Here is a 144,179-nt window from a genome sequence, read left to right on the forward strand (position 1 = left end):
GCGTTTTCAACATCACTAGCTTTTGCAACATATTGTTAAGGCTGCTGCTGTTAAACAACTGGTGCATCGGAGCAATAGTCTATGGTATGTTAGGGCTATCAGTGGGGACAAAATCAAGCCACATGCCTGATTTGGGTTTTGTGCAGGAGAATGAGAAGAAAACAAGAAATCCTTTTATGTAAGTGATGTGGGCCTTCCTAAGATGCCTGCCAGGAGAGCATAACTGTATAGATAAATACAAGTCATTAAAATGCTTTAATGAAGGAATAGAAAAAAATTTTGAAAAGAAACCTGCAGCAGACAAGAAGTACTTAATTTGTTGGTTTTTTTAATACCTCCTAAGCTGCTGTTTAAATACATAAAGATCTATTATTTTCAATATTCTGGTCTTTAATTCTGTGTCACTGTCATAAAAAAAATAATGAAAAGATAATACTTAAACTATAGGAATGAGTAAGCACCAGCCTTAAAGGATAGGCTTTTCATGATGTTAAGGTGCCTAAACAAATCCAAAATTTGCTCTTTCATAGTCTGTCTTACAGATACCTAATGGTTTGGTAAGAGGAAAGGTGGTTTATAAATAATAGAATGGAGAATTGTATATATTATTCTTGTTTTAAAACATATAGTATAGTCTCCACCATTATTTTTGTACTTATATACACTTCTACTTCTATCCATTTGAGTATGTAAACTAGTCTCTTAAGTCTTTCTAGACTATGCGTTTTCTTCTGTTCTGATGGACAAATTCAAGCTGTTACATTAGCAGGTAATACTTTTCATGAGCTACGGTGAGATCAGACTTCTCTCTGTGTTCCAGGAAAAGAGAAAGGAGATACCAGATAAATATTGAGTTATTAATGCAGTGATGTCCCAGGTAAATACAATTCAGTAAAGGGGTAAACTTACCTCATTTGAAGGGTTTTTTTAGTTTGTTTTACTCAAACCATTTCTACCATCTCATGTAGGACAAAACCAGAAAAGCAGTTTCCCAAGGATTTTGACTGTGTTCCTGAAACCTTCATCTACAGATATTTAATGTCTCTTTCCTCACTGGGAAATAAGTTTATGCTTAAAAAAAGTTTCTTGTTCTGCAAACTTCTTAGTCTTTCTTTTAAAGAAAATTAGGTTTATACTACCTATAACCTGTCAGATCTATCTCCCACCCCCAGAAAATGGGTTTGGGATTTTTTGGGTGTTTAAACATGTTGCCTAATTTCAGCAGATTTTTACCAAGTGCTAAAGGATTCAAAGGTTTCAGTTTTCTCCAGATTTCATTTAGGTAGGTAGGCAGTTGCATAGAAGGAGGGGAAAAAAAAACCCACCACCAAAAAAAACCCCACCCGAACTGTTATAATTTCTACCAAGTGAAAGAATGCAGCAGGAACCCCTTCCCTAGTATACATCAAAGAAACTGTATTTGGGATTTTCCAGCCACAGGGAAATCTTCAATTTGCACTACATCAGATACTAAGAATCCAGCCCCAGGAACCCCAAAAAACTGGGGTTTATTTATTTTATTATTTATAGACCTCTTGTGTAAAGTGTTCCCCTCTGCACAACATAAAACTCAGGGATAGGCAACCTCGGATCTAGTCAGGAGCAGAGAGGAATTGCCATTTAAGCAACTGGCTGAGCTGGAGGTAGGGCCTTACGCTGAGGCTGGACAGGGTTCTGGAGAGGGGTTAGGTTTCTGGTTTGAGTCCAAAAACCATGTGAAAAGATTAATATTCTCAAAACTGAACATACACTCCTAAAACTCCTCCCATGCTTTCACTCTGTCCCAGTTTCAGGAATATGTATTTAAAGAAAAGCAGGCACTTTATCAAGCTGAAATTTCATAAAGCAGAAATTTAGCATGTTGGGAAGTGCTCTGTTGAAGACTTTATACTTCATCAGCTAAGGCCTGCTGATGTACCAGAACACTTAAAAACTTGCTGAGTTAACAGCAGATACTGTGTAAATCATGTATTTCCCTATTTGCTTTTTGAATCTAAGTAATATAATTGTTGCTATACTTTTTTAATCTAATCTCTTAAATCTGTTGCACTCCTGAATTTTAACAAAGAATTTGCTGCCCTCTATTGATCAGTTGTATTAAACATGACACATGAAAGCAACTGTTTCAGTCTTTTAAGAACTTTGCTAAGGACATATATAGGTGTTTAGATATTTATTTCTTAAGCTTTTTATAGTGCAACTCATTAAATGATATATGTCTTGATTTCAATAATACTGGATAAAAAGGATACATCTGCTGTTATTGTAAAGCCCATAGCTGTGCACATGCTATTATTTGTTACCTTTTCTTTATAGAAAGCAATGGCGTGTGTATGGATTAGGGAATGATGTGTGATGTTATTCGTTGTGTCTGTAATGTTTCATATAAGAGCACTGTGTTCACACAGGGGCTTATGCAATATGGACAGCAAATTACATTGTTTTGAACTAATGCTGCATAGTTATGACATCAAATTGAAGAGCGCAAGTGAATGCCCTCACGACTGGACTTTGCTTTTCATAAAGTGGGAAGCAAAATCATGCAACTAAAAGCTTTATGGCAATGCATTAAGTATGTGATACACATACCGCCTCTAGGAGCCAGAAAACCTGCTGCTGATGTCTCGGAAAGCACAAACTAAAACCTACAGCAACTTTGAATTGGTCAAGACAGACTCACTTTCCTCACTCTTTTTATGAGTGTCACCAATCTGTCTTGAAAGGTAAACAGGACCAATTGTATACAATACCGAATTGTGAAGTATTGTTTTGCAAAAAAATCTTCTAAAGTCTCTGTCAAAGCAAGAATATATCCTGGCATGGTAAAGAAGTGAAAAATTAGCAAGGCCTGCATTTAACAGATGGATTCAGTATTTATGTAGCTGCTGCTGGAAAGCACAGAGACATTATTGAGACTGCAGCATGTGTCAGTTTACTGAAAAAGAGTAATAGTTAAAGAACTGTCTTTTTGTTTTCTTCAACAGCTCCTGAAATCCATGAATACCTTCCTTAAATATCCACCCATAACCGTGTACATCTTAAGCCAAAGTTTTTGCTGATGTTTCGCAGTTACACACTGAAACCTTTTATCTTGGTCTGATTATGACTTTGTTTAGGTATTGCATCTCTGACTAAGGGGACGAGCAAAGGTCCAGCAGCAGGTTCTGCACTCACATGAAGATCCTGAAGTTTCTGTCTGGCACAAGTCAGTCCTTGAGCAGAATCTGAGCAGGTCTGGATGACGAAAGCTGATGCTAGTTCCAATGACAAGGTGGAAAAAAAATACCTTTTAAGAAATTATTCTAGGCTCATCTTCATGCTTCCCTTAAAACGACATTTCAGCAGTGAAGGTGACTGCCAGTTTGATAGCAATAACATGGGATTAGACATTCAGTCTAATCTGCTAATTTAGATGCTTCTCTGCAATTTATCTTCTTAGAGATAGGGCTCTAATGCAAAGATTGGAAATTTTGTATTCCAAGTATTATTGGTTTTTTCAACATTCAATAGCCCCTTCTCAGCTACCTTCTACAATGGTTTATCAGACCGTGCTTAAGTAGAAAATACGTAGCAGCAAAGTTTTGCTGTTGCTACCAACTGAGTCGTATATTCTGCTTTCTCCTTAAGGAAGAAACACTGAATTGTCTATAAAACAATTTCTGTAAATCTTGAAAAATAGTGAGTTTTCTGGCTTACTGTTCAATTTACTCACTGGACAATATATATATTCCTTAAATAATCTCTTGGACTCTAGAATTTATGGAATCAATATAGCTAATCTGCAATTAAATAGAAATGCTCCTGTCTGAGCAGAACAAACTTACTTTTTTAATTGTTCAAAAGGAATTAATTTGATTCCTTTAAAAAAAAAAATCATGTCACCTACTTCATTGTTTTTTTCACTGAAGTTTTTAAATAGGTGTCATTTAAATCTTTCCCACTCACAAGCCTGTAATTCTGCAGAGAAAAAGACTAGCAATGACTGGGGTTTAACATGTTGCAAGATAATTTCCGAAGACAAGGAAAACTGAAGTATAGAAAAATGAGAACTCTAAAACCAGTTTTAAACTAAATGCTCTGTCTGCCTGTTAAGCCCAGTACTGCAGTAAGAAGAAACTCTGAAAACTCTGGTCTGTCTGATGTCAAGTTCACATGTCTGCATCCAGCATCAATCAGGGCTGCATAAAGCAACAGCAGTCCAGCAGATTTCCACTGAATGCACCATGCAAAGCACCTCTGGACACAGCTCCTTCAGCTCTTCATTCTCTGCGCTCCACAAGCATCCATGTGCAGTCCCATGAATGAACCTTCTGTGGGTAGCTGGATGAGACCATGCTGGACACTGAGGGCTCATTCCTTAGCTGCAGAAAACAATTCCTCCAGTCTATGGTCACTACTTCTGAAAAACAGGCCCATGTGTGGGTGCCCCCTGGCCCTGTGCTGGCCTGGATGGTACAATATATGGTGCAGCTACTGGAGGGTCACTATCAGATATCTAATTGGAGACTGCTTTGTCATTAGCCTATGTTAAACCCTTGTATTTGTCCTTTACCAGAGATTATTAATTACGTTTCCTCTGAATAACCATATTTTTTCTGTCACCTTCGCAGTTTAAAACAAAATTATCATTCTCTGGTCCCTTGGGAAGATGCTTATTGGCAGTACAGGGACTAGGAACTCCAGCTTTCAGATTATGGATTTTTATTTTGCATGAGGACAATAACTTCTTTGTCATACTAAACTAAATGTATTCTGAGCCATCTGCCATTCTGAAAGTATCATCTGCATAACTAGCTGAATATATGAAAATTCGCCTCTTACTGGTTTTCTTCACCTTTTTAATCACCTCTCGCTACTTCTGTTGTTAGCTGCATGTTGTGATGATTAAAATTTCAGTTGTGTTGTATGATTGCCCTTGACCAACGTCTCAGTTCACCATTTCCGTGTAAAACCAGTCCTCAATACTTCAGTGAGTCATGAAGATTTTAAGTACAAGCAAAACCCACAAGGAGGATGTATTGGGTTTTTTTAATGTCAGGTTCTTGTGTTTCCTGGTTTCTCTTGTGTGCAAAACAAAAGCAGAAAACTGTAAGAAGGACCCAGAAGCAACCAGAACTTGCTTAATAAATAGTCAATTTGTTCTGTAGCTTTCTTTGACCTGTGGATGTTTGTTTGCACAGTTTGTGTAGCATGAGCTTCCTGTGGGCTTTGGCCTTAGGGACCTACTTATCAAATGAGGAAACAGGCACACATCTCAGCTGGGAGTAGGCACTGTGCTCCTCGGCAGTTTCTTCCTCCTCAGCCAAGACCCTTTTTGGCTGTGTGTCGTTTAAAATCATTGGTTTGAACTTAGGCTGTGAATGAACAGAAGAGGAGTATTCACAATGTCAGAAATTACCAAAAAGTTGCAAATATCCTCAAATGAGGCAAGCATTTAACTTTAGAAAACAATAAGCGTGTGTGTGTATATATATATGTGTGTGTGTGTGTGTATGAACAGTGTGCATGCACCTGAATTAATAGAGTAGTGCACAATAAATAAATAATAAAAAACTTAATAAAAGTAGTGCACAATACAGTGAATATCTTTGAGAGCTTATGCGTTGACCCAATATTTATATACTGTTCTAGATACAAACTTCAGATCTGTGACTGAGCCAAAATTAAGGCAAATCAAAATAACTAGGGTGATTAACCCAAGGGCTGGGTTGTATAGAAGTGCAACAATGTCAGGCAATCCAAAAAGACAGCCATAAAGAACACAGCTTTACTCCTCTACATCCTTGGTCACAGAAGCCTGTTCATGTACTAAAATGTTGACATCAAGTGAAGCTGCAACATCTAATGTTTGCCTGTTTATCCAGTCTTTAATTTTGTTTGGAACATCTTTTCACATGTTATACAAGCAAGTCAGAAAGCAAAGACAAGAAAAGATGTCCAAGAAAATATATTCTTATTACTGCTACTGAAGGAGCATAGTTAATAGTGATAAGAATTAAAAAAAAAAAAAAAAAAAAAGTAGGCCACAGTTTTACATACTTTCCACAATAACATTTTTACAACGTTCTGTTAACATAAGCCATTTTCTGATGGTTCATTTATAGAAGCAGGTGGGGTCTCTAAAACCTGACTGAACTTGCTAAAACTAAAACCCATCATGTTTCTACAGCTGCTGCAGAAGATTCCCAGCACCTTTTGCATTTCTAATGAGCAACTGTCTGCCTGATTGATTAAGGTCCTTATAGCCTCCATCAATAAATTCGTCAAGCTGAGTCAGTTTGGGTTTTGGAGGCCTTCTTGAAAATGAACTCTTATAAAGCATAAATACTCAGTGTATTCTGAGTATAGTGCAAGCAACTAGAAAGTGCAGTAGCTGAATGCTGGAGATGGGCTCAGGCTAGGAGTACAGGTAGAAATAAATGTCTGTCTACTTGTTATCCAGGGTAAGCAAGTGTAAGGAGATGTGATGTGGAAATTGTCACTGTGCAATAAACTTAATGGATCTGCTTTTATTATTACATGATTACAAGAGCTGGCTACTGCACTAAAATCTTTGGATACAACTTCCTAAATGTTCTTTACCTCCCACAATTTGAACCTTAATATATTGTGTATCAGCAAATTGTTTCCAAAAACATTGCTTAATAATTCAATTTGCTTTGCTTTAATGGTAAACCAGCAAGTCTTACAGATAAGAAAATAGTATATGTGATATCTTTTGACTGCAGTGAAATTCAGTGGAAGGATTGCATGAAATTTTTCTAAACAAGGAAAGGAAACTTTTGGGTTGATACAACTTCCATGGGTGGATATGAATCTTGTCAGTAAAAATATTCTAGTAGCTCTCAGCAGTTCTGTGTCAAAATTTAATAGGTACATCCTGTCTCCTGTTCTGTTCAATCAGTCTGTACTGCAGACAGCACAAAATTTGCAGTTCTTCAGAAAGTTGGAGGACGCGGTTAGAACTCAGTGTGATCTCAGCAAAGCAGAGAGAGACAGGTGGGTGGGTAACACTGGCTGGGAAAGAATATGTGGGATGATTGTGCAACACAGGGCAAATCTGAGTTAACAACATCCTGGTGCACCAACAGCATGTCAAGATGTATAAACAATCCAGCCTGAAACATAGGGAGTATTCTTCTCTGCTCCATGCTGGAATACTCTTTCTGGGTTTATGTGCTAAATGTGACCTATTTGAAAACAGTCTTGATGAAAACAGTAAGAATTTACTCAGAAGTATGAAAACAGACTCAGAAAGGCTGGAGGAGCTGAGGTTAGGTAGCCTGAAGAAAGCCGAGAGGAGGACTGAGACACACACAGTCAAATATAGAAAATCCTATTGAAGAAATCAAAGAGAATAACCTGTCCTCCGTGTCTGTGGCAGACAGGACAAGTAATGGGACAAAATCACAAGAATGTAGGAATGATGTCTATTATTTAAGGTGACCTTATGAAAAACTGAAGTCATCCTATAACCCCAAATTCTTTTTCTCAGTATATGAGTAATCATCATCCAGAAGTTGCTTCCAAGTGTAATGTGTTTCTCTTTCAATAACAGAGATTTCAGTACCACTCACCAGTGTGCTGACCCCTGCCTAGCCTGCTCTGCAAGACCCCTGTTTAAATGCAGCAATGAGGTACACTCTGTGTGGAACTGGACTATATTACTTCAACTCTAATTCCTCTTTTTCTCAGGGCTCATCTTGTCTGATTGCTTTTTCCTTCTTTTATCTCTTATCCAAAAATAATACTATTTACTACTTATATATTTGTCAAGAAATTTAAAAATATTGTCCTCACACTTTGATTAGAGAATTGGATGAAGCTGCTGCCAATAAATGCATTTTGAAGAGCTGGGGAGAGGGGCAGAAGGAATACAAGGGTATAAATGTAACTAAGAGGCAGCCTTGCAGAAGATGTGGAGCACAACTTGCTCATGGCCAGAGAACCCCAGAGACAGCTCTACTGTTGCATATTTAACTGCCGTAGAGAGCTGCTGACACTGGTTGTTTGGAAGCAGCAATACTTTCCAGGCTGAAATTCCCTGGTTACTCCTTATGTAGGGTCACATAACAAAAGGAACTTGCTCTGAGCATTTAAATCATGCTGGGAAAGCTCACAGTGATTCCATTTCAGCAGTCTGAAAGTTGTTGTACATGAGCTAATAATGATGGATGAGTTTAATGTTCCGCTGTTCTACTTTACAACAATTTATTGGGAGTAGTACATGAAGCAGTAAAGCTTGAAAATTGTTGTTCTCCTTCAGTCATCAATTAGGTTAGTGATCATTGCTGGACTGGGCACATAAAATGATCCTGTTAGTCTTTCAGGGTTCAAAATCAAACTGCAGTTTTTTAAATTCTTCAAAGAGCTCTGTTAGATCTGTATATTTAGATCATGCTTCCATTTTCTTTCCTGGACATATGTGGCTCTTGCAAATGTTCTAGAAGAAAATGGTTTTGTATCTCAGCTGGTGCTATCAGCTTGCCCTTGGGGCATGTATCCTGGCTATTCAATTGGAGCTGCCACCTATAAAAATAACAAAGCAATTCAAAATAGCTGTCATATTCACTATTAGTTTCCATGAAGTCCAGCTGAAACTGAGGTTTCCTACTCATGAAGAAACACAATGTTCTGAAATGTTTATTTCATCCCAGCTGAAAATTTAAAGTCAACATTATCTAACAAATGGTAATTATAAAAAAAAAAAAAAAAAGGAATATCATCATCCCAGGTCCCCCTTTAATGCTGCAACATTTAGAAATTATACGACATATAGGTTTTGAGATTATTTTGGGATCAAACTTGGATGGAAATTATTCGCTCTCACTAATTTCAGTCAAAGCAATATTTCCCAAGAGAACCTAATGTGTCTGAAAACTTTGAGCCAGTATAGTCGGCACCTTGAAGGGATTGCCTCATTGCTTTATTTTCCTTCCTCTCATACTTTCGTCTATGACTCTTACCTTATGTACTGTGACTGTAGCAAGGATAGGGCAAAAGAAATGCTCCCTTGATGGGGATGCCAAATAAAGGGCATTTATGTCCAAGTTCAATACCGTTGATGGATCTTGGATGGTGGCAGGTGCAGTGTAACAAGCAAGAGGAGCCCTTGGGAAGACCAACCTCTCAGACTCTGTGGTGTAGGTCAGCCTTTCATTGCTGGCAGAGTACCTTACATGTCCTAGTCTGTCACTGAGCTGCCCAGGCGCTTCTGTTTTAATAGCAAGAATGACCACAAGGAAATTATTTCCACAGCATAACTTAGGAAGGAGGTAAAAAGATATTCAGATGGAATAGCAAAGATCAATTACATGGGCTCTGCTTGTACCTTTCATTCACAGTAAAAGAGAAAAGAGGGGCTTTACTGCAAGTCACTGGACCAGATATGGTCCCTCTATCTCTGCTTTTCACAGTATCATGCTTGAGTCACTGCCCAGGACTGTCAGAGGCAGAAGAGGTGCTTGGCAGTATCAGTAGGGTAATTCAAGTGAAGCAGACATCTCTCCCATGATTAGATGGTCCATGTCCCACTCCCTTTTCTCCTTTCCCTGCCTCCCTCCCTTGGAGCTCCTATAGCTTTTGTAGAAAATTTGGAAGAGAAGTCTGGTCTTTAGCTGGGAGCTTAAGGTCCTCCATCCATTCTTTTCTTGGTTTTGTAGGGCTTGAGTTATTCTTCTGTAGGACAACTTTTGATCATCAGAAGACTGTACCGCTTGATCGCAAATAAGGGAACGGTGCTATCTTAAACTCTCTGTGTATTGTTTCGTCTTCATAGGTTATGAGTTTCTTTGACATTATCGGCCTAAAAATACAGCACATGCTGTGAAATTTCCCATGGGAACTGCAGTTTTAGGAGAGCTGTGGTGGCCAGGTCAGGGTGGGAAAGTGCTGTGAAAGCTTTTCGTAATTTGGGAAGGAGTGCCTAGAAATATTTGGTGGAAACAGACAAGATACCTTTTTTGCTCTATTTATTTACTTCTTTTAATGTTGTCGTCGTCCGTCCCCGCCCCCCCCCCCCCCCCCCCCCATTTTACACTTGTGAAGGATCTGAGTTAGCCGCTAGATGTCGGTGGTGTTATAGCGAAGGGAAGGCTCGGCGCGGCGCCGCGCACCGGGGGGCTCTCCCCGCGTACACGGCTACAAACTGCCGGAGCTCTTGGACACCGCCTGGAATCTGGGAATCCAAGCATTTCTGATATTTTCCGTTATCAAGACTCGCACCCGATGGATTAGGTGGAAACCATGATGAAGTCACAAAAACACGTGAGAGTCTTTATAAAAAAGTATTTTTGGTATTTTCATAATTAAATGGCAATTTTTCACTAAGAGAAATGCAGATACAGGAGTGAAAGTAAAGAGCTAGACTTTTTAAATCAGTGTGTTATTTCTTCTGCTATTATCTAGTGGTAAGCACATTGAACATTTTCAGATTGATTCCACTGAGGCTGTAATCTACCTGATAAATGTTATCTGATACACACAAATAAGTAAATAAATGAACAGCCCATTATCTGTTAATAACTGAATCCTTTAAAGTGAGGGCAAATGTCTATTGATGAAAAGAGAATTTAGATGCCTCTTTTTAGAGTGGTAGCAGTTATTTGGAGTTGCATTGGCATCACTTACTTATAGGACACTGAGAAAATATACATTTTGTCCCTGTAAGGACTAGACAACTAATTGTGTTTGAGTTTTAGTAAATTTTAACCTCTTTCCAATTTCACTTTTATTAAAGCACAGAGTGCCACTCCACAAGAAATACTGAGCCTGATCCCAGGGCTGCCTCTTTCCTAAGCTTTCCTGAAAGTAAGGCTGGTCATCAGTACTGTGTTAAGATTTGGGGATGTCTGCTTTTATAAGGAAAATGGAATCTTCTGGACAGTCTTATATGTTTATAAGTGGAAATCAAGGATATTCAAAGGTCTTAATTTCCTCAGAAACACACACTTGACTGCCCAGGAATCCAGTATCTGTTTCCTGGGAAATAACGCACCTACACTAAAGCAGCAACTCACAGTGGGACCCCACTGGTTTCCTTCCAAGCTCACAAAATACATAGAGCTGTGCACATTCACCTACAGAGAAGAATATCTTGGGGTTTGGAAACTATCCCACATGCAATTTATCTTTTCAAATGATTAATAGTATGATCATAAATCCATGAGTCTTCTGCAAATTTTATAGGACTTTCATCATTCATCAAAATTGTCATGTCCTTCTGCTTAGAAGAATGGTGGAACCAAAGTGGACCAGAATTTGCATTTTAACACACAAATCAATTGAAATGTGTTGAAAAGGAAATCACCATTGCAAAAACTGCCAAGGGGAAAAAAAAAAAAAAGAGGAAATGAGGAAATCAAGGCTACTTTTTTTCTTTCTGTAATTTTAGTCAATATAAATTCAGAAACTTTTTAGGAAAATGAGAAGGTGTTCACAAAAGAAAAGATCCCTTTTCTTGAAGTATAAGTCAGAAACAAACCTAGTGCAACAATAAACATCATGGAGTAAATACAAGTTACAGAGACAGATATTTGCGCTGGCAAGCATCAATTCACACTAGTCAGGAGACTGCAGACAACTCAGGAGTTCAGCTATAACGGATTGGTCAGAGCTAAATATGCCTTTAATCCATTGCTAAGAGTCCCTGGAATGCAGTAGGTCAAGATTTAAAAAAAAAAAAAAAAAAAAAAAGTACCCAAAGTTCAGAGTTTTATGGCAAGATTTTCAGAGGAACAAACAGACAAATGGATTAAGTTGTCTCTTTAGAACCTTAGTACCTTGTACCCTTAACATTCTTTAGCCTAAATTAATATGTTCTGCCCTAGTCTGAAATAATGCAGAGCACACAGGGTCATCCCTAACTTTAGTGGGTCTTTACTGATGTCCCACCACTTAAAAATCAAGTTGTTCATGCAGTGATCTTGATATTTGTTTATGTCTCCGTGTATTTCTGTATTCCTTCCTCGGTTTTTTTTTTCTTCTTTTTTATTTTAACTTGCTTCCCCATTACCCTTCTAGAACCACACAGAAAAATATCTTTCACCTTCACCCACAGCACATAAACCGACTGGTGCCAACACCAGTGCATGAGCCTTAGCTTCAAGGGTTTGCACACAGTTAGAAAGCAGGTTTCCACTGATTACTGTAAAATTTGAGGTGGCATTTCCACAGTGCATAGGTATTCTATCATGATTTGTACTTTACAGTGTGTCAAATGAAAATTAAGCCACATATGCAAAGCAGAAGTGGCTTTTATGAGTGGCATCTGAGTACTTTTGTTCCCTAGAATATTATTCATGACAAAACATTACATAAACCCTGCTTGTGGTTTAGGACAGGAGGTAGACAAATAACTCTCTTTACACCATTTTCTATGATTTTGTGCTGCATGGAATGAAAGCCCTACCAGTCTAAGGAGAGCCATCAATACATCATTTTCCCAAATATCTACAGGGTTTTCTGTATAGTTACCTGCATACACACATTTTACACTGCAAGAGGAATGCAGCACCAGTTCAGGGAGTTCTGCAGCCACAGGGGCATTTTCCTTCCTCTCTCTACAGCACAGTGACTCCACACTGCACTTTGTTATGCTGCAATCTCAGTCTGAGACCAATCTTTTCAAGCACAATTATATGTATTACTGTACTTTTCTTGGCAAAAATAACACATTGCCTTTTCCATTCTTCTCAGCTCTTCAGGCCCTCACTCACTTTTGTTCTTGCTTCGGATCTATCCTGTTTCTGTATATAATCGATCAATTCGGTACAAGGTAATACCACCCAGCATGTGATTCATCCTCTTCAGAAAGGAAGCTGTGAAGTGTTGAGACTTTGAGACTCTCCATGGTTTTGAGCACCCATTGTCACCACATGTGTAAAGTACCAGCCACATTCTGTCCCTTTAGGTTTTGGGATTAAGGCAGGACAGAAACATGGACATTCGCAGTTACAGGGTTTGTATTTCCTCTGAGGAGGATTCATGATGATGACAATAGAAGTCCTGCTACTAGGCACAGAACTTCTTTTCCCCACCTCATCCCTGATGTCATCTTTCCCTGTGTTAAGTCATAATGCTCTGAAAAACTGTGCCTACACAGACCTATTGTGGACCTCATGGGTTGGATGGCATGAAGTCATTTTCCCTGCCTCAGTGCTTCATGAGAAAATGTGAGTCATTCAGGCTTGGAGGGCAGAGGCAAAAATCTGCAAAGGTTATTCTGAGAGAAATAATAGCTTAATTTCTGAGGAAACCAAGGTAGAACTGAGGTGATGATAAATGATGCTGGCTCCTTTTGAAAACTTTGGTCACAACCTTTTAATATTAATATCCATTACTGCAAATACATCATGTTTCTATATTACAATAGTAAAGATAAAACTGTCTTATTAGATCATTATGCAGATCATGATCAGTAAAACTACAAAAGAGTAGTAGCAAGAGACCATGAAAGCTGTCATTTTGAGCTTCCTCTTAGATTAAGCTCTTTAAAGCATACATCTAAAAAGACACTCTTACATGCACATTAAAAACAAGAATGAAGTAATACATTTGACAATGTCACCTTCAGTGGTCTGCAGCCATTTGCACACTTGCAAAATGTAGAACTTGTCCATCTGCATTGGGCTAACAGAAGTAGAGAGCCAAATGGGAATTGTGCAGCAGGCAGGCGTTTCACTTCATGGAGGTCCCAGTGGGATCCACCGTCTGGCTGGTTTGTACACACTGGTATATAGTGGCCCTTACAAATAAAATTGCTGATGATGCTGTGACTTCTGTTTGCTTAAACAACTTGTAACCTGAGTGGGGAATTTTCTGGATATAACCTTGAATATTACTTCTTAAGAAATTAAATAAAGCCATTTAACAAAAAAAAAAATAATAATGGCTTTGTCTGCAATAGCTGGTTACACATAGATAGGAATTATTATAAAAGTCCATTTAAGAACAGATGCATGGGATTCGATTTTGATATGTATAATGCTGTAAGGTAGAGTGGGATACTGCTTTGTAACTCCAGTACTGGGGGAAGAAAAAAAAAAAAGTACCTGTTCTATTTCTTCACCTTTTATTGGTTTACTGAAAGCATCTTGGATGTTGCTGTTTGCCCAACCTGCCAATGACAGTATGTTTCCCCTATATTTGAATGCTTCTCCATCACCCAGACGTTCTGCTGTTTTTATTTACATATGGTAGTGAAGCACTGCAAGTCCAAGGGCCAGATTTCAACAAAAGTCTGGCATGAACTCTTGTAGCAATGAGTGACTGATATTTTTCTTCATAACACCAAAATTCCAGGTATGAAATGTATTTGAGTAGTGTATAAATGATGAAAATGCCATTACTCCATTTCCAAGGGCTTTACAAAAGCCCATCCTCACAATAATGATTTTTCTATGAAAAAAAAATGTCTTTGTATTTCATAAGTCCACTCCTCTTTGCTGACTGTAGGTGTAGAAATGAAATGGCAGATATGTGGCTAGCACAAGTAGAATTCAAGTGAGCAGCTCCTAAATTCTACAGACACCTCACTTTTAACACCCAAGTCCCTAAACAGCTAAGCCCCTGTATCCATGCCCAGATTCATCTCAGGCTTTACAGGACTGGCCTTTTTAGCTTATGCCTAAACTCAGTCAAAACTGTAAAACAGTTTTTCCTCAGCCTATCCACCTCAAAAAGGGTTTGATCCAGTAAGACACAGCAGAACACAAAATATAGCATACACACACTGATAGTTAGGTTTTAAGGCTCCCATGCTGGAAGGAGATCTACATCCCATTCCTTCAACCGCTTGAGGAAATTCAAACCACATTTCTTCCCTTGCATATGGATTCCTAACCAAGGTCTGTAGGCTCTTCCCAGAACCAGCGGAAATTACAGAAGAGCTCAATACAATAAACGGTGGCCAATCTCTAGAACAGACAGTGTTCCCCAAAGAGTCCCAAAGAAATGTAGATTTGAAACTCCTAAACCAGTTATTAAAATCAGCCTCATGACCAGAGGAAGGGAGAGAGGTTCATGTGACACCCATTTTTTAAAGTATCTGCTGCACGCCTGCAGAACCAGAGACTAGTATATCTCAAGCATCGATAGAAATAGAGCTGAAACGGCTTTCATGGAGAGAAGTTATGTCTCCTAAGTGTAGTAAAGTTCTTCAAAGCAGAAAATATGCCTGTGGATAAAGGTCACATATTTGATGTAATGTTCTTAGATTTCTAAAAAGCTTTTGATGAGGTCAATTATCAGAACCATTTAAAGTAGATAGGATTTAACGGGATAAGAGGGAAGATCTTCATGTGGATTAATAACCGCTCAAAAGATTTGTAACAAAATGTAGTGATAAATGGTAGAAGGTAATTGCTGATGAAGTCCCACAGGCATCCAGATGTTCAACATATTTGTGAATGGTCTGAAAAGAAGGTAAGTAGTGAGGTAGCATGTTTTTTTAATGATAAGAATTGTCTGGAGTAGTCAGAATTAAAACCATCTATGAAACATTTCAGAAGTATCTTTTGATACAAAATGGACAAAAAAGGGAAAACTCAATACTGAAGAATAAAACGTCATACATATAACCAATAATGAAACCCTATCTATGTATACACGCACACATAAATAAATGTGTATCTACATGTATATGTACACAGTGCTGGACTCTCACCCAGCTATCACCATCTGCAAATGAGTCACTTTGCTTAAATCTTGGAAAGAATCATTTCATCATTCAGCTGTGGTCAAAAAGAAAAAGAGGGTGTAGGAAATATTAGGGAAGGAAGAGGAACCAATATCCAGAATGATGCCACATCAATAAACCCATCATGCATACACACTCCTTGAATACTTTATGCAACTACCTCACCTCAGAACAGATTTGTTAAACAAGATGCATGAAAGTTGAAGACAGACCATTGAATATCCAGAATGACTCCCACATGAGGACAGATTAGAGAACAAGAACTCTTGCATTTGAAAAAAAGCTAACCTCCTGGTCCCTGTATTTCACATACTCAAGTATCCTTGCTGAGTTTAATACAAGTACATGTCACAAAGTGCTTTGGAACTACCGGAAGCAGTTTACAAGCAGGAGATGTCTGCTTAGAGACACCCTAGGACTGGGTGAGATGAGGACATAGCTGAGGGTGTTGTATAGGAAGTCGAGTCACCCCGTTTACAGCTCCGGACTGCACTTTTTGAACATGAGGCTTTGTTAGTAAGGATGGCACTAAATCAGGAAGAACTAGCTACAGTGTCAGTTGGAGTTTTCAGAGCAGCAAGTTAACAGTGGGAAGCAAAATCTTTAGACATTAAAATTAAATATGTATTTAGCAAGAAAGCAGAAGTACTTCTGAAATGTTAGGGAGCCATGTTTCACATATGTATTATTTATTTAAAAACAAATGGGATTTTCACCTTATTATGAGATAGACCACATAGAGCATGCCAGTTTGTTTCTGGTACCTAATAATCCTCTTATGCCAACCTTCTACAGAGAAATATCTCAAGACCTTAATTTAAAAGTGAAGTCATAGATTGCTGTAGAGACGCAGGGCAGCCTAACACAGGCACCTTGCAGGTATAGCTGTATCATTGCAGATGGTCAGGCTCAAACTGAAGGGCAGCAGTATGTGCATATTTACCCCTGATCACGAGACAAGGTAGGAGGCATGACGTGTTCTGACTCATCATTAGATGCTGTTGGTTGTGAGAGGATTATGACAGTAGTACCAAAACTCCTAAAAAACTCTCAGTGTTATTGAAATTCCTTCTGTCAGCTGGATCCAGTTCCTGTGACTACAGGGCAAACTGGTAGATCAAAAAAAGAACCTTAACAAACACGGGAAAAGAGAAACTACTAGCATTCTGAAAGGGTATCGGAAAACAAAAGCTAGAAAAAGGGGCAAAGGGAAAACTAAGTGGACTTATCAGTTATGCCAATCAGTGAGTGCAAACTAAAATTCCAATTTTAAACAGCTCTGTATAAATAAAATCCTGCTGAGCAAATATCTGCTGGTTTCTTCCTACTCTCTCTCTCTCTCTCTCTCACACACACACACACACATATATTCCAAGCATTTTTCCCTCCGCTTATAAAACTCAGTGAAAGGTAATGAAATTTTCTTTTAAAAGAAGGTTTAAATTCACATAGACTTTTTTAAAAATTCTATTTGGTTGTATTTTCCTAGAAACAGAAGAGTATTACAAGTACATAACACTCATTATCAGTGCATGAAATGTATGGCACAGTAACCTAGCTGAAACTAAAAATAGAGGCACACTGGGAAGGATTAAAACCTGGCTTCATAAATCAACAGCAAACTGATATAGAACTGGAAATCTTTCCTCAAATTAGAGCCCATTACTGATTGATGTATTTGGCTGGTAAAGGTATCTCTGCAGTGTTTACAGCACAACTTTCAAAGTTATCTAAAGGAGTTAAGACAGACATTGAATATAACTGGGGTCAAAATCCCTTAACTTCCTTTGCCTCCTTACAAAGCTTTGGCCTACATGTACATTGTGGTGCAAAAATAATTATTTCGTTCTTCAGAAGAGTTTTTTCAAGATTTTATTTTTTTTTGCACGTTTGTTATTCTTACCTGTTGAATGTTTCTTGGTGTGTGATAGCTGCCTGGACACTGCCAGCTGAGTGAGAACACAGGGTTCCTAGTAGTATGGTAGTGATATTTTTGCCACTGTAAATTATTCTTACAGTTACAATTATTGTTGGTGTTGTTATTTCTAAAATATTTCTGGAAGTTACGTTACAAGTGCAGGTCCTGTCCAGAAGATGTAGATATTTCATTGCAGCAATCATTTTGCCATTTGCAGTAATCCTCACTGTTTATAATGATATCCAACATATTCTGCTTTCCCTGACAAAAATATTCCTTTCCCCTTGTATCAAGTAAAATTCAGGCCAAAGTTTTAAGCACCAGGTCACAGGGCTATCTAAAAAAGAAAAGCAAACTTAACCTTCATATATATTACATCTGGGGTTTCTTCTTCTTAAAGCATCTGCACAGCACCCGAGGTCAGTTTGTTTTTTGCCTCAGCTAGTCCCCCTAACACCTAATCCTGGCCTAACACACTTGTGATCCTGAGTAAAGGTTGACTTTACCCATGTGCCAAAAATCAAAAGCCAAGGTTGAAAATTGCCAGCCCAGCCCTGGAATTCTCTCCATATGATCTGAATAACAAGCCTGTTTGTATGCCGAGTTTTTCTTCAAACCATCCCACTGGCACTGATGAAAGGCTTGAAAGGCAAAGGGCAGTGTGTGTGAAGAAGGATGTCAAAATCCAGATTTCCATGAATTCCCTAAGCAGAAGAACAGTGCATATCGAAGCAAATTAGCGTCACATTTCTTCTAAGCATGGCTCTTTACAATATTTGTGTTTCCAGGTGGAGTTTGGGTTCTGGCACCCTGCGTGGCCGAGGCGGCTGAGTGATGCTCTCAGTGGGGAAGCCTGTGAGGCGGCTGTTTGCTCAGAAACTCTGAGCTGGAATTTGCTCTGTGGGGGCTCACCGGCCTCTTGGCTCCTCAGTACCACGCATACCAGTCTGAAAAATGCAGGAGGACAGGATCAGGCCCTGAGCAGTCCTTTAATCCTATCTTATAGGTCTCAGTGAGGAAAATCCATATTATCTCGTAGCCTAATACTGTTCATGGGATACAAGAAATCAGCTTAACAAAAAAATCCTCTGTAGGACAAGTGCAAAATATTCCTTTTGCTTTTAAGTTAAAAGTGTATCCACTGGGAGGCAGAGAGTAGAAGCAAGAAAGGAATTTCTATCTGAAACCAATACAATTTGATCATATAATTATCTTTTTTTTAAGTTGGTTTACATACCAGATACTAGTCCAGTCATTAAAGAGAAATCCATGTCTGAAATTTGGATATTTCTTTCCTTTTTTTTTTTAAGAAGGTAAATGTCCATTCTTTTAGGAAAATAGTATTTCCTGCTGTTGATTTGTTACGAACGGCTGGTATATCTTCAGCAAAAAAATCACAGGAAGAGACTTCATTGAAATCCTGGCTTCACTGCAGTCAACGGGGCTTTTACTGCAGCTCTCTCCAGCAACGTTAACACAAGTAGTTCTGCTTTTAAACAACCATAATGCTTTGAAACTTTTTTTTTAAATACCGTATTTTTCACAGTGTGACATTGTATAGTGGATAGTAAGAAAATTTGAGATAAAACCTTTTTGGCAGCCGTAACACCAGACACACTTTACCAAGTCACAGTCTGTGCAAAATATTCCCTCTGAAAATACAAGCAAGGGCCTGGACAGAGCCCTGAAGATGTAAGCATGACCAGTTAAACACCAGCTCTGAACGGGCTGGCTTAGCACGCAAATACAACAGGTTACAGCCTTGTCACCTGCAGTCACACAACCATGTCAGCCTCTAGCTTTGGGGGGGGAGTTGTTTACTTTTTAGACTGTGTGGACACAAGAAAAGGTTTGGGGGAGGGGGAGGGGAAAGCTGAAAATAAGGGAGCAGGTTCAGGCAGGTGGGGTCTGGAGCTCTGAATTTGGGCCTTGTCTCTTCACACAACAATTTCAAAGTTTGGGTTGTCCCAAATAAGGCAGAATAGGGTAAGCAACAAAACATAACCCCAGAGAGCAATGGCCTGTCTGGGCAAGCCTCATTTCTGCTCTGGCTGAGCCTGAGGCAAAAAATTTCTTCCCATGTTCTAGCAGGGAAACAGGCTCTTTGCAGACTGTGAGAAGCCACACTGGCTTTACGATGGGAGTTCATTTATGAAATGCAATTCTGGGGAGATGATAGAGGTAAACAGCAGGGGATGGACTTGCTTAAGCCTCCCTGGGATGCAGGAAAGTATGGCTCTTCCAGACGGGGAGGAACATCCCAGGGTCTCAGTCTGACCACAGCACATCATCCCATGCTGACATGAGCAGGGCTGCAGCATGTCACTCCCAGGCATGCTGGAGAGCATCCCATCGATCTCTGCTTTCCATTCAGCTCTTCTATTAACAAAGCTGTGACTGCTTTCCTTGAATCCTTGGAAGATGCCCTCAAATCCAATGCTCAGATGCACACATACCTTCCCATTCAGCCAGTCCACCATAAATCTGCTGGATTCCCCCTGAAAACACACCCCAGGACTGCAGGTCTGCAAGGCAGGATCCAGCCCTGTCCCTGAGCACCTCCCTGGGCTAAGAGCCTGATGCCGAGGTCCTGATCCAGTCCCATTGAGGTCGGTGGCAAAGCGCCCGTCCAGCCTGGGGAGAACAAAAGGGTTGGGCTTGGCAAATCATTCCCGTTAATGTACGAGACAATTACTGATGCCTCTTTGCAAATTGCTTTTCTTTGACATTTCTATAACTCAGTAATTTCCAGTTGTGTTCCCATGTTTGCCTCTTTTGTGTATAGTTTTCCTATTTTTGAGTGCATGGTTCACAACATTTAAACAAGCACTAACAACAAATTACCTGCTCAACTGGGTTCTGTGAAAAGAGGCCCTGGAACTTATTTACAAATTAAGCGGACTCGGGCAGGGAGGGAGTAGTCACCGGGAGCGACTTGCTGGTGTGCTGCAAATCACGCATGGTTTTCCAGCCAGAAAAGCACTGCATTTAGGGAGAGGTGAGGGCCCGGGAGCAGAAATCTGTCTTTCACCCAAGACCTTCTTCCAGTGGGGAAAATTTACCTGATTTCTTTTTTTTTTTTTTTTTCACCTATTAATAACCCTCCGGAGAAATGATCCATCAGTAAATCAATACGCGAACAACCCCGCACCCGACTAATTTGTTTTCCCGTTTAAAGAATTAAGTCTGCTTTGTATTTGCTTGTTTATTTCTCTCTGATTGTAACAAAATAAATATTGCATATTGACGTCCTAAAAAAATATAACATCTCAGTTTAAAACACATTCATCACACGGATTCAAATTTCGCAGCCTTCCACGACTCTCCGCCAGAGGTTTTTTAACACAGATTTGATGACTCCAAATGCAATTTCTCCTCTCCTCACTTGAGACACATAATCGTTAAGCGAGGAAGTAGCTGCCTACTTTGCTTTGTTTCGTTTCGTACTTTTATTCCTCTAAATCTCCGCAGTATTTTCCTGCACGGCGGTATTGAAGTATTTCGACTGGGGCTGATATTAGGTATCCTGCATCCCAGCTTCTTTGGCTAACGCTGCTCTCCCATTGCAATATCTTAATTTCGTTACGGCTATAAAGAAAACTCAGGGCGCGCTTTACAAATAATTTTAAAGAAACGAACAGAACACAGATCACTGTTGAAGCTGCCGAGCTAGGTGGCTGTGTACCCACCAACTTTAAAATTCGGTCGCGAGTCATTTTAGATGACTTTTTTATCGCTACACCAATAGCCTGAAAATTATTTATACCTCGGGCTTTCGCTGCTCGGCATTGCAGCTGTTCTTTGTGGTCCCGGCATTTTGTGTTTTCCTTTGATTCGCCGAAAGATAAACTGGGACCCACCAAAATTTGCGATCGGATTTGTTTGCCGCCTTTCGTCACTGCGTTTCGAGGCATCTTTATCACGCTCCGCAACGTCTTTAACATTTAAAACGTCCTGTTGGACAGAAAAGCACCGACGCTCATTGGGCTGCAAGAAGGAATTTTACATTGGAGTAGATTTCTGCTTCTTTGTTTGGTTGGCTGGGGGTGGGTGGGTGTGTTTAGTTATTATCGTCATTATTTTCTGCGCTAATAAAAATATAAGGTTTAAATTGTATTTAGGCAATGGCCGAATTGCAGGTGGAGCCTGAGGACCGGGACCATACCTTTTTTTCCCTCTTTTCCCCTCTTTTTTTGCGGCGGGGAGCCGCGGGCCGCCTTTCCCGACCCGGGAGTGGAGGTCGGCGGCTCCCGGTGCTCGGAGACACCGGCGCCGGCAGCACCGTGACGGCCCGAGCCGGCCGGGCCGCCGCCGGCCTCCGCCTCGCCCTTTGTGAGGGGCAGCCCCGCCTTGGCAGAGCTCTGCCCACACACACACACACAGGGCTCTGCGCCCCGCGCAGCCCCGCAGGCCGCATCCCTCCCTCCTTCGCTGCACCCCACCACGTCCCCGCGGTCCCCCAGCTGGGCACCGCTGAGGCGGCGCCGGGCCGGGCGGCGCTGCGGGCCGGGGGGGGTTCTCCGCACTCCTGGAGGGGCGATAGGTGAAAAGAAAGGCGGGGGGGGGGGAGGGCGGGGAATGATAATGATGCTTTTCGGTGTCGTCGGAAGAAGCGGCTCCGGAGCAGGATCAAGAGAAGGGTCCCGCGGGAGACGGCGCGGAGCTGGCGTGACCCAGGGGAGGAGGGAGGAGGGCAGCTGTCCTCGGGCACTCGAGTCGAGCAAGCCTCTTTCATCTTCAGTCCCTTTGGCTTAATTTACCTCTTTCCTCCAACGCCCTGTGAGTTTAATCACATCAGATCTCCTTCAAGCCAGAGCTAACGACTGCAAAGAACGAAAGAATGAGAGAGAAAGAGTATGAAAGAGTGGAAGGGGCAGAGACAGGAGGAAGAGAAGGGCTGCGGGAGGGAGGAAGAGAGGAAGGGAGGGAGGAAGGAAGGAAGAGAAAGAGAGAAAGGAAGGAGGAAAGAAAGGAAATGAAAAAGGGAGAGAGAATACTAATACAAATACGAGTATGAAATGAAATAGTTCCTTTATCTTAGGAAAGACGAATAAGTAGGTGGTCGAACGGTTTCTGGAGACACTTGAAACATCAGCAGAGACGTTACCGCTGGCCGCGCGCGCAGCGAAGGGGCCGCAACCGCGGCCGCAGAAGCGCGACCCGCGGGCCGGGCGCGGCTGGGCAGGCTGGGGCTGGGGCTGGGCCTGGGGCTGAGGTTTGGGCTGGGGCTGGGGTTGGGTGTCCTCCACGGGTCCGGGTGGGGCTTCACCGCCTTCCTCCCACCACTGTGTGTGTGTGTGTGAAACCATTTGTAGCACTGACACGCCACACAAACGTGCCTCCGTAAGAGCCCGCTCGCCCCTGGGCACCTTCGAAACCTAGGGATGACTGGGGGGCTGTTTTCTTTTGCTTGGGGAGGGGGTGGCGGTGGCGGTTTTTTTTTTCAGGAAGGGGGATCAGCATTGCGGTTCTCGGCCTTCTCCCCTGAAACGAACAGAGGAAACGTTCCATTTGTTGGTTTTGTACAAATACTGTCACGGTGGGTTGCGATCCTTTACTAGTGTTTGCTGTGTTGTTTGGTTGCAAAAGGAGAACCAGGAGGATTCACACCATTTCCTGAAAGCTTTGGTTAATGGGCGCTTATTGATTAGTTGTCAGGCAGGACCGTGCCTATGTCTGCGCCGTGCCCCCGCTCACTGCGCCGGGGAAGAGCCGGCGGGTTTCCCGGTGGGTTTCCCGGCAGCTACTCCCGCAGCCATCGCTCCCGCACACATTTCCAGCGCTGCAGGGCGAGAGGAGGAGACGCTGCCTCGGCGGCCGTGACAGCCGGCGGCGAGCTGGGTGCAACATATCAATCACACCCGAGACTTGCATTTGTTTGTTTGTTTGTTTGTTTGTTTACTTGTTTGTTTATCGCCCTGCCTCTGTCCCTCAGTCCTCTCCCCGCCCGGCACGGTGTAAGCGCAGCAGTGCCCTGCCGCGCCGACCGCACGGTGCGACGGGCGGAGGAGAAGCCCCCAGGGCAGGAGCCCTCCCCGGGCAGGAACCTTCTCCGGGCGGGCAGCCGCCTCTCCCCGCAGCCCCCGGCCTGCCCTCGCCCGGCGCCGGTCCAGAAGCCCCGCCGGGGCCACCGCCGCCTCGACGGGAGCCACCTGCGGGGATCTCTGGATGAACCCGGCGGTGGGGGTGACCACCACCCCCAGCGGAACAGAGGGCTTGGATCAGCAGCCTGACATGCTTCTGTCACCTTTGAAGCCTTCTTAATGAGCAAATGTGCTCCCTTCCAGCCCCCCTTTCTGCCCCATCTACTCTGTTCATCCTCAAGCGGGTCGGCGCGGAGGGAGGGATGGGGCAAAGGGGCGGGTTCTCTGGCTGGCGGGGGGGAAGGGGAGCTGCCGCCCTGCCCTGCTCCTTGCAGGACCCCGCCTCACAGGAACGCTCCCACTTCGCAAACCTGGCTAACCCAGCGCTCCCGGCTATTTTCTAGGGATGAACCCGTCGTCCCACTCCTTCTCCCCTTCTCTCGGTCAGTGAAAAGCGGCCACCCCTCGGTCAGTGCCGTGCGGGCTCACCGCCAGCCGCTCGGGAAGCCACTAGAGAAGATGCGGGCCCACCTGCCCCCCCGCCCCCTCCCCGGGACAGGGCGAGGGAACACCCGCTGGCCCTACCGGCCAGCGACAGTCCCGCCAGCCCAGGAGAAGGAACCGGCATCACTCGGAAGCCCTAAGCCTCCCGGCGGGCGGCGGAAAGAGGACCGGTGGCTGCTGCCTGTCCATGGGTAAAACAGACCGCAGCCCCGCCGGCAGCGACGGCCTCCCCAAAGCCATTGTGCAGATGTTCAATAAGGCAAAAATGTGAAACCAAGCAAACAACGACACCCTGCCCCAGCGAAGGTGACAGATAAGAGCTAAAGGAAAAGAAGGACCAGGTCGGGTGGACAGTTGTCGCTCCTAGGGTTGCCTTTGCTATGAGTTCACATTTCAAATTATATTCAGGTGTACTGTCGACAGCGGTGGTAAGCCCTAACTTCACAACCTTACTGAGATTTTCCTTCTGGCCGGTACAATCCAAGCAGTCATTCTTTAAAAAAAAAAAAAAAATTAAAAAATGCCCAAATGCGTGGAATTAAGGCATTACCAGGATTTATGCTTTCCTACCACCACCGAACAGCACCCCGGCATCGAGAAGACCTGCAATAGGGAGCGCTAGTAACACCTTTCCCCTCTTGGGACAAGCAGACTAGTAATTTAAAAGTTTGTAAGCTTTTGCAAAGCCCCATGTAGTTAGTTTTAAATAGGCATCACCGTTAACAAGAACAAACTCGGCACATTAGCCCTTAAATAGCCCTTAAATACCGCGCTAATAGCCTCCACGTGGAAAGAAATCCCCAAGTGTTACAAATTCATTTTAACGACCAGAAAGCCGTCTGGGCAGCAGCAAAATGCGAAAACTCTTCTCTCAGTTCCCTGTCTTTGATTTATTTTTAACTACAGGCTCGTGGGAACGCAGTGCTAGAAAATTACGACCAGATGTACCTAAAGAGGCGCTTTCTCTGCTAAAATGCCCACTTCTAAAGTAAAAAGGAGAAAAAAAATTATCTAAAATAGTTTGGGTTTTGGTTTTAGCGCGGATGGAATTGCAAAAAGACGGGGCACAGCGGAGGTTGCGGAGCGCGCAGCTGGGAGGGAGCAGCTTTGAAAATAGAGCGCAAAGGGGCTGCGCTCCTCGCGGCAGCGCTGTGCCCGGGTGGAGGCAGCCCGGGGCTGCCGCTCTCCTCCCAATAGCGCGGGTTTGGGCGTTCGCCCCGTGCGGGCTGTGACGGGGGGCCGGCGCCCCTGCGCCCCAGCTCGCTGCTCTGTCGGCAAAGTAGCAAAGATGTGGCTGTGAAAGTGTGGGAGGAGGGAAGAGACCAGTCCCGAGAAACGAAGGAGCTTTTTTCCAGGTAAGAAACCCTTTGCCTAACCGTAAGTGGGGTCGTTTTAGCGCCTTGAAATTTTGGAACGAAGAACATCTATTTTAGATATGTTTCATGAGGTTTATCGGTATTTTATTTTTTTTGTCCTTGAGAGCTGCATTTGGAATGGAATCGGGGAAGGAAAACAAACGTGGCTGTGCTCACTTTTCGTTTGTGACTTTATTCCTCGATTCTAATATGCTATGTAATAACAGCAAATAATAACGGGACCGTTCATCTCCTTTCGATTATACGATGTTGGACTTTTCTGGTACAGTAGTCTGGTAATTTAAGATTTCCTTTTCCTTCCCGATAAATAAAAAATAAACAAATTGCCTGAGCAGTTGCCTGCAAGGGGAGTACCAAGCTGTCTGTCCACGCCTTAGTATCGCGTATTGTAATTGAAATCCAACACTTTTCACCCCGTGTTGTTGGAAAAGGTTATCGGGAGCTAGCTTTTGTTGCAGGAAACCTCATTTAAAAATGGCTCTGTAGGCTGCAATCCCCGACACTGATCTCATTACAGCTCCCTCTTACCGCTGTTTACAAATCCTGGGATTTACCAGCCCTTGGCTGCGATGCCTGGTGGCATCGCTTGCTGCGGGCTGCCGTTGGGAGATGGAGGCTAGATGCCGGTTTCTGGATAGTTTTGTCTGGAGGAAGCATTATTACTTATCGAAACAGTCGGCCAGAAGTAAATCTTGTGTGGTGACTCATGCAGTACAGTCTCTCAAACCTCGGGACTCTCCGTTTTGCAGAGGGCGTGGGTTTCTGTGCTGGAGCCTTCTTGCGGAACCGCCTAATTCAGCCAGGTGGGGAGAAGCAGCCCTCTAAGTGATGGGTTAATGGTTAGATTTATTAGTCTCAAGAAATATGAAACGGCAAATCAATAGAATTAATTTCTGTTTTAAACTGGCCATTAAAAAAATTCTGAAGAGATACTCGTCTGGAACATATCTTTGGGCAGGACTGTGTGTTTGCAGTTGTGGTTACCTGGCTGGTAAATAAGAGCATCTTTCGGGTATTAGCAACTGTATGGACAAAGGGAAGAGTCAGACCTTGAAGCTCGACTTTGTCTTGAAATAGGAAGTTGCAAAACGTATGTTGGGTGGAGGTGGAACAAAACGTAGCTATGAGTTCACTTTTCACTTGTCTACCACCAGGTAAAACCACAAATCAAAATCAGGCTGAACGCTTTCCTAAAACTCCTCAATTTTTTAATGGCAGCTGGGTCCAGGACCAGGGAGATATGTGGCTGTATTTGACTTCTGAAATAGATGGTAGTATGAAGCTTTTAAGCCCGTTTCTGATTAATAATAATGGGATTATTCCAGCGGCTACACTTAAAAGGTTTCTGTTAGATTTGTGTAAGGACAGAGCTGGCAAGCAGGATACTGCCTTTTGTGTCCTTAGAGAGTATCTATCTGTGATACCTAAATCATCGGTGGGATTTGCCTGTTGCAGTGCTGCCAAGTTGGTTTGGCGTTAGGTACTTCAGAGGAATCAGAGAGTCTCAAGTTCCCTAGCCACAGCACCCAGGAAAAAAAATGGACTTTCAGGAAGAGAAGGAGATGCCTCCATCTCCTACTTACAAGACTTCAGAAGGATAGGCCTGACAGCCCATACCATATGGGATCTCTCTAGGGGCTCCTTTGTCCTGGTGTGTCATGTCTGACACAGCTGATATATTTTACCCAGTTGCTCAGCAATTAAATCATGCTTTGAAGGTCTGGAAGACCAATTCTCCTGCTTGAGTTGAAGCACAGGCCTGGAGTTGAAGGCTTTGCATCCCCTGCTAACTGTGGGGTGGTCTAGGGTGAGGATTTCTTGTTAACGCTGTTCCATTTTAAGAGGATAACAGAGGGGGAAAAAAATGAGGCAAGACTGGAGCCAAGATTTCCTAAGTGTGATGTCTGTTATTGGGTTGTAGAGATTTTTCTCTACATTTTCAATTTGTCTTTTTGATTCTTTTTTCCCCCATGCTTATTTTTCACACTGATTTCTGATGCACAAGACTCCCTATCAGATTGAATATTCCTGTGTTATTATGAGTTTCTCTGGAGATTGTCTGGTCCAGCACCCCTGCTCAGAGCAGGGTCAGCTAGGGTAAGTTGCTGGGTAGTTAAATGGATTTTTCTGTATTTCAGTTTATGTCCATTGCCTCATGTCGTTTCACTGGATGCTATTGAGTGCAGCCTCATCTTCTCTACTCCCTTTCCTCACAGGAGTGTTACTGACACATATTGGTAAGATATCGCTCAGCCTTCTCTAGGCTGAACAGCCCCACTTCTCTCAGCCTCTCTTCGTATTCCAGATGCTTCCATCCCTTAACCACCTTTGTGGCCCTTCAACAGACTCATGCCAGTAAGGCCATGTCTCTCATCTTGGGCAGCCCAGAACTGGACCCAGCACACGACCCCTACAGGTGCATTTGGGTGGGATGTCAGTGATAGGGTCCGTATGGGAAGGGTCCAAGGCAGGTCAGTTTGCTAAGACCTGACCTACTCATTTAGACATATTTTTTTCTAGATGCAGTGAGTCAGAGATGCAGGTAGCCGTGCTCCTGATAAAAGTGTAATGCCTAGTCTGCCCTCTATGTGCTCATGGGCAGCTAATGTTCTTGTTCTTGTACTTAAAGAATTTATCTGGCTTACATAATTGCCTCCAATACTTAAGGCCTTCTTGTGTTTCCAGAGAGCATCCTTTTTCCTCTGAGCTGGTGCTTTTCTAGGCTTTTTGTTCCCTGGTAAAGTCAGGACAAATCCTCAGCTTCATACAATCATACATCACAGTAGCTTTACGCACATGAAGTGTCCCGCTAAATATTTCACAAAGAGGTGGCTGTGAATTCATAGCCAGCAGGTAAATGGCCTCCATGCTATTTAAAAAGTCTGTAAATTATTTTGTGTTCTTTGTCTTGTTAATGTGGTTTTACATGCTCTATTATCTTAGGTTATGTTTCACCATTCAGAAGCTGGATCTTGTTGAATCTGAGTCACAACCTCAGTGGTATTACCAGTGCTTTATCATATTATTGAAATGATGGCAGAAGAGATCTGATAAACTTGTGTTTAAATTGCGTGAAAAATTATGCAAGTTTACACTTTAATTTCAAGTTATTTTACATGTGTATGAAATCTGATTGGGAATTATTTTTATCTGAAAGTAAAAAACATTCTTAGACTGTAGCTTAAATTATATGAACGTTAAAAAGTGGGGTTTTTTCTTTGAAAATCAGCTCTTGGTTTTTTAGTAACAGATTTATATGATGATTTGGGGAATATTCTTGGTTTTTTTCTGTGAAGAGAGACAATTTCCATTGCCCTGTTACACTGGAAAGATTGAAATGTGTTGCAAATGGCTTTTCCTTTTAATGGGCATACTTTTATACATTCCTAGCTAATATAGTCTTGTTCAGTGGGATGGAGAAAACAGAGCTAATGCAATAGTTTTTACCAAAAGATACTCTGATCTTTTTTTATTATTATTATTATTCACTATTTTTATGATGTTAACATCTATCCAAACACAGAATAAAAAGACAGTTTATTCCCTGGACAATTTACAGTTTAAATAATTCCAGAGTTCTCAGCAGAATCTGAAATCTCTGTAGCCCTAAAATTCACTGTCTGGACGGTTGATATTCCAGCACTGCTCCCAGCGCATGATGCAATGGGAGCCACTTCAGCTTATCAATAAGGTCATTAAAATGAAGCTGTAATATTGCTTTTGGAAGCAATATTACACAAACTCTACAAAAGTCCACAATCCATAGCCGCATAGCCCAGCAGTCTGCAGCAGCTGCTGTGTCTCACCTGAATCTTTGCCTGAAGTGTGTCCATCACTTGAAGACACTCAGTCACCTAATGGCTGACCTCGTTGCTCTGTGGTTTGCAGGCAGAAGGCTGAAGGTTTTCCTTGGCATGCCGACAGAAACATTTAAAGGTAGTGAGAATGGACCTCAGGAAGAAGGAACACTGAATAATTCTTATACCAAAGTAAAAATCAGGATTTTGGCTTCCAGAAGGTATCTGCCACTCCTGGGCTAAAGTTTGGCTCACAAGAGTAAGGTGCTGTTATATCCCAGGCTGGCACCCAAGCACGTGTGGCTGTACCTCCAAGAGGGTGGTTGCTTTAGGAGTAGACCCCATGTCTACAGCTGTTCACTACTTGGGAGAAGCAAGCACATATGAGCAATGTCATGGGTGAGATAAATATCCTGACAGTTGGGGCTCTTCTGGGTCTGCCTAGGGATGCTGCCTGGCATCATCCTGGGGCCAGCCAGACTCACCTTGTGCATGGTAAGAGCCGCACAAGGCATTTCCCAAAGGCCGTGAGCTGCTGGCAACCTGAATGCAAGTGGGTCTTGCTCTGCTCAGCAAGGTTCACACCTTTGGCTTGGTTTATCTCGAGCCCCTTTCAAATACTGAAAAGTTGTGCCATGAGGGTGGGGTTTCTTCATCATTGCACACAGCAACAGAGCCCTGCTCACCCCAAAGCTGCTGGTCCTTTGGGCATGCATGGCTACCAGCAGGAGAGCAGCTCAGTGTAGTGAGACAGAAACACCATGTACTTTTTGTCTACCCACCTTGCTGATTAAAAAACCAGGGAAATTCTGATTTCTTGTGGTATAAATACTGTTAGTTCTAGTCCATTACTGAACATGCACCCAGCACAGTAGGGTTTTATTTGTGAATATGAAGCACTGGTGCATCTGTGCTGGACAAACTCGGCGTTCCTCTGCAATTTAGCTAAAGCTGAGGATAAGCTCACTGATTTTATACTGATGTTCCCCCAGGCACCATCTACCCATGACCCCCTCTTCCCACTGGCACTGTTGCCCTCAGGGGGCTGAGGGTGAGCCCTTTAGCCTGCCCACAGCAGCTGCACGCTCTGCCCAGGCCTAAAGAAGATGTTATTTTAGGAGGCACGGTGACTCAGCCAGGATGAGAAACCATCCATTTCAGGAAGCAAACAACCTTTAACATGCTGCATCCTTATATATGAAATAAACACTTGCCTGAATCATCTACAGAAAAGACGACTGGTTTGGCAAGATTACATCCTGTGTAACTAGGAACAACAATACAGTATTAGCAACAGTAGATCAAGAGTTAGTGCAAGTGTAAATGGTAAGAAAATGTCTATTCTAATAGATGATTTACCATGAACCTTACAGTCAGCGTTGTTTCTTAAGTTCATCAGCAATACAGTATAATGTATGTTGCAAAGTCACTGACCCGGTAGTACATGTAACAAAAAAACAGGTGGGATTTTTTTAATGTATGAGAGAAAGAAAAATGCCCACTTTGGAAATCTCTTCTGTGCGCAAAACCTTTCTAGTAGCTGAGCTCTGCATGCTCTTCCTCTGCTTCAGTGTATGTAGCAAAGCAGTGCTCCATCTGTTAGAAAGGCACTACCGTACAAGGATGCAAACTTAATAGATTTCATTTATTATTATGCAGACATTTATAATTTCAAATAATTGGGCTCACAGTCTTTGAATCATTGAGTCATTTCATGATCAGCAGGCTCATAAGAGGAACACTGAGGTAACGTTTATATCTTGTGGAAAGTCTTTGGCACTTGGGATCCTAAGAATCCAGGTTTAGAGAGGATCCAAGTGGCCTGAAAAGATCAGAGCCATGCAGGGAGATGTTTCATTCTACCAGGCTGTGGAGAGGACTCTCTAGAGGGTAAACCACTGCAGAAGTCTACGAGGATCAGCCTTCAGTAGTTGAAACAGGGTTAGGCGAGGCAAAGGGTGGAGAAATGCCACTATACTTTCTTGTGCCTGGATGCCTGTGGGAATTTAGCAGATAGATAGTTTGTTTTCTACTAGCAGCCCTTCTGCTGATGAGGGGTACCAAGCCAGGAAGCAAAAACTAGCTCTGGATTCTTGGATGGCTTCTAATCCCACTAGGCGCTGTTGTTAGCACTCTTGGTTTTGTCTCCAGTCCGCCAAACTCTGCTGCTTTTCTTAGGGGATTTCAGCCTTTGTTCAGGGGTGGTATTAAACAAGACTCAAATAATAATTCTTAGATTTCTGTACATAATATTATAGTCAAAATAATTTTTTTGACTGACAAATCAAAATTTTTGATTGACAAAAAGAATTACAAAAGCAAAAGGTGGATTATTTTTTTTCCAAAGCCTTGCCTCACTTCTGCTGACCAAAATGCTTAAGAAAACTCAAGGGTGAGATTTGTCTCCACAGCTCTCCCAGGCAGGCTGGGCTCTGTGCTCTACACCAGGGAGAACCAGGGCTTGACCAGGGACACTAGTGCAGCTGATTGCCCTGAAAGAAAACCCTCCTGTTTTTCAACTGATTTATGTCAAAGAAGTGCTAAAAGGAATTTTCCAGCTGTTGCTCCTTAAATGCCAAAACTCACTGAGCTGAATTTATTCAGCTACCTGACTGTATCTGAGAGCAAAACTGATCTGTCATCTCTGATCTTGCCTTTGCATATGATCCACACATTAGGGCCATGGGTCAGGGAAAGAAAAAACAAATGAGCAGCATTTTTCAAAAGCAGTTTCCCTGCCAAGAGAGTTGTTCAGGAATGATGCCTTAGGCTGACTACCTGCTTCTCTGGAAGAGCAGCTGAAAATTCTATTTGGGGTCCCTCACCTTTGTTGTGTGGTGTCTGTGTTTCTTCCTTCACTGCCTCATGCTGGACAGGAGACCCAGAGGCTGGTGTCCTCTTTATATACAGCTGATTACTGACGAGTCCATAATGGAGCTGTCAGCTTCCTCCTGTGGCCAAACCTAGTGTTTTTCCACCAGAGAAGCCCGTATACTCATTTAATCTTCAGCTCACTGTGCATCTCATGTTAGGTGTTTGGAAAGTGTTTAGGAAGAATTCAAAATAAATTGAAAGCCAGGTTTAGTAGTTACATAAAGCTCACATTGGGTCTTCTTAAACTGAGCATCAAGAAAAAAAATTGAAGAGTATTTACAAAGAAAGCACAAGGTGTTGCTAACAACACTAGCAATATCTCTGACTATATTTTTATCCAGCAAGGTGTTCTTCCTGGATAAAAACTCTGCAAGGCAATGCAATACTTACCCCTAGGTCAAGTGTCCATTCTCTCCTTCAGTGGTGGCAAAACTCTTTGGCTTTAATGGGAGCAGGTGAGGTCTGCTATATTTTCCTTTTAAAGAACCCAAAGTAGTACAATGGTTACTTTATGGCAACAGAAAAATGAGTCACTTGTCTCAGTCTATCAATCGAGTTCCTAATGGACACGTGTCCACATATTAAAAAAAAAAAATCCCAATTAGCGTTAATTGGCATCCTTGCCTGCAGTTTCTGTGGAGAATTCAGTAATGGGCATGGGAGCAGAACTCCCTCCATTTCACCCCAAGAAAGGTCCCACCCCAGCAGACCGAAAGGCTCTTGGTGTTGGCACCAGGAAGGTTCGTTACCATTGCAGTGGAGATGTAGAAGACCTTGGCTTTTAGAGCTGGCACTGGGATCCCATGGAGAACAAAACCCCTTGTGCTGTTGGCTGTTTGCAGGCTGGTGTTTCCAGCTGGCCCTGGAGAGTGAGGGACGTCTGGGGACAGCACTGGGGGCAGCTGCCTGGGCACAGCGTGCTGCCCTTAGACAACCTGTGGCAGGAGAAAAGTGTTTCTTCTGTGAAATAGTAAGGTGAAAAGCAGAATAAGAAATAGCTGGTCTGTAGATCTTCCCTACCTGCCAGCCCTTCACCAGGTATTGGCTCAAAGGAATCAAAAAGGCTGTATGGCTGGTGATCACCAGTTTTATTTAGCCATGTTTGGTTGGCTGTTGGCTTCCTTTTAAAAGTTATTGTCCCCTTGACAGCTATGGGATTAAATTAAGACAGTGGTTTGAAAACCATGGAGTGTTACAGACACAGACTTAGCAGGAGAAGAGCAGAAGGGCGAGCTTAAAAAGTCTTTCTCCAGGAAAAAGATTGTAGGGTGACAAAGAGCCCGCATCAGCTGCTGAAAAGCTGGTTTTGTGATGGTCACAGGGACTGGCAAAGGCCCTTGAGTAACTTGTGAAAGTCACAGGGAACAGTGCTTTTTCCATCATTTGGATGGCTTTACATTTTCAAAAGTTTTATAAAGAAGTAGAGCAAGGGAAACGGCATTGAATAATTTTCCATAGAGCCAAACTCCATTTGCTTTCACTTATTCACTTAAAGTTAAGCATAGGATTAAGCAAAACAAGTTGGGTGTGTGTGTGTGTACTAGAAGCAGACCCTCACATCACATCTGCTGGTCTCTCCCTGCTTTCTGGCTGCCAGCTGATTCTGATGCCCCCACCTCATCCCAACTCTGAAGGCAGCAAAGGCAAAGAGAGAGGAGATGAAAGAAAAGGTGTCCTGTTGTCCCTGGCTTTGGCTGCATCCTGACAACACGCACAGTCTTTGCTTTTCTCTTGTCTTTATGGGTTTTTTGCTCCTTAGTGTTATATGAGTTTGGGCTTGGGGTTTTTTGGTTTTTGTTTTGTTTTGTTACCTTTCGATTTGCTGTCCAGTCAGCTGGCACTGGTCTGTGTCTGCCAGCGGCGCTGCTAGTGCAGACCAGCTGCACCAGCTAAAACTAGTACGTGCGTGGCAGGTTTGGGGTGACTGGTCAGGTTATGGGTTGGACTCATTTCTCCAGTGGTGGCTGATGAGTGAAAGGCACAATGAGAGGCAGAAGGTGAAATTTGAATCCCCTCCCTTCATCTTTGTGTTTGCATTTACTTGTCTTAGAAGAAACAAATCTGGTTTCTGTAGCAACATAAGGTCTCAGGCAGTTTTCTTCTTCCTGCCCATAAATCAGAGTTAAGCGTTGTTCAACAGGACAACAGCAATCTGTCAAAGTGGACCAGAGAGGAAAAAGATTAATATAAATGTCACTTAAAATTTAAGTGATTTCTTGTGCTTCCTTTTGACTTGTACTTCCTGAAAAAGCTCTATCTCACATTGCCTTATTTAATGTACGTGTTGTCACACTGAAATTTATCCAGTTTTCTTTCCTTTTGCTCCAAGAAGATGACAGCTTAGGAGTGCCAGTTAAATACAGTTGGTGTAACCTGTTTGTAAATACCTTGTTGAACATTGATATAGTTATACCATAACTACTACCCAGGTATACAAATAAACGCATAGAAAGCAATGCAGGTCAAAGACATTTATAGGATCATAGAATCATTTAAGTTGGAAAAGACCTTTAAGATCATCAAGTCTGGAATTAATTAAATAAAAGAGAAAATAGAGTTAATTTCCCCTGATGCAGTATGACTAGTAATTTACATTAGTCATTAAAAAAATATATTATCGTATTAAAATAATCTAGAGAAAACCATAATTTACCTTAGTTTTCTGAACTTCTGTGACTGTGAGTCAAAGTGGGATTTAAACGGTTTTGTGGCTTTCTTTTCGCCTGTGTTGCAGCCGGGATGCATGGAGTTTCTGACAGTTTTTTCCAAATAAATGGTCAGTAACAGCATCAAGATGTACAGTCTGCTGATTTGCTTCTTGTTTTCAGGAAGCCTGTGTTCCACAGCTCTACAAAAGAAGCAGTAAAATTCCTTTGGTCCTTGGGACTATTGTTGCACATCGCCAGACTGAACTTTCAGGGAGTTGTTCATCTGTCTGTGGAGTCTGATCTTCATAAAAAACCACACACTAATTCTTTTTGTTTGAAGCCATCGGTGTTGCCTATGAGCATACTGATTCATTAATTCTTATCTCTGTCAATGTACTTATGGTGGTAGAAGTAAGATTAAATTTAGGCTTAGAAAATATTCCACTAATGCAGCTGTAATCAATGTTATAGCAACGGCAATAACAAGAAACATACAAACTACCCGGTGCTTTTATACTAGAAATACTGCACAAATGCTTATTTAAAAGAGAATTTCAGAAGTAGAAATACAAATTTCAAAGCAAAAATCTTTTCTAACTGGAGCTAATTCAAAAATGTTTGCTAGGATTCTTTCTCATGAGGATTTCAAAGTATCTGAAAAATGTTTTTGACCTAAATCAGAATATATAATTTTTATCTTTTTTAATCTTCCCTGAATAGCCTAGGTTGAACAAAACATTCTTCCAGTAATTTAGAGTAATATAATTATGTAATTTTACTACTTAAAAGTTAAATGCTAATATTAACTGAAATATGAAAATAAAAATTCTATCACAAAAATCCAGATTTTTCCTGTTTAATGTATAGGAACACTGGAAATTCTCCTGCATTAATTTTTTTTTTTAAATTCATGTTTTTGACCTGATTAAATCTTTCATTAAGTAACTTGGTCAGCTTTCAGCTGGGCAATAACCAGATTTAGACATGCTAAAATTTAAAGCTCTTGACTTTTGGGACAGAAGATTTTTACTAAGATGTGTTCAGATATACTGGAATTCTGAATTACTGGATGAATTCTTTGGGTCTGTGCTCTGCAGTAGGTAGGATTACAATAATGGCCCTTCTGTCTTTAAAATTGATTGACTGCATCACTTCATAAAAAATCATCAGGTACTTTCTATGCTGAACTGCAAAAGATAGAAGACTCTAGCTCCAAATCAAATACCTGAAAGTGCTCAGAAGGTTTTTACTTTTTCTCAGCAGAAGCACTGGGCAATCAGGGTTTCTAAGAAACTTCAGGAGTTTGATGAAAGAAGATAAGTACATTGGAAAAAATCTGGTACTGCAGATTATCAATAGCTTATCCATAAGGATAATACACCTAAGGGTAGCTTGGCTTCCAGGCAGACCTTTGGTGCACTGATGCATTGGGCAGTGACACAGTGAAGTCAACACACCTTAAACTTTCTGCATAAATTTTCAACATATTCCTGCAAAGTCACTTTGTTTTTCCCTGGACATGGGCTTTTTCTCTATTGCTCTTTCCCTAAGCTTCTGATTTTTTGAGCTTTTCAAGGCTGGTGTTCTCTTCAGTGCCCTGGTTGTGGCAGACACACCTGGGTTTCCAGCTCTTTTAAATACTGTAGATACTGAATCTGGGCTGTAGAGAGAACAAACACATAATGTTCAGCAACAGAAGAGGAAAGAGCATTTCCCTTCCTCAGTTTTTTCACTACCTGCAGATTTTTCAAGGTTAAGTCAGGTTTTTTGGTGATGTAACATTGCCCTCCTGAATATTTTTTTCCTAATCTTGGTGTTTCAACTGACCTAAGTGGTCTTTCGTTGACCTTGCCTGGTCCAACAGTCACCAATAGTCTCTTCCACAAAAACTGATTCTCTTTTTTTAATTTTCTTGCCTGAAATTTTCTTTTCTTGTGTGTCCTTCCTCTTGGTGTTTAGGCTATTTTTTTCTTGGTGTTGCTGCATAGGGACCTCTAACCTTGAAATCCCAATCCCTACTGACAAGTTTGCCTTTTGCTAGTGAGGAACACCATGATATCTAAACACTCCTGCCTGTGTGAATGTATACAGGTTTAACAATTTTCTGCTGTTCCTGGTCAGGGACTTACATGGCATGGGTCTGCCATCACAGGCTGGATCTCAGTTATGCAGGAATTCTATGCATACTCATAATAAAACAAATCCAGAAATTAACTGAATCAGTATTCATAAATCAGACATAGAGTCCCTGAATTGTCTTACCACTTTTCTTCCTTGAGGAGCAGTGGACAGGACTGTTTGTCTTGGATCCTAATGACTGAGAAAATTAAGAGAAAAATGTAATTTACCAGAAAAAGTATAAAAATTCTTTATGAACATGATGTTGGACCAGATGATTCACGAGGTTGCTTCCAACATGGTATTCTATGACAATTTATTTTTTTTTTACTGTAAATAATTGTCATTGTATCAGGGTCCCTCAAAGCGAATTCTTCCCTTTGTCCATCCTGAAGCTTGGGGAAGTCTTTTCCAGGACCCATAATATCCAAAGTGAGACATGACTCACTACCATGGTGGTAGGGGGAGGTACATTTAAAATTTCTTCCTGAGAGAGCTTCCCCCTGTAGTACTAACAGGGTAGAAGCCCAGTCACGCTCACTCCAGTGTGCCTCTTGAGATGTTTATTCGATTTACAGTCTAAGATCCATAAGAGCATTTTCTAACTGGAAATCAGGAAAAGGAGCAGGACATATTATAAGGAAATTCTGCTAGTAAAGTGCTGCAAAAGTGCAAAGTATTTCTGATCCCACACAGTGGCAATGCTAGAAATAAAATTTCTACTAACTTCCTCTGCTGTTCACTAGAGCAAATTTCTCCAGTGGAAACATGCATATGAAAATATTATTTGTCTTTACTTTGTTTTACAGCCATGCTCATGCTCTTTCCTTTCTCAAGGATATCAGAGACGACAGGTGCAAAACAAACTGACAGCCACTCTGCAACTTTCTGCTGGTTTCACAGTCTCAAATTCAGGCAAGTTCAGTCCAGACATAGAGGTAACAAACATATGGACAACCACTGTAAGGGTCACAATGCAGTAAAAAAATGTAAAGGAGTCTTTTCTGTTGCTGTTGTTTCAGTCTGAGAGATGAACTAGAGGCTGGTAGCAAACCATAGTCAGATTTTCTAAAGAACACGGGTGGTGTAAATCCTACCCAAATGCATGAGAGAGGTGTTATCGCTTTTAACCAAGCAGCAGTGAATAAAAATCAGGGGGTGTTTTGTATCTGTATGTAGGGTAATGAAATCAATAAAAAAAATCCTGTATCCAGAGTTGCTTTTTACAATTTAAAGATTTCTGGAAAGTAGAAGGTGGTAGAAAACAGGGAAAGGAAAAAAAGAGTATGAAAAGAATAACAAACAAACAAAAAATGTCTGGCAACTGAAAATGAAGCCAGATAAACTCAAATTGCAAAAAATCCAGGTTTTAGCCATCATGGTAATTCAACAGGGGAATGTCCTACCAAAGGCAGCCATGTGAGGTCTATCTTTTATGTTCTTGATTGAAGACAGCCTGCCTTTCTACAAGAGGTATGTCTGCTCTATAGAAACTGTGCCTCAGTCAAGCACGAGCTTGGCTTCAGCAGGGCAGAAAGCAAATGAGTGAAGTTTGCAGAGGTGTGACAGACTGAGAAGAGTCCCTGACCTGAAACTCCTTGCACTTCCTCATTTAAAAGCACCACCTCCAACTGGGGGGTGGGGTGGTGGAAATATAATCACAGTTGTCCTCAGCTGTCAGTCACTTTTGGCAAACCAGGGGTAGGGTTCCCTGAATGGAAATTTCAGTCCCTACTGGTTTCATCCAAGAGTTTTTCTGCTCTGGCAGAATAACATCTGTCTTACTTTGAATGCGATTTTGCCACTTAGACCAATGGAGAATAGTCTTTAGATCTTCAGGCGGGGGGGTGGGGGTGGGAATCAAAGAAATAGTTCTTTTGGTTCATGGGAACCAAGGAGGAAATTTGCTCTTGTAAAACCAAGGACCAGAGACTGCAATAACTGTGTGTTTTTCAAGAGCATTTGGCAGGTTAGTTGGTGCTGAATAGTGATGACAAAATGTTCAGCAAACCAAAAATATTCCATCTGTTCACTAAAAAATGGGATTATGTGAAGCAAGACAAATAACAGGAAATACAGAATTCTTTCTCTCCTCCAGACATTTCAAAACTAGCGTCTCAGCCCGTCCACTTAACTAGTATTAAAAGCCATTAAACCCAGCCTTTGAAACAAATCACGCCTAGCCCGAGCCTCAGCAGAGCGGAGGTGAGCAGGGAGGGCAGGATGTGGGAAAGGCTGTTGCAAGGGGACATGGCTAAAAGCAAGCAACTCTCCTTCTCCAAGCCCCGCGTCCCCAAGCTCCTCGTCCCATGGGGATTTCAGCACAGTAGGCAGCACTGCTGCAGGGCACCTTCAGCCTCTGGAGGCAGAGGAATTTCACTTGTGAAGAAACGCAAGCTGTTCGGGGAGGACTGGCTGTGTGGGCTCTGCTGGGCTTTTCTTCCCCGGCCCCCCTCCCCACCTTCCCGTGCTTGCTCAGACTGGGGCTCTGCGGGGGGGTGGGGGGTGTACAACAGGAGAGAAAATGGGCTGTTTACTCAACAAGATCGCTTCGTGGCTGGTTTTGACAGCAACACTTGCAAAGGCTGTGAAAAATTCCCTCTGGTGAATTAATCTGGGACTTCCTTGAAGAGAAGTTGGGTAAAACAGACCTTTTTGAGATGCCTGTGAGTTCCCGAGATGCCAGAGCTGGGGACAAGCTTTAGCTGTCTTTGGGCAGATCACGCAGAAATGCCTAGCCTTTCTTTGAGCTGTTTGTGTTGCTGGATTATTTTACCAGGCAAATGTTTCACAAGCCTGGTTTGAGTAAAATCAGTAATTTTCTCTGGAGTATATTGTCTTTGGAGCACATCGTGTCCCTCCGAGCAGACAGGCAGAGGACTGCAGCCCGTTTCTGTGATCTTTCTGATTTTTTTTTTCCAGGTAGACCTTACCTTTCCTGTTTTCTCATCTTTCAAGCCCTTCAGCTGTTCCCAGGGCAGACACACAAACATCTTTCAGCTTTATCTTTACCCTGCCTCTCCCTGTATGTGTGTTTGGGCAAGTGCTCAGGCTGTAGCAAAGGCTGATGAAGGTTACCATCACTGAGCCCTGCAGGAGAGCACTGCTTTTTATCATCATATTTGCGTAATTCATTATAAATACATGCAAATTTTGACTTGTCTGACCTATTACTACTGTAAATCTAAATAGAAAAAGGGTTTCTAAAAAGAGAACAAAAGAAAACAGTCTTCCTTGGTTTGATTTCGCATCTCTGCTTGTGGGTTCTGCTTTACTGGTAGGAGTTTTAAGCGCACACATGCAAGCGCACAGCTGGTTTGCTATACATTGTAGTGCCCTTCGAAAACCTCCCTTGCTGCTAGCCTTGATCCCATCTCATGCTACTTCTCAACAAAGACAGTTCCCATTTATACCCATTTCCAGCCATTTCAAACTGACTGCTTTAATTCATCTCATGGTAGTTACCAAGGGTCAGCAGAGAGATAAAGAAAAAAGGAAAAAGAAGAACAAATACTTCAGTTTCCAAAACATCAAGCTCCTGTGACCGCTTTGAGCTGTCTAACCCCAACTGGTATTAATGGCATTTCTTGTATTTACAGGTAAATTGATTTTCTTTCTCACAGGAAATGAAAGAAAATGTAAGTTTGAAGAGTCACTTTCTGCAATACTCAAGAATATGTTTGATTGCAGGAAACAGGTTCCAAACCATTTACAGTGGCAGCAGAGGGGACAGAACCAGGCAAGGCAGAGTCACAGTGACTGCTGGTGTCTAAGTCTGATGGCAGTGAGGATCTGACACAAAGTACTACACAGCTGCACAAGCTACAGCAAGGTCAGTAGCTCACTTAAAAAGCCAGATTCAGGCACCGTGGCTTTGAAAGGGGTATGGAATTGTTAAAATCAGGTGATTTTAAAGAAATAATTTTCAGGATAAAATTGTAACTGACCCAAACAGTTGACCACATCACTCTTGCAGATGCTGTTGTTCCTCAAGGGAGGGACACCAAAACTCCCCTGAGTCATTCCCACCCAGCTTTGGACCCATGAAATCTCATGCCCAGGTAGGACATCGCTCTTCAGGTGCTGTATCATCCCTCAGCAGGGTGTGGTGATGTCAGCTTTTATGTCACATCAGCCAGAGCTCTGTGTTCTAAAACACTACAGGCTTACTTTTTTATTTTGATTTTGGACTCAGAAAGGAGTGTCAAAAAAGAAACCTGTGGGGGGGAAACTCATCAGCCTATCTTTGAACTGAAATTAAAGGGAGGTTTCACAAATGACGAGTCATTGGAACATAATTTCATGATGCTGCCAATTATTGTTCACATTGTGTGAACCACTCAGAAAAATACCCTGAGATGCTATGTGCAGACAAAACCAGGAATTTAGCTACTATAAATGCATTACTCTTAATGCAATGATGCTACCTTTTTTCCTTCCAAAACATAGTATATTTTTAAGGACACATTCTAGCATAAGCAGGGTACTTTTCCCTAACTTCTGCATAGAGGTATCTCTTTTGGGATAAGATCTTGTTTATAAATGGGGCAGGCAATCTTAGCAGGCAGGAACAAAGAAAAGTGTTTTTATTAGCAGCAGGAACCCCATGAACAGCTTTGACCCCAATTTAGGATTTAGCTTATCATTTCACACAGAGGCTTGCATCAAGAATTTGACACTGGTGCCCTTTTCTAATTTGTAAAGCAAACTAAAAGGAAAATAATGGAGTACGGATAAGTGCTGTTCATGAGCCACTGAGCAGGCTCTATTCCATTCTGCCCAAATTACTCCACAATCAGTCAGAAATCTCACGACAGACTAGGTTGTCTTTTTGTTGTTTTTATTCCTCTAAAAAAAAAAAAAAAAAGGCAAATTAAACCACCAGGCCTGTCTGTCCCTATCCTGCTGGCGATCAGGAGTACTGTGGAATTGGCATTCCTTGCGCTCATCACTGCATCCACGGAGGGAAGCGCTGCCGGGGCATGGAGGGCATGTTCGCCCGCGAATGTTAGAGCTGTGGTCGTGTGATCGAAGAGCAACCTAAGGTTAGGTCTTAAGCGTGGTAAAGCCCTGGCAGCTTTGCTCCAATTCCGTGATCCTAATGGCTTGAGACTGGCTGAATTCTTCTAACCCCAGCAATTAGTTCTTTCATTTTCTAGAACGGCTCACTCGAAGTGTTATTTTATCCACACAGAGGGCGCATCGGAGCTGGGGCTTAACCCACCCGAATGCGCTGGCTGTGTGAATCGTCTTTCAGGCAAAGCCACCGTGCCCTGCACCCGCCCGTGCTGATTCAGCCAGATTTTTGTCCCTGACAGCAACAACAACAAAAAAAAAATATCACAAATTTTGTTAGCTTTCGTGAACAAAAGAGCTGCGTGAGAGCAAAAACATACAAATGATCTTAGCAGATATGTGGTATTGACATCTCAGTGAGGGAGAATTTTAGTCTTTCTTTTCTCTAGCTGAAAGATGACACAAGGCAAACGCAAACTGCATTATTTGTGTTCCCCCCCAAAAAAATGACACCAATATCCTGTTCCTGTGTGCCAGAGCAGCCTTGCAAATTGAAACTCCCTTCTCACCATATTTACATGGCACCCCTTCTGCAGCCCTGTTCTCTCCTGGCAGCAACTGCTGAAATAACTGTGACTTTTCTAAACAAGGACATGCATCTGCATTGCTTGAAGTAATATATAAATATATATATATTATATGGGAACTGCTGAGTGGCTTTTCCTCACATTACTGAGAAGCACATATTTCCTCCGCAGATTTTACAACACCAGATGAGTGGCACCAACCCAGTGAGCAACGGGAGGGCTTGCTATGTGTGATTTTATGGAGCACAGCAGGACTAAGGGCTCCTCAGGAGCCCTGCTTTCACCCTGTGTTACTCTGGTAGGAGGGAAGAGCAAAGGGTGTGCAACATGTCTCTTTGAATCAATGTGTAGATATACGGAAAACGTGTGAAAACCCACACAGCCATCTGTTTACATGGGTTTGTATCATCTGTGGGAAGCAGAAGCATAAGGAGAGAGGTTTAGGCTCTGACTGTTGTTGGGGAAAGCTGGATATAGGACAGGAGGAGAAACTCAAGATAAAGAAAAAAGCCAAAGGAGAACAGGGCACAGGCCCAGAGGGGAGAGAAATATAAATATAAATGAGTGAATAAGGAGAAGATATATGTTATTGCTGTCACCTGGCTGTGTCTGCCTCCCAGGCTGGTGTCCAGCTCTGCTGATCTACTTGGTGTTCAACACCCTTGCAAGTTCCAGGCTTTCCTGCCATACTGCCTTGGTGTGACATGCCTGGGAAAGTGTGTGCAACACACCATTCATGCTCTGGACGTGCCAACCTCATGCCGCCAAGCATCAGGGTGCATTTCCAGCTTCACCTGTGAAGCCTAGCTCTCTCTGAACTCAAGCACGATTTGACTGCTGATTTTTCAAGAGTTATCCTCTTGTTGATGTCCTTGTGGCACATAACATTTTGGAATTGATGTTATCTGTAACAACCCATCATAAAGACTACTTCTGAAGGGTACTTTGGAGCACTGGGACAATACAGTTGCATTGCTCACAGACCTGACTGAACTGGCATGGCATCACCGGCAACATGAGCAATGCCTTAAAGTGCCTTTTGAAGCCAAAGCAATGCAATGTTAAATAACATGTGGTTAAATCTAGCCCTTGTGCTTGACTCAGCATTAGCATTAGGAAGATTTGCTCTGGAAACTCCTGCCAAGCAATAGGATTGGCATGACAGAAGGATGGTGAATCATTTGCCGTGGATCTTAGCTTGCAGACCAGGAGTTCAGAAATAGAGAAGATGAGATCGGAGGGCGACTGAAACTAGCCAAGTTCAAAAGCCTTCTTGCTAATTCAGTATGCAAACAGCACACAGGTAAAGGCATAAAATAGTTTTCCCAGCTACAGCCTGCCAGATCCATGCCCTAAGCATGGCTGAGGAATCCTGTGCAATGTGAACCAGGGATGACGGGGAAAGCCCGAGTCCTTCTCCAGCCAGGCAGGTTTCCTGGAGATTAGTATGTACATTGCACAGTGCTGCAGGGCTGTGGCAAGAGGCTGTGGCTGAAGTGATACTTTAGCCGTATGTCTCCTATCCCCGGCAGTCCTTGCAATACCATTTGCATTTCCAGGCTCTCACAGCCCTTCTCCAAGGTTAGTTTAAACGCACTTGGCAAATGTAACTCATTCTGCAGCTAGAAAACGGAAAGGAGCAGAAAATGCTCCCAGCCATTTTGGTGTGTCTGTGAAATTACCCTCTTGATCTGATTCTTCTTGACTCATCTCTTCCCTTCTATCCTCTCTGCCAATAAGCTCCAGCAAGCAGGACTGAGTCTGGCTGCAGGAAAAAAGGGTAAAAACCATGGCTCAGCAAGTTTGGCCCAAAATGGTAAAACCAAGTGATAAATTAATTTGTTACAAGCAATGCAAGACTGTGCTTAACAAATTGCCCTTTCCTGAAGTCAGAAGGACTACCTGCACCTGCACTTGCACCTCCATCTGCCAGTATGGCTGACCAAAGAGGTGATCCTCCTGTTGTGGTAGTGCTTTCCCATCACTGACTCCCCAGACTTAAATCTTCATTCTGCAGCAGGTAGGAATTAATTTTGCTATTGAGCAAGACAGTGTAAACAACAGAGATGAGTTTGTAGTGTCTGAGGTGGGAGTGGAGGAGCAGGGAGTGGGATGTCTCTCAGCACCATGTCTGCAGCCTATGGCCAGGATTGGGAAATTCAGAGAGAAGAAAGCCATATGATCACAGCCCACCCGGGACATTAAGTCAACAGGGCATGTCTTGTAAGTGGCAGAATCGGGCACCTCCAGAGGGTGGCACGGAAGCCCCTGTGCTGGACTGCTGCCTGGAGGGTCTTAAATCTCTTAATTTTTTACCTATGGGGAGACTCACATCTAACTCAGACACCTAAATATATAGCCCAGACTTAACACAAACATCCCTCCTGATCACCATTAGATTTTATCAGAAGCAAAAGATGTCTAAGAAATGTTGGGGGTTTTAAAATATTTTTTAACAGAAAAGTTTAATAACACCCAAAACTTTGAAAATAAAATACACAGCTCTGCAATTACATTGTGAAGTTACAGAAAAGCTGCCATCTCAAGACTAAATGTCTCTTTAAAAAAAAAAAAACCACATAATGTTCTGACTTGTCTTATTTTGAGGTGTCGATAGATGCCCAAATTTCCCAAAAGAAAGTTTGTTGGGAAAAATGCAGCAATGTGCTGGTAGAATGGAGAATTTATAGGCGATTATCTGTGTTAAATAGGTTAAAGAACTTCCTCACTTTTTCCTGTGCAATCACATTGGATTTCTGGTGCAGCAGCAAATAACAGTTTAATTATAGTCTTATACTCTAAAAATAACTCTTTAATTATTTGTGTCTCTTATAAGGAAAAAAATGCCAAGAAAATACTTGCTGAGACAGTTCAGGACCATGTGAGGCTAGGACTGATTCTTCCTAAAGGGCACGTCACATCCAACTTTGGCCTTGATAGGCTACAGAAATACCTGAGTAGTATCTTTTCTGGCTCAGCACATTTTGTAAAAACCCTTCAGTTGCGCTTTCTTTTAAAATCTGCATTAGCTGTAAAAACCTTACTGGATGGCCTAGTTTCCTGTGGAATTATACAAAAAAAAAAAAAAACAAACCAAAAAAAAAAAAACAACCAACAAAAACAAAATGTGCCTTGGGCAGAATGACCTTATTCTTTGCATTCTTATTCCCTGCAGCTGGTTTTTATGCTTTTTACTGCTGTGATGTGTTGGGTTGTGTTTTGTATCTGTCAGTGCATGAAGTAAGGAACTGGGTGTGGAAGCAGTAGCCATGTGGGAGACAAGAACTTCCCAAGATGTAAGCTCCCATCAGCGGGCACATGATCTTTCCCACTCATCCAGCGTTGTCTGTTTGACTTTCTCACCAACTTGAGAAGCTGCAGCACGCGCCCTGGCAGCCGCATGGTCCCCTGGGAGATGCAGGTTCTGCCTGGGTCTTCTCCTTCCTAGGTGACCATGTCTAATCATTAGGCAAATATACCAAGAGTGGCCATCAATATTATCAGCTGTAAAAGAAAATGTGTAGGTGGCTATCAGTTAGAGATGGGAAAGGTGAGAAGACAGGAGCTGCCTCCCACCATCTCAGGACTCTGCTAGCAGGGAGCATCCAGTCAGCACAACCCCCTCTCTCACATACCAAGGGCTTTTGCCCATGGGGACTCAAATGCTGCTGGAAAAGTAGATGGGCTGTTGAGCTACAGAGCTTTTTTGCAAGGTGCCTGGCTTTCACTCCCTCCTGTTGGAGCTGCTTCACTTTGTACAGGTGATTAAATATTCATTGGGCCAGGGAGAGAAAAACAAGAGATTGATTCTATTGCCCAGTTGTTTGGGTGCTCGCCTGGGATGCGAGAGATGCAGGGTCAAGTCCTTGCCCTGAAGATGATTTAATTATTTATACAAAGTGGAACAGCTCCAGCAAGAAGGAAGTACGTGCCGGCAAGCCTGATGGCCCTCTCCTGCCCTGCACAAAGCCTCTTCCCTTTTAACCTGGGTGATGACTTGGTGCAAGTTTTCTCCTTGCCAAGTAAATATTTCCTGTGTGCATCGTGATTTATTAGCTTCTTGTTCTTGCTCCCTGAGCCAAGGCTCACTTGGGCACTGTGCTTCACAGCTGGATTCACAGCTGTGGCTCCTTGCCGAGGGAGGCACAGCCACCTTGCCCACCGTTGCCCACAAGGGTCAAGGATTAACCTTTTACTAAGCTGCATAGCCACCTCGCTCCCTGGCATCTCTGCTCTCCTTGCCGTCTATGCAGCAGAGGAAGCCCCAGCAGCTGCAGGGAGAGGGCCAGGCTCTGGGACGCAGCAGGGAACACAACTTCCATAGGGATTTCCAGGGCTCGTGGGGCCGCTGTGAACAGAGGGGCAGTGAAAATGCAGAACTTCCCCTGTAATAAGGAAATGACAAATTCTCTCATCCTGTTGGTTTCTCCCTAAGTGTTTTGATGTGGATTATTTACTTTACTACCATAATGTCAATGCTGCTACTATTGGTTGGTTTTTTTCTAGCTGACAACATTATCTAAAATTGAGATGAAGAACTAAAGTTTTCCCTTGCAGGGGCTGGTGGGAATGGCCTGTGCCATGTTATCTTCAACACATGAACAATCTTAATTTCAGTAGCATCCCACAAACTTTAAGTGTCTGGTTTAAAGCAGTGATTAAATAACCTAGTCTGCTTTACAGAAAGGATGTTTAAGCACCTGCATACTAACACAGCTGGTTTTCCACAGGGCTTTTAAATTGAGTGTGCCACCTTCAGCTAACCAGGCTATTTCCATCACTGTTCTGCAGCAAATGTCACTAGGTAAAAAACCAAAGATATCAGTACGGTGTTTCAGTTTACACACACAGTTAGCATGAGCTAATCTATTTCCTCATTTTGCACAGTTTGTTCTGCTGCTGTCAATTTTTTCTGTATTCACAAACAAAGGAAAAGTTCCTCATAAGGAAAATCACTGAGCACAATAAAATATAGTAGCAATATGATTATTCTTTGCAAGAATTAATTTTTAAAACAAAGCCAAACAAAACAAGATTTAAAAAATATCTATTATAACATAAAAAATGTAGTGCTTATACTTGCTATCAAAATCTGGTCCTGTTGACTAATGGCTTGCGCATGCAACAGAGATGGCATTGTTTACTTTCTTACCCAAGTTTACATTTATTATTACTGCTAAGTTTTGTGTTAGCACACACTGTTTTAAATTAAATGAATATCCAAATACTGGTTTGAAGTTGCTAATGGCACCATATGTACTACATTAGCTTGCATACTATTTAAAGAAAAGGTCTTAATTGTACTACCATTGCCTGAGGATATTTTTGTGGTAAGTGGTTAAGATTCATTTTCTTGTTCATGTAGAAAATCACTTCATGAAAACACTGGAATACAATAACTTGTCCAGTTTATGCATTTTTGCTTTGATCACTTGGATTAAGGGAAAAGAGGACTATCATTTAAAATCTGAGTGTCTCAGTAAGCATTTAGTAGTTATTTTTAACTGAAGTAACTTCCTTCCCTAACCACAAAAAAAAGAATGTAACGAAACATAAACATTTACTTCTAGACTTCACTAGTGAGTCTGTTTGCCCTCTGGTTTCACTGCTAAGCAGTCTACAAAAGGTGTAAAATAGGCAGTGTAACCCCAAACTTGGCTGAAGGGTTTAGCATCAGGAAAAAAATAACTTCATAAGTGCATCTAATATCTGGAAAATACTGGAGGCAAGAGCCCTCACTTTTAGCAGGTAGATGAATCGCGAGCTGCCTGGCAATGTGTCACCTCAGTGCCACCAGCACAGCCACTCACACCCGGTCCCTCCTTTTGTGGGGCTCAAAATTCACAGCTGCTGCAGGATGCTGTGCGACTGGGACTGTGGGATGCAGAAGAGGGTTCTTGTTGTTGCCAGGGCTGGACCTATCCCTGGGTGTGCAACAGCGGAGGAGGAAGAGGCTGGGAGCCACTCCGCCAGTCCCACACTTTGACATTGTTTTGGAGTGATTTGTTCTTCATGACAGGGTCAAGCTGCTGTGAAAAGGTTAAACAAACGGACTTTGTAAGCTTCTTTTAGGGGAAAGCTGGTCAGACAGCCCCTTTAATCACCAATCCCCTTCAGCCCTGGGAAAAGGCATCGGCCAGACTCACTTGTGCAGCTGTGGGGAGCTGGGGTGAGAAGGGGTGAAGGCTCCCTGCCTTCCTGCAGCTGCCTTCAGCTGGAAAAAAAGAAATCCTGCAAAGGAAGGTGTTTGGCTGGAAGTGCTGGTGTGCCTCCCCCTGCACTGAGGTGCTGCCACAGAGGAGGAGGAGGAGGACATTCCTCTGGGGCCGGTGTGTAGCCCAGCGTCCCTAATGTTGTCTGCACCCATCCTGTCAGGAGGGTAATGAGGGGAAAGTTCCCAGACGAAAATGCAAAGCACCTCGGTCTTCAGTGGGGGCTTGGAGGAGGCTTGTTGTAGCAGCCTCCACCTTCCCTCCACCATGGCTGCAGTCTGGCACTCTGCTGGGAGAGGAACCCTGGAGGGTCAATCCCCGCAGACAGGCAGTTTTCAGGTCAGCTCCTCTGCCCCATTTTGAGGTGTGAACATCTACTGGACACCCAGCACATTACAGCATTACACACCTGAACTGCACCTTCTTGGAGATGCCCTAGGGCAGGGATGGTTCCTCCTGCCACATTATTCACAGGGCAGCTTAATAAATAGTACTGGCTTGGCTCCCCTCCCATTGAGAGTGGCAGCAGCCAAGGGCGGCATCATTCCTCCTGCCTGACATGGGTGGTGGAGGCGGCAGGAGATGGCAGTGAGGCTCTTTGGCCCAACATGGTGTACAGAAAGGGTGAGAAGACACATGGTGAGAGCCGGGATGGGCAGCAAGGCCCACAAACACTGCTCACTCTGTCCTAAGAGCTTCCCTGCCCTTTGCAGTTGACTAATTTGAACCCTCATCTCCTCTCTGCTCATCCCCATTAAGCATGCTCCCTCCCCACCCCCCACCCCCAAGCCTTTAGCTGTGAATTGCCCAACATCCACACACAGACATGGGCTTTCATTCCAGGAGCGATGTTTGCAGGAAAGCCCAGGCGTTGCTATGAGCAAACCCTGCCATCTCCCTGTGCCAATTCCAGCCACGCTAGGACCATGTCTTGCCTGTTTCCTCCCTTAGATCCTTACATCTCTCATCTTATTATCTTCAGCTGCTTTCTTACCGCAAGCTACTTTGGTAGTGATTTTCCACAGTGACCACAAATCTATTTTATTGCTGCTCTCCAACCTGCCACTGGTTCATCCTCCTCTCCTTACCGCATCCACCCTCCTAACTTCCTTTACCTCTCCACACATTCCAGCACCTTGTTTCACATACATTCTTTTTCTTACGCTGCAGATAAATATGAAATAAGAAAAGTTCTCACCTCCCTCCTGTTTATTGACATGTCCCATCAGAGATGCCGTAACTGCTTGTATGAGCACTCCTCATCTATTCCAGTGCAAAATAAAACATATTAATTCAGCCAAAAAATAAAGCTGATTTCCCCTAGTTGCCATGAAAGGGACTGGCTGTTACAGGGTTCCAGCCACAGAACTGAGGACCATCACTCCTTGGTTGTTCCTGCTGGATCCTTAAGTGCATGAGTGTGTAAGATGGACGGGTGTCAGTGAAGTCCACTGACTATGCTGCCAGGCAGCAGAGGCTTTTCTTTCCCCTCTGAATCAGGATTTTCTAGATCTCCCTACTTTTCTGAAAATGACCAGGAATCAGCAGGTATGTTAATAACTGGAGAACAGCTTCAGAGGATTTGTTCTTGAGAAACTTCCTTAACTCCATCCAATCTTTGCCTAAAACTTCTTTTGCCCCTATGTTATCATTTTCATTTGTATGTGAATAAGTGTCATGAATGTCCAAGATGTAGAAAGACAGCTCAGTGCTTCCTACTTTGAGTTCTTCTCCAAGTAATCTCCTTGATGATGAAATAAAAATGCAGGTTTTCTTCCTATCAGCAGGTCGATTTTGTATCCTTTCTGCACTACTTAGAAGCCATTTCTCAGGCAATAACTTCAGCGTTCAAGATCTGGATTAAGATTATTCAAATAAAACAATGAAGAGGAGAATGAAAAGCTTGATACTTCCACTTAGTAATATAGTTGTGAACCTAATAGCCTAATTGCCTTCTGCACCCCTCTGATCTCCAACTGTCATACAACTCGTGCTGGAATAGCCATCATATTTCACAAAGCTGGGATGGATTTGGTAAGAGGCCAGTCTTGCAATCTTTCTTCAAAACAGAAAAATGGACATGGTAACAACTGCCAGTGAAGGACCCAGTACTAAGCTACTGAAGTCAGCAAGCTGCTCTGCCAGCGATTTGGGTGTGAATTAAGAGCCTGAATTCCAGATGAATCAACATCTTTCTACCATCATAGTCGGTCTTCAGCTGAATTTAATCTCCGTGCTGCATCAGCTGTCAACCAGCTGAACAGTTGTCTTGCCTGCGGGGATTTGTGGCAACGAAGCACTGAAAGAGAATTCAAGAAATCATCCAGGCCACTCTCCCATCCTGTGTGGAAGTTAGCTGAATCACTTTAGATAATCTCATACATATATTTCTTCTAACCTGCATCTCTGTAGTACAAGTCCTGGGATTTCTATCAAACCACTGTCTTAAATACCATCTTAAGAGGCAGACTGTGTCTCTGATATTTATCCTGGGTTTTTATGCTGCAAGTTTAAGTAATTTCTCATTCTTTTTCACTTGGTCACAACTGATCACCAGCAACTTTGTAGCAACATTTTGCATATAGAAAACTGTCGCCTCCCTTCTCTTTTTTTCCCCCAGTTTAAACAAAGCCACATCTTTCATCCCTCATGTTTTCCAGATTTCCGTTATCCCATAGACTCTTTCCTGTTGATCAGTATGAAGGCAGCCAAGCTTCCCAACTCTGCAAGTAGCATGCCAAATGCCATTAAGCTGGAAGCTGGGAGGCACGTACCTTGGAAAGATGAGCAGGGAGGAACTAGTGCTCTGGAAATGAGTTGCAGTGCAAAAGGATGTGTTTCCTGTGAAAAGTGGATCCTATGAAAACCTGGAATTTCTACAAAAATCTGAAAATCTGGGGCAGCTATTCCCCACAGTGACTCAGTGCGTGTGATCACACCACAGCTCAAGACACCTTGTTTTCTCTATATAGGGAATTTGGATTATTCAGCAGCCCCCAGGCAAGTAAAGACTGATGTGATATGGCCCAGGTAGGAGAGATGCACTTCAGCTGTTCAAGAGCAGGAGTGTTGCCATCCCCAATTAAAGCATCTGCATATCCTATCTCTTAAAAGAAAGATAAAAGCCTCTTAAAAGAAAGACACATTATTTCTTGGTCAGAAATAATGTTGCCACACACACGACATTTTCATCCAGATGAGTGATACAAACGTTTTTGCATTAAGCTTAATTTTCTCTTCCTCATCAGAAAGCAGATACCATAATCATGCAGTTCGACTAGTGGGGCATGGAATTGGTCCTGGCTGTTATCCATAATTACATATAGGATCAGATCTGAATTAACTCAGCTTGGCATTCAAACCTAGATCCTGAAAACATGTGGTTTGTGTTTGGGAGTACCAAAGGCTGGTCAATGGGTTCAGTCGTCTTTAATTTTTTCATGAGTCCTTAACACTTAATTGCTTGTAGGTCCTACTTTCCAAAAACATGATCATAAAAAGCAAATTTGCCAAGTTAATTCCAGCATTTCCTCACACTAATGAACTTTGTAGATAAGATTTCATGCTGATATTAATGAGTTCCCAAACAACCAAAGCTGATTTCAGAAAGTAATAAAATTGGGGCTTAAATGTCTTACAAAACTGGAGATAGATCCAAAATGCAAAACCTCAGAGATGTTCAGAATATGAATAGATTTGCATCTCCCTAATACCAAAGTCCATAACCAACATATCACATTGCTAGGAGACAGCCAGCGGTTACAGCCTATCCAAAAAGTGACCTTTGTCTCACAAAGCTGTGCAAGTACAATGTTAATCTTCAGCTATAGTGTTATTCTAGATTTGGCACAGAATAGTCAGGTTAGTATCTCTGTTGCTACAGAAGTTATAGTTAGGTGATTGTTTTCTATGGGGCAGGAAATTCTGTCAGCAATATACTGATATGACTTCTGAGACCCCTGGTAAATAAAAATGCAGAATAATAACTTACAGGCCCTAGAAGGCTCTCTGGGAAAGGCAAAAGGCACAGCTCACCTTCAAGAATGGAAAGGATCTAGTATATGTTGGATTCTGGTTAACCTTTATACATTTTCTTTAAACTTGCTTTTTTAAAAACATTACCAATGTGACAATATTATGGGACAGAACAGAGTTCAGTAACAGCCACCAGCATTTTTTGGTTAAGAAGAAAACAAATATCCAAAGGAGCAATGTGAAGGGCAGCGAGAGTGGGGTAAATCAGCGTAAAAACCAGAACATAAGGTAGTAACAAAACACATTTGGCTGGAGAAGGACTCTACAGAGCCCTGGTGGTGAGGAAAAGAGGATGAAGGTGTGGGTGAAGTGAGTGGAGAAAATCTGCTGGAAACTGTGTGTACAAAATGCTGATTGCCATTGGTGTTTCATGGGGAGTTCTATGTCCATGGTCAGATGCTGTTCTCATGGCTCACAGGGAGCAGGGCGTATCTCTATGGGATTTTTCCCAGAGAAAAATACTTGTTCTGCTTTGATTTTCACAAAAAAATTAAGGTAGATGTTTCCTATGTGATGGATCTGAGCAAGGCTCCAGAGTAAGGAAATGACTGAGGATGTGCACGCTAAAAGAGGTGTCAAAACTTATGTTAAAAGAACTTTGCTTTCATAAAGTCAAATCTCGAAAAGATTAGAGTCCTGACTCGGGAGCTTCCTACATGACATCTGTGTAGCTGGGTGCGTATCTTTCATCCTGGATAGTCACATATTTATTTTTTTTTATTGATTTAGGTCCAGACCCTGTTTGGTCCAGTCCCAGGGAGTGCTAGCCAAAAAAATAGTCTGATTTTCATTTGAATGAAACCAAATATTCTGGAAACGTTCTCTTTTTCCAGTTCCCAAGCAGCCAATAAAGGTAGCAACGCCTCTAAAAATAAATAAATAGATGAGAGAGAGAGAGAGAGAGAGATAAATAAAAATCTCAAACTGTAAGACAAAAAAAAATTCTCGCTGCTTTGGCATAAAGCCAAAGGAGGAAAGAGACATTCCTGAGGTAGAATTATTGGGAAGATGCTTCTTGGGGAGGACTCTGTAAGGGTCCCCTCGCCCTGCATCCTGCTCTGCCCCGCGTTCGCCTGCAAAATTCACGGGATTATCCCCGTTTCACTCGGGATGAGGGGAAGCGTTGGGACAAATGCCGCCGGGCCGGTGGGGACACCGTTTCGCTTCCCCCAGAGGGGTGTCCGCGGCGGGCCGGCCGGGCCGGCCACCAGGCGCTGGGCACTGAACGAATTCACCTCCCAGCTGGGCACAGAAGCTGGTTTTGGGGGTAGAAGTTTAGTCCCCCGTCTCCCAGCCCCGCCTGCCCCTCGGCTGAAGAGCCTGGCTGCGCAGGGCCGCGCTGGTGCCGCTTTGCCGACGGCACTGCCCGGGCGCTGCCGGCCCCTGCTCCGCGTGGGGGGTCGGGAGGGGTGCGACCACCCCCTTACTTCTTCCTAGGGGGGCCGTGAAACCCGGGGCTCCAGGGCCGAGAGGGTCTGACAAAACGAAATTAACACAAAAATGGGTTTCCCTAAAGAAACAAAAATTAAAAGCAACTAAAATAAAATCCTTTCCCCTGCCCCTGCTCATTGCCAGGGGTGGAAACGGGCCACGGGCGCAGCCCCCGGCGGCCGGTGCCGCGGGAGGGGCGAGGGGGAGCCCAGGCGCTGCGGGGCCGGTTGTGGGCCCGGGCCGTCGGGGAGCGCTCGGGACCTCTCCTGCGGGAGGGCTGCCACCCGACGGCAGGTCCGCTCGGGCCGGGGAGAAGGAAACGCCACCTGAAGATGCAGCCGTGGGCATCCCCTGCTCTGACCCCCAGTGCGGCCGGGAGCTGGCCCCGGGCCTGGAGGCGGCATTGCAGGAGGTGCGGGACCGGCGGCCCTCGTGGGAGCTGGGCCTGATCGACGGGGTGGGGACAGACACGGGTGGCGTTCCCCTTCCCCACAAGTGGCCGGGGAGGGTTTGGGGCTGGGCTGAGCATCAGCCTGCGGTCGCGGGGCCGGGGGAGGGGGGCTCTGCGCTGCCCCTCTGCCCCTGGCCGGCCCCTCCAGGGCGCCTCGGTGTTTTCCCACCCCTGCCCTCCCGGCTGGTGCCGCAGCCCCTCCCGTCTCCTTAAATTAACCCACAAAGGCGATCTCTCGCCCAGAAGTAGGGCACAGGAAAGTTTGGGGCAGAGGAGCCGGAAGATTCTTGCCGTTGGCTGCGATTCATCAAAAAGCCCCTTCATTATGAACAGCCCAGTTCCTATCCAGGGCGGGGGACCGCCTTGCCGCCAGCCTTCACCCCCCGGCGCACCCCTTTCCCCCCAGCCTCGCCCCCCGGGGCCAAGGCGCCAGACGCGGCGGCACCGCCCGGCCCGGCCCCGCACCGCCTTCCCGGGGGCGGCTCGCCCGGCCTCGGCCCTCCCCGGGGCTCGGGGCTCCCCGGGGCCCAGGCGCTTGCCCATCTCACCCCCTGCTCCCCCCCGGGAAAGCAGCCTTCCCCCGCTGGCGTCCCCCGGGGGCGGCTCGGCAAAGCAGGGGTGAGGGATAACCCCTTTTTCTGGAGAGGAAGGCAATGTCTGATGCAATGCAAGGTCTGGTTTCCCCGTGTCCGCTGCAGGGCGGACGACCCGGGGCGGGCCGTCCAGGACCTCCCATCCCCCTCGCGACCCTGGGACAAGCCTGCCCTGATGGCATTTGCTTTCTCTTTCATTTGGTGATCGTTTCCCTCTGCGGCTGCGGCCAAACACTGCACGCGTTGAAATGCGCGCTGAGACCGGTAACGCGCTGCCTGCCGTAAGGTTTCCTACAGACGCCGCGCAGAGGTTAACCATAATTTTGATGACGATTCTTCAATCAAATCATATTCTTGCTGTATAACTGTATGTACACAAAACTGGCAAATCCGTCAGTTTTACTACTGAAGAATTTTTCTTTTCCAAATAAAGACTAAGGAAAACCTCAAGTGTCACCGCGTTGTTGGGCTATCTAATGATGCAGAGGCAGGAGAACGCGTGCTTTCCCATCAGTGCTGCAAGATACGGTACCCACAGACGGGATCCCATGGATTGAGGGGAAATTTGGTGGAGGCAATGCTGGATGTGAAGACCCTCCCTAAAGTTAAGCATCACTCTTCTCTGCAGCGGGAGTGCAGGAAAAAGGAGCTGCATCTTTTCTCCATTTATTACCTGGAAAACAGAGGGCAGAAACAGTTACGGTGTTTCCTAGAGGCTAAACATTCCCATAAAGAACTTACAGTGGTTTTACAACCCGCCTTGCACAGAGACCACGGGTGGGCGGTGGGCGATGTAAGGGATGGGGCTCTCCCTGTCCCCACCTCCCAACAGCTCCAGAAAATCGCGCACGACCTGAACGCGGAGCTGCTGTGCAGGTCTTTGCCCTTGATTTGCCGGTGGACTATAGGAAAAAATAATATTCGAGGAATAAACAACTAATGCACGATATTTCGTTAAGGGAAATAGCAGTAGGTGATTACGATGACGTTGTAAAGTGTGCTGAGTATTTCTTGCCGCATTTCCTTGTGATTTTAACACCCACCAAACCCAGATTTGTTTGGTTTACATACAAAATTAAGGTAACTGCTAGAGCCTAATAACTCGTGTTATTTCTTTCGACTTAACTAGATTTAGCTTATGTTAAAAACATACATTCAGTTTAAGTAGATGGTGAAATGTTATTGATCTAGGCATCGTCTTTTTCAAGGTTAAAAAACAGAGAATTGACACGTCATTGAAAAATGCTGTTTGAACATAGCAACGAAAATAAATTAGGTCTTTCTATTGAGGAGATTGACAAAATCCCACCAGAAATAAGTGAAATAAACAGTATGAAACAGGTATAACGGTGAAACTGTTTTTAAAGAGTAAAAACTTAAAAAAGAGTTTTTAAAGAAGCTTTGAGACAAGCTTCGGTCATACGGACACAAAAGGTGCAACTGGGTTGATAGCCTAATTTTGACAAGTGTCAAGACTTAAAGACAGTGCCAGGGAAAAAACAGGAGGAGAAGAACTGCAATTTCAGCACCAGAAAAAGCCCGTTCCCAATGTGAGGAATGGCTAGGTGGCCGCTACCTAACTGACAGGTTTTTAAATGTGCCTGAAGATGGTGCTGTTTGGATAGTAGAAGTAAGGTCTCTGACAGCTGCAGCGAAGTGTTGTATTTTGAAAAAGAATTTGCTCACCCGAAATTATGTTAACAGCAGATTACTCTAGCAGCGCTTCGAAAATCTAAACAGTGGAGACGTATTGAAAAAAAAAAAAAAGGCTTAACAAGCAACATAATTCTAGATAATTTCAGAAATTAATAATGTCACTGTGATAAAGCAGTTTCTGGTAAGTTGAAATTTTGGTCCCAACGCCTATCAGCAGATCTCACCCTCCCACGCCAGCCTGGCTGCTTCTGCTTCTGCTTCTGCTTCTGCTTCTGCTTCTGCTCACCCCCCTGACGCCCCTCGCTAGGTACAGCCTTTGTAAACTTGTATCCGTGCACCCAGTGCCCTAAGGAAAAGAGAAGTTGCAGGAAAATATTCATGGCTGATTTTTATTCAACAGATAGTGAAGGAAATTAAAGTAGAATTTCCCACTATGTACAAGCTTTCATGTTATTAAGCTTGATTTTAATGTGAATCCAAAATGATCCGCTATAGTTTATGACAGTTAGTTCAACTCTCTTGGCCAGGCTGGGAACCAGATTTTCTTCTCATAGTTTTAATAAAGGAATTTTTAGAAGGTCACCGGGAGCTAAACTAGTAGATTCGAAAAGAAATGTACTGGCATATGTAAGACACTTCCCTGCAATTAGCAGTAAATAATTTGAGGGCAAAGCTAGCTTTCTGGCAAAATACAGTTCCTACAGAATTTATGTTTTCCCCTAAACTGCACAATGCTTTTTAATACCATATGCCAATCTGGGAATCTCAAACATAATAATTAGCTTTGAGTTTTTGGAACACTTCATAAAGCCTGGATTAATCCCAACTGTATTATCTGGTGTCAGTTACTGTAAGTTGGAGACGCAGCATACCAAGTTACCAGCCAGTGAACTGTGCAATAATGACCATATGCTGCATGCTATTTCTTGTCTTTCTTCTTATATATATATTCTACCTATAACTTGTGCTAGATCCAAGTAAGGGAAAACCCATGTTTGCTCCTGATCCAAAGCAAAGCATGCTGCATTTTACGTAAAGCGGATGTCTCCCAAATGGCAGGCTTTAAATCAACCCCCTGCCAAGCCATTGTACTGAAATACATGTTGCTTTTTAGGACTTTAAGTTTACTTCCTCGGCAGAAAAGTGTTATCCCAGCACTATCTAATGACCCGCCATAGAACGTTAACAGCTTGTAGGGTCAGTCTTGAATGGAAGTGCAGCCTTTGCATGGATTAAAGCATAGGAAGCCCTTCCTACAGCCTGTTGCTGTCTACTGCCCTCCCTCACTGTAACAGCTTTGGCTTTGCCTCTCCCGTCAGAGTCCCTGCTCTGTGCTGCCCTGTGGGAAGAACTCCTCAGAGCTGGGTCAGCAGTCTCAGTTAGTCTGGCAGTGAAGTCTCCACTTCAGAGGAGCCAAGAGCACCTGAGAGGTTTGCATAGGAGCCCGTGTGGGCGGCTCATTATTTTCTGGTAATTTCATTATCTTTCTTACTTTTGCCCCAGAACCAAGTTCGAGGTGGCCTTCTAAGTGTCACCAGAGGGACTGCAAATCGACAGCTAATGTAACTGAATTGCTTTGTGATGGTGGTTTGCTTCCTTTTCTAGCAGGATCAGGAGCCCTCAAACCAGGGAGCTTTGGGCCACAGGGCTTACATCCAGCGTGCAGAATCAAATCCAGGGTGAATAGTGCCTAGGGTCTGATGAATCACTTTGCTTTCTAGTGTGTCCTCTGACAAAAATACAGACGTTAATGATGCCGTTTATCTCATTGTCTTTGCAGGTGGGAATCAGTTGCCAAAGCAATGTGTCTGGTCTTCCAGCCATATAGCATTAAGAGATCCTGTTCTGGCACCATGTGAGTCTCCCAGAGGTCCCATGTCATACTTGAAGTCCCATGCAAGTGTCTTGAATGTCTTTGGGAATATCAAAAGTCACTAAGTAGTGACATTTAAGCAACCTATGCGCTGGACATGTGTACCTCAGCCAGCTACCATGGGCACTCCTCACAGTCAGTTAAGGGGTTTAGTCACTTTTCAGGCACAGTGTATCTGATAAACGTGTCCTGTGAATGAGACAGGACTGTGTGCTAGGTTCATGTTTCTGTGCAGTTTAGGGTGTCTAGGCTGGCTGTAAATGTCTAAATTACAGATGATTTCCACTCCAAATAACCCAGGTTCTGTTTTTCTGCTTTATGTAGTAATAAAAATGGAAGTGATGCTGGTGGACCCGGAACATCTGTGTTTTTCAGTCTCCAAAGGCCTCACAGATTCTGGTTGGGAGGGAGAAAATAGCTTTTCCAAAGAAGTCATGAGAGTGCTTCCCAAAAATGTGAAGATGCTTCCAAGGCATTAAAATAGGAAAAAAAGGAAAACCTAAGGAGGAACACAAACTCATTCTTTCAAAAGAACCTCACCAGAGTTGTCCATATAGAGCAGCTTGTTCTGTGTTGTGGTGGTGTTTCTATTTCAGCCCCAAAGCTAAGCACCCAGTAAGACCAAGTCCTATAAGACAACAGTAAAAGAGGGAAACGTATGAGGCTCAGTTTTCAGGCAACAGTGAAACAAGGTAAGCTAAATATCTATTAGTCCAAAGTCAGAAGTCATCTCAGGTAGAGTCAGACCTTGAACACAGGATTCCTCTGTGCTGGTCCAATTTTCCCAGCAAAATGACTTGTCTTCATCTTTGTAGAGACACATGGGTTTGGCAATGTACCGTGTAGGCTTTTTTTCAGCTAGATGTGAAAACTGAGGCAGGCTTTGTAGAAAATTCTGTAGTTGATTGGGTTTTCTAACTCTTTTTTCCCCCCTCTCTTTTTTTAATAGACAGAAAGACTGTGGCTCATGAAAAAAATCCACACTTGGAAACACTGCTCTTTGAGTTTGGTTATTAAGTGCTAAATCACTTTTAAACAGGTCTGCTTCCTATTTTTTCCATTTCCAAATATAAAATATGTCACTGTTTTGTCTTATGTGTTAAGATGTTAGATCAATATCTGAATAATTAAATGCAGCAGGGCAATGAACTGTTTAATTAGCCTTGAGGTTTTCAGAGTATTAGCTATTAAAACTAAATAGGAAAACTGGCTTGCTCTGAGCCCTTTTATTTATAAATTGCAACTTGGCAAAAGTACAGATCTAAGTTTATTATGCATTTGGATTGTGCAATACCGAACTGCTAGGAAAAACCTTAATCCATCTAGACCACAGCCATCACTTTTGTTTGCGATTGGTTACACGCACTACACTCTCGCAACATCTGTGAGCATCCCGATGGGTTCTGAAGTACTGGCACACTTTTGGAGCCGTTTAACACCACGGACCTCACCTGTGTTTCACTTTGACTGATTTTTTAGTAAGGGAGATGAGAAAAACGCAACCCTCGGTCCGGGTTGAAAGCGTTTTAGAGAGGTGTGTGCCTGCTCCGGGTGGGATTTGGCCTCGAGGTGGCACTGTGATAAGGCTGGTTGGGACTGCAGTGACACCAACTCAGCCAAGTAGCTTGCTGCCCTGGTATTTAAGCAATTTAAACATATCTACACATCATATCTATGGGCTAGGGTTAACAAGGATGTTCTTCTATATCATCTTATTTTCACTTATGTTTCACTTACATTAACATTTCCCATTTTCTTCCATGCAAGTAAATATAGACACATATTTTGAAAGCAGATTGAAACACGCTGATAGAGCAATCCAGTACAAGAAGAAGAAATTAAAGGGGGGAGGAAAGAAAGAGAAGGATTTTAATCTTTTTCAACGTAAGTGCAGAGTCATCAGACGCTTTTTTTGTTTACTTTATTTACACAAGGAAGAAATGCAAAAGGCTGATTCCTGCTAGCAAAAGTATTTTTCCACATATTGCTTCACAGGTGTAGTGTTTCATACCAAGGGAGTCTGGCTACATGTGCACCTGGGAAAAATGTCAGGTAAGATTGCAGAATAGAAATAAGTCAAGTCTGGAACAGGGACTTTGTGGCCTATGGTCAGACATCACTGTCTTGAAATAGGTCAGATCCAGACACTTACTCAGAAAATTCCCAACTCAGGAAAAGGCACAGATTTTGGATTAATTTCCTCAGATCTCATCTAGATCCAAACTATTCTTGCTAAATGGAAGCATAAACTCACACGCCAGCTAATAATTTCCCCAGATTCAGACTCCGTGAATGACAACCTTAAGATTTTTAAACTTCTTCTAAACATGTTGATCATGGTAGAATTTTAAATAGTGTCTACATATCCTGCTTAATTTCTGATTAGGTACCAATAATGCCTTTAGGATTTATTAGTGCTTGCAAAATTGCTAGTAGTAATCTAATCTGGAATATTAACCTGAATTTAAATTGAACCTAAAGAATCTGTAGGTTCTCATTAGGTGTCAACAAGGCTCCCAAACCTCTCTAAGTAACACTGAGGGTTACTCAGGATCAGTAACATGCAAATACTGATTAACTCTCCTTCCCATGCCTCGTGCAAACTGTAGATTTGATCCTTATGGAAAGAAGAAATCAGATTCCCCAGACTCAGGTTTCTCAAGGATAATCCACATTTAAATATGTACCTCTTCAGGATAAGGTAGGTTTTTTTGAGCCAAATCTCAGTGGATTTCATTTTTTTTTTTTTTAAATGGCTTTAGTAGATATATCAAAAGGAAAAAAACATATGTAGGAACACTTGGAATATCAGCACAGGACAGAAGGCAATAACACAAGATCAGATAAAAAGATGCTTGATGTTTCTGACTCAGAATCAATGTCTCTTTAATCCACTGTTGATGCCAGTGGTGCTCACAAGACTTCACTGACCATCACAATGTCCAAGGAAATATTTCTTTGACACTTTTTTTTTTGTGTGTGTGTGTGTGTGAATTGAACGCAAGGTTAAGATCCACGTAACCAAACATAATTAATTCAGAAAAATATAATTGTTTTGCTTAAAAAACAATTAAAATTAAGCTGGAAATGAAGAGTTCCAGATGATTCAATTGGTTTTTATCCCTGTGGACTAAAAGAACAACAAATCTAAACACCGTGTTTTTTATCCTCAGCTGAACTTGACATCAACTTCACTGTGCCATGTAATAATTGGGTCACTGTCACACAAAACTTGCCATTTTATGTAAGGGAACGGCTGCCATGCATCTCTGTAGGGCATAGTTTTGAGGCTACATGCATACATTTTTAAGGGTAAGCAGGAGATGGAGTGATGAGTCAGGTCTTTATTCTGCTTCTGCTGTTCTTCACACTAAAAGGCACAAATGGAGAAAGGATTATTGCAGCTAGACAAGCTAGAAGCAGCCAGAAAATGAGGAAATAAAGAAAGGTAGGCTTTATTTCAATCAGCTTCAACCAGCTAGAAGTTAGGTGTTTGGTTTAATGTCATTGTCCTCTACAGTGATGTCTGGCACCACTTGGTGGTAGCGTTCATCCCTGCCAATTTGGGGTGCATGGAGAGGGGAGATGGGTCACCTCAGCAGGTGCCCCTCTGCACAGGAAAAGTCAAGATAAATCTATCAGACTTGACACCTGACTTCTGGCTGGCTCCTGCCCCAGGTGGGGATCCTGGAACGCTGGAAACATGTGCATGCTGCTGTGGACAGCCACCTTGTCTAACGCACACATCCTCCATCCCAGCTGAACCCTGTGGAGACCTGGTGGTGTTTGAGCCTTTGGTCTGACAACCAGAAAGTACCGATAAGATCATGCTCAGGCTGAATATCCTGATTGTCAAACGTTCAGGAGACACATGAAAGCAAAGGCTGTGTTCAGCATCTTGGAGAGCAATTGCAAGCAGATGGTGGACATGTTTCTCTCTTGCTAAATGTAAGAGGACAGCTTCTTAGGCACGACCAAGACTGGATGACCTGTTGGGGCTGCTGAGAGGATTGAAACCACCTCACCCTAAGCAAGGAGCAGGGCAGGGTCAGGCAATCTCTGCAAAAGGTGGAGACAGAGCACGTAATGTTTCAGCAGCTCTAAGATACACAACAGAGTGTGTTACCTGCTGACAGCTCCGGAGCAGAGGGATGCCAAAAGACCCCAAGCTCCTGCTACAGAGGGTGCCAAAATCCTGGAGTGCTGGCATCCTTCCAGCTATTTCCCCTCTGTTGTTTTCCCTGCTGATCTGTGCAAGCAGCCAGACAGTAGATGCGGATGAGGGAAAGCCTTCTTAGTTCATCTGGTTTACCTCTTTGACAAGGTAGACATATGCCCTCCATTTTCTGCATGGGAACAGTCAGCTCTGTGAGGAAGCACCGTTACAAATCACCTGGAATAAGTTTCTGAAAGGTTCCTCTCCTGTACCTCGACAGCACAGTTGGCATGAAGAAGAAAAGTAAGTATTTGCAAAAAAGACTGGCTTTAGGATACAAGGGACCTAAGTATCAACCCCCTGACCCCAACTCGCCAAATGTTCTTTTCCTTTACTGCACGGAAGCCCCATTCAAGCACAAGCCTTGTTTGCTTATTTATTGAGTACATATGTTTTACGGAGTCTATGATCTGCAGAAAACATTCCAGTTTTTGGACCCAAGGGCAAAATCCTTCTTTCCAATCTGCACAGCTGATCTTTACGCTGATATTTTGCTCTTCCTAAGGGATTTCTGTGCAGTGAGGGAAAGAGAAATACCAGAGCTCAAATCCACCAGGTGTATCTGAAAGGAAAAGCCTGCTTTGTTGTCCTCCTCATTGCCTCCCGCAGCAAAAGGAGAAATGTAAAAAGGACAATGCAATAGAAAATATGACAGCTGATATTGCTAGTATTTAATAAACTGACTGTTTTGAACTAAACCTGGTGGCTTTTTGCAATGCCAGTTCCACCAGCATTAGCAAGACTTCATAGCTCAGCAAAGTAATGAAGATACTTCTCTCACACCCAACTTAGGTGTTTTCTGTGAGAAAGAGCAACATTTTGGAAAAGGCTTCCTTTCCACTCTTTAGATGTGTGTGATCTTGGATCACCCCTCTAGTTTCTCTTCCTTTTTTTTCCCCCAAGTGTAGTCATTTCCAATAAGGTTCATGAAGGGTTTCTGCTTTTGAAGGTCCCAAATGGCTTAAATCACTCCTAGCACAAATGCACTCTCTATTGTGGAAACTGAAACCTGCCACACCATAAGGTGATCTATATATTAGAACCAGATATCCCTTCACATCTGCATTTCCAAGCAGTGATGTGGTATGTTTTGAGTTAGCCTACTTTTAGAGTGGCTCCTCAGATAGAGATACAGCTATAAATACTGCTAAAGGGCTGGTGTTTGCCAGGCTTTTGCAAGGATGCTATCTAGGGAGAGGAAGATGTGTAGGCAAGAGGTACTCCCCTTTGCAAAACACACATCAACTACCCAAACTACCATAACTGCACACTGTGATGACGAGCACCTTTTCTTCTTACTGTCTGAGGAAACTGCTGTCCCTTGCCAAGCAAACAGCAGGGTTTTGGCTGCTTCGGGTTGGATCCATGCTGGCCCCATCCTCTAGTCCTAAGTGCAAATGGCATAGCTTGTGTCTGCAGACTACATGCTCTTCCACTTCAAAACAGACTGGTCTGATACCTACCAGGACCAGACTGTGGACTTTATTATTCTATAAATGCCCTGACATGGCCTGGAAGGGGAGTAGTAAGCCAAAATCTGCCAGGGAGTAAGTTTACAGTGAAGACTTTGAACAGGCACTTGTCTAAACCTGTGCCACGATTCTTTCTAGCTTGCCTATACATGCTCAGCCAAGAAAGGCAAGTCATATGAAGCATTTGAGCAGGACAAGGGAAGACCAAGTCATCTGTGACTCAGAGTGGAGACACCACACCATCACTGTGTGCTTGCTAAAGGGAGCAGTCCCACCTGCAACTGAGTGCCTTCGCCTCATAAAATCCAGTTAACTGCATCTCCCCTCAGAGCTGCCCTTCACCCATCTGCACCATGGTATGTATTGTCATGAAGCAGCAAGAAATCCTCCCCAAGACCAGACAGCTGGAAGGAGACATGTGAAGTGATCCATCTGTCTTTTCTTACATGACAGTTACTCCCTGATTATGTGGACAATATTGGCTAGATATGGTTTATCTTTAAGAAGAGCACAGGATGAAAAGGTTAGATGTAGAGGTCTCCACTTTGATTAATCCTCCCAGTAGATGTGGTAAGAGAACTTTGCATGACAGAAGGCGATAAAAGGGCTATTGCACCTTCTCCTACTTAGCTGGTAGGACGTACCTCTTTGACACACAACACGGGTGTACCTTCAGCCCTCTTTGCCCATCTCTCCAGTACTGCCTCCATTTAAATCAAGACTTTAGCTTGCTCTGGGTAAGACATGGATTTACAAAGTGTGATATGGAAATTTTCCTGCAGCAAGTCCACCTATCGCTCCAATTTCAGATAACTGCAGTGTAGATTTTATTATTCATAGCCAGAGGCTTGTGTAAATTTCTGGTTTGACTTCTCATGTCCTCACAAGGACAGAATGCTGGCCATGGTGTTCAGGTTTCATAAGGAACTGCTATGGGAACTGGCTTGTGCCATCCTAACACAACTCAAGGAGTTTGTGAAGTCAAAGGGGAATCTTGTGAGAAGGAGCTGATATAGCTGGGTTTCCTGCCGAGCCCCATGAGATCCCGGGGAAGATAGAACATCTCAGTGCTGCTTGCTGAGGGAAAGCAAACAGAGCTTTACCACCGAGTTCACTCAGTGTTTGACCCAGCCTTCCTACTGCTTCAGGGTTCTCTAGGACTAATCAGACTTGATAACAAAATAATTCAGAACAAGAAAGTGAATGCATCTGGGGTTTCCATGGATTTACATTAGGATCTGAGTTCATTACAATATTAATTTTGACTAGGTCCAGTCCTTTCTAAAGGCATTTCAACACTACTTTCACGCTATGTGAAAATGTTATTTTTTGTACACCATAATAAACATATTTGCATGTATGTAACTGTATATATCTCCAGATACATATCTCCACATATGCTGGAGCATTGCAATTTTATTTATAATACAATCCAGAACCATTTGAAAATTACTTTCATCCCCAGATTTTAATGACTCACATAAACTCTAACTACTCATTGTTTTCTATAAAGATTATCTCTGAACTGACTCAAAAATTCGTGGTTTTACATTTGTATATGTATCATTGTGACAGAGTTTTTTGGTGGGAAAATCTATATGCCTCACTTAAATATGATTTGCAAAGGTATAATTTTCACATGACAATGAAAAAAGGTTTCCTTGATCTAATCACAGTTTTAAAGCTTGGTATGTTGTCCTCTTCTATGGTAAAGGAATTACAGGTCAGTGGAAAGGAGATGCTTTCTGTTTTCTATCTATGCAGAGCTCACTCACCTTTTATTAATATAACTCACAAATATAGGTGATTTTTTTTATTTAATAAAGCTCCATGTAATTTTCACAAGTTTTCTTAAACCTTTCCCTTTGGAATACACACAGTTTCAATCATTTTACTATAAAAGTGCAAAAGCTAGTGTAATTTTTACCCCAGTGTTAATGTTATTTGCAGGCTAACTTTGATCCATGCATCAATTTTCCTTTTACACAACTGTAAAAGACAAAGGATGTTTTGTACTGTAAGTTCTTAATACTTTCTTTGATTGAATTTGGCTCTGTCCTGGAATTAATCTAAAACTCCTGAGTCAATCAGATTTAAGAAGGTATGAGTTTTTTACTAAATTCACTAAGCTCCAACTGTTTTTGAAGTTTGATCTAAGAATCCAATGTATCGACACATGGGGAAGTTCATTACAGTCCTTGAAAATGGCTTAACGCTTCACTAAAATCATTCAAGATTGGATCAGGGAAGGAAAACAGCATTTTAATGAAATTTTACTTCAGAATCCTCAGCTTCAACTTCTGGCAGAAAATCTTTAGATTCGAACTGTAGGTGCATACAAATTAGAGTTAAAGTCTACCTTGTTAATTAAAAAAATACTTTTATTTTCTTATCTTGCATAACACAAAAATCAAATGCTAAATGTTATTTCAAAATATAAAGAGTTATATACTGTTGTGGCAGTGCAGTATTTTCTTTTCTCTTGATCTTTTGTTTTAGGCAAAGCCAAGAGTTGTGTGCAGTGTTTCATTTCAGGAGATCTGCATTTTCTGAGGGAAAATAATTCCAAAAGTCTTATGGATAATAGGTCAATGTTCAATAGCTCTGAAAAGTAATTTTTTTTTTTTACTCTGTCTCTGTATTTTCCAACTTGATTGTTAACAGAACAAAATATCCATGGTTAGGTCTGGTAAGGATCTCTTTCCATAATGCTCTTTTGTCTGCATAACAATAATAAAAGCTTTATTGGCACCTATTTCACATGACCTCCATAATTCTCCTGTGGCTGACCCTAACCAGTACCAATAAAACCATGCATTCTCTCACTGTACATAAAAAAAAAAAAAAAAAGAAAAAAGAAAAAAAAAAGAAAAAAAGTCATGTTAAAATTGTGTCAGGAAATAAATGCCAAAGAACTTTCTGGAAAAGTCACTTTTAAAACAGGACTGTGTTATAATTGTTAGCTCATTTCACTAGGGACTACCTTTTTTTAAAGACACCATATAATTTCTGATGATCCATTTTCAACCCCTCTCCCCACGTCCATTCAGATATTTAATAAATATTTCTGAAAGGGCTCCGGAATTTTAGCGCATGGGAATAGATATTCCCCAAAATCATTCTCAAAGAGTTTTCTTTGCTAGTATATTCATGTACCCAAGGATATTCCCCAGTCTGACAATTTATTATGGGTTAAAATACCCTTCATACAGCAAGGACCCAGCACTTCAGCGATGCAGTTCATGCTTCCAACAGTGTGACATCTATAACGAGCAACAAACAGGTATCATGGACAGTCAGAACATGCCACAGGCTTCAAGTGTCCTTCCAAAGCAGTTAATAACTATTTGTGAATAATGAATACATCCACGGAAACCTGCGTGGGTTGTGCAGCACCCTTGAAAGGGGAAAAGTTCTCTGCCAGTATGACTGATGGTGAAGATTTCGGTAGGGTTGGGTTCATAGAGGTAATTTACTGGGGGGGGCAGGGGGATCCAATGATTATCAGTTTTTCTGTTTCCGCATCTTCAGAGACCCCTTAAAAATTTACTGCAAATTCAGAAAAGAGTTCCACAAAGTGTTGCTGCACTTCAGTGCTATTTAAACCACATCTGAAAGTGTTTAGGGTTTTCTCTACCTGCAGGAAAAAAGGGGGGGTCCTGCTGCCGTGTCCTTTGCAGGTTCCCTGCTGGAAAGGCCACCCAAAATGGGGTATCCCCGAGGGCTGCGCACAGGACCCTCACCCAGGTGGGCCTCCCCCAGGAGCTGAGGGGGCCCCCCTTCCCCCAGCTCCCCTGGAGGAGGAGGAAGAGGAAGATATTACACAGGGGTTTAGAGGTGCAAACATCTTCTGGTTGCTCTTTTATTTTAAGGTTTTCTTTAAGTAGATATCCAAGCCATACCACCACCACCTCTGCTCCTCCAAAGGAGCATTGGACCCAAAAAACAAACACTGCTTCCGAGCATCTGCTTTTGAGTTTTGGTGGCTCACGGCTGTTTACTGAAGATGCGTATACGGTCTTTATTTGTTTTATTTTTACAGTTAAACCGAACCTGGCTGAAAAACTATTTTTATCTAGCAGTATGTGCGCATATATATATATAAATAATGTATATATGTAAATACGTATCTATAGATATACATCTCAGTATATCAACCAGAGGCAGATGTTAGCCAAGAATTTCCTTACCCGGCAGCGCTGCCGCCTGACCCGTTAGGAGGGTGATAGGAACTGGGCGACCTGTGCAGTGCAGGTTTTTGGCACGGAGAAGGGAGGCTGATTCGCCACCCCCACAAGCCACCCCCTCCCGCAGCGCTCGGGGTCAAACGACCCGGGCTCGAAGCGTACGGCGGGCCCTCGGAAGCGGCCAGGAGCAGAGGTTAGGCAGGGAGCGCTGAAGCCTGTCTTTCATTTCGCTGCTATTTTACGACACATCGAGGCAGTGCTGATGGGGGGAGAGCACGGGGAGACATCAAACACCAGCTGGGTAATTGCATTCACATTGCAGGCAGGCCCGTTCCAGCCCGGCCGGGAGGCGCCACGACAGCGGCGGGAGCGGCCGGCCCGGCATCACCGTGGCTCACCGGAGGCTCTTGCCCTGCCTTGTTTTCGGCCCCACATGTAGCCCTCCTTCTGCTGGTTTCCTCCGGAGCCCGGCCCCAAATCCCCGCTCCTCCCTGCCCCTTGCGCGGCAGCCGGCCTTGCTTTGCACCCACGTCGAGCCAACCCTGTCGAAGGCTCAGGCGCCGTTGGAGATGGTGACAGGGGGCATATCTCACGGGCACCCCACGCCAGGTGGCCGGCGGGCATCCCACGCCAGTGATCGGCACGGACTGGGAGCCAGAACTGCTCAGCAGGAGAGACCCCACCTGCAGCGGCGCCGGGGCCGCTGGCCGCAGCCTTCCCGCACCTCCCAGAGCTGCCAGCGGTCTGGAGGTCTCCAAAGCCGCGGGATAAAACACGTACCGGGGAAAGAAACAGAGACAGAAATGGAAAAAATAAGGGTCTCGCCACCTGCAGTCTAAATCTGGTCTCAAAGCCACCTCTGCCGAGAACGGAGGCAGGCGGGAGCTTGCTGCCCAGGGAAAGCCTTTCCACCCAGCTGCCTGCAAAAAATAAAAGGTTCACGGTGCCGCGAAGAGATGGCTGGGGAGGAGAGGGTGGTGAGGGAAGGAGAGGTCCTTGCCCGACCGGGGGGTTAGCCCGGGGTGACCGCAATGCCCTCGGCACAAGGGGACACCCCACCCCGCGCTACCCCCAGGCAAACGACATCGAAAGGAGTTGGGGCAGGGGCCTCCTTCTGGCATTAAATTACGAAAATACCATCACTGGCTGCTTTTTCTGCTCCCTACATGGAGCCCTGCTGGGTGGCTGCAGGGAGACATCCAGTAAACACATGCCCTTTTTCTCCTCCTCATCATAATAAGCACAAGGAGTATTAAGCACAAAATGTTAGTAGTCAAGTCACTACTGCAATGTGTGACTTAAACATAACTACAAGCTTAAAAAAATATCCCTTACCCACGGACATGTATGTACAAGTGTTATATTTGCAGGTATAGAATTATATCCATCCGATTTTGTGTTTCAGGAATATGTCTGAGTATACATGACTTTTCACAAACACAGTTCAGCATTATTGCACACCAAAGTTAGTTACACGTTATGCTAAAGAAATATGGAGGAGGAAAAAAAGCTAGAGCAAATTTACTCTTATTGATTTTATTAGGCTATTTCTAAGTGGAAAGCAGATAATATTATGTAAACTGTAGGAACACTTTATAAAATATGAGTACGGGATACATGCATATCGTTTGCACATTGCATATAAAATGTATAGAAGTAACCAGGGTCCACGTTTTTCTCTTTATTCCGGATAACACACGTATATTTTTCTGAGTCTGGCAGTCAAACAGAGCTGACAGTTTATGGATGCTTAAGGCACACCGGTCAGACTCGTATTTCCTATCCAGCAACATGCACCAAGATGCGCAGAGCATCAAACCAATGCTTGTTAACATCACTCCTGTGCAACAAGTGACCAAACGACTTTTCGCCTGGTTTACAATTCCCCAGGCTGCTCTCGATCTCTGCCCAGGTGGGACCGAAAGCCGAACACGCTGCCATATATCCCTGCTTTTCCAGAGTCCCTTTCAGAGCTCTGGCTGCTGGCATCTTTCTGGAGTCCTTGGAACTGGAATTATTCCTTTTTTTTTTCCTTTTTTTTTACTTTCTTTTTTTTTTGTTGTTATTTTTCTTTCTTTTCTTTTCCCATTTTTCTTTTTTGTTGTTGTTGTTTGTATTGGGTTTTTTTTGTTTTTTTTTTTTTCCCCCTGAGTAAGTCTTGACCTCAAAGGTCCCCATTGCCACTCCGGGAAGGGGAGCGGGACAGCTCCGTGCCGAGGAGGCTGGCTCCGCTCCCGGCTGCGCCCCGGCCCCGCCGGACGCTCCCGCCGGGCAGCAGCCAGTGCCCCCGTCCAAAAGCGGGAGGGGAAGGCGGCCCTTGGGCAAAGGGCTCTTGTCCAGGAGACCCGTAACGGGGGACAAGTAGGGATATGCCGGCCGAGGAGGCAGAGCAGAGCAGGGCAGCAGGAGAGAGCTGACCTGCAGATGAACACTGCCGGATGAACCTCCACGGGTCTCCGACGTGCACTCTGGGTCGACCCGTCCCTCTAGAGACCCGGCTGGCCTGTTCCCGAGGGAAAAGGCAGAGGCTAACTGCTGCCCCGGCGCCCTGCAGCGAGGGAGAGTTTGTGGGGGCGCTGGGGGTCCCTGTCTCGAGGACGGCGGATCCAGAAGTCTCGGGAAAGGGGGCAGGAGGAGGATGGCTTCACGACTTTCCATGAAGCGGAATTACAACAGGAATAAAAATAAAACAGTCGGGCTGCTGGAGGGTAACGCCAGGAGCCGTGGGCTGGGTGCTGGAGCGGGCAGCGCATCGCCGCTGCCTCCCCGTCCGGGGCAGCGGGAGATGGGGCGTCCTGGGCGACCCCGCCTTCCATGAGCGGGCGCTGGCTGGCTTTCCAAATAAACTATACAGGCATAATATGCATCTATCTACACAAACATTCTTCTATATGTATATACATATATACATATATATAGGAATACATATATATATGTATACATAAATATATATATAGGAAAAGGTTAAATGTTACCAACCGGGCCCCGGGAGACCCTGTAGACGGCGGTTCCCTGTCGTCCCGTGCCGGGCACTCGCCCTTTCACCGACGGGACACTTCCAGCTCAGGGGGCAGATGTCCCTCCACCCACCCACCCCCCTTCCCCCCACCCCCCCCCCCGGTTCAAGTGACCTAGCCGGGGTGCTCCGGACGGGGGGCAACCTCACCGCTCCGCCGGCAGCCCGCGGCGGTGGCTGGCAGGCCGGTGCAGGCTCTCCGGGCGGCGGAGGGCGCATCTCCTCCGTCCATCGCCGCCGCTGCAGACATGAAAGCGCTCGGCGGGGGGTGGGAGGGGGGTTGATTATTATTAATGATATTAATATCACTGCGATGTCCGCGGCGCTGATTGGCTGGCTCAGCTGCCCGCTGAGGCCGCTGCGGCCAATGGGAGGACCAAGACGTGAGGCGGCTGAGCCCCCCCGGCTGCGGCCCGTGTGCCGAGGCCGGCGCTGCCGCTCCCCCCCCCCCGCGCCGGGATTTGCTCCCTAATTGACCTAAATAAGGAGCTCGTGAGTGGCAGCCCCGGGGCGGCGCACGCACACGCACACCCACCCCGCACTGCACACGCACACACACATACACACACGCACACACACACATACACACGCACACGCACGCCCAGGCACCGGCAGCGCCCGGCCCCGCCGCGCTCCGCGCCCTGCGCTTCGCCTGCGGAAATCCCATTTGCCGCCGCGCTCCTCCAATCGCAGGATCCCCCCTCTCGTGCCCAGCGTTTAACTCGCATGACATTTTTATTTCGTTATTATCGTTTTCGCGCAGAATCTGGCGCCTCCGATGGGTTGTCGGGTTGCTTTTTTTTTTTTTTCCTTCCCCGTTCCCTTCCCCTCCTCCCCCTCCCCCCTCCCCTCCTAGCTTGCAGGAAATGATGGCAAACCGCGATCTGAAATGATTACTCCGGAAAAAAACCCTTTTATACCAGGAGAGCATCCACGGGGCTAGGCAGAGGCAAGAGGCGGCCGCGGGGCAGCGGGGAACCGAGGAGCCAGCCGCCGGCGGAGCCGGGATCCCCCCTCCCGCAGTTCTCTCCGACGATGCCGGACGAAGCCACGGAAAGCGCCGGCTCCACCTCCGCCCGCGTCTCGTCCTTTTTCATCGAGGACCTGCTGGGCACCGAGGGCACGGCGGGCGGCGGGGCGCGGCGGGCAGCGGCGGGCGGCGGCGGCCGCGGGGGGCCGCGCTGCGGGCCGCGCTCGCCGCTGCGCCTCGGCGCCCCGGGCTGCCCCCTCCGCGACGCCGCCGTCGGCTGGTACCGCCGAGCGCACGCCGCCTTCCTGGGCTGCGCCAGCCCCGACAGTAAGTCGCCTTTCCCTACCCTTAATCACCGGGCCAGGCTGTGGCTGGGGGTCGAAGCGGGGGGGGGGGGGGGGCTGCCTCTGCTCCCTCCGGACAGGAGATCGAGTCCCGCCGCCGCCCCCGGGGCAGACGCGGAGTAGATGTGCGGGGTGGCCCGCAGCCCTCGCCCTGCCTCCCCGTTTTCGGCCGCCCAGGGTAAATCTCCGGAAATGCTCCCTGTGTGTCAGGCACCTGGAGCCTCCTTCCTGCCGCCCGGAATGTAAACAGGGGTCGTTTGCTTGCTCGGGCATTTTCTTCTTTCCCCCTTTTCCCTCCCCTATTCCTTTAATTATTTTTTTTTTTTTTAAGACGGAGCTATGGCTATTTTTGACGCCCCAGCAAGCGGGATTGCCGGGCCCCCCGTCCCTAGCAGCCCGGCAGAGAGTTCGGCAAGCCGGGGGAGCCGCCGGGCTGGTGTCCCTACGCCCCGGCCCCGTGCCCGCAGAGCCGACCCCGCTGCCCCGCTCCCGCAGCACGGCTCCGCGCAGCGCGGCAGGCAGCGGCCTGCCTCCGCGGGAACCCCGCCGGAACGGGCGCTGGAGGAAAAGCCTGGGTTCAGGGGCAGGGATTAACATCTGAAAAAGTTTATGGCCTGCGATCAGTGGTTATTTTTATCCTGATAGAAAAAATATTGTCCCTCGGTACATCTCTGTGATCCTATACGAGCCCGTGAAGTTCTCACGATTGCTCAATGAGGAAGAGAGGCGTGATTTGTAACCCAAAGAGTTTCTTTTTACAGTGATGGGTTTATTAATATTTTTAATTTCTCTCAGAAGTACGCCTAGAAACAGAGAACGACCCCAGAAACAACTGCCACGTTTTTCTCGCTTTTCCCCCCCTCCTTTTCTTTTTTCCCTCTGTTCTTTAAAGGGTAGGAAATATTTTTTTCCCTGTAAAATTGCAAATGTAGAGCACAGTGTTGGAAACTCCACGGAGACGTGCTGAGAGGCAACGTCCCGGGATTTGAGTAGCTGACCCCATCCATTTGGTTTATCGAGTTCAGAATAATGTGAAGCCAAAATGTCTGTTTCTTACCTCCCTTATATACACACACACCCACTACTATACTTACCCCCTTACACACAGTAATATACTTCCATATGTACTTGCGAGTACATATGTGCGTAAGTATATTTGTGCATGCGTCTGTGTGTAAAGATATATGTGTGTATAAATAAGAGTTCAGGCGTATTCATAGGTGTACATACGTATATAAAAAGTATATACATGCTTCTGTGCGTATATACGTGTGTGTATACATATACACGTACACTTGCACTTATGTGTGCGAAACATATAGCTGAAAGTATATGTATATTGTATACGTGTGCGTTTAGGTACGTGCGTACACAGAGATGCACGTGCACATCCGCACCTATAGGCGTGTTTACGCAGGCGAGCGCATGTGAATGTACGTGAAATGTAACTTCTGTGTTTCGACATGAATATGCGTGCGCGTGTGTGTATATACTCACAAATACTCGGGAGTTTCTATGGCAAGAGACCGCGCGGCGGCGGGAGCCTTTGCCCGGGCTCCCCGCCCGTCAGGCGGCCCCGGCCCCGGCCTCACTCGCTCCGCAGCCGCGTTGCTTCCCCCGCCGGCGAGCGGGGCGAGGGGCAGCGCTGCCCCGAGCAGCGGCCCCCGCTCCCAGCCCTCTGCCTCTCTCCGCAGCTAGCGACCGGGATTCGCCCGAGCTGCCCGAGGAGCCGGCGGAGCGGGCGGGCGGCGGCGGGCGGGCGGCGGCGCGGGGCCCGGCGGGCGGGCGGCCGGGGCCGGGCAGCCGCGAGGAGGAGGAGGAGCGCGGCGAGGAGCCGGGAGAGCCGGAGCAACGCGCCGCCGGCCGCAAGAAGAAGACGCGCACGGTGTTCAGCCGCAGCCAGGTCTTCCAGCTGGAGTCCACCTTCGACGTGAAGCGCTACCTGAGCAGCTCGGAGCGGGCCGGGCTGGCCGCCTCGCTGCACCTCACCGAGACCCAGGTGAAGATCTGGTTCCAGAACCGCCGCAACAAGTGGAAGCGGCAGCTGGCGGCCGACCTGGAGGCGGCCAACCTCTCCCACGCCGCCCAAAGGATAGTGCGGGTCCCCATTTTGTACCACGAGAACTCGCCGGCGAGCGCCTTGGGCTTCACCCTGCCCCACATGTCGCCCCCCTTGGTGGGCTTCTCCAGCGGTGTCAGCTACCCCCTGGGCACCTTCCCCGCCGCCTCCCTCCCGTTCCTACGATCGCAGATGACAGGACTCGTCTGAGCGCCCACCTGTGCCGAAACCGCGGCCCCTTCGCCCCCTCCCCCGGCTTCCAGCTCCACCCCCCTTCCTCCCCGGACTTTTGATTTCCAACTTACACGTTTCTCGATTTTCTGCTTTTGGACTTCTTTTTTTTTTTTTTTTTTTAAACGTGCAATAAACTTACTTTTGGGGTTAACTCGGAGCGACGCGCAGTAGCCGGAGGGAACCGAAAGGACTACGAGGACCCCAGCCGGGAGTCGGGAGCCGGGAGCCGGGAGCCGGGAGCCGGTTGGCGGGGCTCGCCCCCCCGCCCCGCGCATCCAAAGAAAATGCAGCCCTGTGGCAGCGGCAAAGCCCTCACTGCCCCCTCGGCCCTGGGGTGACATAGACCAGCGTTTTCCGGGGGGCAGCAGGCACCCCCAGACCCTTTTCCCCTCCTGCAGAGCTGCCAAGCGTGAGACGAATGTACGGAACGGCCGGGGCCCGGGGCGCCCCCCAGCGCCGCAGCCCCCGCCCCACGGACGGCGAAGCCTGGGGGCCCCCGCCGCGGCCAAGGGCCATTCCCCGGGTCCTCCGCCGCCCCGGGCCCGCGCCCCTGCTGGGGAAACCCTTCATCTTCCCCACTGCCCCGGCTGCGTTCCGTGCAGAGCGGGGCACCCTGCGGACCGTCGCCTCCAGCAGCTTCTCCAGGGCCCTTTGTTTTAGCCACTTAATTCGTACAGATTCCCCCCACATCCCCCTTCAACCCCCCCATCCCCCGTTACTCCCATTTTCATACGATCGATACCCAAGCATGTGCTGATGCTCCCTGATCCTTCTCGGTGCAGGCTTTGTGATTTGAAACAACTGGAAGGCAAATTGTTGGAATGAATTCGCCCCCCCGAAGTTCGAGCTGTGAGGATTTGGTTTCTTTGGTTTCGTTTTATTTCCCTGGCAAACTATCAGCAAAAATACAAGGTGGTTTTTTTTTTTAATTATATATATATATATAAAATTCAACATACTGTGTTTTACCAATGGGTTTGCCACTTATTTCGGTCTCCTGAAGCGGCTGAGGAAAACGCACCTCGGCTTGTCCGTCTCTTACGGGACCAGTTAAGGTGATAGATTAAAAGTTCGCACTGGCAATTAAAAAGGAAGGAAAGAAAAATAATCACATGGGGACAGACTGAGGAGCTGTATGGCTAGTTATGCAAGGTAACCTGTAATGTGATATTATATGACGTATTATGCATGCCAAGCTATTTTCTTTAATAACTGTTTTCCCCTCTCTACCCACTGCTAAAATGAATATCGGGTCAATCATTGTTTCTAAAGGTTTGAATTTCTTTTTCCGAATACTAAGGGGGAAATGGCCTTATAAAACTCAGTCATGGTGGAAGGTCAAGCTTTGATCGTATGTTTTAGGGCATAATCAGATGTAATTGAACCGACCAGCTTGGAGCACTCGGTGTCCCCGCGGGGAAAGCTGGGTCCTGGATCTGTTGGGGTATGTGCATGCGGACCTGTCTCTAGTGAAGGAAAAGCCATCTACTTCTTACTATTGCCTACGCTTTACATTATATTTGGAGCGATCGCACAGTTCCTTGTTATGAAATCGATCGGTGAGATGCGGCGGAGCTTCAGTTTTGATACGAAACCTGAGAAGAAGGGTCAGGGGCGGATTATAACCTCTCCACAGCTTTTTTTTTTTCTCCTTTTTTTTTTTTTTTTTTTTTTTTTTTTTTTTCCCTCCCCGCTTTGGCCTGAAACACGGCTCTGGGCATCAGCCTGCGCAGTTGAAGTCGGGACGCTGAAAGCCTCAAAAACACTCGAGAATGAATTAAATATATATCTATCCTGGGTTCCTGAGAAAAGTGCTAACTTACCGGGGTGCTCGTTTCGACTTGAGCCCCGATTCTGGAAGCTGTTGTTTTTTGGTTGTTTTTGTGGGTGGTTTTTTTTTGGTTTTTGTTTGGGTTTTTTTTTTTTCCCCCAACTGCTCTGAAATCCCTCGTCTCACTCCGGGAGATCTTCGCCAGCTGTTTGCTTTGCATATCCGTCAAGCACCCGAATTTGGGGCGAAAACTTCTGAAACTTGGTCCCCGAGCAGTGTAAGAAGGACCGGGAGGCGGCGGGGCTGGGGGTACCGGTACCCTGGACGGGAGCCGCCGGCCGCGGGGGGAGCGGCTGGGGTGGACTCCAGCTTTTTCATGGGCAGAGGAGGGGACTTCGGACGATGTTTCTTCCGAGGGGCGCAACCACTTGGTTTGATACCGTTCAGAGCCTGGCTACCCCTGGAAGAAAGCGGCCAGATCGTTTTCCCCCACCACTTCCAGCTCCCCAGATCTCCCAGTGTTACCTACTGGAGTAAAATCCTGATTCACTACAGTCATATCAGAGTAGATTGTAATCCAACGCGAAACTTAACACGCCTGCCACTCTCCACATGCCTTTTCTTTGGAGTAACATATGAGATTATTATACTTCTGATTCTACTAAATATTCTTTTCTTGAAGTTAAGGAACTGGCAGGGCTAAATGATCAATTGGATTTTTAATATGTGTTTTGACATTAGTTTGTTTTTTAAAGACGTTCTGATTATATCAATAAACAGATTTTTTTTCATACACTGTATTTGTAACTTATGATCATAGTAAAATATTAAAAGGTGCAAGACGTGAATTCATCCAAGAAAAAGTGCTTACTTATGCCTTATTCTGTACATGCAGAAAGTGCTTTACAGTAGCTTATTAAAAGTATGTGCTGAAAGTAGGAATATATACATAACCTCAGGTTTCTTTACCTCGTAGTTTTTAAAACGACGCTTTTCATTGTACCTGGTGGCAAGACATTTCTGCAGGGTGCAGATAAACAGCTAGCAGAAGGCGTAGTCCCTGATGTATATGCCTTGAAGATTTCCAAACAGGAAAAAACACAAACAAACAAACAAAACAAAACAAACCCCCCAGGCCCACCCTTTAGATCAGGACAGCGGGTTCCTCGCAGTTTTCTTCCCTGTGTGTATTTTTTGTTGAGCAAATCAAAGCGGTAAGAGTCACGCTTTGTGCTTCTGCAAACAGAATGTAGTGTTGGAGGACTGTTAAACTCAAAGTAGTTTCGCAAAGACTGTTTGCGACATTTAGAGACATACGTTGTTGCTTTATAGATCAAAGCAACCTCAGAATAGCTTTAAAATAAATGCAGTTATACTACAGCTGTAATATTATTATGCAGCATAAATCCTTGTCTGTTGACATTTATTTAATGAATGTTGCTACAACAGCTTAGCTAGATGGCACTCCAGAGGCGAGGCAAAGGAAAGCCTTGCCAGACTACTCATAAAAATAACTTGTGTTTATTGGACGCTAATAAAAATAATTAGCGAAAAGATTTATTTTTTATTTTAAGCAAAGCAAACGAAAATAAGATCTGAACTGACCTTCTGAAATAAATTCCTGGTGTAGCTGTCATAAGATGTTATTATTAATTACACTTTAAATGAAAACGATCGATATGCTGAAAAGCACCTTGTTAAATGGCTACTTTGCAAATGGTACATTGCTCACCGGCTTAAGATGGCCTATAACTTTTCTCGTAGGCATCGGTCTAAAATATTCATGCAAATCAATACTTGATAAATCTCATAGGTGCGCGCCGGCTCCAGTGTTGAACAATATAATTAGATCGATATTTTTTTTCCTTTCTTTTATACTGCATTATCTTGGAATAGTCTGTCTCTGCCCGCTGTGAACGTGCCGGCCGGGCGGGATGCTCGCCCCGCTCCCACCATCGATCGGCGGGAGGCTCGCTCCAGACCTCGGCGGACTCGCAGCATTTAGTGCTCACAGCCTCAGACCTGATCCAGGCAATTTTCTTACATTTCCCGTTCCATTCCCGATGAGTATCACTTTATGGAGAATTTCTTAATGCTTCCTACATTTTAATTTCTATGTAGTGAGATACATGAACGTCTATTTAAATAGATATTCATGAAAACCTAGATATGTGTCTAAAATTTAAAACTTTTTTCTGTTTTTTCTTTTCTTTTCTTTTCTTTTCTTTTCTTTTCTTTTCTTTTCTTTTTTTTCTCGTCCGTCTCTCCTCTCCTCTCCTCTCCTCTCCTCTCCTCTCCTCTCCTCTCCTCTCCTCTCCTCTCCTCTCCTCTCCTCTCCTCTCCTCTCCTCTCCTCTCCTCTCCTCTCCTCTCCTCTCCTCTCCTCTCCTCTCCTCTCCTCTCCTCTCCTCTCCTCTCCTCTCCTCTCCTCTCCTCTCCTCTCCTCTCCTCTCCTCTCCTCTCCTCTCCTCTCCTCTTTTCCCTTCCCTTCCCTTCCCTTCCCTTCCCTTCCCTTCCCTTCCCTTCCCTTCCCTTCCCTTCCCTTCCCTTCCCTTCCCTTCCCTTCCCTTCCCTTCCCTTCCCTTCCCTTCCCTTCCCTTCCCTTCCCTTCCCTTCCCTTCCCTTCCCTTCCCTTCCCTTCCCTTCCCTTCCCTTCCCTTCCCTTCCCTTCCCTTCCCTTCCCTTCCCTTCCCTTCCCTTCCCTTCCCTTCCCTTCCCTTCCCTTCCCTTCCCTTCCCTTCCCTTCCCTTCCCTTCCCTTCCCTTCCCTTCCCTTCCCTTCCCTTCCCTTCCCTTCCCTTCCCTTCCCTTCCCTTCCCTTCCCTTCCCTTCCCTTCCCTTCCCTTCCCTTCCCTTCCCTTCCCTTCCCTTCCCTTCCCTTCCCTTCCCTTCCCTTCCCTTCCCTTCCCTTCCCTTCCCTTCCCTTCCCTTCCCTTCCCTTCCCTTCCCTTCCCTTCCCTTCCCTTCCCTTCCCTTCCCTTCCCTTCCCTTCCCTTCCCTTCCCTTCCCTTCCCTTCCCTTCCCTTCCCTTCCCTTCCCTTCCCTTCCCTTCCCTTCCCTTCCCTTCCCTTCTCTTCCCTTCCCTTCCCTTCCCTTCCCTCTCTTCTCTCTTTAGCAATTCCAGTCTACTGAGCAGCCGAGAATTACTAGCTTTATTCGGAAATCCCTTCTCGATTTTTAGTATCAAGTGCAGAGGTTGCAGGAAGGCGATTTATCTGAGGACTTTGAACTGACCTTAGAGGAAAGCAGAAGGTTTTGAAAAGGGATGCTCTGCCCCGGGGTTCCCCGCGGCCCGACCCGCCTGCGTCCCGCACCTCTGAGTGGAAGGAGCTGGCTTAGCGCGCTCCGCTTCCCCGAGAAGCCTGTTTATGTGTGACATTGGTAGCAGCCTTCCTGTGGGACCCCAGGGAGAGTTGCTTTCCAGCCAGTCAAGCCATTTGCTCTCCCCTCCCATCCCGAGACCCCCGGCGCAGGCGAGGGATGTCCCCACTGCCCCGCACCACTGCCTGCACCCGGGGGCGGCGGCGCCCCACCGGGGAAGGGGGACACCGCAACGCAATCGGCAGTTTATACCCAGCTACTGCTCAACCGCAAAATCGAGTTTATTGTAGGGACCTGCAGCGCTAAGGTGGCCGACGCCGCCAGGTTAGTTCCATAAACCTTTCAGGCAGCGCTTGTGTTTTGGACCCGCTGGCCCCGGCTGCGTCCCGGGAGGGCGGCGGGGGAGGCTTGGAGACGGCTGCACGGTGCCGGTGTGCCCGCACTACCCGGGTCTTATTTGCGAGGGGACGTCAAACCCGGAGGGGGCCTGGAGTACAGCGGGGGGTAAGCCAAGCCCGATTCCATAACCCAAACCGGACTCTGGCGTTTCTGTAGGATCTAATCAGATTTCATTTCCATCGGATTTAGATTTAGAGTAGGAGACTTTTTGCACTCCGAGCTAAAATGGAAATAGAAGTGTGCAGGGTGATTTCTGGTGAAAAGCTTGCCCAGGTGAAAGGTTTCTGTTAGCTTCTGATACAGGAATATATTATTCAAAGAAAAAGGTTCGCTCTTCCTGCGCTGCTGCTGTGTGTTACCGGCCTCCCTGTCACGACACGTCCCAGACGACAAGGTTCCTCCCACATAAAATACGAATGAAACGCGGAATTCGAAAGTATCAGTGTCGGGAAACCTGTACCTATTGTAAGGAAAATTGTTGCTCTTAAACCGAGTGATTAAGCACCTTGTCCGAAGGCCTTTCGGAGCCTGGGGAATGAATCGCGATGCGGAGCAGTGCTGCGGGGGACAGCCCTTGGGCAGCGAGACCCCCTTTGCTGGCTCAGCCCCTGGCAGCTGAGTCTCGCAGAAAGCGGAGACTCCGGCCGAAGCCCCACTGCCCCGCGGCCACTCTCAGCCAAGCCTCTGCCGGGGCTGCGCTGCCCGCGCCCGAGGAGCCAGTCACTCGGAAAAGGCTCAGACTTCTGGCAAAGTCTCTCGCCCTCGGGCACCGACAGCCCCATCAGCTCCGGGCCGAACGCGGACGGGCCGGGGCTCGGAAGGGTTTGCTGGGTGCTTGGAGCGGGACCCTCCCCGCCGCAGAGCACTCCCTCTGTGGAGGTACACTTTGCGGGCGGGTGGTTGGGCTTGGCAGGGTACGCTCTGTTGTTCACATGCGAAGCCAAGTCTTTACTCCCCCCTGAAGCTAAAGGGGACCCTGGCAGAGGGCGTGAGGAGCCGTCAACGGATCTGGCTTGTAGGATTCGCTGTAGGGGGGACCCCGGAGGCCCCCCATCCTCTTGTGGCCAGTGAATTGATTTCAGCCTGCCCCAGCGGCTGGAGAGATCCAGTACGGTAGCGTGCTCCCTCACTGCACAGTTTGTCAGGGGAAATATCGGGTTTGTAAAGCGACCAAATGGGGCTGGGAAAGGAGGAAAACAGACCTTTCCCAGAGGTGTGTTGCCGGGCCGGGTCTCCAAGGGCTGAACTTGGACAGTTCGGGGAGAGGGGGCAGTGAAAAAAGTTAGGAGATAAACATCATGTCTCCTTCTTCATTTTCCTTCTTATTTTCTGCCTTCTTCAAGTTTCCCTTTTTCTTCCAAGCAAAAGTCTTCTAGGAAAACATACTGAGTCAACGCATTTGCTTTTAAGATGGATTTTTGCGGGACTAAAAGGGAACTGCTTTGCAGCAAGAACAGATGTGAGCACCTGGGACACGCCTCATTCACGGACAGCGGGAAGGGAGGCCAAGACAGGATTGCAGGGGCAAAGACCGACCTACCTGGCATCCAAGTCCCCCATGCTCCAAGTTTTACCAGCTCACAGGGAATTTCTTTTTATCTTTCCAGCTGCTTCTGTTCCCCATCCTTTTCCTTGGCCTATCACTCTCTCTTGAGGGGACACTTCCCTCTGTCAGAACCACCAGCTTGTACTGGAGATTGCAAGACAAATGCAACAAGTTCGGGCATTTGGCCAATAATCGTGTTGATGGAAGACGGACTTGTTAGGTTGGTTTTTTATTTTCTTCTTCTTTTTTTTCCTCCTGGTAGAAAATGTACAGCTCTCCAGCAGACGGCTGCATTAAAATCTGAGTGCATTTATAAAGTGAAACAACTTTTCAAGAAAAAGAGCTGAAACCCACTCTCTCAAGTACCAGTGCGTTAAAGATTCACACGGCCCAAAACCTTAAGATGCCTTGATTTTAGCTCACGGAATCTCTGTCATCACAATATTTAAGAGACTGTCAGCACTTCTATTATCAACTCTTTTCCAAGGGCTTCTCGCTTGCCCTCAGCAGTTTTTGTGGCAGAAACCTCGAGATTCGGACTAAAGGCCTCTTAAAATCCAGTTGGAAACATTTCCCTGGCTTTACAGGGGGCCTCGGGGGGGGCGAGGGCTCCCCCCCCCGCCATCCCCAGCTGGTGGCGGCTCTGAAGTCGATGGACGCCCTGCTCAGGGGTAGTGTAAACGGTTTTTAAAACGTTGCAGCGCTGGGAGGTGGTGGGAAGCCAAAGTTCTCCAGATAGAACAGAAACACACCGATCCCTCCCCACGTCCCACAGAACAGGCGAGCACTTCTCCATCCTCCAAAAAGCATACCCTGGGCGTACTGACACAGGCATACTGGCCAGCACTTTCTCACCGTTCCTGTCCCAAATGCGGGATCTCATACAACTTTTAGCTCATGAAAACCACAGAAGGGTTCTGCAGATGCTTTGGGGGTTTGGGTGTGGATTTCGGGGTGACCTGACACCACGGGGCTCCTCGGGAGGAAAGGGGATCCCTGTCTCTCCTGGTGAACTCTGCACACTCGGCCTGAGGGCCTGCCAGCAGAAGGACCGCCGGGATGGGACTCAGGCTGTATGAAATACTCTTCACCAGGGCCCCTCACCCCCTTACAACGGCATCGATAATCTACAGCAAATGCCCTCAGCAGACTGCCTGGTGTCGTACCAGGTGCTGTACAAACACCCAGGAAGGGTTTTGCCGGCTCCCGGCCTCCCCTTTCCCTCCTGCCTGCTCTTACTGCCATCACTGCTTTTCCTTGTTGCACTCCGCCCCATTCCCCTGCTCTCATTTGCAGTCTTCTCCCTCCATCCTTCTTCACTTCACAGATCTCCGTCCTGCCACCCCACCTCCTCCTCACCTTCCCCGTGGGCTCTCCTGGGCCTGGCTCTGCCTTTCCTCTGCCGCCTGGCAGCCAAGGGCCTGGGCAGGAGGGCAGCCAGCCCTGCCTTGCCCCTGCTGCCCAGGGCACCCTTTCGGGGCGCATCTCATCGGCAGTGAGGAAAGGAGCACCACGGCACCCCTCCCACCCCCCCTTCCTCATCCCTTCCTCCCCGCTTCCCTCCAGCTCCTGCTCCTTTTCCTTCTTCTCTCCCTCTCTTCCCTGCCACCTCCCCTCCCTCTGTCCCTCCCTCCCCTGCACCGCTCCCCCTGTCCTCAGTCCTTTGGCTCCCTCTAGCTCCATCCCCTCCCTCCGCCGCCCCGACCCCTCCTCCCTCCCCCCGACCCATCCTTCCCTCCGCCCCGGCTGCCGCTGCCGCCCGCCCGCCCCAGTCAGTCCTGCGGCGCAGCACGGCGCGGAGCGGCTCGGCTCGGCTCGGCTCGGCGCGCCATGGTGCAGCTCGGGAGCGGCCGCCGACCCCCACCGCCGGCCCCGGCCGCGCCGCCCGCGTTCAGCATCGACAGCATCCTGCAGCCCGGCCCCCGCCGTCCACCCCGGGAGCAGGGCAGAGCCCGCGGCGCGCTGCCGGAGGAGGCGGAGGAGGAGGAGGAGGAGGAAGAGGGGCCTGCGGAGCAAGACCCCAGTAAAGGCTCCAGCAACTCGGGTACAGAGCCGGCAGCCCGCCCCAGGCTGTCTCGCACGTCGGGTCGCAACCCGGCCCCCACCCAGACAGCGGCCCCGGCCCGGCCCCCGGCGGGGGTCTGCCCCGGCCCCCCCAGGGCCGCCGGGCCGGGCCCGCACACACGCAGACACTCACACGCACACGCAGTCACGCACACGCACACGCAGCCAAGCACACTTGCCCACAGGCGCACGCAGCCGCGCCGCTCACGCAGCCGGAGGAGGGACCGAGGCTCCGCGGCCGGGCGGGAGCAACTGCCACCGGCACACGCACACGCACCAACCTGCTTCCAGGGGATTTTCCAGGGTGTTTTACCCTCCTCCAGGCCTCCTTGGCAGTTTGTGCGTGTCCAGGAGCCCCTGGCTTCTCTGTCATACAGCTGGCAGAGGCATTCCCTTAGATTCTTATTGGAAGCTGCTCACCCTTCTTTTCCCCTCTGGAGGGTGGGGGGGCCGTGGCCAGCTCTCGGCAACTCCCTCCCCATCCTAGCCCCCCTCCCTCCCCGGCTTCGGCCCCTCTCCCCAGCGCTTCGCCGGGCCGTGCGTGCATGCGGGGCGGGGGCGCGGGCGGCGGCGGGGGGCTGATGCTGTGCTTTGCCCCTGCAGGCAGCGCGCCCCGCCGGCTCCGGGCCGAGGGGACGAGCCGTGGCTTCCGCACGGAGCCCGAGAGCGGCGGAGGCGGCGCGGGCTCCCCGCTCCCCGCCGAGGGGCTGCGCGGCACCCGACAGCCGCCGCCGCGGGAGGCCGGGGGCTGCGGCGGGGAAAGCGGCAGGTCGCCGGCGGCGGGCGGCAGGAAGAAAACGAGGACCATCTTCTCCAAGAGCCAGGTCTTCCAGCTGGAGTCCACCTTTGACGTGAAGCGCTACCTGAGCAGCGCCGAGCGGGCCGGTCTGGCCGCCGCGCTGCACCTCACCGAGACCCAGGTGAAGATCTGGTTCCAGAACCGCCGCAACAAGCTCAAGAGACAGATGTCGACGGAGCCCGAGGGCCCGGGGCCGGCGGAGCCTCCCGGGGAGCCGCCGCCGCCCCCCGCCGCGGCGGCTCTCGCCTTCCCGGCCCTTTACAAGGACAGCACCCTGCTCAGCCGCTGCTTGCTGCCGCTGCCCTTCCCCCTGCTCTACCCGGGCAGCGCCATCCCCTACCTCTGCCTCCCCGGGCCGGGCAAACACTTCAGCCTGGTGGACGGGGACGTATAGCCTCTCCCCCCGGCCCCCGACCTTCCTCTCGCCGGGGGCTGCCCCGATGTTATTTATGCCCCCGCCGTGTCGGTGGGGTGTCCACCTTCTCCACGGCCGGCGGCAGCCGCCCCCCGGCCCACGAAGGGGCCGCCCGGGCTCCCTCCACGCGTGTCCGTGGGCCGCCGACACGTTGTTAAAGCTCGAAATGGCGCTGCCAGCCCGCCCTCGCTCTTGCAGCGCTTTTTCTCTGGTCAGGACCGAGGAAATAACAGGAAGCCACCAAAGAAACGGGGATGTGTTCTGCCTCCCTCTCTCCAAATTATCCCGTGCCCGTATTTCAGGGGGAGCCGATGCTCTGCCTCAACCCACAGGGACTGTGTCCCCGCGTCTGCCCCAGCGCCGTGGCCGTCGCGGTACGGTGATCCGAGTCCCTTTCAATAGAGCTTGCTAAAAGCGAAGGCCGCGATGCGCTCCTCTGTCTCAAACGCTCCACCTCTAGTGTCCCTCAGATTACCCTTTCCCCATCTTTGACACTATCGAAATGTAGACACCTTTCCTCAGATCTGGTTCTTAAACGGTGGCTTCTCTGACTACTATTTTTTTTTTGTCTCTCCCGAAAAATACCCTAGCTCTCTCACACTTTTTGTGCTAACTGGTTCTCAAAATGCGGCTCGTCTGATGTTTTTGCAGAACAAGACAAGCTGTCTCTCATACTTCTTGTGCTAACCCCGCCCCCCGAAATCTCGTGGGACAATTTTATCTGCTAGATCCTAGAGTAAAGAAGTGTTGTTTTTTTCTTTCTTTCTTTTCTTTCTTTTTTTTTTTTTTTTTTCAAATTTCTTTATTTGTTGCCTCCCAACCCGCGCTCTCCCGGATTTCCAAACGCTTTTGTCGTCCTCTGATTTCCAAGTTCCACACGCTTTATACTCAAAGGTTGGAAATAAACCTATTCAGAAGGTGACATGCATGCCTTTTCACTACGGTTACTACTAGGCAGTATCAAACGAAAGGTATTTCCTAGAGTGCATCGACGGTTTTTAGTTTAAAAATAAAGGTTAAAAACACAATCATGGCATTACGAAATTCCCCCGTGGGTGCGAAAACGGGCAGCTTCTCGACTTTCCCAGTGGGAACAAAAGCGATAGGCGATGCGGCTGGATGAGAAGGGGTTTGCTTTCCTTGACGTGCTCTTCTGCCGTTTGCCTTCCCGTGGGCGATGGGCAGGGGCGGGCAGCGACCCTGCGGGCAGGGGCGTGGGCCGGCCCGCCGGGGGGAGCGGGCAAGCGGTAGCCCCGCGGCTCACAAGCCGCCTCCGCCGAGCGCTGCGCGGCCGGGGAAAGCGCTGCGGCTGCGGCTGCGGGCTGGGGAGCGGGGCCGGGGCGGTCCCTGCGCCTGCCGAGCGCTGGGAAGCGGCTGACAGAGGCTGCCTGGAGTTTTCTCACGGTTGCGATGATCTGGGAGCGTCGTTTGACCTCGCCTTTCGCTTTTTAATCGGTCTCGAATCAGTGTCAAGGAGCAAGAGGGGTCCCACGGGACGCACCTCGCTCCGGACAAGGATAAACGCTGCCGAGGCGGCTGCAGGGGCGGTGCGACGGAGCGAGGGGGACCCGCCGGCTGCGCTTCGCAGCTCTGGTTTCCCCAAACTGCAGGTCCCGGGAAGATGCAGGAGGCGAATTAATGGTTTGGGTCGCGCCACCGACCCTTCTTTTCTGACCTGACTTTATGGTGATAGTTAAATTCGGATCCTCTGAGTCCACGAGTTGCTCCGTGGCTACAAACATTGGAGACGCATATAAGCGACGATGACCCGATTCCCAATTGTTCGCGTTTGCCTGTTTTTTATAATTGATCATCTATATGGGAACCTGCCTTTGGTTGCTATTTCTAATATTTCCAACGTCCATACACCCTTCCCTGATTACTGCCACGAGATTAATCAATACCGATATGGGTAAATCCGGCTTTTTCCAAACCCTTACCAATGGAAGTTTGATTAGATGCAGCAGCTACGCGCTAAGGTCCATTTCCTTAGGACACGGAGCTAAATTCATCTAAAACTACCCTTCCACATAACTGCAGCATCAGATGTCTGCGTTGTGAAAGATAAGTATATAAAAAGTCGCTATTCAGCAATTAATCTACTTTTTTCATCGCAATTATCAAACTATTTCCAGTCTTATTCTTCTCTCTGTTTTATAGAATTGTTTCTGGAATTGTAGAGGCAACTGAAGGAAAAGACAGACCCAGAAACCAAGGAGAGTTATTTTAGCATAAACCCAGCAGCAGGATATGCCCTGCGTGCCGCAGCTCCTTTGCGGGATCCGGGTCGGCAGCTTGCTGCTCACCCGCGCCTCAGCCACGGTCCTGGTCCTTGGGGTTAATGTTGCCTTCGATGAGCGCCTGGCACACCTGAGGAGCTGGGGAAAGGAAATAACCATCCCGAAGTATTCGTTCACCATCAAGATAGAACTGTTGGTTTCGAGATCGTTGGCCAAAACTATTAACCAAACTTGCTAGCCGGTGTAACACAGACAGCGGCAAGGTGGCTTTCTCTGAAGAAAACCAAGTTCACAATGTATCAGGATTCCCAGCTGAGCAGTCAATGCTGATCACACTGAATATTTCTGACGTTTCTTTTAGAGTTTTAAACAGCTGCATTTGCAATTATAAATCACTCCTTACTACGAGAGATCGCTACCAGCCACCATACAGCAGGAGATTAGTACTGGCTAACCTATTGATGGGATACTTTAAAAACCAAAACAAGCTGCAACAAAACTAAACAAAAAACCCTCTGTAAGAGCTTGCAAACAGTTTGAGAAGTAAAACTAATAACAACAAACAACGCCCAATCCAAAACCCAAACAGTGCTATGACTGATTAGTTGCTGGAACTGAGATTTAAGAACGTGCTGTTAAGTTTTGACACGATGAAAAGGGATAGTGCAGCTGGGTGAGAAGCAGGTGGAAGACACGTTGTGCTTCCATATCGAAGGCATTCTCTATTAAAAGCTCATATACAGTGCTGCAGTTTGGTGTTTTTCTTGGTTGTGTTTTTTTTAATTTTTTTTATTATTATTTTTTTTTATTAGAAGAATATCTAGAGGCCCTACCTGTGCTGGGAGATCCCTTGTGTTAGGCATGGCACATATGTAATGACAGGCTGCCCCAGAATACTCTATAAAATGAAGAGAAAAGAAAGATATGGCTAAGACCTGACCCCTGAACCTTCCAAAAGAAAGATCATAATCAAACACAATCTTTCTCAACAAGAAAATGTATTTGAAAAGCAGTTGGATACATACATAAATGCATTGCTCATGAAACATTATGATACAAGGGCTTGCAAAAGCCACCCCATCTCTCTCTCCTCCACCTCTTTGCAAAAGCCCCACATGGCTGATCCTCAGTGCAGCAGCTCCAGGAAACTTGATTTTCATCTCACCTGTGATGTAAAATTCCCTGGGATTAGGATGATCAATAACATTGCTGCATGTGGCAGCTTTTCTTGTTCAAGAGAAAGACGAGAATTAGAAGATCCAATTATTCCTGCTGGAGAGCAAACCTTCTCACTTGTCTGCTTTGCTGGAAAGTTTTGCAAAACTTCCCTAGGACTGGTTTCTTCCTGGAGTCTCCCGATCAGGAGGCTGAACCAGGCACTTGCTACTGTTTTGTTTTGTTCTTTTCTAATCACTGTGTACAGAAACATATTTATGGATAAGCACAAGGATGTTGAGCTACCTCTTCTTGTCAACTCCTCTATTTGGACTCCTGCTCCTAATCAGGCTGGTGCTTGCCTCCACAAGGTGAGGGAAGGTAAATTATGGACTATATAGAGAAAAGTTACTTGGCATAGCTCTTCGGCCTTGCCAGGGATTGATATAGAGTACAGAAATTCTCCTGCTTCTTCTCCTCTGCTCCTGGATCTGCTAAGTTTTTCTTTCTTATTTGCTTAACCTGAAATGGTAGCTTGTCTTTCCTTTCCTTTTAAGGAAACAATTGAATTTACTACAGCTTTTGTATGTTCATAAGCAGAAGTAGGGCTTCATCTGCCTAAAGGAAGGCTTGCAGCATTACCCCAAAATGTGGTAATCTTTCATGTTCTGCAAGGAAGCCACCACAGATTTACATTACTGGAATTAGGCAAAGAAAGAAGAGTCACAGCCTTACCTCTCAGGGGAGAGTCACTTGAACCTAGGTAAGATTAATCAGATTTAAGGAAAAGAGGAATTCATCTCAGCATCATGGAAAAGGCACAATATTGATCACCCAAAAAAGTCATGAACAAGAGAAAATAAGTTTGGAGGGAGACACAGTAAAAATTCTTTCTACTCACCTTCTGCACAGCAGAGGTCCAGCTGCACTTTTTTCTTGAAAGCCAGTAGTCTCTCTTCTCTACCTCTTCATGTGAATGCATGCAATGGGCTTATTTTGCAGGTTAAACATGGGCTGGGCCTGATTCTGCTTTCCTTTACAAACATGTGGTTAGAAGGCAAAGATGTGACCTCTAGAATATGTCTGATTTAGAGCTGAATTTGTCAGACTGAGTCCTTGAGATCTTTTCCTTTTTAAAGTATGTGAAGTGGCAATGTCCTCATGATGTGAAACAGTAACCATATTGAAAAAAATGAGATAAGAATTTACTGGAGAGGTTTGTAAAAGGGTGAAACTCATTGCTCCATGCACCTACATTTGCCTCAACACTGTTGTTGAATACACTCTTATATCATGAGATGTCATTGCCAACCAGTTCATCTGTCACTTTAAAGATCATTCATAAATTGCTTAAAATAAAAACCTGGGATCTGTCTATTACTAACAATAAAGGCCACCAAACAGTACAGTAACAGGAATATTTATCTGGTGTCCCGTTCTGTGTTGCTCTGGGAAATGCTCTGCTCCCAAACACAGGAAGTCTTATGTTTCAGAGAAGAATTTAACTCCAGAGAAGAAAGGGTGTTCTGGAATGGGAAATGATGATTGCAATATAATCAGTGCACAGAGGGGACAATCATACTTGTCTCTTTTCTGCTTTCAACAGATCAATTACACTGCTACTGGTCTTCATATAAAATCCAACAGGCACCAGAAAACATTACCAGACATTCCAAGAAAAATGAAACATAAAGGAATGTCCAGTGTGAAACAGCACAACATTCCAGGCTATATAATCTAAATCAAGTTATTTTGCACAAAAGGCAATTAAGAATATACAAGCAGAAAAAGTCTGCAGGATAGAAAACCCTGTAAGCTAGAAGGTACAAAGCAGGAGAGGAAGATGCAGACATGCCTGAAGGGGCTCTAGAGGGCCAGAGCATGGCAGTGGGTAACAGATCTTCAAGTAAGATTTTGTGCCCATCTGTGAGCCCTTTAGGACCTAGTGGACAAGGGAGGCTGCGCTTACAAGCAGGTATGTGTTCAGAAAGTTAAGAGCCATATCTGGAGCTAGCAACCCAATATATCAGGTACAAATCATGAGTCTACCAGGATGATTGGGTGTTGTGTCAAACCAGAGCGGATGGGTGGGCTTGAGGACAAAGGCAGTGGCAAAGCTTTGTGTAAAGACCTTGTTGCACAGACCCACATCTGGATTTTGGTTCTCCACAGTCTGTGGCAGTCATATGTGTCCTTTGGGACAGTGATGTCTGAGTTGATCTGATCAGAGCAGAAGCCACCCTAGTTTGCTCAAAGCTTTTTCATAATTTTTTGTGTGAATCGTTATACAGGAAGAAATGACACCTTATTAAGCAACAGATACTTTCCCACAGTTCTGTTTTTGTCATTAATTTCACACTCAGATTTACAGAGGTCAGAAGTATGACCTTTATAAAGGATGTATCCATATGACAGAAAGGCTGGGGAAGTTCTTCATGGTCTTCTTCTAACCCGGATTTAAGTTATTAAACCAACATGACTCTTCTCAAGTAGGGATGGCGTCCTAGCAATTGATGAAAATCAGCACTTTATTGAATTCGGATAGGCTTTCATCCTAGCTCTTCTTCCCAAATCTGACGGATCCAGCTCTCCATTTCTTTTAACAGCCGGCTATAGGGCAGCCACAAGAAACTCTGCTCAGCCTGCAGATTTTCTCTAGGAGCATTTCAGTTTTATTTGTGAACACCAATGAGAAAAGCAAAGCTACACACACAGCCAGCACAACTGGAAAGTCTGGTATAAACTCTAGTTCTTTCTGAGCATCATGAACGGAATATTTTACTGAAAACCAATCCCTATATGCAGTTAAATTGTCTTTCTAAAGTAACACCAATACTCGAATTGGAAAGGAGATTTGGCTACCACTTAACCATAGTTCTCTGAGTTTCAGACCTCTGGGAGATGTAGATCAATATACCTATGCAGAGGCTATACTCACTATGAAATATCTACTTCCTTAGGTTACTCCTGGGAACAGAAACATTCCTTGTTTCTCATTTTTGTAAATAACCAACAATTTTAGACCTATTTTGCAAATAAATAGCTGGGACCCATGGACAAATGCCTTTTATTCTTTCCTTAGGGTTGCAGTATCTACTGAATCTTTCACTGTCTGTCACTGAGTTGTAGAGAATCCTTTGTGTGAACAGATAAAGATCTGAACATCCTCATGTTCTTTCATGCAGACTGAGATCTATAATATCTTTACACTGATTCCTGGTTAGCAGCTGAGTAAATAACTGATACTCATGTATTTTCAGATGTATTTGTATGTGTTTTAGCCCATAATGGAACACTGAAAAATGTTAAATAGTTAAAAAAGATTTATTTATAGCAGACTCTAACGTTTTGTACATGTAGGATTGTTTGACAACTTCTCTGATGCATGCAGTGACATAACTATCTCTCTGCCGTTTTGTACAACGCAAGTGATCCATTCTGGAGCTGTTATGGCACATTACTGTGTAATTTCAGTGTTTGCTTAGAGAGTCATTAATGTGAAATTATAGATGCAAAGAATTCTAATTACTCTGTAGGAAATGTTATGTGGTGGGATGCGCATGTGTTTTTAAAAGGGCCTGTAATTTGTGGATTTGTAACTAAATATCTGCATTCAATTTCCATTATTAGATAATTACTTCACATATGTGTCTGCTTCCCCAGACTCCTAAACCTGACTTTTTAATGGATTAACGGCACTAGTTTGTATATCCTTGTGTCAACAAGCTTTTAATAACCATGTAGTAAAAATTGTAAAATTGGGATCCAGGTAAAATAGATGAAAAGATAGCAGATAAATTAAAATTAATAAAGAAGTATGCTTAGCACTGTGAACTTACAGGTTGCATCATGAAATCTTTGAAAAAGTACATGGAAAATAAAGTTATATATTCAGAATAAGGAGCTCACAGAACGAAAACCATATCAAGCAACAACTGTTTCCTAATGTTTCCATGGTGTTTCGCTAGATTACTTTTATTCAAAAAGAATAACTGTTTTCTTGAAAAGAGGATTTCTGATTCAGAAATGCAAAATAGCTTGAAAATGACTATTAAGGCTAACAACTCATTATTAAGACAAAAGCCACATTTAATGAAATCTCCCAATAAAGAAACTTGATCTCAGTCATTTGCATGTTTCAGGAGAGAGAGAATCTATAAGCATTGCTATCAGAAGTAGCAGATGGCTGATACAGTTAGGGCATCAGTCCCCTTTGCCATGTCATTGGACTTTGGTCCAAATCAATGGGGAAATGTCCCTAATATGTCTATTTGTCCCTTTATTGTATAATCTTTTGCCCTGGGTCAGATGCCAGGATCAATGAATTCTCATGTTTTCTGTTGAATTCACTGACTTCATATTACAAAAGGGGCTACTTAGGGTGGTGACAGTAGTAGCAGGGGACTGCACTTCATGAACTAAAGGCACCTTTTACGGTTAAGTCTGGCCAGGGATTACTGTAAGCAAGCACCAAGAAACATTGTAAGTGAAAGTAGTTTGGGGAGAGGCTCTGGGAACTTCTGAAAGGCATGCATTTTTAAACATATGGCTTTTCACTCTGAAGCCGTGTTTTGGCAAAGCGCTATTGTCACACTTGATTAGATTACTCTAACCCTCACAGATCTGCTTGGAAAATGAGTAACACATCTAGCAAACCCATGGGCATATGATACCAAAGTCAAGTGGCTTGGAAAGAGTGTCTTTTGATCGTCTTTTTTTGAAAGAGTGCTCCTCTCAATGAAAATAGTAGGAAAACCATTACATCACTGAAGGCAAGACCTGAGATGAGTCATATATCAGGGTCTTAGAAATGGCTAAAGAAAAAAGCTCTTGCATGTTGTGAAAGGCTATGAGTGCTAATTTTCCACTGCTGTTTTTGCTTTCTGCTACACAGCCCTGAGGAATATACTGTTTATATTCTAAGATTGTTTTATATGCTCAGATTATTCCAAGGTCTTTTTTATGAACATGCAAGAAATCATAGTGAAATGTCAGATTCACAAATCGAACACAACGCTTTCCGAATACGAATGAAATGAAGGAGCAGAGGCTTATCTTCAACACTTTGTAGGTCAAGTCTTTTTCCAGTGTCACACAACATCAAATTTGCAAAAATTAATATTAACACAGTAATAGATAGGTTTGCAAAATGGGGTTGAGTCTTATTCCTAACTAGAATATATATTGCTTTTGGCTTTGTTTGAGAGTATGTACATTCCAGTTCAGTTTTTAATAAAATTGATACTTGCACCTGGCACCACCATTTTCTAGTGGTGGTGGAACAGATCTATAATTGCAATTATTCTCCTCCTGGGTGATTTAGTTCAACTCCCTGTATCATACAGGATATTCCCCTACATTATTCCTACTACTTACCTAATCTATTATTGAATAGTTCTGGTGATGGTGCCTCAATTACCTCCATTACCTCTCTCCCAATGCTTAACTGCTCTGTCTGATATGATTCCCTCCTGCTCTGCAATGAATGGCTTGGATAGTACGACATGTAGTTTTAGGCTATATTCCTTGGTATGATCACTTTCATATTTTTTGAAACTTCCACTTAGGAAAGGTTTACAGCGTCACCAGGACTCCTGTAATCTCTTCAAAACTGGGATCCCGTCCAATCCTTCTGCCATTGATGTGGCTTTCTTTTAGCCTTTCTTGAAGTATTTATCGTGTGTATTCTCCTTTGTGTTCTTAGCAAATGCATAGACCCAAAAAGTTCATAGTACAGTGAAGTAGTACCTAAGCTGGTGATGTGCAATCAAAGTTTACAAAAGTTTGCTTATATGCCCTTTTCTTCATATTTCAGTGACACAATACACTGCAATACAATGTCAATTTTCTGTATTATTTTTATTCAGAGTCAATGCTTTAATATGTTGTTTGACTTTATTTATAAACAAATCCTTTTATCTACCCACCTATCCACCTATCTGTCTGTCTGTCAATATATCTATCTCACTTCCACTTCCACTCTGCAATCTAACCACAGCATATCGATAACACCACATATTTTGCTCACAGAAGCAGATCTATGGCTCCTACTCTTATTTTCAAGTAAGCAGCACCTCTCTCAAGAGCATTTGCCAGTGACCCCACTGCCCTAAATATTATGTCCAAGGGAAAATGGTAAAGAAGAAATATAATTTATTATGTATTTAGCATAGCGAAATGGGACCTATCTTGGCTATGATCTTAAGGCTGACACATGCAAGTGCGTCACACACCAGTGATGATGCTGATGGTGTGGTTAGAGATCCTTTGTTGAGTAAACTCATGTAACTTGAGACCTACTCCAGCTTTCTCACTGTGTGTGTGCTGGAGAACAGACTCCAGCTAGGGAGAGCCTGGATGTCACCAAATACAGATAAGCAAAATAGAAACATCTTCTGTCAGTAAAGATTTCTATGGTTACATGTGTAATCTCTATTACATCTGCATGTAACACATGCATGAGCATTTTGCTTGTGCATCTTTGTTATCTGTGAACAGATGGGAATGGCTGGAAAAGTAGCATAATTCCTTAGGGCAGAAGGTGAAAGACGTGAAGGGAACATATATACCACGAGGGCTGGTTGATCTCCAGGAAAGGTGTAGTGTGGACTCAGGTTTGTGCTGAATTCCTTATATCACCGCTGTGGGAGAAATGGGCTGTCAAATGTAAAACGTATAATTGTTCGCTGCTCTAGAAGGTTTTCAGAGCTTGGTGGTGGCATCCTCCCAACACTGTTGCTTCTGACCAGCTTCTAACTGTCCCTGCCAGGACATGAGGATGCTTTAGTGGCTATTTGGTCTTAAATAATATATCTTGCCTTGCTATGCATTTGGTAGGTAATACTGACCAATGGACGAAAATACTGAAGAGAGGACGATTACAGCAGAGGAATAACTAGCCAAGCTGTTCAGGGTGGTGTGGGTGATCTGTGACAGGGTGAGGATGAGACCCTAGGCCTACAGAAATTTGATATTCCCGTGGGTGAAAGGCAATCTCCATGGCTGTCATAACTAGAATCTAAGTCCATGTTTTCATTTAATTATTTTCCCTCAGACAGGAATACTGGCTGTAGATCTGGTAAGAAATTTTTCAGCAAAATATTTCTTTAATTTTAAATGCTGATTGATTGGAGACCCATCATGGGGAAAGGAAGTATTTAGCTGGAATACTTGGCTCTTGGGCATTCTGGAAAGACTGCAAAATCATGAGTTTTCAGATGTATCATTTTCAGTATGACAAGTGCTAACTTTATGATTCAAAATAATGTATTTTTTTTTCTTCCCTAAGAGAGGAAAAAGAATTACAGATCAACTGAATAAATTTTCAAATGTCTGAAGTAGAAGTGAAATATAGACAAAGTTGAGAAACTGATTTTCAAGTATTCGTAAGTTTTTTTCTCCATTTTTTGACCGCTTTATATGGAATAGAAACATTTTAAAAATCACAATAGTTGTGGGGCTATAAAATTATTTCATTAAAAGATTAAAAAATCAGTAAGTATCAGAGAGGAGCAAAATTCAGATCCTTCTGAGTATTTTTCACTAATTTCACCATTCAAAGCTGTGTTTGATTCTTGGATCTAAAGCTGGCTTTTTGTTATGTTAGAGGCCAAGCCAACCTGAAGTCATGCTTTAGACTCTGAAGACACCTGGATATCCACATAATGCAGACCCCCCAGCCCTATTCTGTTGCACAAGTCAATGCATACAGACTGTTCAAACAGTATTTCCAATGACAGTATGGTGAAATCAATATTGGTATTAATTATATTTTGGAAGTACTCCATGGATTAGTTCAGAAGCAATGAGTTGAGAAGGAGTGCAACTTTACATGTACATGTGTAACAAATGGAGTCTGAGGTGACCAGCAAGAATTAGCTCTGAATAGCCCACCTTTGTGCACTTTGACAGACTTCCACAATTGCTCTCTGGAGCATGAAATAAAAGTCTGCAGTGTGACTGCAACTCTGCTAACAGTGTGCATGTTTCACCACACTTTCTTTATCATTCCATGAAAATAGTGAGAAATCATGCCCTTTTCCACAACTTGTACTACCCTGTTGAAGAAGTAGCACACACTCATTTTTTATAAATCGTTGAGGTAATGCACTCTTGAGAACTTGGAATATAGAAACTGAGCCAGGCAGAAGAGGACACACTCCTGTGGAAGAGATTGAAGCTTGTTTCAAAATGTTTTGGAATCCCTAAAATCCAAAGGTTGAGTACCATCTAAGTTCAGTTTTTAAATCCTGAAAAGACAGCACATTGCTGTTGGAAAGCAGATTCCTTTAATAGTTAAGGGATCAGTCCTGCAAGGTCTCCATATGGAAAACTCTTGTTGGAGTTATTCTGACAAAAATCTTCCAGAATTGGGACCCCACTTGCCTATAAAGCAAAATAAGACATACCAACAACATGAAAAGTTTCTCTCAACAGTGAAGTGGTGATTATACCAGGAACCAAGGAAATAATTGGGTCCTGAAAAAGAAGTCAGAAATTCACTTTTTTTGTTGGCTTCGTAGGAATGGAAAGAGAATCCAAAGCAGGGAAAGGGAACAGTGTAATTACAGAATTTGGAGAATAAAGATTCAGTGAATGTTACCAGTCTGCAGAATTGTCAGTGACCTTTGTTTCTTTTTAGATTAAAAAGTGTTTAATTTAGATTATAACCTTTGTATTGAATATTACCAGTGGTGAGATTCTGGTTTTAAATGACTCTGATCAAAATTACTTCATTAAACGACCATCAGAATGGATCTTTGAACAGAAAGTGTGGAGCAGGTCAAGCTGGCTGAAAATGTGTGGATTAAAGTGGATCTCGTCTCAGTGTAGTGGGTGACCACTTGTGATCAGGTGCAAGAATATTAAGCTGTGGTAACTTTAGTTAAGCCAGTGTGCCTATTCCTGAGTTATGGCAGAAGGATTCACACGGGAGTCTGGAGTTGCAGAGGACTCAAACAATTTCTTCAGGCTTCATGAACAAACGTCAGAGCTATGAACTAGATCCTGTGTAAATGACTAAGCTTTACCTATAGCTTAGAAACTTTGTGACAATAGTTACAGATAATTTGGTGTCTATAATGTAATGTGATTTACTAAGGAACTCTTGATTTAACATCTTTTGTGATTTGATATGGCTGTATACTTTTAAGATTTCTGCTGAAGGAAGGACCAACACAAAAATTTAAGACAGCTGTTCATGCTTACCTGCTCGTCCTTCAGGCAAACTATTCATGTAATCTGCCCCTAGACTCAGAGCTAATTTTTGCTGTAGAAAAGAGACCTTAAAGGTAATTTCATTGTCTGTCTGAGGACTTTCTGGTGAAAGAAGACGTGGTTTGACTTTGTCCTTCAACATCCCCCACCTCTTTGAAGTCTGAACTCAATAGAAAAGCAGTTATTCTTGAGACTTCTTTAAGTAACAGTTGGAGAAATGGTCCTTGGTCACTTCTTGACTTATGCCAGTGAGGGCACACAGTTGACTAACACAGGTCCAGTTCTGCATCGGACTTGTCTATGTCCAAAAATCTAGTTCTATGAAAATATGTCTGATAAGATTCCTAGCTGAACCTTGCATTTTCTCAATTTATTCATAATTCAGCCAAGGAATACACATATGCATTTCTACAATTTATTCTTATAAAAGCATTCAGTAAGTACTTACAGGGAAGAAAACCCTGCTGAGCTAGTTAATAATTATTTTGAGAGGAAAAAAAAAAAAAGAGAGAGCTAAACTATAATTATAACCTTGTTGATAATGTATGTAGGAATCTTTCTTAATCCAGGCTAATCTTGTTCCATGTTCTTACCTAATATAAAAATCTGAACAATTTTTGACAAGATCCAAAGTTTTGTCAGTTGTTAAGAATTAATTGAAAAAATTACTAGAGCACAGCAGCCATTTCAAAGGGACTGACCCAGAACCAATTAGAATTTTGTAACAATTGACCATTCACCACAAAACAGTTATCATGAGCTTTGGCCTCTGAAGTGTGGTGTTGGGGGTGGGGGAGAATCAGATTAAAGAAACTTTAATTTTTTTCTCCTTTAACTAAAATATCGTTAGTAGCAGCTTTCTCAACACAACTATCAATCAATTTATCTGGGTTTTAAAGGCTATGTTCAGCTTGCAGGAACAGCAGTAGAGAGTATAATGGATGCTTATCCCCTGGCTTTAGATGATACACAATATAGGTTACTATCTTGAAAAAACAGGTCAGACATAGGAACATTCTTTATCAAATTGCTGTTGACAGCCCAAACAAGAGATTGAAGAATACCACAAAAAGGTTCTTTCATCTAAAGACAACAGAGTTTATAATTGGTCATTCTTTCTTCCTTCATCCTCTCCTTCTCAGCAGAAAAAAGAAAATTCCTAGTGCAATTTCTTGAACATGGTCAGCACGAGGGTAGACTGCTGTACACTGAGAAATAGATTCAGTGTTCAGTCTTTCCTCTTAATGTTCAAACTACCGAGGGGGCAGGAAAAGCCCACAGAGGTCTTAAAAGGGAGTGAGAACAAGGTAGAACTTTGTGTTGGATTATCAGTATTTCAGGACAGCAAATATATAATTGCTTTGAAAGAGGAAAAAACCAACCCCAAATGCATAAGTATTTACCAGATTATTCTATAATATGTGCAATATTCTGTCTCTTACCTTTAGTCCAAAGCAAATATATGTAGTAGGCATGTAACTACACAGAAATATGTGCCTTATCTCATCATATATTTGACTATATACTGCATATATGTACATTTACAGGTATAAAACCGTAAAAATATTAGACAGATTGGAAAGGATGCTACAGCCAGTTATTTAGTGTTGAAGATTTTTGCAGATGATCACTATGTTTAGGATGAAAAAGAGTACTCTGTTAGTCCAAATTTCTGCCTGTTTCAGGCTGTTATATTTCACCCGGTTACCTCTCAGTTAAGTTGCTTGGGGCAGGTGAAGCATATTTCCAGGAGATGCTTGCAACCAGAGCTGGAAAATTTATTATCTGCTTTGGTGGTTTCCTCTAGCATTCAATCCTTTATGAAGAATAGCTAAAAAAAAATATTTGGATCAGAGCAACTAAATCACTGTCCCACAAACACTTATGCTTTTGCTTACCCTGACACATGTGAGTAGCTCCACTGATCTCAATATAAAGAGAAATCAATAGAGCTGCTCATGTGTACCAAGTTAAATATATGAATAAGGGGTTTTAGATTTGCCGACTGAAATTGATTTGTAAAAAGTCTATGATAAGATCTTTACAGATCTTATAAATCAACTTCATCCCAAAGGCGAAGATTCATCCAAGAGATTCATAGCATGTATGAACTGATCCAACCATTATCCAACAGATATGCTCAGCTCTGTTCATATTTGTTTGGCTCAGCGTTCTGACTGGCAATAGCAGAAAAAGGCCTCAAACTGGACAAGATAAAGCTTCATATGGCTCGTCTACACATGCTTGCTGAAAGAAGCAACTACCACAACTGCTAAATGTCTGCTAGAAATGCAAAGCCCCTCCAGACTGGTTATGCATTTACATAATCTTAAACTACCTTTCAGAAACTGAGTCTCATTTGTAGTAACCATATAATGAAAATGTTTGTTCAAAGTTTAGAGTAGGGAAAAGGCTGTTGTGTGCTTTTTAGTGAGGTATAAAGGCCTTTGCTGACAGGGGGGCTCTGTAGGGAAGCTTTCTAGGTAGGTAGCCTAGGACAGTGCAGCTTTGTTATTATTGAGAGGTGAGCAAAGCCAGGTCCTGGATGGTGGGACGTTTGCTTATGTAGAGCCTTGCTGAGGGTGAGTTACAGTGTCAGGTCCTTCCATCTTTTGGTTGGAGGGTCCTTCGTGCACACATGATGTTGATAGTTGTTACTTTGAAATAGCTAAAGAAAACAAGTTTGTGCCAAAGCAAGGAGTATAAAGGTGCTTGACTTCTTTAGGTTTCTTGATAAGACTCAGAAAATCTGTGGGCTGTGTTCTATGTTGTTTTACTGTACATGGCTTCGAGTAAAATCCATTCAAAGAGAGTAAGGAATCCTGTCATCTCTTCCCTGTGAAATTCAGGGTGCTAAAAGTCATGAGAGGAGATGAAGCCCCTTTTGAAGAATATTTTGGTCATGCTTAGTGGCATAGCACTGCCCCAAACACCTAATGGGGTGGGAGAAAAGGAGGCCTGCAGAGCCAGGATCTCTTAGCTTCCCTGTTTGTGCAAAGACACTATGTGGGAGTCTCACTCCAGCTTGGTTTCTAGATGAGTGTAATTCCAGTCACTTCAGTGGATTTATTTCCAATTCATTTAACGTCATTCTGAAAAGAAACAGATGCAAAGTTTGCCTTGGCACTGCACATTGTGTTGCGTCACTGTCTAGCAAGCTTCCCATTGCACATTTTTTCAAATGGAAGCATCTGCCAGCCCAATACAAAAAAAACCCAACCAACTTTCATGTGTCTTATGTTAAAGCTGAATGAGAAATATGATACCACATCAGTGTTGCCCATTGACCAGTTAAAGTCCTAATATCTCATTAAAGAGATCAGAGAAAGTGTATGCATATTTTTTTCTTTCCTTCTTAACACATGAGAGATGGCATCAAGTCCTAAACAGCTTCCATTCAGATAATTTTTAGAGGTCTTTTTATTTTTGCATGGCATTAACAACCTTTTGTGCCATTTTGTCATACTTCTCTGCAAAGCATAAACAGTCTTGGAACATTTCTGGCCTTATTTTTGTGGTCACAGCTTGGTGATAGTTAATGAGACAGATCTTGAAAATCTCAGTTCAGATGGGATCTTGAAAATCTGTGATGCTCCAGAGGTTGCGCAGTCTCTAGAGACCTGGCTATGACTTACATACTTGTTTTCCCTTCTTTTTCTTTCTATCTGATCTTCTTCATGCATTTATCCACCAACTAGATGTTAATTTTTGTGTTGCTTTGCTCTTCCTCCTGTGTCTTAAAAGCTGTTAGATGCTCCCCATATTGACTCCCAATCAAGCTTTCCAGAAAAAGTCCTTTTGTGTCCTGATGCTGAAAACAGAGCTCAGTTTACAGGATTCCGTGGTTTTGCTCTCAGCCTATTCACTACAGCCCTGTTAGTCCTGTCTTGAGCTCATCCTCCCTCTGTGTGCACTGGACTGTGCACTCTGAAGCAGGCCAGCAGTTGCTTCCATACAAGTGTTTCAACTGGAAAATTGACTCAAAACTCAACCTACCACAATAAAGTGTGTTTTGTTTGGTTAATTTGTCTTCTATGGCAATGTCAATGAAGTGATAGCTTGGTGGCAGGCGTCACTTCTACCTTTCTCTTAATATTTTGTTCTTTGTACAATGAAAGTAACACAAATAACTGAAAAAGTAACAGCAAAATGGTTGAGACCTGCTATGGCTCCTGGAAAATGTTTCAGAGAACAGCTGCTGTTGCTGAGTTTTTTTTTTGTTTTTTTTTTTGTTTTTTTTTTTTTTTTTTTTCCTTACGGTTGAATATAAGAGATATTTTAAATTTTTTTTTCTTTAAAGCACAGCAATGTATTTGTATTATAGCATATCTAAAGGCACTAGCCAGCCCAAGAGATCCATTGTATGGCTTTCTGCTCACTGTATAAAACAGATTTTACTGCTCATCACTGTGTTTTCCTTAATCTGTAGGGGAGTGGGGAACAGAGCAATTTTCTAAGAGTTGAAACAAGCCCAGTGAATTCCAAGCTGTGCCTTAATCCTCAGTCCACCCACCCTCATCCTTATGTTTGTCATTTGTAGATGGCTTTTCGCTTTTCACGAATGCAGGAGAATACTCTTCGTTTGGATCCCCCACCCTCTCTCATCTATCTTTTGATGTGATTTATTATTCACCAGAAAGCTGAGAGGCTGCGATGGCCTGTTTAACGCACATACCAGCTGATGTTGTTCTGGTCTCTCACTATGCCACACTTTGAATCAAGGAGAAGATGACAGCATAAACGAACATGAAATAGTTTATTCATAGAAGTTATAGTCTATGTTTGATATTACCGTGTTCTCATCCACCTGGAAGCTTTTCCTGGTGCTAGTTTTTTACTAGGGATAGATGAATCAAGCTATTAGCAAAGTTGTTCAATGAGGGGTCAGTTTTTTCTCACATTTACCAGCCAAGACTGGTATTTTACCACCTTCATCAACTTCTCTCAATAACAGACATGCTATCTGTAATGTTGACCATAATAGCAATAGCAGCAGTGAATGAAAGCTATATTTCTTACTGTGTTATGCTGAGGAAGTAATAAAATAGACAAGGCTTGTGGGCTGATGCAACTTGTAGCTGCCATTCCTGCTTTCCCTTTTATAGTGTTCCCTTTTATTGTGATTAATACCAAGTTTATACAATTTAGTAGTGCGTGATAGAAAATTTTTCCCATGTGGCTCTGTTTCTGCAGGTCTGAACTATGGAATGAAGATGTAATGTGCTTTTACCACAACGTCCTCTTGATGTACTTCCAATTGTAACAGAGAGAACTCACAAATAACTCATGACAGTTTACCATCTTTCTCCTTTAAGAGGAATGTCTAGGAAAAGACTGTGATTTCCTCAGTATTCATCATAAGAAATCTGCTATTTCTGTCTAAATAAACGGTGTTTGGGGTTTTTTAGTTTGGGCGTTGTGTTTAGTCCACACGCACACCATAAATCTCCATGGGAGCTGTGCTGATCAGTGGTAATTGCTCAGGCAAGCAATATAATATTGAGCCCATGGTTGTGTACGGCCGTGAAGATTTATGAACACAAATAGAACACTTGGCTCCTACAAGCACTCATGGTGAGCCTCAGCATTTGTTTTCCCAGAGTGTCTCTGCTTATGAGACCTGAAGGTATAGATTAATTCTGAAATAGCTGGCTGTAAGCATGTATGAATTTCCTATAGTGTGAGTGAACTCAGTGCAGTGACTGGAGTCATAGTAAAGCAAAGAAGATCCAGCTTGGATGGTCAGTTGCAGAGGAAACATTGCTGCTAGAGAGATGATAGCTAGACTGCAATCTTTTGATCATGCTGTGGACTTTAAGCCTGCTCAGAACTAAAGGTAATGATTTTAGAAAAATGATGAAATACCACCACCAAGGAAAGGAAATATAAAACCAAACAGAAAAGGAGCTAACAGATCAGCACACAGATACCTAGAATATGAAACATTCTGAGGCTGCAGATGAACAGTAAAGCTGTGGTATGAGAAGGTGGAAATTAAAAATGAGAGGGCTAAATTTGGCAGCATGCTGAGACCCCTTCAAAGGTGCTGAGCACTCTTAGCTCTTAACCTGACTTACTCAAACTGCCCCAGGGGCATTTATGGCCTCACTGCCTCACGTTCCCATAAAGTTCATATTCAACTCGCTGTCACTAAGTGTGTAGTAAAGGTATAGAGAGGACAAAAGAGCAAGTTTGAATGTAGGAAATGAATCTGAGGGGTTTTCCTCCCAATCATTTTTCTTTATCCATGGTAAATATGAACTTTGAATACTCTGAAAACTTCCTGTGTCACCAGGAAGAAAGGTATGACCGTGGTGGTTAGCAGAGAGCTTTGGAGGTGAAAGGCTGGATGCAAGTTCTAGCTTCGCTGCTGCCTCGCTGACCACCGTGGGGAAGGAGGGTGAATTGCTCAGCTCCTCATCTACCTGCCCATGGGTGAGTAGGCACCCCATGGCAGTCCTCTGAAGCGCCCCTCAGTCACTGAGGACTGCACATCCTAACTTCCTGACTTCAGTCTAAATATCTAGTGTGAAATAGCCCTTATGTGCATTATGGCTGGACTATAATTGTACAAATGTACCACAAAGTGACTGTATTTGCTTCAGATTGCTTTTGATCTAAACTTAGGTTGGAGGCTATGATGACAAACAGGTTTGTCAGAGGAACAAAACAGGTGAGTTTGAACAGCTAGGATAGAACAAACGTTCTGTATTTTGGTTGCTTTCAGCAACTGCAGATTGTTTTCCCCTGGATTAGTGACAGCAGCTGTCTGACATGCTTCTTGGTTTCTTAAACATCATTTTAATAGCTTTCATTCTTGGATTGGGTTAATATTGGTCAAGATGTAAGTATTTACCTTGGCTAAGGTAATCACAGAATGGTCAGGGTTGGAAGGCACCTCTGGTGATCATCTAGTCCAACCCCCTGATAAAGCAGGTTCTCCTACAGCAGCTTGCACAGGATGGCATCCAGGCAGGTTTTGAATGTCTCCAGAGAAGGAGACTCCACAGCCTCTCTGGGAAGCCTGTTCCAGTGTAGTTGATCTCCCACCCCTGCCAATTAGTTTTTGCATAAAGGAGACCAGAGTCTGGGCACCTGTGTAGCTGCAGTTTTGGTTGTTGTTGGGGCAGCTCTCCAATGCGATGTGGCAGTGGGAGCATCTCTCACACCCTGCTCCAAGGAGAGCAGCTGAAACAAATGTGTTGCATCTCTGCCTTGCAGTCAAATGTTGAACAGTTATAAACACCTTTCATGTGCTTCTTTGAGCCTTTTGGAGCTTGTGGCTTTATGGAAGCTCAGATGACCCTGTGCCCAGTGCCTGCACTGACTCTGAAGGGGCCAGGGTCCTCTGCTCCACAGGAATGCCCATTGCTATGCTGCTCCTTTCAACAGTCCTAGAAACCTACTCTTTGGGATGCTCTGGGGGTTAAAGAAGCCTTTCATATTGCATTGCAGCTACTTTTTCCAGTTTCTCCTTCATCAGGAATATATTAAAAGGCACATACATGGATACCAATTTGGAAAAAAAACCCAAACCAAATACAAATACTTGTTAGGAACATTTTTACAGACCATGAACTCACATGTAAGCTGTCTGGGCAGCACATGGATGCTGAAAAACGCAAACTTGCTCCCACATTTTCTTATTGTGTTGTAACCAGGCAACATAACTTGCTGAAGTGAGTTTTCCTGTCACTTCCCCAGCTTTGTGTTATCTGGTACTTTTTCCTTTTACATGTTTTTTTTCTATTTAGCTGGTATATGATCAGGCAGGGTGAGTTCAAGCACAAGTGAAGGCTATCAGGTATTTTTACCTGATTATATGGTTGCATGGTATCGCTAGTTTCCAGTTTTCTTGAATGTCAGAGCTATGAAGGGTCTGGATTCTCAAACTAATGTGCCAATGGGTACTAGCAAAGAGGGCTTCAAAAGGCTCCCTTCAAACCTTCAATACTGTGGTTTGAACTAACATAGCTATATTCTGGATTTATATTTGTTTTCTAAATAAGACAGTTTAATGACAATAAACTTTAATGTAAACTTTTCCTTTTTCCTTTTTTTTTTCCTTTAAGTCAGCTAAATTATTAAAGTGGATGAAGTATTTGGGTTCTTCATGTTAGGAAAATAGCTGATAAGGCAATCTGTTTCCCCTTTTACTTTAATTAGCTCAATGTGCATAAAAAGTCATCTGATACTCAAATCTACCAACTTTGGCTATTGTTTGCTTTTCTGGTGGAATTAGTGGGTACCTCAGAGATCTGAGAAAGGATTCAGTAAAATCAGCAGAATTAAATATCCTTTGGTATTTTAATCTTACTGTGGTGACCACTTTGTGGATTTCAGGCTCCAAATTCTGCTTCTTGGGGGCAACTGAGTTAAATACTTCTTGTCTAAATGAAGAGGAAGAATGTGATCCTGGTGCACTTGCTCTTTTAAAAAGAGAAATGCTCCAATCAGTTTCATTCCTGCTAGAAGCTTACAAAGCAGGTGAATAGTCTGCCATGACCTATTTCTTACCTTCCCATTGTTCCTAAAGGAAAGGGAAAAAAGCTCTGGCTATTCCCTTGCTTTTTTTCCTTCTTGTTTTTCCAAGACCCTGAACCAGCAGGCTTACCAGCCATTTCTAAGGAGAACACTGTCCATGAAGCTCTACAGCCTGCAGTGCCAGCCCTGAGCTCAAAAGCAACACTCGGAGGTGCACGGAGAAAAAGATGGTGCCTTTCCTTATGAGCTTCCATTAATGGATAATTTATAGTGCAGATAGATAATGAAAGTATTGATTGGGGCTCTTTAACTTTGGAATATTACATTTAGCTTGCGGCCATAAAGATTGTTTATTATAGCAGTGATAATGGCACTCTGTGGAAGCAGCAATACTTGTTGACATCTACGGGTTTCCCCCCAAAATAGAGAAAAAGTATTTTCAAAGGTCAAGATATGGAGGGCATTTTGGATTTTCAAAATGGAATTTTGATTTGGCAATATGGATTTTCACAGGAGGGTAATGGTGGTATTTTTACAGAAATCCCTTACTCGGTCCCACTTAGGGACAGAGATAGTGTCTGATACACATGGCAGACCTGAGCATCACATAGGTGATGGTACAGACACCTTCTGGTGAAAGCTGGACTCTCATTTGGAAGAACCATTTTCATTCATAGAGTATCCCGATTTGGAAATGAATGTTAGGATCAGAGCCCCAACCCTGTGCCTGCAAGCAGACAGCTGGCTCTGCCAGGCACTTCGCTGTTTGATTGGTACAAAAATGGGGGATTTTTCTAAGCTCAGATGCAGGCTGCTGTCTTTGGCAAAGTGAATCCTTCTGCTTCTGTTTGCCAAAGAGCCATAAATGTGTCTCTGATTTATCCTGAAAGGCTGCTGGGAAAGTGCACCTACTGATGTTTGTAAAATGATATGAAATTGAAGCAGTTATGTTATTGCTATAGTATGCATTGAACAGAAACACTTTTATTGAATTTACTGATGTTTTTAGAAGATATATCTGAATTTTCAATATTTTCTCTACAAAACATATAACTGATTGACCAGTCTTTTTCTGCCGTCTTCAAAGCATTCAACAGCCTGTCATGGCCTGTGAATGAAATGCTGCAGCATCTGACATACTGTTACGGTTCCACACCGGTGGAGAATGCTGAAGCAGACTGTACACCGATAGAAACAGCGCTGGCTATTAAATGGGAATTGCTAGACCTATTTCCATCATTCAGTCTCCTAAAGTTTTGACAGCTTGATCAAACTAATGAACACAAAAGTGACAGACATATTGGTTCACTAATATTAGGTTACCACTCTTTGCCTTAAACCCCCATTAACGCTTCTTCCTTTGCCTGCTAATGCTAGGATAACAGATAGCAGCCAGACTTTCTGGCTCTACCCATGTGCAAAACTTCTAAACATTGGGCCATTTTTGTCTCCCACTGCACTTTGCTACAAAACCACAAGGTTAACGCGACCTTCTGGCCCATTCCATTTTGTGTCTTGTTTTGAGTTGAGCTTTGTTAGGGACAAAAATCTATGTTATAGTCCATCTGATCAAAGTACTTCAGATGAAGACATGCCATCTGTATTCGTTTAGTGATATCTAAGACTATAGAGCATCACAGTGGTATCTCGTACATAGTATTGATTGACTTCATTTGTAGCTATTATAGACACTGGACACTGTTCACTTTTAAACCTGAGCATCAGATTTCCCATCTGCAATCTCCAGGTGCTCTCTTTCCACCCCCCTGCTTCCACAATAGCTTTCAAAGACTCTGTTTGAACAAGCTTCCTTTAAACTGATTGAAATAGTGTTGTGTGTTATACATTGCAGTTACCTTCTCACAGTTTCATATATTGTTATATGGGTTAAGTGCCCCAACCCCTGCAGTGGAGAAAAAGTGTTTATGATTTTATTCTCATCTCTCTGCTGCATCTGTTTGTGTTTGGTTGCTATTATTAGTAATAGCTGTATGTTGTGCATCACTGTAGAGTGTTGTTACAGAGCAGATCCCTATTAGGTAAACACTGTATTTTTGTTCAGCTCCTGCTTCCGAGTTGGCAGCGTGGTCACAGACCTGTCTACTTGCATCTTGGTATGAGTAGGTGCTCAAAGCCAGCCTAACTGACAAGTATTTAGATGAGTTCTGGCCATGGGAATATACATCAGAGGTAAAGGGAAAAATAATAGCTGATACATGTGGTATTTTCAGCAGAGGTGGATTAGGTGGATTTTGCACTTGAACATATCAGCTAGAAGTGTAAACTGTTTTCCCTGTTAAGCCTGAGAAGATGAAACCATCTGCTTTTGGTAGAAATTGTTCAAAAAGAAAAAAAAAAAAAAGATTAATGAAAATTTATTAATGGGTTTTATTGTTGCTGTCTGTTACCTTTTAGCAGGAACTTTCTAAAAGGGTGAATCAGAACCTGGCCCAGCAAAGTGTTTAAGCACACTCAGGTTTAGACTTGTGGCCACCCCTGTAGCCCACCCACTACCAAAACTTTGCCATTCAAACCCAGTACAACAGGTTTCTACCCACCTCTCTCTAGCATTGCTTTGGGGTAGAACCTTTTTATTCATCTTCCTCTTGTCATGCTCATGTACCTGGATGCATATTGCAAGGTGCAGTGCTCTATATCTGGGGTGTGGAGGCAAGGATGAAAGAATCGTTCAGCAAACTCTTTCATAATGGTGAATTTATACACTGATACATGCAATAGGTTGGGTTTTTTTGAAGTGACTGGAATAAATGAAAACTTACCCTGCAGTGACAGCAAAAGTGGAAGGTGTTTGTTCTCTTGGTGTCTTTGGCAGAAATGAGAGGACAACCATGCCTGTAAATCTGCTGCCTCTAATGCGACTCTGGGCAATTACTTCTGGAGCATCTGTAGAAGAACCCATCCAAAAATGAACAGTGGACGTTGTGCAGAAAGTCTGCTTCTAGCACTGGCTCCTCGCTGCCATTCATGGCTGATTAAAAACCCACTGGAGTATGAAGTAGAAATGGCAAGTTCTCCTTTTTAACAGCTTGAATGAACTTCAGGCTTAAACAGCGGAATTTTCAGAAAAAGTTGAAAAATCAACTGAAAGATTTAGTGATGATTTGATTTATTAATTATCAGGCACCTGGCCTGTAAAATGAAATTCAGTGCAGGCAGCAACCAGATGCTTCAGCTGGGTGAGCAGTTTGGGTAAAAGCTGTAACTGCATAACAGAGAGCAGATTTTGTTCTCACTGCTGCCCTTTAAAGAGGGGTGGATGGCAGAAGGGTGACTTTCCAGCAATAAGTCATTGCTACCAATATGCGTTTTAATAACCTTTAACAGAGTAATGACTAAACCAACAAGCACGTCTTTAAATACCAGTGAAAAGATTGATTTTTTCCTGTAGGTATACTCCATCCTTCTGTAAAGAACAAAAACGCATAGGAATGATTTGAAGAGACTATTTTTTGCAAAAAGATAAAATTTATCAAGAAATGCCCGATGACAATCAAGCAACTATTTTGAAACCATTATTTCAATAAGGCTTAAGTCATCACAGAAATGTAAATGTCTTCCTGGACAGATGAGACTCCAGATTTAAGCTTCAGCTAAAAATAGCACTCAGCAAGTTGCCTGACACTGGAAGAATAAATCAAGCTACATATAATTTATCGGGGGGAATTCAGCAGTGATATTTTGCAGGCAAATGTCTTTTGGAGTAATACAAGCCATAGATAGTTGTGAAGCTAGCTTCTATTTCCATTTTCAGTTTTTTTTTTCCTTTTTCCTGAATAACAAAGTCTACATTTCCATGAAGTTTTTCACAAGGAGTAATACTTCTAAAAATATATCCAGAGAAGCTGATAGGAAATGCCTAGAAGAAAAAACTCTTACACAAGGATGCCCTTGCAAATGGGAGTCCATGTTGGCAAATCAACAACGTAAAGAAATGAACTTGTCTGTCAGTGCTGGTATTTGTACCAAAGGCCCAGCATTCAGTTCAAAACATGTCATGACTAGCATGTGGCTGCAAGAATTTTGTTTTCTGTCCCTACAAAATCTGGCATGACTACAGTTCCCATGTGTAGGGGAGTACTGAACTAATATGATTGCACTCTGCTTGGACTCATACTTTCCTTCTGTTGACCATCAGGAAAAGACCACTTTAACAAAACACTAAAAAGAAATGGCTGCCCCATTTCTAGAGCTGGTTCATTCAGTAAAATGGAGGAATTGAACATGTTAAGAAAGTTATCTTCCCTCCAAAATAGGCTGTAAGCCATCTCACAAATATCACTGCTTTGCTGAACATAAGTCTTTGAGTTATTGCAGCAGAATTGCTTGGTTTTATCATAAGAAGCTCATAAGTTGGCTCGTCTACGATGAGCAGGATCTGGGCAGTGACACAGGGCAAGAGTAAGAACTGAAACTTCAGTGCTATGAGTCAGACAGGAGAACAAAATGTGTACGCTCATCTGCCAACTTCCACACCACCAGGCTGCTTGTTAAAGGACTTTGTGACTTTTGGCAAACATGAAAAACAATATTACCAAACATTTTTCTTTCTTTTTTTTTGTATTTTTTTTTTTATTAAGATGGAACTATGAAGATGCAAATCAAGGAATAGCTTGTGAGCAACATTAAAAAGAATATACAGGCATTACATGGGAAAGTTATCTGTGGAATGAGTTGCACGCACTGCTGGGTGGTTTGGACTGTGATAGCGCAGAGTGCAGTCTGTGGTCAGGAGTGACGCAATGTTGCACTGTGCCAGTGAATTTTGAAGGATGAATGCATCTCTTGGTTTGCAGCTTTAAGCAGCAGATTAACTCGGTATTTTTACATTCCTCAAAACTCGTATCTAAAGAGATGATTGAGATCAAGAGTTTCTCATCAAAAAACGTTCCAGATGCCTTTTGAAATTATATCCATGGCCTGTAAGACTCCAGAGAAGTGTCAGGGTAGTTTAAATGTCCAGGAAGGGATGGTTGAGATGTGGAGCCATGTTCAAGACATCTCCAAATATGGGATGGGCATTTGCAAGGCTTCAGGCATGGGGAACTGGCTTTGGAAATGTTTTCTACAGCATATACAAGATGATTGATAAAGTGTCAAATAAATAATTAATAAAGTAGATATATTGTATATGATATGACTGTAATAGGTGTGGTCCAAAAGAGCACCTGAGACAATTAAGACTAGAGAAAAGAAGTGCTGGAAATGTTGTAGTTCTGTTAAAATCTGGAGAGCTATTTAATATTCTGTAGGTCTGTTGATATCAGCTGAGGTTCCTGGCCTTGGAATCAGGCACAAGTCTCCTGGTTCTTAGTGGTAAAACCTAATGACCTTGTTGACAATGGATTTTAGATTGGTCTCAAGAGAGATGGAATTGGGACGCCAGTACTTAATTTATTGTGGTAGATATGTTGTTATACTAAGACACAATATTTCTATGTTTCTGTGGTGTGAGATAGGTGTGAGTAAATATTAAAAGTGCCAGTCAAATAGCAAGTCTTTGTTTCCCAGGGCTCCTGTATCTTTGCATAAAACATTTGTGCACAGTGTGAGGAGCAACACAGCACTGACTCTGAACCTTTAAGAGTTTGTCACCTCTTGGAACAGCAAGACAAAGGGGGATATTGAAATACCTTGATTCTGAGTCCGATTCTCATGTTTTCCTAGTTCCCAAAACAAAACTTCTGTGCTGTGATTATAATCAATCTACCTTCACATTAATGTTAAATTAGGGAGGAGTTCTTTGCAGTGTGCCCAGAACTGAACAGCATGATTGCATGCTTTGTCATCCAGCCTGCAAGAGAGTGATGAATGTTTAAAAATATGGGCAATTAAAATGCATGGAAATGCTAATATGTAACTCTGGGAAGACTAAAGGCCCTCTATGTTAAGCAAGTCGGTTCAATGCCGTTTACCTACAATGAAAATGTAGTTGCACCTAACAGTAGAAAAACAAAGAAACCCCAAACAAACCCCAAGCAAATAGTGTTCATCTGCCATGTAATGCTGTTTAGATAATGGAAAGGGGTCATCTGCTTTCACTTTGTTGTTACTTGTTTGTCATCATTGAGGGATCTTTAAGGATCCGGCTGACAGCCAGTTTTCTGACAAAATGAGAAATGAGAGCAATTAAAAAATGGAAGCAGATGATTGCCTGTATGTTAAAAATCAAAGGAAATTGAGAACCTCGTCTTTGAGTAATAACAAATATTTTGGCCAGGAACAATGGTATTTAACTTGGAAGAGACAGGATGCAACTTCATCAATATTAGCTCAGTGCAGTGTGTTTGGCAAAGACCTAACAAGTTATCAGCTGTTATCCTCTGTGGAGCTGGGGGGAAGGAAAAATTCCTCTCAGGATACAAGTTCATTTCTACATTGCCATAATACATGTCCTCCGTTTCTGATCTGTTTTCTGTCTTTTTGCCTATTGACTGGTTAGAAATTGAGATGTGTGTAATAGGGTAAAACGCAGCATTGAACTTCAGGCCTTTTCACCAATTACTTCAACTATTTGCATTCTGAGCCTGGTTCTCAGAGGCACTTTTTTGTACTGACACATGTATATAAATGACCCTTAGCACCGGAGGGAAGGGAGTTACAAACAAAGCTCTTTAAAAATCTGGCCACACACTCATTATATTCACTGTACTTGGCATCATGTCACTTGTGATCTAGTGGGCTCCATTCATCTTCCATCCTAAGGCCTCTGCGTAAAGAGTCACTGATAGTTTTTAATGCTGTGGCAGGAACAGATGGCAAACATATTTTAAAGTGCTAAAAACATGGAAGGGCAGTAGAAATCTACATGGCAGATATCTATTAAGCTCCCACAGCTGTGACCAATTCTTTTAAAAATAATAAATATAATATATGGAAACCCAGTCCCTAAAAGGAAAGTCTCCTTTGAAATCAGTTGGTGTTTTGAATTTTCCTGGGCTACAGCAAAGACAGACCAAACTTCCACTTCTAGTTTCCAGTTTGCCTCAGCCATACTAATGAAAAGAAACAAGTAAGTGTGGAGAGGGACAGCTGAACCCCGATTCACCGCAGCAGAGCAGCACGTAGAGGGCAGCCCCTATAGATCACTGTCTCATGGACACCGTGTTTCATCACTCTGAACCGGCTTCTAACAGGGGATTTTTATAGCCTTCACAGATGTTTCAAGTTTCTGTCTGTCTATCAACCTCTGCAAGGATGATTTCTTTTGGAAGATGCCCTGTGGCTCAAGCAGCAATCTGTACGCGTAACTGTCATGCTGAAAAGGCTAACGCCCATCTGCTCTGTCACATGCTGTAATCTTACAAGTGCCAAGACAGGAATCTACAGAAAAAATACAGAATATTTCTTAATGACTCGCTTATCACTGGCTAATGAAAAAGCCCAAGGAGGAGCCTGAAGGCCAGGTTATGTTTCCTAACTTTTGCTGGGGAGCTTTCTGTTAGAAGCCTGATATATTCAGGAAAAGGAAGGAACGTCTTGCCAGTGACAGGTTACACTCAGGGAAGAGGTGGTATAGGAATGCTGCTCCTGTTTGCTCCAGTGTAAGTGATGGGTGGCCAGTGACTCATTTCTGAGTGGTGCCAGCACCCAGATGAGCCCACCTGCTCTCCCTGTGCTTTTGGATGTGGGGGATGCCAGCTTTTCTGCCCCTGCCATGGCATGACTACCAGGGCAGCCTGGGGGTTGGACTGCCTGTGGGGCTGTGGGGTGGGCAAGGTGCTTGCCACAGGGGTTGGGGAGGCAGGTGCTGCCTCATTAAGCATTTTAATCCTAATGAGCTGGGAGCTCTCACTGCTCTGTACAACACAGTGCTCTGCTTGGCTCGGTCAGACCAAAAAATTCCTCCTAAAGCTGTGTCCCCACAGAAGTGCTGGCTCTTGGCTGTATGGTGGGCAACGTCGAGTGGAGCTTCTCTGGCCATGGCTCCCTGCTGGCAGCTCTTGGCACTCAGGTTGTTTAAACCTCTGACAACAGGCTGTACCCAAATTCTCTCCTCCCAAAGCAGGACAGAAGGGTCACTGTCCCACCGGGCAGTGTACTGCCCCAGGATGATGCAGTCTGCTGGGAACCTTGGGAAAGAAGCTATATATCTATAAGTTTTCAGGGCCTAATGCTTGAAAGTGGTGTTTGATGCAGCCTAGTCTGTGCTCTCAGGAAGGCCCGTGCTGGAAATAGTTTTGGAAATGATCCCATGGAGGCCTTTGATTTGATGCGTACAGCTACCTGGGCAGCCCTGGGCTGCCTGAAGGCAATGACTTCCTCACAGTCAGGGATGCTGCTCAGAGCTGCTCACTCCACTGTGCTGGAGGCGTCGCTTGGGGAAGGGGTGAAAGCTGAAGACCCCAGTTGTGCTCCCCCAGCTGCACTCAGGATACTGCTGCAGAGTGCACTATAGCCCCTACAGATATGCCTTGGGAGGCTCAGGGTATGGAGCCTTCCAGTGCAGCCTCCCCAGTGCAGTCCCTTATGGGGTAAGACTGGATGTGTCTGTGTTTATACTCTTAAAAACCATGGTATCAAAAAGCCTTCAAAATTCTGGCATTTTTGGTCTTTAGTGTCACATTCAGGCCTTCCTTCATGTTACACGTGCTCCAGGGGGAACCAACAGCCACTTCTAATTAATTTCCCCTGTAGAAAATCTAGTCAGGAAGAGATTTTTTTTCCCATGCAAGAAATAAACAGGACAGGATACAAAGAGGAGGCAAACTTCAAGGGGAAAATGATCTGTAAGAGGGTGTGCCAGATTGGGGCTTTAAACTGCTGCTGCCTGTTGCACACAGACACACACACATGTACGCACCATGAGCTTGATTCAGTTTGGCTCAGCCGGTAGATCCCAACATGTATTTGAGCAACTCTTCCCCCAAAATAACCATGCTGCTATCAAAGTGGAAAGCGGAACGCCTAGCCCAGGAAAAGCTTTACAGCTATTAACATGTTATTTATAAGCAGCCTGAGCTAACAGCTAACATGTGGCTGGCTTTGGCCCAGGGATGCTTGCTGGTCTCAGGGAAGGAATAGCATGGGCTAGAGCTCATCGTTCTCCAGCGTCTGGAGGCAGGAGGTTTGCTGCGCCCGGTGACGCAGCGGGTGATGATGGGCAGGACAGGCAGACGGCCCGTGTGCTCCATGTGTGGCTGGAAGGGTGGTGGTAGCTGGAGGGCTGTGACTTCTGGCAGGGCAAACCTGGGCCATACTCAGAACCAGACAGTAGTGTAATAATATAATTAATAGGTTTGCTACCCTAAAACTTCAGTGGTATGATGGCAAGATGGAAAAACAATGATAATAGAGATGTGCTCCTTTAGCTAAAGGCAAAATATAAACAATGTATGTCACAGCTATTTCCAGTTTAAGCTCTTTTTCTACCTTTCAGCTCTGTTCTGCAGACACTTGATGTAAGTATTGGATTTTGGATGGATATACAGTTCCATTTGATTTAGGAAGGTATTTAAAATGAGCATGTGAGTAAGACTTTGACTACACTAAGAATGCTTTGCTGTACAGGAACACAAAATCACCAGGCAGCCAGAGCTCTTTTTCTGCAGATGCGGCTGTGGTGGAGTAAACCAGTTAGCCTAGAAATGCTGGTAGAGTAAAAACACCCCTAAGAACCAAACAAGCTCATCTGCAAAGGCAGTTTTTGGTGGCCTGAGTTTATCTAAGCGATGGGTAAAACCTTAGAGAGAGATTCTGGTCTGCATTGTCTAGTGGTTGTCCCCTTTTGCTTGAAGGTTCAAGGGCAGCAAGATGGGGACATTATTCACTTCTTCTCTTGCCCTTTTGCTATGGCCCTGGCTATGGTGTCTCAGGGACACAGAACTGTTCCTCGCAGCTCGGACCCATAGAGCAAAGTGATCTGAAGCCTGCAAAAGTCTTGGTTATGGCTCTGCATACATACAGCATAGCCCCTTCATCTCACTACACAAAGAAAAGAAGGTGTATGGACCACATCAAGTATATAACATTTACTGAAATTTCAGATGGGCACTCTCTTGGTTTAGGGAACCTTTACCCCAGGTTTTTAGGGTGGAAATTTCTGGGTCTAACTCTGACCTACACAGTTCACAGAGTGAATTATCTTTATAGTTTTCTGCTATGCAGACACACTACTAACCCATTTGGCTCCTTAACATTTAGAATGTTATCAAACCCTCATGCAACATCTTAACACAAGCTGACAATGGTTTCAGTGCTAATGGGTTGTGTGCCATTTATTGATTAATTTAACCTAATGAATGGTTTCTGTGTCTTAGAAATGTCATAACTGAAGTCAGATGTATTCAGATTGTGATATTGTCCCTTCTTCAGCTGCAATATTCAGCATTTACGCAGTACTTTTTTTTTTCTGCCAGTGAACCCATTGGGAACAGCATGGGGGTAGCGTAGCCAAGACAGCGCTCAGGGACTTTAAACAATATGGCTGAAATCCAGACCCTGTTGAAGAAATGGCAGCACTCCCATTGACTTCAGCAGTATCAGGATTTCACGGCTGTTGTGTGAAAAAGTTTTCCCAACACCCAGTATCTGCAGATTTAATTTATGATACAGCTTGAAAACTGCATTAAAAATACTGGGATCCTGTGATGCTTGGCTCACATAAGGTGTTTAAAAATAGCTTTAAACTTAATTGAAGACAAGAAGAATCTCCCTTGTCTCTTCATTCAGGGTCAAAAGGCATGAATTTCATTCACTAAATTATCAACACTTAAAACTTTTTCTGCGTGATTAGATTATTACTAAGAGTCAGGACAGCAGAGATCCTCCCACTGCATTGACCTGTGAACTTTGTTAAAACTTTTGACAGGGGTCATTGTCTATCGCATGATAGCGAATGACTTTCCAAAACGGAGCCATTCTTTCAGTTGTAACATGAAGCTGGTGCTCTTTTCTCATGGCTTGAAAAAGTTAATTTACATTGATGACATTTCTTGTCAATTTATGTGCCAGCTGAATTTGCTGATTAGTCACAATGATGATGTGCTGCTTATGGACTGTTATTATTGTACCTTTACAGAAAAGCTGCAGATATTTCGCATACTTTCAGTATTAGAAATCTTTTCTTCTACAAAATGTGTATGAGACTTTAATCAGAAACTAATACTTAAAAGAATGTATTTCTCAAAGCAGTCCTCTTCAGGGTAATGAGTAAATGGGAAGTTACCTAGGAAGGACCTGTCTATACCTTTCCTCGGAAGAGGTATGCCAAATTTATAAATGTCTTGTTATAGCTTAAATCTATTGTATATTCTCTTTATGGAAACATAATTCTTTCAGGTTTCCCACTGTTATGGTCTCCAAGCCCTTTAGTCTGAGCTGACAATTTGTAAGACATCCTCTGATCTCCAGAGCTTTCCCCAGTCCCGGTTTCCTTTCTTCTGTGGTATATATTTCATATTTCCTGAAAGTGTTTTGCAACTGTGATGGCAAAGGATGTGATGGCAAACCCCAGTGAAATCGAACCTCTTTTGGATTCCAAGGTCCTTCTGTAAAATATGTGCCCAATTACTGTCCTCCACATCAACCTTCCCTAAAGGTTGTTTTCAGTGATGCATACAGGAAAAAACTGCCACTGATTAGGTGCCTGGTATGGTTTCTTCTCATGATCTTTCATAGTGGTCTCAGCGGTCCCTTTGGTCGGTTGTGTCTTGATTTGTATATTGAAGATATTTGTGCACTTCAGGCACAAATACAAAACCAGTCTGCTTTTAGCTTGTGACAGAGCTCTCCAATGATTTAAACGTCTGTTCTTACAGGCTGAGACTTGAAGGCAATCTTAGCAAGCTAAATTCTGCTTTTTTACATATGGTTGAGAATCTGAGAAACTTTATAGCTTTCTCAAGGTGTGAAGGCTGTTCTAGAGCATGAGCTGCTCTCCTTCTCTCAAACAAACGGATGGGTTACAGCCAGCCATGCTTTTTGAATACGTTAGTGGATGCTCACACTGGTTACTTGCCCCGGGATTCCTGGCAGATTTGTAATGAATTACTATGGTCTCTTCCTTTGTCTATTCAGCTGTATACGGGACTTAGGAGTATTATTTTGTAGATGGCTTCATTTAAATTATGGATGATTGCTATGTATTATTGAAGACTTGTCTGTCTTACGTTGCTATTGCTGACACAAGTAATAACTGACAATTTTGCTGATAAATGACATCAGGGCAACCAGGTTGTGGCTTGAACTGCACGTAGGGTGCAGTTTGCAACAACCTGTGTGCCAGAATAGATAATGTGACCCAGACAAAATCAGCTTGGATGGCCACTGCATTTTCTACCCTCCAAGTCTTCACATCTTTGTGGAAACCTTTCTCCATAAGGGCTGGGGAGGTAAAAATTTCATTCCTGCTGGTGCACACACAGCCCCAGCATGACCAGTGGGTAGTGTTAGCATGCCAGATAACTAGCGTGCCCGATGAGGCTGCCGTGGGACACAGCAGTGCCACAGCTCAACTGCATCCTGTGGTGTCAGTGGGTCTCTCCTCCTGGCTCTTTCAGGTGCAGGAGGTGTGATTCATGGCCCTCAAACATATATGAATAGTTTTGATGATAAGGTCAAGAAATCTGATTGTTTTTTTCCTAGGGGATTTAGAAACTGAGGAGTTAAAGTCTTTGTTATAACAACTTAATAAGGGGAAAATCTTCCTTCATAGGACCTGCAGCCATAGGTCATGCCTGTGAAGTATTCTGTAGATCTTAACTTTAGTAAATCTATTAATTAAAATGCTAGTGGTCCTGTACCTTTGCTGTATTTAGCAAATGCCAGTAAATTTAAGCATGCCCTGGGATGGTTGTCTGGGCACCAGAATGCAAATTTAGCTTAGTAAGTTGTTAAAATGGTCCATTCCACTCCTTGGGTACATGTTCTCAGTCCCAGTATACTTATACATAAGTAAATATTATTTTTAATCAGGATGAATTTATGATCTGATTCCTATGGCTTCCAGCCTTGACTACAGATGGACACTTAAGTGTAGGAGAGAGGCAGAAGTCTCTCATCGCTATTTCCTATATCCATTAGGGACTGCTGGGTCTCCCCGCAGATCCAGCTCCAGGTCCTTCAACTGTGACTCAGAGTAGAGGATAAGGATTAGTTTTTCCCTGTAGAAACCTGCGTGTATTAGCTCTGCTTAAATTGTTACAGAAAGACTGGATACCTCAAAATGGAGGGTAATTTAAGCATCATTGGTGATACCAGCAGTTAGCTTGTAGTGGAAAGGGTGGTAAAAGGAACTGCACGTGTACTGTTCACACCGTGAACGGAATTCACCACTGTCTGGGGAACCAACAGGACTGTGGCTTAAGCATTTTGGTCCAAGACCAGAAGTGGTGATTCGGCAAGAAAAGATGAAGAGGATCTTGGCTGAAAGTGATGGAAATTACACCTACTAGGGAACAGATGCTCCACCAATCTGGGTTGAATAATGCTTTCAAATGTTGATGTTTTTGGATGTGGGTAGTTAACTTAATGCCAAAATCAAAACTGATGACATCCAGACCAACTTGAGGCTAATTCTCTTTTTTTTTTTTCCAACTTCCTCCATTGTTTCTCAAGCTCTGTTTTGGACTTTTGGACTCAAATAAATCTCCCAAATATGTTTCTTAGTTGAAACTCACTAGTTTCACTTGGAAAGTGCTGTGCTGAAAAACTGAATATTTTTACATGGTTTCAATGTACAATAACAAGTCAGATTGACTTTCAGAACTGAACTTATTCTTGTCCAAATTTTCTTATGGATATCAGTAACATTTTTGTCAAAGTTGTTCTGAGACTTAGATTAATATTCTTTCTCAGATTTTAATAAAGATAATGCTGAGCATGGGGGAGAGGTTAATGTGTAACTAGAATGGAGGAATAGATGTGGAAATTATCTCATTTGAGATATGAAAAAACCCTCAGTATATGTACCATATAGAAGGAAAAAATCTCCATTTCAGAACACAGAAGGAACTGGAATATGAAATTACAGGTCCAGTAATAAGGACAGTAACTAAATCTATTAAATAGAATAACTGGAAATGCACAAACGTAAAGTAAAAAAGGACAATTTTTGTGTGATCTCAATAGCATACAGATTTTGGAAGGTATTTTAAAGAACTGCAGAAATGGGAAGCCAAATGGAAGGGAAAGTGATTTAAATATAACATTTTACAGGGAGATCAGTTGCCTAGATTACCAGACAACTTCGTTTTTAGACAATATTAATGCAGTAGATCTTATTTAGTTAGACTAATACAATGCTTATGCACAAAACTATGCCAATTGGAGGCAACTGGCACTAGAGAAAAAAAAGCCAGTTGAGAAAACCTTGCTAAAACTAAGCTGATTGCAGATAGCCCTGTTTAGGCCATAGTCTTCCTAAAGGAATGATCTTAAAATGCTCTTCTGATTTTTAATGAATTAAAACACATTAATTAACTTTGCTGATGCTAAATGAAAGTTGCTCGTAACCAAAAGTAGGGACATCTTATCAAAACTGAACAGGATGAATGGAATAAGAACTGTAGAAATACAAACAAAGTGAAATATAATAGTACAAATTATGCACTCTTAAGGGTTTATCAAATTGATTTCTCTATCAGACAGGCACTTATCAGCTGAAAATGGCAGATGTGGAAGATTTTTCTCTGATTAAAGAGTCATGTATGAACAAGCAACATGGCTCAGGAAAAGACAAGTGTGACCTCACAGAAGATGTTTCTAGCAGAAACAAAGAACTTTTCTACAAAGTCATTTGAATGCTTCATTTGACTTACTGTGCACAGTTACTTCTGTTACTCCACATCACATTCACAGAGGAACTACAAGGTGCTCATGGGAGAGACCCTTGGCTGCTTCCCATTATGAAATGAAGGTTGAGAGAGGCCATGCTTGTGCTGAGCAAACACAGCCAAAGAGGGCCCAAGGAACAACTGAAGAACAGTCTTGGCACAAGAAGAAATGGGTGTAAAATGACGGCTAGTAAGTTCAAACTGGAAGTGGGGGTAGGTTTCTAAGGCCTGGAGGGGTGTGCCCTAGGGGCACTCTCCAGCAGAAAAGCTGCAGCCAAGAGTCTGATTCATTTCAGCGCAGAACTTCTTGCATCTATTATCTGTATTATGCAATTTCCTTTAGCAGCAGGGGTGAAACTTCATGATGCAGGATGTTTTTGTTCAGTATTCCTTTTACACTAATAGTATATGAAATCTCATTAGAGTATTTTTTAGCCTAATATTTATCTTAATTTTAATAATTTTAAAACTTCCCAGGGAAGATAATAACATGATCAATTTCTGGTATTTGGAAGGAAAAGAACTTTAGCACATATACAGCCATACTCCAAGTCTCATTATTGTGTTCCAAAACCAGTGTTGGACCTCTTCAAAGAAAAGGTCACTCAAATTTCTTGAAGGACAAATGCTTGTTTTGCTGATATATGTTTTCCCTTAGCCTCCTTCTCACAGATGTCTGACCTGCTTTGGCTAATTTTTTTTTCTTAAAATTTTCAGGCTTCTGATGACATCTGACATGGAAAATCTTGGCTTTAGGCACTGATACCTGCTCAAGCAGTAAGGAAATAAGAACAAGGTCTTGGAATAGGTAACATTAATCATAAGTGGTATTCCCAGCTCCTTCTTTCAATGCACTTATCTACATCTATGAATATAACTACTTATGTAATATTTTTAGAGATATGTACTTTATATAAAAATACCAAGAATCCTTACGTATGTTCACATAAAGAGAAACACACTGACTACAGGAATGCGTACAGTGATTTGTTTCAGAATTGAAAAGTTTTCTATCATTTTATACACTAAAGTTCCTGAGAATAGTTTACAAAGGACTGAGAGTTCACTGGATGATAGATAATTAAAGGGGTTTTCTTTAGAAATAGCTATAGTCAAATAATTCAATGTAACTAGGATTTACTTTTAAAAGAACAATTTTAGAAAAAGAACAAAATGAGCATTTAGGCTTGCTCAGATTTTTTTTTTTCCCCCAGATCAATTTATTCATTGGTTATGTTTGGGCTGTGGCCAGGAATTTGTGAAAATGTTGGCAAACCATGGTGTTTTATGAACTTTTAAGTCCACATGAGACCTCATAAGGAAGCAAAGAACATGTGAGAAAACCTGCTATCAATTTCCCAGTAACTACACTGGGAAAGTGAACTGGGAAAAATGAAATACAGAAAACATTCTTTCTCTATAGCATACAAACAGTGCAATCTTAATTTGAGCATATGCAGTTCTTAATGCTCTATTATTCATTACCTTCCTGTTCTAGAATTTATTAGTGAAGCAGCAACAATAATACTTGTATCCTGCACAATTCTGGCAATGAATACTGGAATGTAAGGGGTAGGTTAGCTGTCCAAAGGATGAAAATGTAAAGCAACTGGAGCAGACCTTTACTTCTAGCCACAATATTTTTCAGCTTCAGATTTTGCACCAAAATTCTTTAGTAAATATCTCAGAAGATATTTTGGACAATGCTCCAGTGCTTGTAACGAGCATTATCCATGCTGAACTATTTGGTCAGCTCTGTTAAAATAAGCAGTTTGACTTCAGATATCCCTAAAACTCTACTCTACCACCTGTTTTGATATGGATACTCATTTGTGTCAATTGACTGCTTCCCTGATGCTGTGCTTATCTACCCCACTGGTGATCTAGAATAGTGATTCATCTCAAAAAGTTGCTTTCACAGACAGTACAACATTGTTTTATACATATTTTAGAGAATAGTGTTAGGCATGTTTTAATTTCAGTCATTGATTTTTGGCTTGTAGATTGGGAATAGGTTTTTGTGCAAGCCTCTCAGACACACGTGTCCAGATGGTTAAGTGACTTCATTAACAATAACAGTAATACAAGAAACATCATCTTTTGAAGTGATATTGTTACTGAAATCTTGTAATAAAGAACTTAGCAACACCAATATGATGCAGATAAGCAGACACTTCTTTATTAACGGCTGGGTGCGTGAGTGAGTCCTCTCACGATCAACGCACACCAAGTTTCAAAATCATACACCTTATATAGGACTTACTCATACATATTCATTAAGTATTCATACATAAACATAGTGTTTCCTGACAATCATTAACATACTTTCCTCCCATATCCGATTCTGCTCAGTAAAGTTTAGAAAGGTCTGGAAATGGGTCTGGGGTATTAATCGGGTAGGTGGTATATGAGTTGGTGGTCGTGAGACCCCCTGCCAGAATTACCTTTTACCTACATTCACTGTTTCTTGGCAGGTAACTGCGAGTTATTTCATTCGACTTTCCCAATTCCCATTAATTCTACATTCTGACATCTCAATACGTTCTCCTAGGCTACACATAAACACTGCATCCAATCATCTTTGAATCTTAAGTCTGTTATCTAAGAAACATTCCTACTAGGTGATTCTGACCAGTCCCTTCGGCCTTGGTACGGGGCTGTACAGAGGATTTCATAGTAGCTGTCGGTTGCTATGCAAACACAAATTCCACTAAAATATTTCTTATAACTCATTTCTTATAACTCTATATTCCTATTAAAATCAAATGTAGTTAATTAATTCTAACTAATTAGCATATATGTAACAATGTGTGCAGCCCATTTTGATGCCATGCAAGAAACAAAATTGTTATCAGAAACTCTTGCTCAATATAGAAAAAGAAATTAGCAAATTTATTTTATTTTTTAGACATTTTTAAATTATAATAATTAAAAACCTACTTTGTACTATATTTATCCTCTCTGTGTTATGTTTTCATATTTAACTTTTTATATGTAAATTATAATAATTAAAAAAGGACTTTGTACTATATTTACCCTCTATGTATTATTCTTTCAACTGCAGAGAGGCTTTTGCTGAGAGCAGGTTCTCATCCTGCCAGGCCAGCAGTGGCCAGTCTGTGGCTCTTGAGGTGTGGGGCTCATATGCCAGGACTAGGATTAGGGAAGAAGTTTTGCCTGGTACATGAGCAAGGTGAAGTAATATTTCAAAGGAGTGCCTTCAGGTTGCTGAAGGAGAGGAATCAGGGGTTTCTGAGCCTAAGCTACCATCCCAAGGTCCTCAGCTGTGAGCCCAGACCAGCTCCATACAACTTCTGAGGAACCATATTTGTTAATAAAAAATCGTAAGTCAGTATAAGGGAAATAATGTCGAGCTTTGTCACTCTCCTGATTTAAATATTCTTTCTTTTGGGGTGGAGGTCACAAATAAGTGAATTAAAATGTTACCATTGTCTGTTTTGATTTAAAAATCAAAATCCTCATGATTTTCACTTTTTATATATATATATATTATATATATTTTTATACAAAAAAGGTAAAACCAAAATTAAATGTTTTTAAATTGTACAGGAAATAATTCAACTGAATGACTCTGAATTTTTGTGTGATTATTGGTTAATTAAAAAGTTTGATTCAAAACAACAGAATTTCAGGAAATAAAACTTTGAAGGTCATCATCAATTACATGATTTACTCTTTTTTGTAGCTTAGGTAGTACATAAGTGTGTATTTAGTCATAAAATACCACTGGTCTATGCCATCATACCTTCTCCTCCCTCTAGCTGTCTTGGAATTTGTCTAGAATAGGAATAATTTTTCATTTTCCTTCCTGTTGAGAAATGGGAGTTAATGTGACAGAACATGGTGGTGCTACTACGCAAAATAATCATGTGCACGCAGATAAACACCGGCTGCATTTCTAAAAAAAATCAGATGCTTTATTTCAGCTTCCTGGATGATCCACTTGAGACAGTATCAATGAGATAATGTTATAAAAGGCACTGTGATCAAATCAGGGCATATGTTCACCTTATACCAGGCTAATTTAAAGTACTCTTCCCCCCCCCCCCCCCCCCCCCCCCCGGCCCTTTCAAGAAAGTTCTGAAATAACAGAACCAATTTTTATTAAAATACATGAACTACTGCAAAGCATAGAGGAAAACTGTTCATGTTTGTTTAGCTGGGGTCTGGAACATGCTGCTTAGATTTCAGAGAGACCAAAGTATTTAAAGAAAAGTTGGCACCAAATTCTTTTATCACTTTATGTTTATATGTGCTCTTAACTAGTAAAGTGCACAATTAGCTGTTTAATTAGCTAATAAGTTAAAGAGGGAATTCCATAGTACATTCAGCCTGTAACATCAAAATATCTACTTTTCTTATCATTACTGTAATTAGAATCTTAGTTTTGCACCTGTAAGACATTCAGGAAATTATTAGAGGTCTTATTACTGCTATGATGCTAGTTCAAATGTGGTGATGGTTACACCTTTTCCAATGGGTGAAATAGATCTTTTACCAGTACAGCTGATGTGACAACAGTGGGATGATTTTGTAACATGAGGTGGCCAGCAGCTGGGGAGAATTAGTTCAAATCCTGATTCACAGCTTTCTGGTGTGACTCTGAATAAATCATTTGATCAGGTATGGTCCCTCCATCTGTGTTAGAAGTCAGTGGTACGTCTCATCGCATTGTGCCTGTCTGTCAGATCTACAGAGAATGTAGATTCCTGACTAGGAAGGGATGAAAGGCACTGTCACATCTGGAGCCTCCTAGTGAAGTCTCAATACATGAGATTAGTGGGAGATTAATCTTTAAGTTGTCCATAAGAACAACCTCACAAATTCAGGTGAGCACACAGTCTGCTGAAAATAAAGGGATTGTATAAGTTTACTTACTTTTATAGCTCAGTTGTCTATAGTTAAGCAGCTCAGGTGAGTAAGGGTTTTTCATATAGATAAGCATCTGCTTCCCAGTCCCTAATCTCTGCTCTTACCACAATAGTGCTACAAAGGCAACCTTTCCAACACATGTGAATGCCTCCTGTCAAACAAATCTCAAATACCATGATGACCTTATCTGAAAATGAAAGCTAATAATAAACTGCAGCATTTCAGGAATAATGCATGTTCCACATCTCAACTTCATTTCAATGAGATCTTTAGGAGAAAGCACCAACAGCCAAACACAGAGTTAGATTAAACAGACTAAATTTGCCCTTACCTGTGCCAAAAATAGCAATGTAAAAGTTAACTAGGAAAAGTATTCAGCTTTAAAACCAAAAGGATACTTAAGCATGATTAGAGCATCAGTTGCTAACTTTCAGTAGAAATAGCTCAAAGCAGCTATTTTATGAAAAGTTAATCAATTCCAAACTTTCATATGTGGACTATGTGCATAAACATCTTTATTCCAGAAATGAAGTTTCTATTTCTCATTGTTATATCTGACAAGTTTTGGGAACACAGATCATGCATTCTCTCACATTTAATGTAAAACAATCACTGTTCTGTTTTTCTGTCAGATTAATTTTTTCACTCCTAGTAGCTCATGCACTTATGGGCTCTTCTGACAGCTATTTTTGCAGCAGAGGTGCTCTCTTCCCTGACTGCTGACATTTATTAATCAATTGATCAATAAGTCATCCGAAACCCCCTTGGGAATGTTGAAATAGCCGTTGTCCCTCTCAGATTGCAAAACTAAATGATTGTGTTGTTGTTTGTGTTGTAATGGGGAGTGTTATGGAGCTCTTGTTACAAACGGAGTATGAAATCTAAAGCACACTGGAGAGCTATCAGTTGCTTTCCTACTGATGCAGAAAAGATGATTTGTTCTTCAAATACATCTGTATGAGCTTAACTTACACATACCAATAGCTCAAGGGCCCTCAGAGGTTGTGAAACTCGTGAAAATCTAGGCACGTAAAAGTGTGTTTTTAAGATGGGTCCCAGAATGATGCTACCTATTTATTCTGTTTCTTCCCGTCCAACCTATATCTTCCTTGAAAAAGCCCATGAAATGGCTGTTCAAGGAAACGCCAGTTGGGCTTCTTTTTACTTTGAAGTTTTGGCATAAGTTGTCATTGCGTATAAATTGATTTAGCTCCACTGAGGTTGCTCACTCACTCCAGAGTGAATATTTGGCCTTTACACTTTCTGAAGTATAACTCATATTCACTTTCTATTTAAATAAAAATTCTGTTCCCCCTACAAAGGAGACTTAGTTGCTGTTTTGTTGCAAGAAGTGGCAGATGCCAGATAAGTCCCTACTGTAAGGACTGTAACATAGACAAGAAGGTTATGTTTGTGGTGGAAACTCCAACAGAGACACAGAAGCATCGTAGATTCCTGATCAAAAATGAGATTCAAGTGCTATTTGTTACAGTGCTGTACTATTCTTACATTTTGAAACATAGTAGTGAAATTAAAATTATTACTTTTTTTTTCCTAAAAGCAGACTGTTAGATCTGCACCTAGACACAGAGCAGGATGACAGCTCTACCTGCTTTGCTTCTCCTGAAGTCCGGTGCGGAATATTTATGAATGGAGCAAAGGCACATTTGAGAGTCTCTGTCTTATTCCTGGGGCACTTCAGAAATTCATCATCTTGTGGCATTGTGCCACTAAGTGACTTTGGCACTGTCATAATGAGCAGAACACTTCAAATTCTGTGTTCTGTTCCAGAACACTTCAAAATCTGTTCCTGGAATATCAACAGATTCAGAGAAGACTGATCTTGCACTCAGGGACAGCTTCTTGCTGCTTTTAATGCGAATAGAGATGGAACTGCAGGAAATGTAAGGAAAAATTATTTCTCTGTCTGACCTACAGATGAAGTTGGACCATGGAAAGAAGGTGCTTAGGTAGATTAGAGGACTAGGAAGTGTGAATAGTCACATCCTTGAATGGCTTAGACAAGTCCCTCACATCTGTAAATAACATGTGCCACTGCTAGTGACTGAGGAATTGCATGTCCTGGTGCAGTAGCAACATAAAATATAAAACAAGGAAGAAATGAGCACTAAAAAGAATTAGCTGGAAAAAAACTACTAGCAGACATTTCTTAGGAGATTTCTCTGGAGTTTCCAAATAGCAGATCTGTCTCAGGTAACACCACAAAAGTGGTAACACCATATACTCCCTCTGAGTGGCAGAGGTATCTGTAAGCGGAGATATTAAATATTGGATAAAACTCTTCTCTCCCCATTAGTAAGATCTTAGACAGAAAGGTTCTGTACCAGGAACATTAGAATATTCCACCGAAAGGGTAAAAATGATCAGGGTGCACGTTTCTTAACAACCAGAGACTCTGGCTGCAAAACTTCCTTCCTGGCAACAGTGCAACTACAGACCTCGGTATTTCAGAATACAACTCTACTGCCTGGCTTCCATTTAATTTAAAAAGAAAAAAGAAAAAGAAAAAAAGGCTGGGCAGGGACTATCTCAGTTATGTAAAAACTTTGATTTTTGCTGTTGGAGTTATTTGTGTGCTTTAAACATAAAATATGTGCAGGTCTCTTAGGGATGAGGCTCAGACTGTTGCTTTGCTTCCACTTGTTTCTGTGTAACAATTAACAGCCGTTTCCTACCAGTCCTTCCAATTAACAGTCTCAGGCAGCTGAGATATCTGGCAACCACATCAGGAGAAGTCCAGCCTGGCGAAAGATATTTCCGGGATTGCACTGTCTGTTTAGACTTGTCCTGAAAAAAAACCCCACAAATGAACCCTTAAAAAATCAGATTGCAAGGGCATCTAGTGATCCTTCAGTTATGTGGAGTACTACTTCCATTTGCATTAAAAAAGGCTTGGCCAGAAGAAAACATAATAAAAATAACCGGGAAGCCTAACGTCTGGACCTCTAGCAGAAATCACGTTAGTGTCCTCTGCTGACCTTTGCAAATACATGTGTGCAAATTGACTGCACATATTCTTTAAAATCAATAGTACTAGCTGATAATACAGAAATGTGAGACTAATGGATGAAGAATTAAAATGCCAAACCAAAGGGTTAAAATTCATATTAATATGGACAGCTAAGGCCAAGTCATTCTGCAGAAATGAGGGCAGCGGGTCACTTTGACAGTTTGTCCATAGTTAATGGAAGTTTATTGACCCAGCTGCGTGAAACCACAGTGAATATTGCATATCACTTTGTCATATGGAAAAGCCACGTCTATGGATTTCTGTTTCATCAGTGAGAGTGAAAAATCTCTTTTGAATCCCCCCTTTTTAGTTTTTCAGATCAATGTGGCCTCTTCATAAGCCCCTACTGCAAGCATCTAGGTATATTTTCTAGGGATCTTCGAGATTTGAAGGCTTTTCTTATTTTAAAGAGTTCCAGATCATGAGACTGCCTCCATACAACCTCACATAAATCAGCCCAGCAAGAAGCTGAGCCTGCAACACAAAATTCAGCTCCAAACACTGTCCAGGGGAACTTGCCATTGCTGCCATCCCACCCCACCAATATGTTATTTGGCTGCGTTCAGTGCTTTTATACACTGTAATCTGTTAGTTTTCATGCATTAACACCTTTGTGCTTGGTGATGCACAAAGCACTAACAGTTCATCTCTGCTGGTGAACTTTCATTGCAAAAGGTAAGCAGGAACAGGTGATATATAGTGGTTTTATATAACTCTCACTATACGTTACTGTAGTTAGGATACGGTGTCCCTAGTTTCACGTATTGCACAAATGTAGCATAAGAGAAAAATCCTTTGGTGAAAGAATGGTATTAAGAATAATTAAATAACAGACAGGAATGGCTTGACTTTCTGTATAATTTGGATCTAGAGTAGTCTATCTTTCATATTTTTACAGAATCAGTCTGAAGTGTAGGAAATTATGTTTACCTCTACCAACTTGTACGCCGATTCACTGAAAACAGATGGAAGTCTGGAATTTTTGATGTGACTTTCATTTAAAATTTTCAGCTTTTAAACTGGACAAGCTGAGAGAATCTGAACAGCCATAATGACCTGTTAAACATCAGCAGAACCAGTGAAGTCACTGAAATGTTCCATTTAAATTTACAATCTATGAATTTAGTCTTAATTATTTTAAAATATATATTTTAAGTGTTATTAATTTTGATATATTGTAATAGTGGAAGACAATGAAATGCTTCTGCTTTTCCCTACTGAAAACTGAAATACAGTCCTGAAAATAATGTTAAATAAAAGTAATTATTTTTGGTAAAGAACTCTTCAGCTGAACATTTTTTTGCCTCTCTTTACTTGGAAGTATTGTAAAATGTTCCAAATTCCCAAGTTTGGTCTGCAAAGGGTAAATATGTGTGTAGATGCATGGAACAGAAGCAGTTTTTAATTTAGGAGAATTAGCCTCAGTAGGGCAAGGCTCTGCTCACTTCAACAGCTGCACACACTGGCATACACTGAGGTAAACATGTTTAAATTACATAATTTCCAGACCACTGATTTTTTTGCAACTAACTCCAGGGCAGTTCCCTTGAAAGAAAAACTCAAGGACAGATTTGTGAGGCAACGTTATTGTATCTATTAAAATATGCCAGAAACGTTCTGCTCTGGCTCTGTATTAAACATATTGTCCTAATATATGATTTGTGCAAGTCTGCTCCTCCCTCCAACTGGACCGAATGGTAGCAGGCACTAATAGCCTGGGCTAACAATAGATGCATTCTCTTTGAATTTTGCATGTTTGTGGTTCTTTTCCTACCAGAAATTATCTGATTTTTTTGGGTGGTTTGTTTCTCTCTAGTTTTCTGACACTGAGAACAAAACCAGTGAGTCAGTGCAGAAGCTGTTAATCTGCAGTATTGACACGTGCATGAAATGGCAAAGGAAATTGAGATTTTTGTCAACTTGAGCATAACGTCAAAAGCCGACATTTCTATTTATGTTTTAAAAGGGGTGTTGATTTGCACACACGCTCTCCTTGATTCTTTCCCAACTTATGTCTCTTCGAAATGGGAGAAGGGACTGATTAACAAAAGGGGTTTACCTCAGGGCCAGCTTCTGGCAGCCTCACTTCTATTGGAGGGCCTCTTCCCTTTGGGTAGTCCTACAGGAACAGTGTTAGTTGAAGAGGAAGCAATATCCTAATTGAGTGAAGGTGTTGGGCTGGTGAGGTATTTTCAAGGAATGCTTCTCAGCTAATTGTTTAGAATAGTCAATGTAGAAGAAATGTCGGTGGTCACTGAGGTGGAAAACAGGATAGGAAAGGACAAAAGGATTTTTAAATTCAAAATTTAGGCAGCATAGAAAGATACATTCCTGGATTGATAGCTGGCATTATTATTTTAATTGTACCACAAGTTTATTGAAATAAAAAATGAAATATAGCATAGAAACTTCTTCCAACATCCCTGTGACCCCTACCCCATAAGGCGTTCGTAGGTGAAATGTGAACTGTGGGTATATTTATCTTTGATGAGCTGAATTTGTGATTTCTTGAATTACAAGTGATAGCTCTGCTTGGTGAGGACATATATATTGACATGCAAATAAGGTAAGTCAGCTTAAATGAGGAAACACTGTAGGTTTCCTAAGGTGGTTGAAACTACTCAATAGTTGAGACATGGAAAACAAAATAACTTTGGAGTTTATTTCACCAGTTGCATACTCAGAACATGGCGTGGTAGTTTTTCTCTGCTTCCATGGTATGTTTGCCATGGATGTACTCTTGCGACTTTTAAAAGTATGAATCTTTCGCAGTTCCCTGATTGCAGAGGAGTGACTTAGAGGTTGACATTGATGCTAGGCTTACTGATGAGCTTCCAGAAGTGAGAGGGCATGTGGACCTCTTCCCTCCTGTGCTGGGCCAGTGAGCAATCTCCTCCTGGAAGAGACATTTTAGAAGGCAGCAAGGCAGGAGTATTTTTTTGGGGGCAAGAACAAGAATCCAGGGCTCTGCTTGTCCTCCATAGCTTCATATGCTCTGAGTGGAGTTAGCATTAGCTCAAGCTAAAATAATGTCAAGAAGCTTGACAAAGCAATTAATTCCCTAATATGTAGAGATGGCATTATTTTGTGACTCATCAGTATTTTTAAGTAGTACTTGGCTGTAGCAAAAATACCCACGAGATAATAAAAAAAGATTGAAACAATTGCACCTCTTGCCTTCTAACAACATTTTCTTAAGCTGCTGGGTGATCATATTCTCTGCTTCAGAGGAAGAGTACCATAATGAACTTACAATGAATAAGGAAACATTATGTGACTCCTTCAAGAAAGTAACTTTTAGTTTCACGCTTCTGCTCTTTTCTTTCTTTTCTTCTTTTCTTTTTTCTTTTCTTTTCTTTTCTTTTCTTTTCTTTTCTTTTCTTTTCTTTTCTTTTCTTTTCTTTTCTTTTCTTTTCTTTTCTCTTTTCTTTTCTCTTTTCTTTTCTTTCATTTTATTACCTTTATTAGCTTAAATAAAGAAAGATTTAGCAGAAAATCAAGATGCACCACTCAGGGACACAGAAGATATGAGCAATAATGGAAGAATATTGGAGTACTAAATGAAATAAAACACAAATTCCAGTACTATTTTTTCTATCAGCTCTTTTTCTGGTGAAGATGAAAATACCAATGGCAATAGCGAGACAAGAGCTGCCCTTGTGGAGGCTTATGTTGTCTAATGTTTCTTGCCAAGAGGACATTTCCAGCCCCATTTTCAGATGGTAGAGCTTGTCAAAACAGTCTGAATAATTCCCCAAAGATGCATCATTTTCCTGTAAGTGTCATGACAGCTTTGTGATAGATGCCTTCATTTTCATATAATAGTCAAAAAGGCAAGAACATTTTCTATTTCTTCTCTATAAGCATGAGATTTTCATAAGTCTTTGGTGTCCTGAAACTGCTCCAATTAAATTCAAGATGTTTTCCAACTAGCTTAAATGGAAGAAAGAAGTTAGGGCCCCATAGAGCACTTTGGAAAATCCTACACTTCTTTCTCATGCATTATTCAATCCCTTTATGTGCTTATGCAAGCTCAAAGGGTGCAATACAAAATGCTCATATCCACACCCTTGTCAAAGAGTACTTAACAGCTAACAACCCTCTGCCAAAAAAATATGAACTATGGCTTAATTTAAGAACCATTAAATTTTGTCGTATTTCCTTATGGTAATTTTTAACAAAAGTAAATCACTACCGACAAACACCCCTTTAACAATGGTATATTAATTGAATTAAGATGGAGAATAAAGGAGACATTACAGGCAGTTAAGTGTGAGAAAGCATGTTCGACACTGAATAATTAATTTTCATTCCAAGATAAAAATGTTGCCCATTGATTTACAATCCCTTCTGGCTATAAAGCCTTTTGGTGGAAACCTGATTCTTAATTATTGTCACAGGAATGCTAAGCTTGTCAAAAAGCTATTTCCATCGTGATGATCAGCCTTAACTGCTTGGAGCAATTTTTGTGCCATACTTAACAGCTGCTTCATCATTTGTTATCTTTTCAATTAAGCACTCTATTCCTACATGGCTCATAATCTCTACTGAAGAAAGAAACGTGCATGCAAACACACACGTGCTTACATACAAGTACATACCCTCCCCAGCATAAAACCTCAACAACCCTGTCTCTGTTTTCCTTCATTACACAGCAGAGTTCAAACAATCCTATGAAACACTAGTGGAATATTTGAACTATTCTGTGGCATGTACAGATACTCTCAAAATAAGACAGAAGGAGGGTTTAAAGCATCACATTTGCATTTTTAGTTTATATAGTTCTATGTCCCATTATATTTCTGTCTGCTAATTTCACTCTGCTCCTTTCAGTGACAAAACTGAAAATAGACTGATGATGCCATTAAAAAGACTAAGCATAAACATGCTTTTCCCCAAAAACATTATAGTGGCCTGTTTACTCTTCTGAAACTAGTTGTTTGTAAATTGTCCTTTCCTTGGTATAGAGTTTGTTTTTCCCATGTAGCTGTTTTATTTGGAGATCTTGTGAGATTGAATGCTTTTTGCCTGGATGAGTTCAGCAGAAAGTAAAGAGGGAGGGATGTCAACTGTCTTTTTCTCCTACAAAATGAGAAAGGAAAACAAATGAGGAAATTGGTCTTCCTCATCTGATGGCCTTAATTGCCAGGATGACAGTATCTCCTGTAAGTATTTTAGTTCTGCACACACAAACGCACACAAGAAAATTTGCTGGTTCATTGGTTCATGATGTAAATCAATTCAAACTTAATTTGAGATACTTCATTTAGACTTCTTGTTTGAACCAGTGATCTGTGGCAAATCTTGTTTGTGCAAAAGCAGAAACAGAAGTTAATAGATATAGAGTGCCAAATTATGTTGCCAGACCAACCACTTTAACTAAGTTTTTACCTGCAGATTTGACTAGCAATCAAGAATGTTTGTAGAAAGGTATCTTGACAAGGTATTTAACTACTATTTGCTGTCAAGTGAAAACATGAATGTGTCTTTGTGAATTTGCTAAATTGAGAGTTAGGTGCATGTGTGAAATAACTCTGTTATCCAAATGCAGTTTGGAAGCTTTTCAGGGGATACTTATTTATTACCAACAGAAACTGACATTTATGAGAAGATATTATAAACAACTGTTCTTAATTAGAAACCTGATCTATCAATGAAGCACATGCTTTGCTCTGTTGCTGGAACTATTCATTTTTTTTGTTGGTTTGGAATTTAAATGAATTTTTATGAAGGATTTTATATTGTACGTGTACCTTCTGAGATTAAAATACTGCCTTCAGGTTTATTTGGGCATGATGGTGGTGATTTATGATGGTGGAATGGAACAGGAAAACTTTTTTGCGTATATATGCATATATGAAAGACTTTATTTACAGTTATAATGATGATAGGCTAACCACAAAAGCATTTATATTGTATTTTTAGGTTTTAAGAGCTCCGGATGGAGAAAAGCACCCTTTTGAGCTAGGCAGCTTAAAAACACATAGGTCCACAAAAACCTGAACTGTACTTCTAACAATATAGGCATTCTTGTTAGTTTTTACTTTAATGTCATCAGTCTGTATGCAGAGAGAAACTCATTTTCTGCAGCTCTTCTGATGATTCACTGTACAAGGATGCCAGCTGTGTCTTAACAGTCCAGAGTTTCTCCCTGATAAATTCAAAACAGACATATCTAAATGATTTTCCTTTAGCTTACTTAACCTGAATAACTTGATTCTAAATGTATTTGAAGAATCTGAATGTGCTTGAACATTAAAATATATGGTACTGAATACTGAAAGGATAAAGAACTCAAATAAAAACAGTATATTTTTGATCAGCCTTTTGTGTCTGTCACTGAGACAGATGTCTAAGGCTAGCTGGTGAGATTCAGTAGTGGAAAACTGGCATTACATGGAGGCCACAACAGTTTTTGGTTGGTCTAGAGGCTCAGTGAGCCTAAAGCATTTGCAAGACTTCTTCAAGACCATTTTGCAATCCTCACTGAAGTCACGGGTCAAAGCGAAAGTGGACGTGTGTGCTCACCCGCCTTTGGACTGGGTGGCAACAGGACGTCCCACCCTGAGCACTTGGACAAGGGGTGAACCTGGGCAGGTCTCAGCCCTGACAGCAGCTGCTGATGCAGGTGAAAGAGATCATCCACAGCAGTGGAGTTAGAGAAATACTAGAGAGATGTCCAGAGACACAGACCTATGAGGGGAGAAGATGCTGCCATATAGCCATTGGGGTTTTTTTCTAAGTTTGGGTTTTTTTATTATTCTTTTCTCTTTTTTTCTGGGCAATAATCTGACGGAGCAAATGGTTTGGTTTGATGCTGGGGCCAGTCAAACAGTGTAGCACGTGGGAGCACATCAGGGCTCTGCCTGGTGTTTTCTGTAGTTGCAGACTAGATGGGTTAAGCTCTGCTTGCCTCTTGATCTGCTTTCCCTGCCAAGTGGTTATTTCACTTGGGACAAGCTGCACTGAGTGCTGGTCACCATGCTTGTTGTTAGGGGTGGAATGGTCCAGCCACGTCTCTCTGACCCTGGGACGAATTAACCAGGATCCTCTCCCAAATTCTGTCTAGGCACGTTGTCTGTCTTGCCCTGCCAGGCTGTTACTCTTCAGACATGCTTTTCCTTTCACTAAATAGAAAAGCTTTCCCCATTCTTTAGGATAACTGGCAAGAGGACTAAGGTCTTAGTTCTCCAGTCAGAAGAAAAGTTTTCCATTGTAACTCCTTTTTTCATGATTTTACATTAATCTTCAGTTCTGTAACTGTTTGCTACTATCACCTGTAGTCGTGAGCTCAACTTTCAGTCTCTCTTTGGTTGGTTGTTTCAGGTTTTGTTACAAAATGCAGCAGTTCTTTAAAGGGTTTAATGTTATTGCCCTGCAAAAGATAGTAAGTTCCATAACTTCCATGGAAGTTATTTACACAACTGGGACTAGGGGTTAAACATTTTTACTGATCTGATTAAAGTGGAGTCTGTTCATATACTTGAGTCACAGAGGACTCCATCATATAATGTATTTCTATATGTGACATGGGCTGCTGTAAGCAAAAAAAAAAAAAGAAAAGAAAAAAAAAGGTTTTGTTTAGAGGGCTCATCTGACTTAAAGCGTTTCTGTCATGCTTTGAAATGCTGAACCTGAGGCTCATGTTCTGAGTCCAGCTGAGGATCTGGCCCAGCATTTGTCATCTGTGGGAGATGGTAGAAAAAGCAGTGAGTGAGAGTCTCCAGTTCTTGACTGCCTCTGGTCAGACACTGCTGTCAGCTATTACACATGTAACATGCTGAAATACATGGGTTTACTTGCTAGCCCCAGAGAAGGATAGAGGCATTCAAGTGTTGCTGTATGTGGACAAAATGCATGGCCCACACTCTTGGTTATGTGTGTAATCACATAAATGTCTTCTATGTATTTCTCCACAATGCACAGGGAAGTGCTATTATTCAGTATTACTTTTCACTTAATATGAAAATAAAACATAAAATAAAATTCTAGAATGCAAATAATTTCTACTCAATTGCATATGAAAAAAGCTCAAAATACGTTTCTTCTTGAACAATGTGTCCCTACATATCATTTCATACCCACTGAAAAGTGAGATTAAGAGCACAAAAAAAATTTACAACATCAAGAAATCAAGGACTTCAAAGTCCTGCAGTACTGGAATAACAGATGTGTTGAGATAATCCATATATATGGAATACTCATGTAAAAGGATTTATCTTGTCCTGAGATACTAGGCAGGGAAATAATGGCAGAAGGTGTTGCCTTGTATATCTCTTTCTTTCAGCATATATGCAGATAATATAGTTTAGGGCCAATGTATAGGCAGAGCTAAAGGGAGAAGGAAGGAAGGTGTGACCTCTTTTTGTTAGGATTTATAACATAATGAACAAGAAGGTCAGGTGGATGGAGCTCTTTGGAAAGTATCTGTCAGAGTCATCCCAAATACAGGAATTGGTGGTAAGAAGGGATTTTAACTGTGTAGGCGTCTGCCAGCAGACTAATGTGTTAGGACGCACTGAATGTCTGTCATGTTCTTGGAGAGCATTTTGTCAATATTTTTGTTAAGGCAATGAGAGATAACATGTCTAGATTTGGGAGGAATGGCTAAAAGGTTGCTAAGCAGAGAGAAACTGTGAAAAGATAAAGATTGCAAGCTGTAGTAAAGGAGCACAAAATAACAGCAAGAAAAGAAAAATTATTTCAGGAAGGAAATGTCAATATTGCAGAGAATTGGAAGACTGGTCTAAAGGAAAAAGGAACTGAAGATTGAAAAATGGTTTTGAGAAAACAAATGCAAATAATCTCTTTGTGGAGGAAAGGTAGTGAATTTAGTGAGACGGTGTGTTTGCTTAACATGCTGCTTATGATGAAAGATGCGGGCAATTTGGAGAGATATTCCAAAGAAAAGCATCTAGGCTGTGGAAGAAATAACAAAGCTGAAGCACTGTAATTTTTGAGACTTTTCCAGGTACATCTATGAGCACACTTCCATCTGTACCCTTGTTTCTTTTCTTGCAGTGCTCTTTGTCTGGGCTCCAATCCTGGAACTAAAATCTTGAATTATATAATAAGATTTTTTTTTAGCTGAAGGTTATAGCTTTTCCTTATAGGACTTCTTTTGACTGACCCAGAGCTGACATTGCTCTTGACATCAAAGACTGTAACATACTGCATCACTTTCAGATCTGTCCCCAGGCCACCTTCTGTAACTGACTTGTTCTAATACAAATACAGAACCACTTAGGTCTGCCCAGACACATATTTCTTTTCTGCCTTTTATAGTCCAAGCTGGAAAGATACTTTATAAGTTTAAATCAGGCTGGGGTGGCAGAAATCCCTATCAACAGCCATCCTGCTGCATTGCCTGCATGAAGGCAGCCTGGGTTGGAAAGGACTGGCATTACTATAGCAAAACCAGAGATGGAGACCTGCAGCACGCAAGCAGAGTCTTGTTGCTGCACGGGACGACCAGGCACCACCACCTAGTCATGCCTTTCTTTCTGCTGGAAATACAAGGCAGCATACCTACAAAGTTTGCAAAACTAAACATTGAAGTGTGTGTGTTTCTTCCTCAAGGAGGGAACGAGGAGGAGGCTGAAGGACTCATGAAAGGTTTTGTTCACATTATCTAATGCACTCCTGGAAGGTGCTTATATATATACTTACATGTACTGCAGTAAAGAAGAAAGTAGAATTGTTGTTTCTTAGGATTGTATCACATCCTTACTTATTTATTCTTATTTTGACTTTTTATCAGAGCTCAGCTTGTCTCTCAGTTTTTGTCTGTAACCTCTTGTCTTTCCCCTTCTGTTCTAATTGCTAAGACCTTTATGCTGCTAAGATCTTTCTTTAAAGAGTCTTTGTTTGATGTAATGTAACCTGAGAGCTCAGCCACCATGTTCAGTGGTAAGGAATTTTTTGCAGCAAAGGTGCCAAGCCATTGCTTCTTTTGGATTTCTCTCTTCCTTTTTTTTATTTAATTGTAGGGCAAAGTACCATACTTGCAGAAATGGAAATAAAAGACCCCCGACTGTAAGTGGCTTGATTATGTGTCTTTCTCTGTGCTGGAGAATGTGTCATCTGCTAATACAAAGGGTGAATTTGTCTCAGTAAAAGGAATGTAATTTCTGGGATCTCAACTCAATTTACTGCTGTCTTTTGGCTCCCATCCAGGGAAGCATTAAGGAATATGCTTAATTGTAAGCATGTGAACAAATGAGAAGTCCTATTGATTTGCTTATGGTTCAGGTTGTGCCTAAGTGCTGTGTTTGGTCACTGCTCTAAATCTACTCTTAAAAAGGACAGTTTCTCATTTCTGCTGGGCGTTTGGCACAATGGAGAAAATCCGCAGTTACAAAGCACATGTTTGCTGTCTGGGACAGCCTCGCAGAGAGCGGGTGGGTGCTGAACTGGGCTGGCAGTAAGAACTACAGAACCAGAAAGGAGAAAATGATGAAAAAGTGCAATGAGGATTGACAGGTCAGGAAGAAAGTGAGGAGGGAGATGGAGTCATGAACAGTCACCTACTACCTGACTCTGCCAGTATACTCTGGCAGGGCTCGCTGCAGTGGGATTATATAGCAGTGATCACATAAGTCCTGGATGTCCCCTACATGCAAGATCAATAGAAAGGCACCGGCATCCTTTGGAAGGGATTCAGCTGCTTTTAAGCTCACCCAGGCTTCCCTTAAATACCTGATGTAGGAGGATTTACTTGTTTTCATTATAACATTTGAAAAACCTGATAATGGGAGAGTCAGGGCAAACGGCCCACAATAGGTGCAATTTAATAACTTGTGCATATTTTGGGGGCCCTACAAGGGGGCCTCCTACACCTGAAGGAGGTAATCCAGGCCTCCATACCGGCAGTGAGGAACCATACTGTAATCTACACATGTCCTACACTCCCCTGCTCAGCTGCAGAACCTCAGCGACATGTACCACAAAAAGATATTAGCACTTTCAATAAGCTAAGCTCAGGCCATCCAAACCCCAAAACACAGACTATTTGTCAGTCCTGAAGCCTAATTTGGATTGTCCCTGGTACAGTTGAATTAGCTAAGGGTTGGGTATAAGGTGTTACTAAGAACTACACAGAATAAGCTATTGCTGTGATGGCTTTGAGCCTTTAGATAAATGAAACAGTGTGCAAAGCTGATAATCAAGGTGTTAGACTTGTTAAAACAGAATAAATACAGTATAATTTGCCAAATTTGACCAAAAGGAGTAATTTTCATGGGCAAGCCTCACAGGAAATTTCCTCTTTGTGTCCCACTTCCACCTTATTTTATAACCTAAACCCAAACAGCCATTATTATTTTTTCATAAGCTAGTGACATCTTGCTATCTTCCCAGGCATTTATTTTAATTTTATCCTTATGTAAGGTCATTACCCCTTGACTCTAAAGTCCATTCAAACTGAATAATAAGCATTTTAATTGCACACTCCCATTCTCTGCCTAGGTGACAATTTTTAATATTTCAGGAGTGTATGGAAGTGCTAGCTAACACCAGCACTCAAGTTTTTGAGTGATACACAGATATGTCTAGATGCAAATTGAGTGATTGCACACATGAAAAACACGAGATAGAGGACAGTAACATAAGAATATAGACTCAAAACAGAAATAAATGCATTACTTAGCACAACTGCAAGTGGACAGCAGAGACAGGAATGGGTTCTCAGTAATTTTGGCCAAAGGGGGTCTGAAGATTTGGTTGAAAAAACTGAAGTTGTAAGCATTAATTTTTAATGAATCTTAGAATATTGTTAAAATTTCAGAAAATGGGAAAAAAATTAATTTTGAGCCAATATTAAAAAAAAAATCTTGATCACTGATGGTGGTAATGATATTTAGGCCAGCATTAGTCTCAGGGAAAACAGTGAAAATGCTGATGTAAAATGCAATCGATGAATAAATAAAGGAGTATAATCAATTTTAGCCAACACTGTTTTGTGGAAATAGGTCCTTAGAGATGTACCATTTTGTCGAGTATATATATATATATATGACATCAATCTCTGTTAAGATGACTATACTCTAATTTTTAAAAGTATTTGATTTAGTAAAGCATGATGGTCTAATTAAAGACTAATTAGTCTGTAGAAATGATAAAGTATGAACTAAAAGCACTGTGAACTAACAGGTCACAAAAAGTGTCAGTTGAAAAGGAGAAACAACTAGACTGAGTCACTAAAACTGGAAGAAACTTTGATTTGTTTTAACATATTGTCAGGGTAAATATAGATATAGAATGATCGTTGAAAAGTTTTGTGGATCATGCAAAGATTGACAAAATGGAAAAGAAATTGATTAGGGCAGAAAAACTGTAGCCTGGTATCTTTCCCAGCATCACTTGGTAAAATGATTCATACAAAAGACCTTTAAATAAAGTCAAAAGCAAAACTAGGAACTGGAATGCAAGATACAGGGCAGGAGACTGTGTCCCTGAAAGGCGTGACTGAGATTAGAGGAAAAAGTTTGAATCAGGAGGTAAGATCCAAAGATGGTGAGCAGGGGTTGAGGGATGGCATCTCTGTGTAATTTCAGCGAGACTTGTGAAATACCACATCCTGCTCCAGGGTCGTTACTTCAAAAAAGATATTGAAAAATTTTGGCCTGTATTTTTTTTTAAAAAAAGGACCATAAACATGATTCTAGGGCTGAAGAGATTGTGTTACAATGAAAGGCTTAGGAGATATCATCAGAAAAAAATCTAGAGTTGATCTGACTGCAATTTCTAAGAAGTTACATGAAATTATATTGTTGCTTGCTAAACAATTTTCTTATTTGGTAACAAGATCAGGACACAAATTTAAAGAACTAAGGAATATTTTTTAACAGTAAAGAAAAATAAACCATGAAGTACATTGACCACAAAAAGCAATGGTCATGGCCAAAAGATGGAGTCCACAGCTTTGAGTATTCAAGTTGAGATCTGTCCTAAAACACTCAGTTCTTTAACCAAATGCAGATAATTGGGTAGCTAACCGCAAATTGTGTAACCAAATGCAAACAATGGCGTGGAATCAAATGGTGTGTAATGCATGGTCCAAAATGTGTTCTTTTATCAGTTTGACCTCTGCCATGAGTGCTAGTGCAATGGTACTATTTTACTGGAATATGACAGCAGATCTGTTTTTAAATTTAGAAAGATTAAAAAATTAGAAGACAATTTAGAAAGATACTAATTTCATTTCCATTTTCAGTGAAATTTAAAACACTTTGTGAAGAGCCCAATTTCAGTGTTTATTCTTAACATCAAATTTCTAATCTCTTCTGTTAGTTGGTATTGATAATTTTATTGATATTGACATTATTTCATTTATAGTTAGGAACCTAAGGCTGTGTGTCCAAATTCTTTTGGGCTATATTATTTTAAGATGAAATACTTTTTCTAACAGCAGCTTCCTTTCAACAGTGTAGTCTCTTAACCAAGGAGACAGACTCCTCAAATTAGAGCGTCTGATATTCAGGGTGAAGTTCCTGTTGTCTGTAGAAGATACAGCAAGTAATCAGTACCTCTATAACTGGCCTGGAGATAGAGCTAATACAATCATTTGCTTTTCTTTGGTCTTTTAAATGATATCTTAATGCTACTGCATGCACCACAAACACAACCTCTGGGCTTGTGAGTACTAGCAGTGCTTTAAAAACCAGATATTTTTCATTCTGAACAGTTACTGAGCTTCAGTTTGAGGTCTATTTGCCCAGCTGAAGATTTTGCTTTTTTATCAGAAGGATAAAACTTGTGTCAGTGTAATGGACTGTGTCAAATGTGGTCTGACACACACTAAGTAAGGAATAATACTCTCCAGGGCATGCCTCCAGCATGTGAGAAATAGGATATATTGTAGGAAACATGCCCTGAAGTATAGGATTTTAATCACAGACTAAAGATAAATTTTCTGGACAAAATCATAGGTGAATGAAATGGTTCAATGTTTTTAAAATCTTTGGGATAAATGAAAACATCTTTCACCCTTTTCAGGTCAGAGGCTCATTTGGTTGAGAATTGGCTTAACTTCTCTTAAATCAGTAACACTCTGCCAGTTTTCATCAGATGATAGCCTTGATTGACTTTTTCATTGATTGAAATTTGTTTCACACATGAAAGGAGCCAAACGAAACTGAAAGTGGCTGATAAGGGTGGTGAGGCACTGGAACAAGTTGCCCAGAGAAGCTGTGGATGCCCCATCCCTGGAAATGTTCAAGGCCAGGCTGGATGGGGCTTTGAGCAACCTGGTCTAGTGGAGGGTGTTCCTGCCCATGGCAGGGGGTTGGAAGCAGGTCATCTTGAAGGTCCCGTCCAACCCAAACCATTCTATGATTCTGTGAAATTTCATCTCTTTTTGTTCCTGAGTTTTAAATTAATTTACATGAAAATACAAAATCTTCAACTAGATTTAAAGTTCAACTCAAGAATGTTCTACATGTCTCAGTCTAAGGGCCAGATTGCCCAAGATTGATTGCTCAAGATGACCAAAATCTGTGATTTTTTAAGGAAACTAACTTTTCTATTGGACTGACACACCTACCTTTCCTTAACAACCTTCTCTGTCCTACTTGCTGGGTATCTGTATCTTAATTTTCCTGAACGGCTTTGAAAAATGTTGTCCCAAGGATATTTTTCAAAAAGATTTAGGTACCCACTTCTTAACTTTTTTTATTTCTATGTTGTTTA

The 144,179-nt window shown here is 43.1% G+C and overlaps 3 protein-coding genes and 1 long non-coding RNA gene across 5 annotated transcripts; 3 read left to right on the forward strand and 1 right to left on the reverse strand.

Moving 5' to 3' along the window:
- Positions 1 to 26,392: 26,392 nt before the first annotated feature.
- LOC308071631 lies at positions 26,393 to 67,157 on the forward strand. Its single transcript, XR_013931258.1, has 3 exons — positions 26,393 to 40,847; positions 58,777 to 64,913; positions 67,057 to 67,157. It is a non-coding gene; the product is annotated as an uncharacterized lncRNA (long non-coding RNA).
- On the reverse strand, positions 54,038 to 59,727 carry LOC308071614 (uncharacterized protein). Of its 2 annotated transcripts, none has more exons than XM_080407310.1 (3): positions 59,617 to 59,727; positions 59,410 to 59,497; positions 54,038 to 57,072 (listed from the first exon to the last, which is right to left on the reverse strand). In XM_080407310.1, the coding sequence occupies exon 3, from the start codon at positions 55,657 to 55,659 to the stop codon at positions 54,391 to 54,393; it is 1,269 nt and encodes a 422-aa protein (XP_080263436.1). In that variant the 5' UTR covers positions 55,660 to 57,072; positions 59,410 to 59,497; positions 59,617 to 59,727; the 3' UTR covers positions 54,038 to 54,390. The 2 variants fall into 2 exon arrangements, with proteins under 2 accessions (XP_080263436.1, XP_080263437.1); XM_080407311.1 differs by lacking the exon at positions 59,617 to 59,727 and having other exon boundaries at positions 54,038 to 56,013; positions 57,027 to 57,072; positions 59,410 to 59,499.
- Positions 67,158 to 71,943: 4,786 nt separating the features above from the next.
- HMX1 (H6 family homeobox 1) lies at positions 71,944 to 79,385 on the forward strand. Its single transcript, XM_080407321.1, has 2 exons — positions 71,944 to 73,057; positions 74,769 to 79,385. The coding sequence occupies exons 1-2, from the start codon at positions 72,796 to 72,798 to the stop codon at positions 75,341 to 75,343; spliced, it is 837 nt and encodes a 278-aa protein (XP_080263447.1). The 5' UTR covers positions 71,944 to 72,795; the 3' UTR covers positions 75,344 to 79,385.
- A 3,090-nt stretch (positions 79,386 to 82,475) lies between these two features.
- LOC308071625 (homeobox protein Nkx-2.6-like) lies at positions 82,476 to 112,665 on the forward strand. The gene is made up of 2 exons (XM_080407334.1): positions 82,476 to 84,446; positions 85,070 to 112,665. Exons 1-2 carry the CDS (start codon positions 84,233 to 84,235, stop codon positions 85,657 to 85,659), a joined length of 804 nt encoding a protein of 267 aa, XP_080263460.1. The 5' UTR covers positions 82,476 to 84,232; the 3' UTR covers positions 85,660 to 112,665.
- The last annotated feature ends 31,514 nt before the right edge of the window (positions 112,666 to 144,179 follow it).

This window comes from Falco punctatus (genome assembly GCF_963210335.1).
Source record: "Falco punctatus genome assembly, chromosome: 1".
NCBI lineage: Eukaryota > Metazoa > Chordata > Aves > Falconiformes > Falconidae > Falco > Falco punctatus.

Coding starts and splice junctions, on each gene's coding strand:
- LOC308071614 (XM_080407310.1), bottom strand. CDS start 55,659: ATGGTTAACCTCTGCGCGGCGTCTGTAGGAAACCTTACGGCAGGCAGC.
- HMX1 (XM_080407321.1), top strand. CDS start 72,796: ATGCCGGACGAAGCCACGGAAAGCGCCGGCTCCACCTCCGCCCGCGTC. Junction 73,058..74,768: donor GGGCTGCGCCAGCCCCGACA/GTAAGTCGCCTT, acceptor CTCTCTCCGCAG/CTAGCGACCGGGATTCGCCC.
- LOC308071625 (XM_080407334.1), top strand. CDS start 84,233: ATGGTGCAGCTCGGGAGCGGCCGCCGACCCCCACCGCCGGCCCCGGCC. Junction 84,447..85,069: donor TAAAGGCTCCAGCAACTCGG/GTACAGAGCCGG, acceptor TTGCCCCTGCAG/GCAGCGCGCCCCGCCGGCTC.